Raw genomic sequence first — 141,217 nt, forward strand, 5'->3', positions numbered from 1 at the left:
CCCCCCTTAGAATATATTTCATTTGTTATATGCGTGTTTGCACCTCCTCAAGACAAATCAGTCGGTACTCCTCATCAGCCAACGGTTCTCATTAAGTACTCAGCCTTCGTCAAATATCTATCCAACAGTTATATGAATCAGTCAATAACCTCCGCCAGTCAGTGGTTCTCATGGAATATTCAACACTTATCAGATAACTCAGTGATCCTCTATGAGTCAGTGAATATTCATCTACAAATGGCCTTCTCCAGTAAGTGGTATTCTACAGCCAACAACCTCCGCCCGTCTTAGGCGGAGACTGGTCTTCATTATATGTCAGTGCAACTTATCATTGGTTCTCCATAGTCTTCGACATGTATTGACCTTCACCAGTCAGCAACCTTCGTCAGTCTTTCGCCTTCGTCCGTTTGAGCCTTCGACAGTCATGGTCTTCATGAGTTAGTGGACTTCATATATTATTGGTTTTAGGCAGCCTCCATCAGTCATAGGCCTTCGACAGTGAGCAAACTCTACCAGTCTTTGGCCTTCATCAGTTTGAGCCTCTGTCAGTCATGGTCTTCGTTCATCAATCAGTGGACTTCATCTATCATTGGTTTTCAGCAGCCTTCGTCACTTATTGGTCTTCGTCACTCATTGAACTTCATTAGTTGGTAGCCTTCGTCACTCTACAGCCTTTGTCTATTAACAACCTTCCAGTCGGAGACCTCCATTAAAAATTGACCTTCGACATCCAACCACCCTTCGAACCCACAAACACTAACATGTTTTCCTCTTTTTTGCAGGATATACTGACTAAATTCTTTGAAGATCTTCATAATATCTATATCAATCAAATATTTGAGCTAACCTTCACAGGGAACTAATCCTTACTATAGTCACTGCTATGAATCTTATATGTGCCCGTGCAGGTCCTCAAATGACAGCCTTCGCTAGCCATCTAAAACTATTACCCTCTCATTTGAGGACATTATTTCTTATATGCATAGCTTGCCTTTCATTCAAACTTAACCGACATTCTTGCAGCATGCATAATAACTTTACACCTTTTAAATATGTTTGCGCAAATGCTTTCATTCTCATACATACATTACATAAGTACATTGCAATGCATGGCCCGGGCCACCTGGAAGAAGCCCTGAGAATGCACGGGCGCCATGACTCTATGCATCAAAATCCTGGAAGAAGTCCCGAAACAACACGGGCACCAGGTCACGCAGCTAAGGCTGTCGTGCCGAGAATACACGGGCCCCATGACTCTATGCATCAAAATCCTGGAAGAAGTCCCGAAACAACACAGGCACCAGGTCACGAAGCTAAGGCTGTCGTGCCAAGAATGCACAGGTGCCGTGACTCTACGCATCAAATCCTAGAAGAAGTCCTGAACCAACACGGGCACCAGGTCACGAAGCTAAGGCTCTCATGCTACCTTCACGTATCATATAAATGACTAACCATCTTTTGCAGCTAGTGGGAAAGCCAGTGCCTTTCCGGGTGTCGAAAGACTTGCAAAGCAAGTCGATATTCGACGAAGCTATAATGCCCAACCTAAGTCCCTAAAAATGCAGGAGATCAACTCAGTTGCATTTTTACGACTTCTCAGGCCTTCGACACACGGCGTCGGCTTCTATGTCGGCATTGCCTTCGCCAAGCTCTTCGGCATGAGGGGCTCCGCTACCATCTTCGGTAACTCCACCAACATCGCCTCCGCCAAAACACCTTTTTCTTAGGAGGGCCTTCGCCAAGCAGCTTTGCAGGAGGACCTTCGGCAAAACCATGATAACTAGCCTCCGCCAACGCAACGGCATGAGGGGCTTCATCGACACCTTCATCGTGTACAACAACATCGCCTCTGTCAAACAACTTTTGCAATATGGCTCAAGAACCTCTGTTGACACCTTCGACACCAAGTTCTACAACACCTCTACCCACGTCTACATCGGCAAACTTGGTTCTAAACACCTACTTCCACTACTATGACTACGTCGACTACACCAATCGTGGCTAAAAATTTGGCCACGAACGCCAGCCAAGAGGGGCTAGGGGAGTGCACTAGAGGACCAACCACTTAGGAGCGTGAGGTCTTTTGTCTGGCGCTCGTGAGCGAAGATTTATTTGAAGACCTCCGCCCAAAGAGGGATCAGAGATGAAGACCTCCGCCCGAAGAAAAATCGAAGACCTCCACCCGAAGAAGGATCAAAGATGAAGATCTCCGCCCAAAGAGGGATCAGAGATGAAGACCTCCGCCCGAAGAAAAGTCGAAAGCTCTACGGAGGTCAGCACGCCAAGACGATACCAGACTCAGAGGTGAAGACCTCGGAGATGAATACCTGCAGGGGCTTTGGAAGCAAAGGCCTGCGCATCGTGAAGGTACTAGAGGCAAAGACCACGAAGATGAAGACCTGGGAAGACCTCGGAGGCGGAGACCCGCACGCCGAGGTGATACTAGAGGCGGAAGACCCGAAGGCGATTGAAGACCCCTGCACCGAGAAGACATGGAGACGAAGGCCCATACATCAGGCCTTGGAGACACACATGCGCGCCAAAAAGGCATCAGAAGCAAAGGTCTCAAGGATATAGACCTACGCATCATGAAGGTCCTAGAAATGGAGACCAGAGCACTGAGCGAAGCCGATGAACCATGCTATAGAAGCAACAGAAGGAGCCGAAGGCCATAAATGAAGAAATCTGGAAGATAAAGGCACCCAGAGCTAAAAGCCTAAGGAATTAGTGTGTGTTTAGGTTAGAGTCATGCGCGTGCTCTTTTCTCCATGCCCTTTTTTCCCATGGGGTTTTTGGGATGGAGTTTTTAGTGAGGCGCGCATGTATGGGTTGCGGAGGGCAATCCTCGCAACCAAGATCTGGGTTGTATAGTGCCTCTTCTTGTATGAACATCTACCAGGTCATGTAGTACCGTCCATAACCTAGTAGCTGAGGGGCTACTATTGGGGGAGCCCATACGGAGTATGGGCCAACTCCCCCTTGAAGAGGCCTGATGAAGGAATAATGGCGGAGGCTCTCTCCAAGACGGCGGAGGCCTGGACGACGGAGGCTCTCCCCAAGACGGCAGAGGCCTAGCCGGCGGAGGCTCTCCCTAGGACGGCGGAGGCCTAGCCGGCGGAGGCTCTCCCCAAGATGGCGGAAGCCTAGACGGCGAAGGCTCTCCCTAGGCCGGCGGAGGCCTGGACGGTGAAGGCTCTCCCTAGGCCGGCGGAGGCCTAGCCGGTGGAGGCTTCTCCCCAGGACGGCGGAGGCTCTCCCTAAGACGGCGGAGGCCCATCAAGGGACGATCAAGTCAGCAAGGCATACATGAGGTCAGTTGATGGGCCTCTAGTGGGCGTCGGCTTAGGCCCAAGGTGAAGACATCGCGAGATGTTGTGATGAGAACACCCCTGAGGTTAGACACTAGGGCTGGAATATTCCTAGAATGTACCGTAGCAGTTGAGGGGCACTGTTGTAAACTCTGTAAAGTGGTAGTTGAGCCCTATAAATAGGGAACACTTGTAACTGTGAGCGGGAGGCTGGTGAATGAATTAATGAAACCCTAGTTCTTGTGAGTCTGTATTTGATCCTCATTCTCTCTTTCGGGCAGTGCCTCTGCCAAAGCTAGAGACCGGAGCCTCAGCCAAAGTCGAAGGCCTCTGCCCCTTTCTTACTCCCACTTTGCCACAGCCTACTGAATCCCTCGTTTAGCGACCTTCTGTCTAGAGTCTCTGACAGAGGATTTTGTCCGACAGGAATGCGCTGCGTTCAGGGACCTCCGCCCATCTTAGGCGGAGGCCGGCCTCCGCCCATCTCGGGCGGAGACCCCGACCTAAGACGAAGGCCTCCGCCCACTTCTCACCCTTGTTAGAAACCGATGTTTCAACACGTGCATGCATGATGGAGTAGCTAGCAAAATAATATAAACAAGGGACTGGCCACAGCCACGCTAGCACTCACATCATGTCCGGCCAGTGGACGTAAATTACACGACTAAGGTTGTGTTTGGTTGCCCCTCCTAAATTACACGACTAAGTCACGAAACACACGCAAACGAGTCATGACAGGGACTGGGCCCGGGCATGTGGTTGACCTTTTGACTTGCTAGCAGTCGGTCCAAAGTTGCGCCTGCCTAGCAGGACCAGTCCCTATGTCACGTTCACTTGCAGGTAGATGGAGCTCTTGAGAGGCCTCAGCTCCTGCCCGGAGATGAACGGCGTCCTAGAGCCGGTGTTCACCAGGCAAACCTAGATGAAGTCGTCCGGCATGACAACGATGGCCTCCGCGACGACTCGGGCCTCCGGCGGGTCCAACACGTTCACCGTCTTCCACAGGTTGATGCCTATGTAGAGGTCGAAGACGGGCGGCTGGTTGAGGCCGTCGTAGTTGCCGTACATGAAACTGGCACGGAGGAGGTACTTGAGCCCCACCGCGAGGGACCGGAGCGTGTAGCAGTTACACACACCGTCGACGAAGCTGCGCACGTCGCGGTAGATCCTCGCAAGCTCCGGCGTGACGCGCCGCACTATGGGAGAAGCAAAATTTGTCGAGTGCCGCATGCTTTGCCGAGTGTTGAAAATAGGGCACTTGGCAAAGCCACTCTTTGCCGAGTGTTGCACTCGGCAAAGAGTGGCTTTGCCGAGTGCCGCAGCGTGCCCGGCGCTCGGCAAAGCACGCCACTCGGCAAAGGCACTCTTTGCCGAGCGCAACACTCGGCAAAGAGCGCACTCGGCAAAATGCCCGTCAGTTGCCCGCCTACCCCGCCCACGCCGTTACCATCATTAAAAAAAATGTTTACCGAGCGCTTAACCTGACACTCGGTGAAGAGGCCCTTTGCCGAGTGCTGCGGCCTGGCACTCGGCAAAGGCCCTGTTTGCCGAGTGTCAGGCATGGCACTCGGCAAAGTATTTTTGTTTTTTTTTATTTTGATTTCAAATTTTTTTTTGTAGACCTTATCTATTGTTTACAAGCACATGTTAAAATTTAGGACCTTTTTATAACTTTTTGCTATATTTCTTGAATTAATTTTGTTTACTTGCATTTTTTCCGAAAAAGTAAATTTGAACTAATGCATGAAATAATGAAATGTAGCCATTCAAAAAATGATAGTCATGTTGTAGAGTGTATTTTGAAGCCGTATGCAGGAACTCATCCAAAATTTTGAACGCCTTGTTCGCCAAACATGACAACCCGCTTGTGGTCGGAGTGTATTTAAATTATAGAAAATGCAAATGAAGTCTGAAGTTCACGAAACTTCTCGAGGTGTCATGTGATCGCATGTGGAGGCTATGATAAAAATTTGAGAAGGTTTCGAGCAAGTTGCGACATCGAATGCCTAAAACTCACATATCTCCACATGCGATGGCGCACCACACTACAGCAGCCACACGCTTTGCCGAGTGCCCCATGCACTCGGCAAAGAGGCTCCGTCGAACCTTTTCACGGTAAAGCCTGCTTTGCCGAGTGCCAAATCTCGGGCACTCGGCAAAGGCTTTGCCGAGTGTCAAGCTGGCACTCGGCAAAGGATTAACGGCTGTTGGCCGAAGGCTCACGCCATCTTAAATTTTTTTTAATTTCTTTATCGAGTGCAACAGCCATTCTTTACCGAGTGCCATAGCGCCGAGGCACTCGGCAAAGCCTGTTTTTATTTTTTTTTTTAATTTTCTTTGCCGATTGCCACTGCCAAGGCACTCGGCAAAGCATTTTTTTTAACTTTCATTGCCGAGTGCAATGGCCATTGCACTCGGCAAATCTGGAAAATTGTTGCTGCTATTTTCCTAGCTTTGCCGAGTGCAATGGTCATTGCACTCGGCAAAGCCACAGCAAAAAAATTTTTTGTTTTTTTGCTTTTCCATGTAAACAACAGTGCATATATATATATATATTAGAAACCACAATTCAACACAATATATCAGAAACCACATATATATATATCACAAACGACCAGTTATGTCCGAAATCCACAATATATTACAAACCACATGTTCAAAGTTCACAAGTTCAATACATAAAGGCATGCCTACATAAAACCGACTCTGGAAGCGGCTCACGGTGAATGTGAGGGTTGCGATGCCCCAACTTGCGATGCCGGCGACCCTCCGAGATGGTTCGACGCCGCCCCCGATTGATGCTGCACAAAAGAGAAGAGATTGCATATGAGTGACAAGATAAAAATGTAAGCAGTTTAAAGAAAAGTTGAAAATTTTGGCAGCACCTCCCCTGCACGGGGAGGTTTCCAAAACCTACAAAAAAAACGTCGGCACAAAGGCCCACACATCAACAAATCCGGCACGAAGGCCATCACTAGGTTTGACACTAAGCATGAGCATAGAAAGTAAAGCATCCGTACTCATACTCACTGGAGTAGAATCTGGACGATGTGGTGGTGGTGGTGGTGGTGGTGGTGCAAGCAGGTTGGCTAGGATCTCCCAACCTTGTTGCAGCCCAAGTTGTTGCACGAACTAGAGCAAACCTGCTTGCTGGGCCTCCAAAGCTTGAAGCCTCTGACGCTCGGCCTCCCGCTCAGCCAGCTGGGCCTCCTGTTGGGACCGAAGTTGCTGCAGCTCGGCCTGCAACATTTGACACCAATGTTTCAATAATGCATAGCTAAGGAATGTAAATGACAAAGAATGATGAATGAAACTGGAATACTTACCTAGAGTGCCGCCACCGATGATGGCCGTTGCCTTATGGGCACGCTAGAGCTCGTGCTCGCTGCTCGGAGGCGCTGGAGAGGAGGAGTAGAGCCCATGTCGAGGATGCCGTCACCAATCCAGAAATGCCCATGCTTCTTGCCTTCTTCCACCCTCATCACGAGCTTAGGATCAAGGCGCTCCTCGGTCCTTGGATCGTAGTCGGGCCCGTGGACTGACCTTGGCGCCTCCGTGTAAGAAGTGAGGCGGGTGTGGACGCTTGAGTTGGTGTACGCCTCTGGGCCTGCAACCAGGTTGTACTCGATGTTGGACTTTGCTGGGCCCATGTGGGCCAGAGCATACGCCGTGAGTTGGCCAATTGGCTGGCCACCGTGCGCCGCCGACTGCGAGAAAGACAACAACATGTGGTAAGAAATAATGCAAAACTGAGCGCGGCTAGATAAGACAAATGGTGGAGACTTACATATGTCTTCGCATACTTGCTGAGGCTAGCGCTGCCCTGATGGTGAGGTACACCTGGCATCATCATACGGTGCTCGCTTTTCTCTTGGTGCGCCCTCTGCCAGTCCGCGTCCAACCATTTGTCCACTATAGCAGCCCAGCAATCGGGGTGGGTGGCATACCAGTTTGGAATCACCTACAAGCCATCATAAGATCAAATTAGGCATAGTTAATCTCAGAAGATTTACACTTTGTCTACCTTTGTCTACCTCCACATACCTAGAGGATTTACACTTTGGACAGTACTTTGCATCCTTGTGATCTTTCCTAAATAGGACGCACCCCTTTGGACAACAATGTATCTGCTCATATGACATCTTCAGTGCCCGAAGGAGTCTCGTTGACTCGTACAAGCTGCTTGGCAGATGATGACCCTCCAGAAGCAAATCCCCAATAATTGCCATCATAGCATCGAAGCAGGCTCGAGTCATGTTGTGCTGGGACTTCAACCCTAGTAGGCGCCCAATGGCATTTAGTTGAGAAACCATTGTCTTCTCATGTAGGAACTTCTATGCCGATTCCAACATGGCCAAGAATGCCTTAGCGCTTGGCTCTGGCTCCTCCTCCTCATCCTCCTGCTCAACCTCCGGAGGTCTTTCAGCGAACATCACATCCTCATAGTCACCTAACCATCCTTCTACCCCGCCATCACCATCAAATGCCTCCAAGCATCATCTCACGACCTCCTCTCTAGGACGATAGGCTTCACCATGGTACACACACCGGGTATAGTTTGGCATAAATCCAAACATGCAAAGATGCTTCATCATGACTTCCCTTGTTTTTATTTTCTTGTTTTCACAATCGCTGCAGGGACAGAACGTGTCTCTCGCTCCCTTAGCATCCTTAAATGCATGGTCCAAGAATTTCTCGGTCTTATCCATCCATTCATGGGTGATTTGAGCCTGACTTGGGCATCCCATGTACATCCACTCACGGTTCTCCATCCTCTAGCATATACACATAACGGTTCTCCATCCTCTAGGATTTGCTGAGTGCATGGGTGCGCTCGCCGGTTTAAGCGCATGGGGCGCAGTGTGGTGCGCCGAGCGCGTCGGCGTAGGTGGCGGCTGGTTCTGCCACCATTGTCGTAGATCCTCGCCATGCTCTCAGGTGAGCGCGAGGGTCCTCGCATGAGGGTCTAGAGGGGTGTGAGTCTGCAAGGACTCCGCTACCACCGGCGGCTGTCCCAGAGCGTCCGCCATAGCGCACTCCTGGGACGGACGGTGGCTAGGTGTCACGTCGCCGATACGGAAGCCGTCACTCTCAACATCGTCATCCATGAGGTCAAGGAAATAGGTGGGAGCATAGCTCGCCATCCCCACGAATTTGAACATGAGAGGGGGCGGCGCCGGCATCCTTCGGTGGCCCCGGGCGTATGCATCCACGGGGACGTGAGGCCGTAGGGGAACCGGACGCATGACGGTCGCGGTAGGGACAACGGGGTCCCTCTGGATAATCGGCGGAAGATAGTGAATAGCGAACAAATAACAACATGTATATTACTCACAGCGGGGTTTGAGCAGAGCGTTTGCTCAGAATGAAGCGCAGGCGCCTCGTCGTTGAAGTCGTTGGGTGTCCCGGAGCCAACGGGGGGCGCCCCTCCGACAGGCGCCGGAACGAGTGCCTCCTCGCGGAGGTGTAGTACGACGAGCCGGTCGGTGACGAAGTCCGGGCTTCCGAAGAGGAAGGCCTGGGATGGCTCGAAGATGGGTGGAACCCACATCCTAACAGGTGGGAGTGAAGAAAACTCCAGTGAGCCGAAGCGAGTCGTATCGCTTGAGCCCGCCATGGCGAAGGTGGCGGAAAAGTGGGCCATCCGATGACCAAAAGTGTCGAACATACAGCGTCTTCCCCACGGATGGCGCCAACTGTCGGTGCAGAAAGTGACCAACACGTAAATATTTGTAGTTTTGCTATACGTTGTGATCGGAGGTGGCCTAGCACTCAATGACACGGGGTTTATACTGGTTCAGGCAACGTGCCCTACATCCAGTTTGAGTCGGTCGGTGACTTTATTCCTGAGCCTAGGTGCTCGAAGTTTGTTGTGGGTTATAAACAGAAGGGAGAAAGATGGAGGGTACAAGAGGTCTGGTCGGACTCTAGTCTGAAGGGCCGAGGGTGATGGAAGCCCCGCTATGTGCTAAGTGTTCGAACGTGTGCTCGGTATAACTTTAGAGTATCTAAAGTTATAGAGGGTGAATCAACGTAAGTGAACTGATCGATCTCCTTGTTGGGAGAGAGCACATCCCCTTTTATAGATGAAGGGGATGGCTTTACAAGTGAGAGGGTCAGAGTGCGTATGCTGCTAAGTCTTGCTGCCCACGCCAGCGGGTACTAGATGATGGTAGGCGCCCACAATACTGTTTAATGTCAGATGCACATGGGAGGTTGCGTCGTCGTCTTCTGGAATGACAAATGTCGGTGCCTGCCTCACTGTTGATACCTAAAGGCATATAAGGGGTTTTACCATATTCGCCTGGCACGGTAAATGCCGGCGCCCACAACACTGTTGATGCCTAGAGGCACGTGGGGGGAGCCTTACCGTGTTTGTCTGGTATGGGAGTTGATGGTGCCCACAACACTATAGAAGAAAAGTCAGTGCCTACAACACTGCTTGGGTTCTATCATGCCAGGGAGGTCACAGGGTACTGTCCTGCATGTGTACAGGGTACGGTCCTTGGTATTGTGGTTGACTTGAGTGCCCTGCCTTACTTTCTCCGTCCGTTTCCTGGTCCTTACCGAGCGGGCGTCCCCGGTCAGTTGGTCCCAGTCGGCTCTGATTGCGCCAGTCGAAGAGGAGCTGTAAGCAGGGGTTCGGCGTATTTCCGGTCGGAGAAGCGGGTCGGAGTTGGAAGTGGTGTTTTGGCTAGACCTTTCGGTTGGAGAGGCCGTCCGGAGGCGGGCTAGAGACCGAAGCGAGCGCTCTAGTCGGAGAGGTGGGCCGGAGTCGGAAGCGGGCGTCGTTTCTCCTCGGCCAGGCCTTCCGATCGGAGATTGGATCGCCCTTCTAGCCTATTGTCTAGGTATTTGGGCCGGCCCAGGAGTTGCGCGTTGTTCCCAACGTTGTCTTCTGGGCCGATCCTTTTGTTGGAAAGCCGGTCCATGAAGGACCCCGGGTTTATGAACCCGACACCTAGGAAGCAATAACACTACTAGTGGTCAAGCTATCTTCATGGTCATTGCCTATCAAGGCTGACGCCACCCATGCTTCTAGTCCTCGTTACGTTGGCTACAGGTTGGATTATGTGCATATTGCTGCCACCTGAGGACATTGTCTCCAATGTGGCTGCTAAATGATGGCATGTGTGAGCAACCCCGTCTACCTTCACCGTTTGATCAGCTCATCATCCTATGTCGATCGTCGGCTAGAAGCTAGTGATTATGTGTACTCGTGTGTTTCTGTTGATGCTTCGAACCCATGCCTTCCTCCATGGCCTGACCACGTTGACCTCGACCTTGGCTACTTGGTGAGATGAAAAGAACGACCGTATGCATGAGCTACTCATTGGTTCTACTCAAGTCACAACATCTACAATGAGATTGAATGCATCGAGGTCCCCATTTTGGGTTTCAGTGATTGACAAGCGCAGGGGTATGTGGCTAACTTTGTTTTACAAGATTGATGAGAAAAGTTTAGTCACATTGAGGCCACATGGTTATCGTGGCTCCCAGAGATTAGATTCGGCAATGAAGGTTATTTGTGAAGGCTAAGGGCAAGGTAGTTTCACTTGGTGTTGGGAGTACTGAGGCTTAATAGCGTTATGGCTTTTGGTTATCTTTGGCCATACTCTATTAAGAGTAGTAACTTCATTAAAGTTAGAGTCAAGAACACTTTGATGCACATATGTGAGAAACTCCTAGGAAGTTCAATCATGAGTGGCTCCAATAGATAAAGAAATCAAGGATTTCAAAGAAGTTGAATTAGATGAGATCGAACTTTAAACAGAGCCAGATTTCAGGTTAGAAGGTCATCGGATCCGTTAATCCAGGCTATAGGATCTGCTGCTGCAATACTATGTGTTAGTCAGTGTCATCCACTGGATGATACATCAATGGATCTTGTGTGGACAGGTGGATAATCCGGTGATACTGTGTAGGCCTTTATCAATTTGGACATGCTCGTCACTAGAGTGCACAGTATGATTCTATTGCACTTTCATGGGTCCAATAGCTCTTTAGTGTGCATCTTATGATCCGTTAGTGTACCTCAGTGGTGACGACTTATCATCCGGTGTAGAATATCCAAGCATCTTTGGTAGTGATTTTTGAAGAATTGGAAGAGCGGAGCCACCCAGATGATTCGATGTCCCTTAGTGAGACACAATTATCATCTGATAATGATTTTTTAGCAAGGCTTTTTCCAGCGTCTAGGATCTCACCATGGAGCTCTATATATCCGGCTTATCTATGTTCTTTGGCTGGTTTGAGCTCTTTGTGCACAGACAGTTACACACATATTAAAAGGCTTAGTGAAGGGTTTGAGGACATTTCAAGTCAAGAGGAGTGTTTGTGAGTGAACTTAGTGTGCATCTTTGTGCTATTCGCTTGGAGTTTGAACAAGTAAAGATCGAATATTTAATACTCTTGGTGTTTGCCAGTACTTAGACTGTCCGGTGTAGGAGACCTTCCTGATTGGGTTTTTGTTGGGAAGCCTAGCTTCACGCTTGGTTTGAAACTCGCCAATCCCATGAGTATAGAATGATACTTCTAGTGGATCTAGAACCTTGATGACTCAATTCTTAGCAGGTGTTCCACTAGGGATTATGAGGTTAATGACAACTACTCCATACCACGGAAAAAAAATCCTATTATATCCTCGGAACTCAACATACTTTAAGAAGAGGATGTAGCAAGAATTAAGCCCCTTGCTTAATAATAAATACTCTAGCATATAAATCTCCGGGAGAAGTGACCGAAGTTGTGTAATATGCTCACCTGACAATGTCTGTACTATCAGTCGGGCCGAAGTTGCGCCTGACTAGCAGGACCAGTCCCTGTGTCAGGTTCACTTGCGGGTAGATGGAGCTCTTGAGAGGCCTCAGCTCCAGCCCGGAGATGAACGGCGTCCCGGAGCCGGTGTTCACCAGGCAAACCTGGACGAAGTCGTCCGGCACGACAACGATGGCCTCCGCGACGACTCGGGCGTCCGGCGGGTCCGACACGTTCACCGTCTTCCACAGGTTGACGCCTATGTAGAGGTCAAAGACAGGCGGCCGGTTGAGGCCGTCGTAGTTGCCGTACATGAAGCTGGCGCGGAGGAGGTACTTGAGCCCCACCACGAGGGACCAGAGCGTGTAGCAGTTACGCGCGCCGTCGACGAAGCTGCGCACGTCACGGTAGATCCTCACAAGCTCCGGCGTGACGTGCCGTCCCTAGGGATAGGGCACGAGGTGCGACGGCTGAGGGTTCAAGCGGAGGAGGAGCTCAAGCCCAGATATACAAAACCCCAGGTTCTATAGTCCATTAGACATTAGTAAACTAATGAGAAGAGAGACATAGAACTAGCCAGGCAGACAAAAACTAATATATATAACAAATAACGCTTAATTGAAAGTGCTCAAACAAACAATACATCATTAATAATAGAAAGGTATCTAATAGAGAGCTTACGATAACTAAATGATCAAATATGTCTTCACAATTACACCATCATAATCAATAAAGTCATCTTTATAAATCTTAGCAAGCTCAACAAATTATCTGTATCTCAAAGCTGGTAAATCAATTTGTCGGATCAAGACGAGCAACACATCTCAAGAGTTCAGTTGATCTTTCTGGAAATTGATTGTTTAACTCACAAAGAACCTAATCAATGACAACAATGAAAATCCCATGATGAAAATGTTGGTAGTGTGTCACTAATTTGGCACCACAAAAATTCGAACAACCTCTAACTGGTATCATAGGAATGTCTATCTTCGTTTGGACAAAAAAAAAGCTTTTTACCTCTTCAAAAAGATCATCCCAACCATTTTTCCTCATGGCATTCATATTTCTCATCACAGAACCAATCCATCCTACTGGACCAACAATATTCTGATTTTTCTTTTGCAAACATTGTGACGGTTCTTAAGTCACCCCAAATACTCTAATCATAAGATATAATATGAACACAATTTTTTTCTCGGCCATACCACGAGGTACATATTTCTTAAGAGGAAGAAGAGTTGTTAAAGTATAAAGCAAGCGGGAATCCAAGGATTACCGCACCCAACTAAAAGACCCAAGAACTCGTGCAGGAACTACGCAAAGGGGAGACGCTCTTGCAATACAGACTCTTGAACAGAGCTACGACGTGCGTGACCATTGATGTCGCGCACACTCCCCACAAACACAGATGATGTATCCAAGACAAAGCACCACTGGTCCAACATTGATAATATGAACACAAATTCAAATGACTCCATTCTTTGTATCAATCCAGATGTTGTAGTTTTATTTTCCCCACCTGTTCTATCTCTACTAATATTCTCTAACACAGTAACACCTCAAGTATAAAACCCCACATGAGCATAAGATGTGTCGATGTTTTATGATGTGTACCCCACCATGTGTCACAAGGCCTAGCGAGACTAGTTTCTTTGTTTTTACCTCTCCCAGCAAACATGCACGTGCTTTCAGAATGAGCTTTGGTCCCAACTGTTTTCGAGTGCTAGCTCTGACCGGAACACGTGTGTTTTTTATTTGCTTCATTTTTATTTTTTCATGCGTTTTTATGCGGCTTCAACAACCAGATTGCTGAGCTTCAAAACACTCGTAAGCTGAGCAGATAGCCCCGGTGCGGGAATGACATGCCGCTGTGCGAGCCTAGCTCCACCACCATGAGGCTGCTGCCCTCCCTCCCCGCCCTGACGTCCCCAGATGCTGCCTAGCCTCTGCCTCACCGTCATTGGCGCGGGCGCGTCTGGCCTAGCCCCTCCCGCTATGCTCCAAACTGGTGGAAGGGAATGAAGAGATCGACGCACGGGCCCAGGGTGGCAGTGAGATAGGGTGAGAAACGTTGGAGCTTGAGCTCTACCAAACACATTAATGAAATCCCAACTCCACCGTACAACTGCTCCATGGTGGAGCTGATGCTCTAGAACTGCTTTCAAAGTTAGAACTCTGTCAAATAGGCCATTTATATATGGAAGCTTTCATGATAACAAAAAGGGAGTTGCTAGGAACGGTACGGTGAGCACTGTACCTTGACATTTGAAAGCTCCTCCCCTGGTTTCATGGATTTTGCCAAAAACCATTTGGATCAGCTAATTCCAACAAAGAGATCTAGATCCAGCGAACAACAGGATACTTATCACTAAAGAACAAAAGGGGAAGTGTCTCACCGTGAAAAGCAAATCCAAGACAAATACATCGATTACATGGTCTTACAATGAAAAATTGTAAATTGAAGACACTCCAACCGTCTGAACATTTCCGCATGCTTTGGCATATGCGTTTCGTGCATATATCAATTGGTCTTCCTCGTTTCTTTTCTTTTTGGTCCATTTCATATGTAATGGCTATACATGTACCAGCTTGGTGTGTGTGTGTCTATATATATATATATATATGTGTGTGTGGTTGCAGGGATTTTCTTATTTCATAATACATTGGACTGAAAAGTTCTTCATAAAAAATGCCTGAACATTTCCATGTGCCTTGGTGAAACAGGCAACTAGTCTTTACCTCGTGTCAGGACCTGTAGCCAATGCACTGCTGTGGCTCATGTCAGTGGATTGGTTAGCAACGTGCGCATTGTAACCCAAGGTCGTGTCGCCGCTGTCTCCGTTGGAGAAGAAGCTTTTGTTGGCGTCGCCCCCGGTGCGCCCCTTCTCGAGGTCGAGGCACTCCAGGAGCTGCGCCACCACGTCGGTCATGGTGGGGCGCTGCGCCGACGCCTGCTCGGTGCACTGGAGCGCGATCTCCGTGGCTTTCCACACGCTGTTGACATCATGGTCGCCTCCCATGGACGCGTCCACCACGCCCTCGATGTCGCCGCGTGCCAGGTGCTGCCGTGTCCACTGGATGACGCTGGTGGGCTGAGGGCTGTGCAAGATAGGAAGCCTCCCTGTAACCAGTTCTAGCAGCACCACGCCGAAACTGTACACATCGCTCTTAGTGGTTGGCTGCATTGTTGCCTGGTACCTGCACGTCCATCCATGTGGTCTCAATTGTACTATACTAGTCTCGTCGTTCATAAAAGCAAACCCTATTGCTGGCCTACCCCTTTTGAATATAATGGATATGGATGTATCTAAATCTGTTTTTATTATTTTTCTCTGTCCAAGTGTACATCTGTATTTGAAAAAAAAACATGAGTTTCGACGGATCTCGGGTCGGCCGGGGCCTTTGTTCCCCAACTATACTACACGGGCATTGTCGCCGCCGTCCGTGATTCTTCAGAACTCCGCATCAAGCCCCACCGCCGCGCCATGGAGCTACTAGCTCTGGAAACTCCGACACCCTTCTGCAGCTAGCAATTCGATCTGGTGCCGCGTACTGCCTCGCCACCTCCCTGAACCACCCGGTGAGCTTCTCTGCAGCATCCACCAATCTTCTACTGTCACCGACTGCAAGAGATGAGGGTGCCTGAGGGAGACGCGCTCCGACCAGCGGGCGCCCACGCCGCTGGCGGCCACGACCGCAGACCGGAGGAGGAAGGCCCCATCCCGCTGGCTCCCAAGAAGCTGCCAGCAGGGGAAGGTACGGGAGAAGATGCAGGTCCGGAGCTCCTCGACTGGGGATCCATTGAAGACGAGGATGGCGTCTTTGGCCAGCTGTCGACGGGCAAGGTCCAAGATCCAGATCCGGCGGGCTCAGAAGCTGTACAGACGGGCGCGTGGCAAATCTCGGTTGCTGGAGAGCTACGCGTCGATACAGAAGGGCTAAGAGGAGATGCAGGGGGTGCAGGCGCAGTTACTACCGTCGCCCACCTCGACTTGGCCGGCGCCGGTGGCACTGCTGTGGCTAACCATCTAGTCCCCATTGGCACTCTTCAAGCAGCCCATCCGGCCTACCTGGAGGCGCCGGAATCATCCATGCGGCAAGGCTACCTCAATAGCCGGCAGGCTATGGCTGCTGGTGGATCGGGAGGGGGTGGAGAGTGCACTGAATCTAGCAATCTTCATGGCCCTGCCCTGAACTCTGCTGGCGCGGTGTGCGACGCTGCGGACCACATCATCAATGGCCCTCAGCCGGCATCAACATCGATGCGTGCCTCGGACCGGAGGGCACAGCTGGCGCGCGCGAAGGGAGCCTGGTTGGACACCGTAGGCGACGCGACGCGCTGCGGCGATGCTAGGCACATTAACCCCTCTGCTGCTGCACCGGCGACGGAGGCGCGCATGGATGGCCACGGCAAGTGCGAGGTAATCGAGAAACTTTCACAAAATTGTGTTGCTGCGTCTGAGCTTTACCGTCCCGAGGCATCGAACGATCCAATTCGGGGTGCGCCGAGGGGGAAACGGAGTTACTGCGACACTGTGCGCTCGCACGCATCACCTGCTCGGGTTAATGCCCAACAGAGCCGACTGCATAGCAGAGTGAAGCCCCAATGGAGGCCGCTGCTCGTGGCGGGGAAGTCTGGCCCGCCGGCGGGCTATAAAACCTCCTTCGCCGGTAGGTGCTTCCGATGCCTTGGACAAGACCATAGACTTGCATATTGTCGAGACCCTCTCCGCTGTCTGGCTTGTTGCCGCAGCGGCCACCTTGCCCGTCACTGCCCTGCAAAGCAGGCGGGTTTCCATTGCCCCCTGATCCAATCCAGACTAAAGGCCCCTAGATCCTCCATCCATCCCCGCCTTCTCTTCCCTGAGCAAGTAGCGCCTAGCATCCAGAGCCGTCTGGTCTTCCCTCCGCTGACGCAGGGGGAAAGCGAGCCGGAGGAGGTGAGGGGGCGCGAACAGGAAATTGTCAAGGAGCCACCAACCCCGGCGAAGGAGGAGCTGATGCCTGGTACCCGGGGATGCCAGAGAACCGCCCTGCTTCGGGCAGTGCGGCAGTGATTACTTTGCTGGACATGACGGCGGAGGCCACCAGGCTCCGCACCAAAGCTGTGCTCCTGGTGGTGAAGGCCAGGCTGCCACATGTCGACATCAACATTGGTGACGTGAGCAAAGTCGTGGCCGGCTGCGTTCGCATGCCGCCGAACGAGATGCGCACGACGCGCCACCGCCCGGAGGACTTCATGATCGTTTTCGAGGAGGCTCACCAGAGGACCCTGGCACTCCAGGTTGGTGTTGTGCGGGTGAAGGGCGTTCTCTTCAGTATCATTCCGTGGCATGAGCATGCTCATGGCGGGGAGGTCACCTGGCGGTACCACGTCAGGATGGCCATCGAGAGCCTGCCTAGACACGCCTGGAACCTCGCGGCACTCGGGGAGATGCTGGGCGAGGTCTGCCTCTTCGACAAGATTGACCGTGCCACGTTCCGCCAGCAGGATTCGGACACGCTATACTGTTGGGCCTGGATGTGGTTCCCAGACCTGCTGCCGCGCGCCAAGACGGTGACTTTCTTCGAGCACGATGCGGGCCAGGCGCCACCGGTGGCCGAGACAGGGGGCGTGGCCTAGGGAAGTGGCTCCACCTCCGCGTGGCATGAGCCACAACCTGCTCATCCACCTCAACTTGGTAGAAGACTGGAGCCCCCCTAGGACCCGTACCCCTAGCTCGAGGCAGAGTGGGGCTCCCTCCTCTGTCTCTTCTGAGTCGGATGAGTACCCCAGGATCTACAACTTTGATGACTGGACTCCTGGCATGCTAGACGGCCTCCGCATGAGGCCAAGGGCAGATGCTTGCCGCCCACCTCCTAGGGGCGCACCTGCCAGAGGACATGATGGCGACAACGGAGATGGTGATGGCCAACGGTGCCACCCTTGGGGCTTCCTTGACCGGGGCAGGCAGGCACTCAACCTGCTGTGCCATGCTGGAGACTCCACCAGCAATGGGGATGGTAGTAGACAGCGCACCCACTCCCCACCACTGGCCAGGCAATGGATTGCTGATGTGGGCGATGAGGCATTAGGAAGGAGGCGGTCATGGCAGGCAAGCTGGTGCGTGACAGACACAACTCCCCGCGCATGCGTGATCCGCTATGGCGAGACGATGCCGATTGGGAGCACCACAGATCACGCTCCCCTATGGCCAAGTCTCAGTATGGGGAGGTGGCCATGGTGGCTGATGCGGAGATGGACTTCGGCAAGGGGACCTCGGCTCTGCCCTGCTCATGGGGACACTTCCCAGGGCGGTAGGAGCGCCCCCCCCCCCCACCACCAAGGCACCCAGACCCAATGCTGGACTTCTACAAGGAGACGTGCACTGGTGACATCTGGTCTGCCCTCACCCACCCCCTTGGTGACTACGACCCGATGATCGGGGAGGCGTTGGTGGTGTGTGAGGATGCGATGACCAGGTCGCTGTCTTTCTCCCTGCCTAGAAGCCCATTGCTGGAGGAGCAGCGATCTCCGGTGTATGTGGCCAACTCCAAAGCCAACTGGGACAAGCTTAAGGAGCTGAACAAGGCGGCTGCCCTAGGATATGGCAATGTGATCCACTTCAGACCTGGGGGCTGGGGTGCAGCAAGAGATTGAGGGCTAGGTGATCACCACTGGCATCACCGAGCAGGTTGCGGAGCTCATACTGGAGGACCGTAGGAATGCCATTGTCGAGAGCATGTTTGTCCCTTGCCAGCAGCCTGTCCTAGAGATGCCGGCTGCACCAAAGCAGAAGAGCAAGGCTGCTGACCAGACGAAGGTGCTGAAGACTGCAGTGGGGGCTTGAGGAGGAGCACCAGGCAGCTGGCAAAAGGCTGCTCTATGTCGGTGCACAAGCGTGCAACTCACAGACTGATCAAGGCATTCGAGACAGTGGGGCCAAATGAGCCGATTGGGGATTAGGCGTTGGCAGCCTTTGCCAAGCGCTTTGCCGCACCGCTATCCCCACAATAGATTGCAGCAGTGCGGAAGCTTACTTCGCTGGACAGCGGGCCGGTGATTACCGCAGTAGCATAGTTGGCGGCAGTTGAGGGAGCTGAGGCCATGGAGGATGGTGGAGCCTGAAGGGGTATACACTAGAGCCTAGGCAAGGCAAGACTGTGTTATGTTAATCAGTAGAGTGTTATGTGTAAGGGGGCATTGTAGAGCGGTGTCGGCAGGGATCATGTCCTACCTTTTATCGGGTCAGTCCGTCAAGGGAGTAGCCATGTGTTTGTGTCCTGATTGGGAGAGAGCTATGGTACAAGATTCTTCCAATGCAATACTTAGGACTACCTCTCACGCTTGGAAGGTTAAGAATGGTGCACCTGCAGTACATCCAAGATAGAGCTAAAGGGAGGGTGGCTGGCTGGCAAGGGCGCCTGTTGAATGTTGCTGGCCGCAGGGAGTTGGTGCGCTCTGTGCTTAGCTCCCTCCCAGTATACCTGCTGACAGTTGTGAAGGTACCCAAAAACTTCTTGAAAGAACTGGACAAACTACGTAGAAGCTTCTTGTGGGCTGGCGACAAGGAGCTTACTGGAGGGAAATGCAAGGTTGCATGGAACAAAATATGTACTCCAACAGGCAACGGTGGCCTAGGCATCATCGAACTTGAGAAGTTCAATCGTGCACTGCGGCTTCAGTGGCTCTGGTTCTCATGGGATGACACAGCCAGACCCTGAAAAGGAATGGAGCTACCGGTTGACAATAGTGACATTGCACTCTTCAATGCTGCTACAAGTGTGGTCTTAGGAAATGGGAACAAGGTTAAGTTCTAGTTCTCTCGCTGGCTAGATGGTCAAGCACTTGCAACCTTATACCTGGCCTTGTTCAGACATAGCAAGAGGAATAACAGAACAGTTTGTGATGCCCTGGATGATGATAAGTTGATCAGAGATGTCGACTATAGCATGACAGAGCGGGTGGTTGAGGAATTTATATCACTGTGGACTTGCTTACAAGGAATCATTGTCCAGCCGACAGATGAGGATAGGATCACCTGGCTCCACACAGCGGATGGCCAATACACTGCAAGATCGGCATATAGAATACAATTCCGTGGAATGGCCTCATCCATGACAGCTGAAATCACATGGAAAACAAAGGCGCCGCCAAAATGCCGCTTCTTCACTTGGCTGATGCTGCAGAACCGCATTTGGATAGCTGCAAGGCTAATGCTTAGGCAATGGCCAAATGACTACTTTTGTCAACTCTGTGTAAGGAACCTGGAAACGGTCTCACATCTTTTTCAGGAATGCGGCTACTCGAGGAATGTCTGGGACAAGGTGGGCTCCTGGATCTCGGCGGCTGCTCTAAGGCCGACACACTGGACACCGATGGAAGATCTTGGGCAATGGTACGCTGACATGGGCAACAGTGGGACAAGAGATGCAAGAGACGGGGTACGCTCGATGATCATGCTGACAACCTGGGAGCTATGAAGGGAGAGGAACAATCGGGTTTTTCACAGATCCTCGAGAACGCCGGAGCACGTCTTCAGAGCTATACAGGAGGAAGCAAGGACATGGATACGGGCCGGAAATAGAGGACTAGAAGGAGTGCTGCCTCCACTGGAGCAGCCTCTTGTAGATGCTATAAATCCTATGTAAGATACAACTGTAAAACGTAGGGGTGGCATGACACTCACTAGGATGTGAAAACCATGCAAAATGGGCGATCCTTGTGCCAAACCTTGTAAATATTATGCTCTTCCCTTATCAATGAAAGCCAGTGACGGATCTTTCGGAAAAAAAACATAGAATATCCAACAGTTATCCGTATCCGTGATGAATAAGAACTTAGTGAATGAAATATTTTAAAAGTATCTTTATGACCGATAATATTAGCTTCAATATTATTAATGGTTATCCATTAGGTCATCTCTATGACTAATGATATTAAACTCAATATTCCTTGCATATATGTTGTTGTAAATTATTTTATTTCTTGGATGCATTTCTTTTTTACACTTTAATTTATAGATTTGAATCTTATGGCATTTTTTTAGATAAATCTGATGGTATGTTATTCACTTTAATCCCTACTTGCACAATAATATTTTTTTCCCAAAACTATCGATAAAACAAATAGATAGTCGATATCAACTAAATTATGTAGATATTTGAATACGGGTTCGAATTTAAACTACCCGTTTTCTATTTGTATTCAATAATATTCAAATTTGTATTTGTATCTGGCAAAAATATATTTTCTATCAGTGTCTGTTCCATTTCCACCCCTAAACTTCGGAGTTACTGATGGATAAAAGAAGCATAATTTCATGATCATGGAGGCATGGACGTACTCTGGATCGACGTATCCTGGTGTGCCAACAAGTGTGTTTGTGGACGCATGAGTGTAGGTGTCACGATCCAAAGCCTTTGATAAGCCAAAATCAGCAACCTTGGCCTCCAGTTTCGCATTCAGTAGGATGTTGGTTGTCTTCACGTCCCTGTGAATGAGAGGCGGGTTGCAGCCCTTGTGCAGATACTCTAGCCCTACATTACATGTCATCACTCACACTTCTAGCACAAATAATCAAACTTTTAACAACAAATATGACTTATTGTACATGAAATTTATAGAATTGTGTACCCTGCGCTGATTCCAGTGCTATTCGAAGTCTCTGCCCCCAAGTTAAGTGTTTTCCTACAGACAGAAGAATGATAGCATGCGAAATTCAGATCAACAAAGGTGCTGGGGGGAAAGGGAGCCTTCCCTCGAGGTCATTGGTCATAATGTTTTCCAGGTCCCAGACTAGGAAGGAAGGAGAGAAGTTGATCCTCTCACTGTGCAAACCGAAGGAAGTTCTAAACTGCTAAACAATATGCTACGTACCTGCAATGTGCTCTTGCAGGGATCCTTCTGACATGTACTCGTAGACGAGCGCCATGTACACCCCATCTTTGCAGTAACCGATCATGGACACGAGATTCTTGTGATGGATCCGTGTCAAGATCTGTGCCTGGAGAGGTGGCCAGAGATGATGACGACTAGTCAATTTCCAAGGAGCCAGAAATTCCCGGATGAATCGAACATGTCTCTGGAAATACGAATTGCATGCATGCGTCTGAAAGAGATGGCCGGCTACCTCCGTGAGGAACTCCTTGGCACCCTGATTGGACGACTGAGACCTCATCTTGACCGCCACCTGAGTGCCATCCTCCAAGAAGCCCTCGTAGACGTATCCAAAGCCGCCCCGGCCAATTACACGCTGGAAGTTGTTGGTGATCATCTCTAGGTCCTCGTATGTGAACCGGCGGTTCTCAAGCCGCAGCGAGCTGCGTCTGTGTTCGTCGCCTGCAACAATTAGAGCAAGGCTCGTGGAAGTCTTGTCCCGGGGCTTCACAGAGACGTCCACTGACCCTGAATGCACCGGCAGATCCGTGGTCCTAGCTCGTTCAGGATGGCCGATGGCAAAGAGGACATGGCTAGCTAGAGCGCGGTCAGTCGATGTTTTATAAACTTACCTCGCTTATTTCGCCGCAGCAGCAAACAACATAGCAGTACTGTCAGTGCCACCACAACCAGAGCCATAGGAACAGCGACGTAGATGGCTACCTTGCTCTTTCCTTTCTCCGTCTGACATGAATCCCCGTTGGTGCAAAGGTTTGGATTATCGGCATAACTACACACAGATGAGAGAAAGTCAAGATGCTGTCAGCCAGGAAATTAAGGCGGTATCATGCATGTCTGCTAGAACAAAATTAAAGAGGATCCGTGAATGGACATTAGATTTAAGGAGCCGTCTTGGATTTTTTTTAGAAGTCCAGGGGGGATTGATCCGCTGAGCTGATTCCCCGTCAAATCTCTGAAAGGTGTAACATTTATGTGAGCCAACGTGATGCTGATGAATGCATATATTGGTTCATAAAAGAAATTAAAATCTCAGGAAACTAATGAAGTTGGAACGTGCAGAATTTGTCGAGTTAGCAGACTTACAGAGTTGTCAGTGACGGTAATTGTGACAGGGCGCTAGGAATTGAGCCCGTCAGGTTGTTGTGCGACAAATCCCTGCAAAGATATCTATCAGATATTACTATGACTACGAGGTTGAAATTAGCAGATCAAGAACTAGAACTCCACACGTACAAGGATTGGACGGCCTTGAGATTTGCGAAAGCAGATGAGATGTCACCGTTCAGACCACTGAACGACATGTTTCTGCAAAATTATAAGATTGGACGCGGTTTAAACACGATCGACAGCTACTATTACCCATGCAATGCAAACCGCAGTAAAAGCGAAGTAGTGTTCTGCGTAGATGTCATGTGACAGAACCACTTACACGCCAGTAATTTTTGGAGGACTGGAAATGGCATAGCTGCACGTCAGACCATCCCACCTAAAGTCTCCGCAACGCACGGGATCTCCCATCCAGTTTTTCTTCACCTGATACTTCGCCTTGATAGCCATCATAGCAGAGACTGTTGATCGTATTGTACTCAAGTTGAGTTTCAGTTCATCCGGTATGGTAAGTGTCAGTGCGTCTATATATATGGACTCATGCACGAATGGCACATACCGTCCTCCGAGTCCGTGCCAACGTCGGTGGTGGAGATGACGGTGAAAACCTCGGCGGCGTTGATGATAGGCGGCAGCGTTGAGGTGGCTGTCTTGACGATGGAGACGTTATACCGGGTCTGGTCGCTATAAGGGCTGGTACCATAGACGTAGCCACTGTAGAGGTGCCTTGGCGTGTAATCATTGAGACCACGGCTTGTAGTTGTTGATGTTGATGTTGAACTGGCGAACGCCGCCGCCCTGCAGCACATCGGCGAAGTGGAAGACCGGTATGTACCCAAGCGACGGGCCCTTGGACTGCGGCTTAGAGTCCCAGTGGAAGTTGATGCTGTTGGCAGCGTCACGCGGTGTGATCGCCGTCTGCATCACCTTAGACGGCGCCTCGAAGAGGTCATTGTATTCGTTCTGCACCGTTTCCGTCGTGGATATCACGGTCCAGTCGGTGGCGTCAATTATAGGTATCCATACTCTGTCGTATGGATCGTCAGGGTACCTGACCATTCAATTGTTTTCACGGACAACAATTGGTCAATTTAAATTGATGGATGGCTTTTTCTAAAGCGACTTTGAGCCACAAGGAAAGACTCAGACTCAGCCGAGTTTTTTTAACCTGTTCAGCATCAACATTTCCCCACAGCAAGGTATGGGATCGGTCGGGTTTTGCCGGTGTTTTTTTTAATGAAACAGGTGGGGTTCCCCCTACTGGATTTTTATTGAAATTAAAAGACAGTTGTTCCACTGGATACAATTAAGAAACAAAAAAGGAAACCAAAAAATTAACGCAATTACACAAGGGCTTCTAGCCATGAATTAAACAGTGGTTGGTATCTAGCTTTTGCTCTGAGCTTAACTAGAACAAGTTCCTACCGAAATACGCTTCTGCAATGAGTCACTGAATGAATAGATTTGGTAGTTTATATGATTGTAGTTAGATATTGCTATATGTATCCGGTGAGGAAAATATACATATATATTTGGGGTGTGCAGTTGTAGAGGCCAAAACTTTTTTTCATTGTCGAAAAAATGTATCCAGTGAGCTCTAATTAACTCTTAGTCTCTAAACTCTATATATAGCAGTCTGAGAGGCTCGATCAATCTAACCCCACGCATATATCCAATCAATCTACTATGCTTTCATGGTATCACGAGTTTAGGGTTTTATTCCATAGCTGAGACTTCCGTTGTTGCTGCTACTCCCCTCCCCCCACCCCCTAAGGAGGGTCTTAGCTAGATTATATGGTCTCAGCTAGATTAATCTCCATCGAGGGCAGCATCCTGTAGTTTTGTTGGGACCAATCTAGATGATCCTCCCTATGTATCATCATCAAGCAGCATGGGGAGGTATCTTAAGGCATCTTCCAATCCGTGTTGTTAGGCCCGTCAACCATGAGCACTATTGAACATGTGATCATCTTGCACCCTGATGCGTGGCACCGTGACTGTCGCCATGAGGGGCTACACATCGAGGGTGCCATCACCAGCTAGGATGTGTCATGCTTGGTTGTGTTGTGGTTCTCCAAGGAGATGATATTGTTATTCTTTTTTGTTCGAAGATCGAGGTTGTGTTACCCTATCTATCGACTCCTTGATGTTCAATCGTCAACTCTCCCATGAATGAGGTTGTCATTGCATAATCTCCTAGGAAGCAATAACACTACTAGTGGTCAAGCTATCTTCATGGTCATTGCCTATCAAGGCTGACGCCACCCATGCTTCTAGTCCTCGTTACGTTGGCTACAGGTTGGATTATGTGCATATTGCTTGCCACCTTAGGACATTGTCTCCAATGTGGCTGCTAAATGCTAGGCATGTGTGAGCAACCCCGTCTACCTTCACCGTTTGATCAGCTCATCGTCCTACGTCGATCAGTCGGCTAGAAGCTAGTGATTATGTGTACTCGTGTGTTTCTGTTGATGCTTCGAACCCATGCCTTCCTCCATGGCCTGACCACGTTGACCTCGACCTTGGCTACTTGGTGAGATGAAAAGAACGACCGTATGCATGAGCTACTCATTGGTTCTACTCATGTCACAACATCTACAATGAGATTGAATGCATCGAGGTCCCCATTTTGGGTTTCAGTGATTGACGAGCGCAAGGGTATGTGGCTAACTTTGTTTTACAGGATTGATGAGAAAAGTTTAGTCACATTGAGGCCACATGGTTATCGTGGCTCCCAGAGATTAGATTCGGCAATGAAGGTTATTTGTGAAGGCTAAGGGCAAGGTAGTTTCACTTGGTGTTGGGAGTACTTAGGCTTAATAGCGTTATGGCTTTTGGTTATCTTTGGCCATACTCTATTAAGAGTAGTAACTTCATTAAAGTTAGAGTCAAGAGCACTTTGATGCACATATGTGAGAAACTCCTAGGAAGTTCAATCATGAGTGGCTCCAATAGATAAAGAAATCAAGGATTTCAAAGAAGTTGAATTAGATGAGATCGAACTTTAAACAGAGCCAGATTTCAGGTTAGAAGGTCATCGGATCCGTTAATCCAGGCTACAGGATCTTCTGCTGCAATACTATGTGTTAGTCAGTGTCATCCACTGGATGATACATCAATGGATCTTGTGTGGACAGGTGGATAATCCGGTGATACTGTGTAGGCCTTTATCAATTTGGACATGCTCGTCACTAGAGTGCACAGTATGATTCTATTGCACTTTCGTGGGTCCAATAGCTCTTTAGTGTGCATCTTATGATCCGTTAGTGTACCTCAGTGGTGACGACTTATCATCCGGTGTAGAATATCCAAGCATCTTTGGTAGTGATTTTTGGAGAATTGGAAGAGCGGAGCCACCCAGATGATTCGATGTCCCTTAGTGAGACACAATTATCATCTGATAATGATTTTTTAGCAAGGCTTTTTCCAGCGTCTAGGATCTCACCATGGAGCTCTATATATCCGGCTTATCTGTGTTCTTTGGCTGGTTTGAGCTCTTTGTGCACAGACAGTTACACACATATTAAAAGGCTTAGTGAAGGGTTTGAGGACATTTCAAGTCAAGAGGAGTGTTTGTGAGTGAACTTAGTGTGCATCTTTGTGCTATTCGCTTGGAGTTTGAACAAGTAAAGATCGAATATTTAATACTCTTGGTGTTTGCCAGGTACTTAGACTGTCCGGTGTACGGAGACCTTCCTGATTGGGTTTTTGTTGGGAAGCCTAGCTTCACGCTTGGTTTGAAACTCGCCAATCCCATGAAGTATAGAATGATACTTCTAGTGGATCTAGAACCTTGATGACTCAATTCTTAGCAGGTGTTCCACTATGGATTATGAGGTTAATGACAACTACTCCATACCACGGAAAAAAAATCCTATTATCCTCGGAACTCAACATACTTTAAGAAGAGGATGTAGCAAGAATTAAGCCCCTTGCTTAATAATAAATACTCTAGCATATAAATCTCCGGGAGAAGTGACCGAAGTTGTGTAATATGCTCACCTGACAATGTCTGTACTATCAGTCGGGCCGAAGTTGCGCCTGACTAGCAGGACCAGTCCCTGTGTCAGGTTCACTTGCGGGTAGATGGAGCTCTTGAGAGGCCTCAGCTCCAGCCCGGAGATGAACGGCGTCCCGGAGCCGGTGTTCACCAGGCAAACCTGGACGAAGTCGTCGGCACGACAACGATGGCCTCCGCGACGACTCGGGCGTCCGGCGGGTCCGACACGTTCACCGTCTTCCACAGGTTGACGCCTATGTAGAGGTCGAAGACAGGGCGGCCGGTTGAGGCCGTCGTAGTTGCCGTACATGAAGCTGGCGCGGAGGAGGTACTTGAGCCCCACCGCGAGGGACCAGGAGCGTGTAGCAGTTACGCGCGCCGTCGACGAAGCTGCGCACGTCGCGGTAGATCCTCGCAAGCTCCGGCGTGACGTGCGCAGCCGAGATGTTGTAGTTGTCGCCGGCGTCGTCGGTGAACGCGGCGTCCGGGGCGTACGACAGCGTGGTGGTGTCGTCCACGTAGCTCGTCGTCCCCGGGAAGCCGCAGTCGATGCTGATGAAACCACCGGTCTCAGTGGCGGTGGCAGCTCGCGCGAGCGCGAGGCAGAGGAGTAACAACCACGGCCTTGCCGCCAGTGCTCCCAGCTTTGATTGCCTCATTGCCTTGCCACCACCTATTCTATTCTCACTGGAGCCAGATGCCCAGATAGTATAACTGTCCGAAGGCTTCTCTGTATTCAAGGTTATGCATGCATGATGGAGTAGCTAGCAAAACAATATATATAGTGAGCAGACCAACAAGGGACTGGCCACAGCCACGCTAGCACTCACGTCATGTCCGGCCAGTGGACGTAAATTACACGACGAAGTCACGAAACACACGCAAACGAGTCAAGACGGGGAATGGGCCCGGGCGCGTGGTTGACTTGTGGACTTGCTAGTCGTCCACACGTCAACGACCTTTAGCCTTGCTCGACGCACGACTTGGGTGGCGACCACCGTTCGGCCCGTGTGGCCCATGATCAGTTTTTCTCAACATTACTGCACACAGGCTTTTTAAAAGCAACTCTCTAGATGCCCCTCACGACGTTAGTGACGGATTCAGAAACTGAACTAAAGGCTAAATAATACTACTTCGTTCTAAATTATAAGACATTTTATTTTTTTCTAAATTTGTAACTTTTTCTACACATCTAAATACATGTTATGTTTATTTAGATTCATAGTAAAAGCACTATGAATCTAGAAATGCCAAAACGTCTTATAATTTAGAATGGATGGAGTATAAGGCTAAAAATCATACTAGCCATAAACTAATAGATATAACAAATAACGCTTAATTCAAAGTGCTCAAACAAACAATATATCATTAATAATAGAAAGGTATCTAATAGAGAGCTTACGATAACTAAAGCCCCCTTTGGCACGGCTCATCCAAAACGGCTTCACCGGTGAAGCCAAAGCCGGTGAAGTCAGAAAAAACTGGCTTTTCCCGGCTTATAGTTCATTTTAACCCCGGCTTACAAAACGGCTTCACGCTACAGTGCCTCGATTTGCGCAAAATAGATGAAGCCGAAGCTGGCATAAGCCGTGCCAAAGAGGCCCTAAATGGTCAAATATGTCTTCACAATTACACTATCATAATCAATAAAGTCATCTTTATAAATCTTAGCAAGCTCAACAAATTATCTGTATCTCAAAGCTGGCAAATCAATTTGTCGGATCAAGACAAGCAACACATCTCAAGAGTTCAGTTGATCTTTCTAGAAATTGATTGTTTAACTCACAGAGAACCTAATCAATGACAACAATGAAAATCCCATGATGAAAATGTTGATAGTGTGTCACTAATTTGGTACCACAAAATTTCGAACGACCTCTAACTGATATCATAGTGAAAGCATCTAGGCCCCTAGTTGGATTTCGATGATTAATGTCAATACAAGATTACTATGACTAACGTGTGTTTTGCAGAGGCAATTAAGTTAGGTCATGGTAATGGAGATCGATTGGGCAATCGAGGTTGTCATGCCCCTACGATGGAAATCGTTTTGGTTTTTAAAGGATGGATGACAAGGTTAAGGATAACTAGTTCTAAGTGTCGATTGGAGTTGGAGAGACACTTAGAGTAGTTTAGGACTTTGTTTTTCCTTTGGCCGTACTATTAAGGGGGTATGAACGGGTAGCTTGACCTAGTTGAGTCTAGTGAGTTAGATGTGGTGCACACTTGTTAAAACTAGCTCTAGGTAGCTCCTATGAATGCCTAAGATCCTTTGGAGCAAACTTCATTCACATATGTTCGAAAGTTGGAAGTGAATGGAGGGTCAAACATTGACCGGACGCTGGCTCCGGTGCGACCGGACGCTGGCCGCAGGGTCCGGTCAGTTCATTTGACCGTGAAGAACAAGTCTGGTGTGACCGGACGCTGGAAGGTCGTGTGACCGGACGCTGAGGACTAGCGTCCGGTCGACTCCAGTAAGGGTCCAGACTTGGGAAAGAATGACCGGACGCGTCCGGTCAGTGGTGACCGGACTCTGAGTATCCAGCGTCCGGTCGTTTACAGTAAGCATCCAAGAGCGACCGGACGCGTCCGGTCAGTACTGACCGGACCCTGACAGCGTCCGGTCATCACTTGAAAACTGTTCGTGGGTTGAACTAACCGGAGCGTCCGGTCAAAACGATCGGAGCGTCCGGTCATCCCGTAGAAGCTCATAACGGTTCATTTTTCAGGCTGCCTTATAAATAGAAGCTCCACTCGCGAGTGGAGCAACTTTTGCTCATTCCAACAGCTGAGAAACACGTTTGTGAGTGCCAAAAAGAGCAAGGTCCTAGTGAGGTGTTCGTGATTTGAGAATCCAAGAGAGTAGCCTCACTAGCAAATCAAGAGTAGCAAAGTGTGCATCCATCTTCTCATTAGGCTTCGCGTGGTCAAGTGAGAGTTCGTGCTTATTACTCTTGGTGATTGCCATCACCTAGACGGCTTGGTGGTGATTGGGAGTTCGGTGTTCACCCGGCGGAGCTTGTGGGTGACCCAACTCAAGTTGTGAGCGGCTTTGGGTGATTCACCGCGACGGAGTGTCGAAGAATTAACCCATAGAGAGCACTTGATCCTTACGCGGATCAAGGGGAAGCTACACCCTTGCGCGGGTGCTCCAACGAGGACTAGTGGGGAGTGGCGACTCTCCGATACCTCGACAAAACATCGCCGCGTTCCTTTCTCTCTCTATTTACTTTGAGCACTTACCTTGAGTATTTACTTTGAGCAATTCAATACTTGTTTTACATCCATAGAATTGCTTACTAGAGTAAATTTGGAACATAGGTTGTGAGTTCTTTGTGCATTAGTTTAATAGAAACACTTTTCTAGGCACAAGGGGTTAATTGGGCTATCCGTAGGATTTGTTTATTGCAAGAGAATTTTGAATTAGCCCAATTCACCCCCCCTCTGGGCATCTTGATCCTTTCAATTGGTATCAGAGCCTCGTGCTCACGTTTTTAAGCTTAATCGCTTAGAGCAAGATGTCTCACGGGGATGGACCTCCTCCTATCTTTGAGGGATATGATTTTCCATATTGGAAAATCCGCATGGAAGCATACTTAGAAGCTCTAGACGTTGGAATACTTAGAGCCGCCTCTCAAGGGTTCCCAACACCTAAGAATGCCGCACAACTTCAAGGCGATGAAGTGAACTATGAAAAATGGAATGCCAAGGCTCGCAACATAATCTTTAGAGGCCTTTGCAAAGATGTGTTCAATCGTGTAAGGAACCACAAAGACGCCCATGCACTATGGTCGGACGTTTGTGCGCTCCATGAGGGAACCAAGAGTGAGCGTGAGGAACGCTATCATCTTGTAATTAAAAAGCTAAATTCTTTTGAGATGTTTCCCAAAGAAAGTGCTAATGAGATGTATTCTCGATTAAATGTTCTTGTAGAGGAAGTCAATGGGCTTGGACTTACTCAAATGTCACCATCCGACGTTGTGAGAAAAATCTTGAGTGTCCTCCCCATTGACAAATATGGGCACATTGTGACCGTGCTACATCAAGGTGATCTTTCCGCCGCTACACCGACACAAATCTTAGGAAAGATCAATGCTCATGAGATGTACATGCACATCACACCACAAGATGGCTCATCCTCTACAAAGAAGAAAGAGAAGGACTTAGCATTCAAAGCTAGCCAAGACAAGGGCAAAGCAAGACTTAAGTATGAGAGCTCAAGTGATGAAGATGATGAAGAAAGCCTTGCCCTCATGGTGAAGAAGACCACCAAGATGCTAAAAAGGCTAAACAAGAGTGGCATCAAGTTTGATGGCAAGAAGAAGTTTTTCACTAGCTCAAGAAAAAAGCCAATCTCCGAGATGGATTGCTACAATTGTGGCGAACTTGGCCACCTAGCTCATCAATGCACAAAGCCCAAGAAAGACAAGTTCAAGAACAAGGGCAAGAAAGATAATTCAAGCGATGAAGATGAAAAGAAAAAGAACAAGCCCTACAAGAAGAGAGAAGGCAAAAAGAGGGAGTTCTACAAGAAGAAGAAGAGTGGCAAGGCCTATATTGTCGGTGATTGGCTCACGGACATTGATTCATCAAGTGGATCATCCGATGATGATAGTGACGATGAAAAGGTGGCCGCCATTGCAATCGATCTTGCATCTTCACCGCCATCATCGCCATCATCCTCTACACACCTATGCCTTATGGCCAAAGGTGAACGCAAGGTAACTAAGAGTGATGATAGTAGTGATGATGAACATGCTAGCGATAATGATAGCGATAGCGATGATGATGATTCACCTACATATGGTGATCTTGTCAAAATACTAAGAAAATATACTAAGATCATTAGAAAGAGTAGAGCTACAAATGAAAAACTTGATGCTAAAAATGATTCACTCTTAGCTAAGTGTGATACATTAGAAAAGGCTAATGATGAGCTCAAAGAAACAAATGATTCTATATCATCCAAACTCAAGGAGCTCAAATCTTCTAAGAAAGAGCTTAAAGATAAAAATGATAAACTTGAGTGGGTGCACAATGAGCTTATCACTAGTCACAATAAGCTAAAAGATGAATATACAACTCTAAAGATCAATTATGATACCCTTATTATTGCACAAGAATTCTTACCAAATGAGCCACATGATGCTACTAACCATATTGTTAAGATTGATATAGCTACCCCATGTGATGATTTAATTGATGAAAGCATTGAGCATGGATCTAGTAGCAAGGGCAAGCAAGTGGTTGAGTGCAATGACTATGATGAGTATGTCAAGCTCAAGAGTGACAATGAGAAGCTCATGAAAGATCTTGAAGAGATGAAAAGTCACAACACCATTGTGCTAGAAACTCTTGATCATGACAAAGAGTTGATCCTTGAGAATGAGAAGCTCAAAGAAGAAAACAAGAAACTCAAGGAAGAGAAGAACAATGATATTCTCAAGGAAGAGAACAAGAAGCTCAAAATGGAGAAAGAGCATCTCAAGGTGGGATTGAGCAAGTTTGCCAGAGGCAAGCATCTCCAAAGTGAGCTACTCATGAATACCGTCATGAAGATGGATAGAAGTGGCATTGGATATATGGCAAGTGTAGAGAAGAAGAAGGCTCAAGCTCAACACCAACAATCAAAGACAAAGCCAAAGCCAAAGAGATGTTTTGAGTGTGGACAAGAAGGCCACTTTGCTCATGAGTGTCAAACTCCACCACCACAACCCTTGCTCAAGCATGCTAGACCCTTTGCTTTCAATGCTCACTACATGCTTAGAAAAGATTCGAGTGGAAAGATGAAAGTCATCTTCTTAGGTCCCCCCAACAAGAGTAGGCCTAAGAAAATTTGGATGGCTAAGTTACTTGTTGAGAAGGTGAAGGGCCCTCAACAAGTTTGGATCCCTAAAGCTTGAATCTCTTATGTGTAGGTGAACTACAAGACCGGTGGAAGTCATTGGGTTATTGATAGTGGTTGCACTCAACATATGACTGGTGATCCTCGTATGTTCACCTCACTAGATGAAGAGGTAGATGGACAAGAGAAAATAGTATTTGAAGATAATTCAAAGGGCAAGGTTAAAGGATTGGGCAAAGTGGCAATATCAAATGATCATTCCATCTCCAATGTGCTCTATGTTGCTTCATTGAGTTTCAACTTGCTATCCGTTGGACAATTGTGTGATCTTGGCTTCCAATACTTGTTCACCGAGAAGAAGGTGGTTGTATCTAAGGTAGATGACAATCAAGTGATATTCAATGGATTTAGATACAACAACTTATATCTAGTTGACTTTACCTCCGAAGATGCAAACTTGAAGACTTGCCTATTCACCAAAACAACACTTGGGTGGCTATGGCATAGAAGACTTGCTCATGTTGGGATGAGCTCACTTAAGAAGCTTATGAAGAATGATTTGGTGAGAGGATTGAAGGATGTGAAATTTGAGAAGGACAAGCTTTGTAGTGTATGTCAAGCCGACAAGCAAGTTGCAAACACTCATCCAACCAAAGCTTTCATGTCAACCACAAGATTGCTAGAACTCCTATACATGGATTTATTTGGACCAACAACATACAAGAGTTTGGGAGGAAATCTCTATTATCTTGTGATTGTGGATGACTATTCAAGGTATACATGGGTGTTCTTCCTTCATGACAAATCCGAAGTTGCATCTTGTTTCAAGAAGTTTGCCAAGAGAGCTCAAAATGAATTTAAAGTGAAGCTCAAGAAGATAAGAAGTGACAATGGCAAAGAGTTTGACAACACAAACATTTAATCATATTGTGATGAAGTTGGAATCAAACATGAAGTCTCCGCAACCTATACTCCTCAACAAAATGGTGTAGTTGAGAGGAAGAACCGAACTTTGATCACCCTTGCAAGGACAATGCTAGATGAGTACAACACCCTCGAAGCTCTATGGGCGGAAGCAATCAACACCACATGTTATGTATCCAACCGTCTATTTCTTCAAAAGTTCCTTGTCAAGATACCGTATGAGTTACTCAATGGGAAGAAGCCGGACGTCTCCTTCTTTAGGGTGTTTGGTTGCAAGTGCTACATCTACAAGAAGCGGCAATACCTAGGGAGTTTCAAAGACGTTGTGATATAGGTTTTCTTGTTGGCTACTCATTGAAGTCCAAAGCATATAGAGTATTTAATCATGCCACCGGCTTGGTTGAAGAAACATATGATGTGGAATTTGATGAATCTAACAGCTCCCAAGGAGCACATGAGAATCTTGATGATGTAGGTGATGAACCTTGAGGGAGGCTATGAAGAATATTCCGGTGGAAGACATCAAGCCAAAAGATGATGAAGATGATGTACAAATCATTAACCAGCCTTCTTCATCAAGTGTACCACAAGATGATGACAAAGATGGGAGAATAGAAAATAAAGATACTCATATCTCCAATGAGCAAATGGTGGTACAAGCACAAGATGTTGATGCTCCACAACCTCTTCCTCAAGTGGTCAATAGAAGAAATACACCTCTCCTACAAGATCATCCACAAGATCTCATCATAGGGAGTCCAACAAAGGGGGTGATGACTCGATCTCAAAAACTTACTTCATTTATTGCTCATCACTCTTTTGTCTCTTGCTATGAGCCTACCAAGGTAGAAGAAGCTCTTAAAGATCCGGATTGGATCAATGCCAAGCATGAAGAGTTGAACAACTTCACTCGCAATGAAGTTTGGAATCTTGAAGAGCGACCAAAAGGTGCAAGAGTCATTGAAACAAAGTGGGTGTTCCACAACAAGCAAGATGATCAAGGTGTTGTTGTGAGGAATAAGGCAAGACTAGTTGCAAAGGGGTTCTCTCAAGTTGAAGGTTTAGATTTTAGAGAAACCTTTGCACCGGTTGCAAGATTGGAAGCCATCCGTATCCTTCTTGCATATGCATCAAATCATGAAATGAAACTATATCAAATGGATGTGAAAAGTGCATTCTTAAATGGCTTTATTAATGAACTAGTCTATGTTGATCAACCTCCCGGGTTTGAAGACCCTAGATATCATAATCATGTTTATATGTTGTCCAAGGCACTATATGGGCTTAAGCAAGCCCCAAGAGCTTGGTATGAGCGCCTTCGGGATTTCCTTATTGAGAAGGGCTTCACCATTGGGAAGGTCGACACCACACTATTCACCAAAAAGCTTGATGGGCATATCTTCATTTGTCAAGTATATATTGATGATATCATCTTTGGATCATCAAATGAAGACTCATGCAAAGAATTTGGTGAATTGATGTCTAAGGAGTTCGAGATGTCAATGATTGGTGAGCTTACATTCTTTCTTGGTTTTCAAGTCAAGCAAATGAAAGAATGCATCTTCATCTCTCAAGAGAAATACACAAAAGATCTTCTCAAGAGATTCAAGATGGATGAATGTAAGCCAATCAAGACCCCAATGCCTACCAATGGACATCTCAACCTAGATGAGGGAGGTAACTCAGTTGATCAAACTCTCTACCGTTCTATGATTGGTAGCTTGTTATATTTAACCGCATCTATGCCCGACATCATGTTTAGTGTATGTATGTGTGCTAGATTTCAAGCTAGTCCTAAGGAAACACATTTAATTGCCGTAAAAAGAATCCTTAGGTATCTTAAGCACACACCAAGCATTGGCCTTTGGTATCCCAAAGAAGCTTTATTTGAATTAATTGGCTATTCCGATTTGGACTACGCCGGATGCAAAGTTGATAGAAAGAGCACATCCGGAGGGTGCCATTTGCTTGGTAGATCACTTGTGTCTTGGTCCTCCAAGAAACAAAATAGTGTGGCTTTCTCCACCGCCGAAGCGGAATACATTGCCGCGGGTGCTTGTTGTGCACAAATATTATAAATGAAACAAACTTTACTAGACTATGGAGTAGTTCTAGAGAAAGTACCTCTTTTGTGCGATAATGAAAGTGCGGTAAAACTTGCAAATAATCCGGTTCAACACTCTCGCACCAAGCATATAGATATCCGCTATCACTTTCTAAGAGATCATGTAGCTAAAAATGATATATCACTAGAAGGTGTAAGATCCGAAGATCAATTAGCGAATATCTTTACTAAACCGCTAGATGAGGCTATATTTTGTAGATTGCGGAATGAGCTCAATGTACTTGATTTTAGTAACTTCACAAAAAATTGAGCTTGTGTTGTCCCTTGCATTCATTGTAATATACAACATGTTTAATTTGTGGCAATACACATAGGGCTTGTCTAACATGGTTAAGATAACCGCCGAAAAGCGTATGAAGAAGCTTAACCTTGGATCAAACTTGACAAGCAACTAGATTTACTTATAAGTATTGCATATGCATGAATGTTGTTTTGTCGTTTTGTTCCATTTGCCCTCTTGTTGCCTATTTTCTTAAAAAGAATTATAGCCTAAGGCAAAATATTTTGAAAAATATGAGGGTTTGAGAGAGGTCACTCACATCAGTCCCAATTAGTGTTTATTTGGATCTTATTCAAGTTAGGACTCGATTGAGAACAGGCAGCGCGAAGGAAGTTTGAAGATTTGCTGGAAAAGGTACACCGAACGCTGCACCGGACGCTGCTGTCCAGCGTCCGGTCAGTTCACAGGAGGTGAACTGCTGATGAAGGAGTGACCGGACGCTGCATCTGTGCGTCCGGTCAGGAAGGGTTCAGCGTCCGGTCGATCAAGGACAAGCAGTACTGACCGGACCCTGCCTACGTTCGGTCATGGACCACCGGACGCGTCTAGTCCCGATTCTAGAGGATTTGGACCTCTCTGGAATCGATCGGACGCTGGGTGGTAGCGTCCGGTCGCTACCACCGGAGCGTTCGGTCAGTAGATCTCGCGTGGTTTCAGGACTCCTTTCTCCGATTCCTTTTCTGTCGCGTGTGGGGAACTATTTAACCGCAAGACGTACCTTTGTTCGCCCTCATCCCGCCGTGCCCTAGCCCGAGCAGCCGCCAAGCCGCACCGCAGCAGCCTCGCCGAGTCGCCACCAAGTCGTGCTGGTTTTGCCCTAGCCAGCGCCACCGCGACCCTGCGCCGGCCACCTCGCGCCCACGCCGCAGTGCTCCTGCTTCCCGCGCGCCTCCGTGCCCCTGCCTCGCCGCACCACCGCTTCTCGCGCGCCACCACGCCAACCACAGCCCGTCGCAGCCACCGAGCCTCCCTTGCCGCCATTGCTCACCCATGCCTCTACAGCACCGCCGTGCTCCAGCCTCCTCGCGCCCAAGCTCGCCGCTCCATCATTGCCAAGGCTGCCGGTCATCACGCCGAAGTGCCCTAGCCCTACCATCCCCTTGATTGGTAAGGCAAGTTTTATTTTTCAATCTTGATCTCCACAATTGTGACCTAGATCAAATTCTCAATGCACTGATTCCCCATTGCATTCAGGGCGTTTGACCTAACCCTAGCCGGTTCCAAGATCCCCCGCGTGACATCTTATCTCTTCTCGGATCGCTGATCGTCAGGTAGAAAGCCATTCGATTCAAGTTCGCATCTACATTGCTTTTTCTATTGGGTTTTGCATCTATTAGACATATGGTATTTATTTGTATATCCATCTATTCTATCATGCAGCGAGTCGGTTCCGTTGTGTTTCGTCTGGCAGTTGGCAGTCAACTCGGAGCCAAGCTCGCGAGTAAGGATCGAGGCCAAGCCTCGAAAGCGGCAGTTTGATAGTTGATCTTCATCAGCAGCAGTTCACCATCTTGTCAGTTCAGATGGCTCACACCAAGAACATTGGTGGTGGCCCAGGTGATGATGATCGGAGGCCCCCACCTCGCCAGCCAGCCAGATCTAAGGGCAAGTCAACCAAGCAGATAACATCCAAGAAGTGGAAGTACCCCGACGCAGAGACAGCGAGAGCAGCAGCTGTTGCAGAGGTCGCAAGGCGTACCGAGAGAGGTGGTACCCACAGCGGAGTTGTCATTGCAGATCAGCCAGTTTCACCCGCAGTCAGAGCTGCGATTGAGGAGGTTGAGCGTCGTCACGGTAGTCCAGCTGGGACTGCCACGTTTGCAGGACGGCGGGTTGCCATTGAGGAGGGTCCGTCAGCATAGCAGCAGCCCCCACCAGCAGAGCCTCAGCCAGCCCAGGAGACTCAGGAGGGTTAGGAGACCGAGCCGGCACCTCAGCTACGCCGCTCGAGTCGTACCAGTGCTGTAGTTCCACCGAGGCCAGTTACACAGCGTAGGGGTTCACACCCTCCGCCCAGACCTCAGGGTCCGCCTCCAGTGGTTCACCTCGACTTGAGGGCCGCTACAGCCAGGTAGGTTCAGCGGCTGCGGTTTGTTGAGTTTGAGGTCTGGTTTCCTCCGAGGAGGGATGAGAGAGCAGCTGAGGGTTTCTACACGCCACTGCAGGAGGATTTCTACAATGCATATCTTAACAGTGGGGCAGTGTTCAGATCTCAGAGGGTCTGTCAGATAGAGTCTATTGTGGCAGCAGCCGAAGAGAGCATTCGGCCATACTTGTCATATTTGCTAGGACTGATAGATTTGATTGGACGGACGGGCATATATGTACCATCTTAGGTCCATCAGTTTTATGCCTCACTCTACATCGATCCTCATCACAGATTCATTTACTTTGCTTTCAAAGGCAAAGACTACAGAGTGACGAGTGGCAGAGCTAGAGAGATACTGAGGCTACAGGAGCAACCTGTTAAGATGCATGAGGTTTGCTATGGACAGCAGGAGCCTCCCAGGCGTCCTCATGGAGGGCAAGTGCCCCCTACAGATTTAGTACAGCATTGCTTCAAGGAGCCTTTTAGTGAGGGGTCGAGCAGGAACCCCAGTGACTTGACTCCTACAGCGAGGGTACTAGAGGCCATCATTAGGAGGACACTGCTTCCCAGGTTGGGATACAGGGAGGGCCTGACTCGCTTACAGCTCTGGCTTCTCAATGCTATCATGCAGAGGACAGTATTTGACATCTGGGACCTCCTTCTTTCAGAGATGGAGGATACTATCGCTGAGGGATTCAAGGGTCGCAGGCAGCTTCCCTATGCTCACTGGATCACGTTCCTCATCCATAGAATAGTGCTTGATAAGCCCCCTGGTATGATGGATGAGTATACAGGTGCCACCACAGAGTTCCCAGCCTACAACCTGTCACAGAGGATCAGACACACCACTCCTCAGGCACCCAGACAGCCTAGCCATCGTCCCGACGTACCAGAGTCCGTAGCTCAGCAGGATAAGATCATCAGAGGGATTGCAGCCGCTGAGGAGGAGGAGCTAGAGGCACAGCAGGAGGTGAGCGAGTACAGTGACAGCTCTGACGATGACTACCAGCCTATACCTCAGATGCCTCCACGCAAACACGATGTAGAGGCCGGTAGCTCCAGTTTTGCTCCACCTGCTCCGCAGACAGACCCCGCTCTCATTGCTATTCTTGAGCGGATGCAGTAGGACCAGACACGATAGGCACAGGAGACAGCTGCCAACTTCGCACAGTTTCAGGCTCGTCAGGACGAGTTTCAACGGCAGCAGCAGCTCCTTCAGCACCAGCAGTTACTTATGTAGCAGCAGCTCATGGGATTCATGCAGTATGTAGTGACAGCCATTGGGATCCCACTGCCACAGACTTCGCCCCAGCTTGCACAGCCTCCTACCACTTTGATGACTCCAGCAGTACAACCCATCGGGCTCCAGAGTCAGGGACAGCCTCCAGCTCAGTTTACTTCACCTCCTGTACAGGTGTCCCAATGGTTAGCCTCACCTGGTGTAGCCCCGCAGTTTACTCCTTATCACACGGGTTTCTCACCAGAGCAGTCTCCCTCGCTATTGATGCCTAAGACGTCAGTCTCCAGGAGTCTTGGAGCATCATTCAGCGAGTTGACCAGCATGCCTACTCCGCCTCACATGCATACTGTCGGTCCGTCTACAGCAGCTCCAGCTATCATGACTACTTAGAGGCTCCCCTCGTCTGTCGCCTTGTTAGATCCTACAACAGACATACTTGCAGCTTCACAGGCAACACCAGCCCCAGCTCAGACCCAGACCGCTTCAGCGACACTTCCTGCTTCAGAGGGTCAATCAGTTCAAAGCTCAGGGTCAGATGATGATGATGGCGCCCAGTTCCATCTTGCTCCACGTACTTCAGCGCCCGACTCGTCCGCTGCAGCCCCACCGACCGACCCTTAGGTTTTGGTGTTTGACGCCAAAGGGAAAGAGGGTTTGAGTATGTAGACTTAGGGGGAGCGAGTTTTAGGGGGAGCTAGTTATCTAGTATTAGCTTATTATATACATTTGGAGTTTTATTTGTATGCTACACTATTACTTATGCATTCGTGTGTTTACTTTCATGCATACTATTATATATATGTGATAGTGCTATCTACGTGGTTGTGATATTTGACTTGTGTGACTTCTACTTTGCTTTATCTATATGTCATATCACTTGTGTAATGCTCTTTTGCTTTTGCTTCCGCGTTTATACTTCGAAGCAAATGAGCTTTGTTATTTGTACTCATGCTTAATTCATATCCTGAGTACATTGTGATGGCTTGGGTCATATAAGCTTGCCTAACTCTTGTGTTCTTATTGACAAAAGCTTATATGAATCAAGCCCGTCTAAAAACCTCACTCCATAACATACTCGAGGTGGTATTGTCATCAATCACCAAAAAGGGGGAGAATGAAAGCATCTAGGCCCCTAGTTGGATTTCAGTGATTAAAGTCAATACAAGATTACTATGACTAACGTGTGTTTTGCAGAGACAATTAAGTTAGGTCATGGTAATGGAGATCGATTGGGCAATCGAGGTTGTCATGCCCCTATGATGGAAATCGTTTTGGTTTTTCAAGGATGGACGACAAGGTTAAGGATAACTAGTTCTAAGTGTCGATTAGAGTTGGAGAGACACTTAGAGTAGTTTAGGACTTTGTTTTTCCTTTGGCCGTACTATTAAGGAGGATATGAATGGGTAGCTTGACCTAGTTGAGTATAGTGAGTTAGGTGTGGTGCACACTTGTTAAAACTAGCTCTAGGTAGCTCCTATGAATGCCTAAGATCCTTTGGAGCAACTTTATTCACATATGTTCGAAAGTTGGAAGTGAATGGAGGGTCAAACACTGATCGGACGCTGGCTCCGGTGCGACCAGACGCTAACCGCAGGGTCCGGTCAGTTCATTTGACCGTGAAGAACAAGTCTGGTGTGACCGGGCGCTGGAAGGTCGTGTGACCGGACGCTGAGGACTAGCGTCCGGTCGACTCCAGTAAGGGTCCAAACTTGGGAAAGAGTGACCGGACGCGTCCGGTCAGTGGTGACCGGACCCTGAGTATCCAGCGTCCAGTCGTTTACAGTAAGCATCCAAGAGCGACCAGACGCGTCCGGTCGGTATTGACCGGACCCTAACAGCGTCCGGTCATCACTTGAAAACTGTTCGTGGGTTGAACTGACCGGAGCATCCGGTCAAAACGATCAGAGCGTCCGGTCATCCCGCAGAAGCTCATAACGGTTCGTTTTTCAGGCTGCCTTATAAATAGAAGCTCCACTCGCGAGTGGAGCAACTTTTGCTCATTCCAACAGCTGAGAAACACGTTTGTGAGTGCCAAGAAGAGCAAGGTCCTAGTGAGGTGTTCGTGATTTGAGAATCCAAGAGAGTAGCCTCACTAGCAAATCAAGAGTAGCAAAGTGTGCATCCATCTTCTCATTAGGCTTCGCGTGGTCAAGTGAGAGTTCGTGCTTGTTACTCTTGGTGATCGCCATCACCTAGACGGCTTGGTGGTGATTGGGAGTTCGGTGTTCACCCGGCGAAGCTTGTGGGTGACCCAACTCAAGTTGTGAGCGGCTTTGGGTGATTCACCGCGACGGAGTGTCGAAGAATCAACCCGTAGAGAGCACTTGATCCTTGCGCGGATCAAGGGGGAGCTACACCCTTGCGCGGGTGCTCCAACGAGGACTAGTGGGGAGTGGCGACTCTCCGATACCTCGGCAAAACATCGACGCGTTCTTTTCTCTCTCTATTTACTTTGAGCACTTACCTTGAGTATTTACTTTGAGCAATTCAATACTTGTTTTACATCCATAGAATAGCTTGCTAGAGTAAGTTTGGAACATAGGTTGTGAGTTCTTTGTGCATTAGTTTAATAGAAACACTTTTCTAGACACAAGGGATTAATTGGGCTATCCGTAGGATTTGTTTATTGCAAGAGAATTTCAAATTAGCCCAATTCACCCCCCCCCCCCTCTTGGACATCTTGATCCTTTCACATAGGAATGTCTATCTTCGTTTGGACAAAAAAAAAGCTTTTTACCTCTTCAAAAAGATTATCCCAACCATTTTTCCTCATGTCATTCATATTTCTCATCACCGAACCAATCCATCCTACTGGACCAACAATATTCTGATTTTTCTTTTGTAAACATTGTGACAGTTCTTGAGTCACCCCAAATACTCTAATCATAAGATGTAATATGAACACAATTTTTTTCTTGGCCATACCACGTGGTACATATTTATTAAGAGGAAGAAGAGTTGTTAAAGTATAAATCAAGCGGGAATCAAGGATTACCTCACCCAACTAAAAGACCCAAGAACTCACGCAAGAACTACGCAAAGGGGAGACGCTCCTGCAATACAGACTCTTGAACAGAGCTATGACGTGCGTGACCATTGATGTCGCGCACACTCCCAACAAACGCAGATGATGTATCCAAGACAAAGCACCACTGGTCTAACATAGATAATATGAACACAAATTCAAATGACTCCATTATTTGTATCAATCCAGATGTTGTAGTTTTATTTTCCCCACCTATTCTATCTCTACTAATCTCTATCTCTATCTCTACCCCTATAATACACCACTTCAAATTATCCTACAGCCACCAAACAAATCCCACATCTACAGTCACAACCTAAACTACGTCCACCCCATGAAACGCACATAGATAAAGATCACATTAAAAATGTACGCACCGGATTAACTCTCACTCATTCTCTCTCCTTACTCAACCACATTCGAGGGTCTTGCTTCTTTGGATGTGCCTTTCCCCAGCGACCGCCTGCGCCCCCGCCCCAGCGACACGTGACCACGGCACCCCGACGCGAGATCGTGCCCCCGCCCCAGCGACGCCTGCAGCCTCCGAGGCTCTGCCGGCGTGTGCGGAACCCGCGGCCATCACTCAGACCGCCGCTGCGGCCACCCAGGCCAGACGACGAGGCGAATAGCCGAACGCCCGTGCCGTCTAGGAGGTACGGCGTGCACTTCTCGGTGTCCAGCTTCATTAGGCAAGGGAACCCAACAGGCCGGTGCCGAGGATGGGGCCGTTGAGACACTCCTAAACCCTAAACCTCGCTGAACGGGTACGACACGGCGACGCACCTGACGGAGGAGACAAAAAACGTCGACAAGAACGACCCCATTGCTATCCTCTGTAGCATCGGTATCATCTCCATCTTCGGTTGGGCGTACATCCTGGCTCTCATCTTCAGCATCCAAAAAACGCCGACAAGAACGGCCCCATCGCTATCCTCTGCAGCATCGGCATCATCTCCGTCTTCGGCTGGGCATACATCCGGCCTGGCCCTCATCTCTAGCATCCAGGTACTTGCTTGCTGAGGAAACTAACACACATGCAATGCATTGCAGTCAGCTGTCAATTCCTCTCACAAATGTCATCCGATGTCAGATTAATTGATTAAGAAAAAAAATTATTCTATAATATTTGAAACTGCATAGAGAAGGTAGCAATGAGGATGTGGTAGCTAGATAGAGATAGCAATGCAACGTCCTGATATTTGCATCTTTCAGATTCCTATGGATCTACATTAATTCTACTGTGGTTAATTAAAAACAAAAAAAGGCCATGTCAAACCAGAAAGCATATCACAGTGCTTTAGGTGACATAACAAACAACAACACAGGTACAAGCGCTTCCTGGGCTATGGCGGAGTTACTTTCATATTTTTATAACCTTCTCAGTTTTAGTTCAACCACTTGTGGATGAGGCTGAGCAGAAAAGGGAAGAGAGGAATAGAAAACAACGAGAATACCGAGCAAGGATAAAGGCTAACGAAACTGATGAGCAGAGAGAAGAGAGGAATAAAAGGCATCAGGAACAATGAGTATTGAAGAGGACAGAGTCATCCACGCATACTATAGGGCCTGATCATGGTATTGCTTACTTTTTTTAATAATGCTTCCTTTGTTTTTTTCAATGTTGATCTTACTCCTTGATTAATGATAGGTCAACAAGCACCATATGGAGTGTGTTCAGGTATTCTCCAAGCATCAGATGCTGAGGACAAGGAAAATGTGTGCTCGGAAAACAACATGGATTGGCTACATAAAAATTATAATTATGTCCGTACATGACAACCGACCTCTCATACTTCTTGTGTGCCCAACAGCCTGACAAGCCACAATCCGTTCAATGCAACGGCAACTCCAGGTGCCATCTTTGTATTTTTTCATTTTTGCAATCCATGTTGCAACTTCGACAATGACAATGTTTTCCACCCAATGGTGATCAGTTACCAGCTCAAATAGGCAAAGGGCCCTCGCAAAACCAGAGAGGTACAATAATATGAATGAACACAACAAGAAAAACATGTTGCAGAGAAATAGGGACTACAAGAAAAAGATGAGGACACAGTCAGCCAGTGACTTAGCAAAGGAAACATTGCATACAGTACAAAATGATATAGAATATGATGGTGCCTTGTTCGAGCCTATAAACAATAAATCTGATGAAGGTGTGTTCATTTTCTTTTTCCCAACAAAAAAGCATGTTTATTTTACTTTATTTTATTTTGATAACACACTCAGTCAATGTGTTCTATACGTAATTGTTGGACCAAACATCATGCAGAGGACCATCTGGAGGCACCTCATGCTTTGGATATTGATGATCTTCTTGATGACAAAGAGACCAAGTAGTACATTGGTGAAGGTAAATTTATTTTGTGTGGCGCCTTTGAGTAAATTAATTTTGGTGAAGATAAAATTTATTAATGTTGTGTAATGAAGGCCAGTGCTTGCTTTCATAGCAGATGGTGCCTTTGAGTCCTATCGTGTCTGTGTTGATCTAAATAACAATGAAGATCATTACGATTATGTCTACCAAAATTTGCCTCATAGGCACCATGTTCTGAGAAAGGTGCCTAACTGCTTGTACTATGGAGCAATGAGATTTCAATATGAATCACCTGGATTCTGTTGTAGAAAAGGAAAGATAAAAGTACATGTTCCACAAGTGCCTGATGAGTTAAAAAGGTTATTCACAAGTCAGGTAGATAATGATGCACAATATTTCAGGCAAAATATCTGGCACTTCAACTCTCATTTCTCTTTCACGAGCCTTGGAGTAACCTTGGATCGACGAGTTGCCACCGCGATAGGGACTGGTATATATACATTTCGTGTGCATGGGGCCTTGTACCATCGCCTAGACCATTTGGTCCCAGGTTCTAAAGGGGCTCGCCACTTGCAACTCTACTTTTATGATACGGAGGATGACAGTTTGGCGCACAGAAAGAAGAGATCACCTGACCTAGATATCAATCTTATCAGAATTGTGCAGCGAATAATGGAAGGCAACACATATGTACAGACCTTTAACAGAGTTGGAGTTATTCCGAATCTTGATGACTACGTAATTGAACTCAATACTAATGTCACACCAGACCAACGAAGGTACGCATGTTCAGGGATATGTTTATGTATTACAATAGATTATTATTCTACTACAAATAAATTTGATTTATTTGTACTACTAAATATATGTTCCTTTGCTAAAAACAAGGTACAATGCACCCACGGCGTCACAGGTCGCAGCTATCTGGTCAGATGGCAACGATCCCCAAAGATGTTTTGATAGGAGTGTGCTTGTGTATGCTAGAGGGGATCGCCCGCGCTATATCAAAGCATATCATGGATGTTATGATCCATTGGCATATCCGTTATTTAAACCTAAGGGGGAAACTGGCTAGAATAAATTTATGTTCTACAATGATACAGTGACTGATAAGGAAGGACACACCTCGGTTGATCCAACAGAAGCAGCAGATCCAACAGGTATCGAACATGGTTTAATTTCCAATGCCTTAATAAAACGCATGGATACATACTAATATATAATTTTTTGTTAGAGATAGAGCAAGGTGAGGATGACGCGGATGTACAACAAGGTGAAAACATGAGTACCATGGTGGAGGAACGACAATTTGGGAGATTTGTGATAGCAAGAGAGTACTATTGTTATTTGATGCAAGTTAGAGAGGGGCTTTTTAACATACTGCTATTTGGAGGACGACTTTTCCAACAATGGGTCGTTGACATGTATGTAAAGATCGAGTCTATGAGGCTTGATTGGTATTCTAACCCTGATAACCAGAAACTCATATGGGCGGAACTATATCAGGTGAGTTATGCAATGTTTTATTATTTGCAATATAATATGACACAACAATTCAAAACTAAAAAAACATACATGCTCTATATTTTTTATTTTTATATAGGGTTTGGTTGATGTAATTTCTGCTGGAGAGACAAGGGCTTCAGAGGTTGGCAAGAGAGTAGTGCTACCCCGCAGTTTCCCAGGTGGCGATCGTGACATGATGCAAAGATTTCTTAATGCAATGGCTATAGTTCAGCGTTTTGGAAAACCAGATTACTTCATCACCATGACTTGCAATCCATACTGGGAGGAGATTACTCAAAATCTTGAGCCTGGCCAACCACCACAAGATAGGCTAGAGCTAGTTTCAAGTTACGGTCCTTGATGGATTTATTGATCAAGAAAAAGTATTTTGGAGAGATGGCAGCATATGTCCATGTCACTAAATTCCAAAAGAGGGGGCTTCCACATGAACACATCCTACTGATTATGAAGAAAGGTAGTAACTTAACAACCCCAGATGCTTATGACAAAGTCATTTCTACAGAGCTACCAAACAAGGATAAATACCATGTGTTGCATAGCCTGGTCATCAAGCATATGTTGCATGGCCCATGTGGGGTCTTGAATAGAAAGTGTGCTTGTATGGTTAATGGAGAATGCCGCTTTCGCTATCCTAGACAGTTTTGTGTAGCAACGCAGCAAGACAAAGATTCATATCCTTTGTATAGGAGGAGGGATGATGGACGTCGTGTGAAAGTAAGAGGTGCCGAGTTGGACAATAGGTGGGTGGTTCCATACAATCCTGGGCTGCTTATGACATATAATTGCCACATAAATGTTGAAGCTTGCTCAAGCATCAAAGCTTGTAAGTACTTGTTTAAGTATGTACACAAAGGCCATGACCGTGCATCATACTCTATTGATCCTGCTGGAGTAATCAATGAGATCCATCAGTACAGGGATGCTAGATACATATCACCCCCGAAAGTTGTACATAGGATTTTCGGCTTCCACCTTTTTGGAGTTTGTCCATCTGTTTTGCAGCTCCAGTGTCATCTACCTAATATGCAGTCTGTTATTATTGAGGAGACAGTCAATCTCAAGGATGTTGTAAAAAACCATCTGCAACTATGACGACACTCACGGAATACTTCACGTTGAATCGTGATGATAGTTATGCAAGTAAATTCTTGTATAGAGAGATCCCAGAACACTACCGGTGGATTAGTGGTAAGAAGGCATGGCAAAGAAGAAAGCAGAGGGGACAGGTGGGGCGTATTGTGTATGCACACCCGGCTGAAGGAGAAAGATATTTCTTGAGAGTACTTCTAAATCATGTACGAGGTGCAACCTCATTTGAGAATTTACGGACAGTTGCTGGAATCATGTACCCTACTTTCAGAGAAACATGCGAAAAAGAGAGGACTCATAGAAAGGGATCAGACTATTGATGACTGCTTGAGTGAGGCAACAACTTTTCATATGCCAGCAGCTCTGCGATGGTTATTTGTGACTATTCTTGTGTTTTGTGAGGCCACCAACATCCGTGGATTGTGGGACGAGCACAAGGAATCTTTCTCCAAAGATTATAGTTGAAACAATCCGAACACAACAACAGTAGAACAAATGGTTCCCAGAGACATTCGGGATTTAATTCAGTCAATGGGAAAGGATATAAGGAATTATGATCTACCTGAGCTAAATGATATGGGTAATATTTTCAGCATTGATATTATTCTAAAAAAATATTTTATTATCTGGTAAAATACATAATTCTAATACTTTAATATCTAGATGTCAATACAGTAACTATTTCATATATTATTTACTTATTCCATATATTTATTTACTTATTCCATTATCATTTTCTTGTGTCAAGCAGATGAATTTAACAATGACATTATGAAAGAGGTTAGGGAGGAACTGGTTGTGCCCGTCGACCAAGAACATTTGGATATGTATGCTTCTCTTAACAAGGAACAATGAGAATGATTTGATGAAATATTAAATTGTGTACTGAATAAGAAGAGTCAAGTGTTTTTCGTGGATGGTCCAGGAGGAACAGGAAAGACATTCCTATATAAGGCACTTCTTGGTAGAGTGCGCTCAGAGGGATTAATTGTCATTGCAACTGCAACTTCAGGTATTGCGGCGTCCATATTGCCTGGCGGACGCACAGCACACTCAAGGTTCAAAATCCCAATTAAGCTTGCTAACAATAGCACATGCACCTTCACAAAGCAAAGTGGCACTGCAGAGTTACTGCATATGGCATCCTTGATTATCTAGGATGAAGTAGCGATGACAAAGCGGCTAGCAGTGGAGTGACTTGATAGGTCCCTCCAGGATGTTATGAATTCTTGTTTGCCATTTGGGGGAAAGGTTATGGTATTTGGTGGAGATTTTAGACAGGTGCTACATGTGGTACCACATGCGACAAGAGCATAGGTAATAGATGCTACATTGCAATGATCTTATTTGTGGGAAAGAATAAGGAAGATACGATTGTCACGAAACATGAGGGCTCAGTCTGACCCATGGTTTGTAGATTACCTCCTTAGAATTGGGAATGGACCTGAAGAGACAATTGGAGATGATTATGTCCATCTTCCATATGATATTTTGATTGAGTATACTAACAACGAAGAATCAGTAAACAAGCTCATTCAAGAAGTCTTCCCATCACTTGAGAAAATGCAAGATCATCAGCTTATATGAGCAAACGTGCCATCCTGTCTACCACAAATGAACATGTGGATCAGCTAAATACAAGTATGATTAACAAATTTCTAGGTGAGAAAAAGGTTTATCATAGCTTCGACTATGTTGATGATGACTCAAGGAATAACTATCCTATTGACTTCTTGAACTCCATCACTCCAAATGGTCTCCCCCTGCATGAGCTCAAAATAAAAACCAACTGCCATGTGATCCTTCTCCGCAATCTTGATCCTACCAATGGCTTGTGCAATGGAACACGACTAATGGTTAGAGCATTCCAAGACAATACAATTGATGCAGAAATAGTTGGTGGGCAACATGCAGGGAAAAGGGTGTTCATACCTAGAATCCCTATCTCCATCGGATGATATTTCACTTCCTTTCAAGTTCAAAAGGAAGCAATTCCCAATTCATTTGAGCTTTGCGATGACAATAAATAAGGCTCAGGGGCAAACCATCCCACATGTTGGGATCTATCTTCCAGAGCCAGTGTTCTCACATGGGCAGCTCTATGTTTCCTTGTCGAGGGGTGTGTCCAGGCAAACAACAAGAATATTGGTCAAACCAAACAAGGAATTAGATCCAACAGGGAAGTGCACCAAGAATATAGTGTATAAAGATGTCCTGCAATGGTGACAAGGTGGTAAGTAATGTCCTAAATGACTATATTTTTTTAATATTTTTTAATCTCTATAATACCTCTCCAGGGTCTCCATTGAAGGGATTGATATGGCACTGCGAGCAGTGTGTGGGAGACCAGAAAAGCTGAAGCTGTTGGGTGGGTTGAGGTCTGTGCTCTCCACCGAGCTGCTCCAGATGTTGTAGGCCTATGGCTGCCGTGGCTGCTGGGTCGACAAGCCGCTTGTCTACAAGGGATGAGCTTGAACCGACTTGGCAAATCAAGGAGACAACCATCCTTGTGATCAGAGGACGACGCTAGTTAGTAACAGCTGAGACTGATGGTGTCTGTAACCTGTCCTTCAATGGAGTGCAAACTTTTAGAGTTCTCAAAATATGATGATTGTCTAATTTTGGAACGCGTCTCTATAACTAGCATTTGAGGCCCAATCTTTGAAAGATCACCTGCATCTGAATTCAGAGTTTGTTTACCCACATTTTGGTCCATTTGTTGCTTGAATATTTGCAAACACTCCCCAAAGTTTTCTAATTAGTTCCCTAAACTGGATCGTATTTATTCTAACTGCATATAGCCACGTATTTTTCATCCAACTTCCTGGTTGGAATCACAACTAATAATCACAACCAGATAATTAAAATATTGCCCCTGCTTATTTACAAACATCAGGGACAACAAACATTTTCATAAAAGTATGGATTGCATACATAGAGCATTCTAGATATGGCTGGCTGATATCAGGGACAACACACACACTGTAGTTGCGATCTCGACAAATGTAGGTCTCGGCCCATATCAACTTGAGGTCGACTGTGAAATCTGCGAAAAGTAAAAATACTTATTTGTTTGATTGATAGATGATATCTTGATACAATGGCTGGGGGTTAATATTCATACCTTGGGCTAATGATGTACAAAACTTGCCCAAAAAAATAAATATCTAAACATAAGAAAATACTAAGATACATGGACTCTAGCTTTCCCTTCTGTCGAATCCTTGTTGTTGAAGCTTACAGTCACGTATACATATATATCTCTTTATTTCTCCCCTTGGCAAATATAAACTTTCATGCAAGATCGAATTGACAATCTTTTGGATCTACATGCCTTGCTTCCGCTCTAAATTATTATGCTCTTGGGCCAAGCCCAGCAGGGAGCATGAGCTTGGTGATCCAAGGATGGGCTAAGGCGCACCACGGACGATCGGCGCATCCTCTCTCTCATCACCCGCCCTAACCACGATGTCTCCCATCTCCGAGCTCGTGTCCTCGCACGATAGCACCCCCTAGTCATCGCAACCCGCGGCAGCGACGTTCGACACACGCTCCCCCCAGCGAGATCGCGCCCTAGCGTCGCAACATGGCCGCGCGCCTGGTTGCTGTGCAACCCTTCTTCGGCGACGAGGCGCCTGACGGAGTCGGAGCTACGGCGACGAGGCGCCTGACGGAGTCGGAGCTACGGCTCCGCGACGCCCCGTTCGGAAGCCTGTCCTAGTGACACCCGACGAGAGGGCCGCATCGACGCCCCATCGAGGCCGCGGCACCCCCGGGCGAGAAGCGACGCGACCGCTCCCGGCTACGGCGCAGAACAGATCACCGACCTCCTCAACCTCGCGTCCCTAGCCGCGACGTCCACCTTTTCGAACCCAGACACCTTGGCCCACGGCTCCATCTCGGCGAGAGGTACGCGTGCCGCTTCTTGCACCCAGCACGTTGCAGTTGACCTGCTTTGTCGTGGTGACGTGAGCAAGCTCTAGAGACGGTGTGGATCATCACGGTGGGCTGCTCCAGCGAGATCTCCACATCCACGTGCTATAGACTAATACTTTGCCTATTGTCATTCATGCTTCTCACTCAGCACTTAATTCTATTTGCTCTTTAATTACTAACTAGATTATTTTTAGGTCGCACTCCCACAGAGACAGCCCTGTTCTTTTTATTTTTTTGATGTACTATCATTACAAAGTAAATATACTTTGTGAATTGCGATGTTCTTGGTTGTGCTTTCGGGACAACCCGCCCTAAACCCTCGTAGAACGTCCGGGAGTGGAAGACATTGCCTCCAAGCGCAATAAAATGGATCGTGAATGTGCCTTAGTTGACCCACCTATGGAGGTGCAAGAGGAAGTTCTTACTGCAAAAATGGCAACACATGAGATAGTACCAGAAGAAAAAGGTAGCCTCCACTCAACTTAATTCATCTTAAATTTGGAATGCGTAGGCTCAATGCTATATTTAATAGTTTAAGTCAATTTAAGTTGTTTGATTACTGATTTTATTCAATTATAAGATATGTTTGATTATATATTAACCATCAACGAACATACATAAATTTGGTCTCCAAAATTATTTATTATTTATGCTTTGATCATCTAGATACAGAAGAGAAGAAAACGGATATAGAGATTGAAGCAATAATGGAACCTATCGGGGATGCATAGATAGTTGTCGAGGAGGAAATGCAATCAGCCTCTAACAAAAAAAATGGATACATGTGGTGAAGAAAAAATATCGAACATAGACGATGCCGAAATAATAGTTCAACTAGAACGAGACGAGGACAGAAAGCAGAAGCGTGCTCACGAGGATGTCGTGCGTAACAATCTCTCAATCAACTCACATATCCTCACACATAAATATCTATATAACAGGATCACTGATATTCTATCTATAGAGCACAATATTTTCCATTCCTGCAGTTTCTATCTTTAGTATTTCTTCATGCAATCATACTGTATTGTCCCATGTTACAAAGCCTGGTTATTTTGCAGTACATCTTGCACACATGTATATCATGTTTTTATGTAGTTATGGTTTATTGACAAAGAAAAAAGTGGCGTGGATGAACACCAATGATATTGTTAACTGAGCCAGTTTTTAGATGCAGCTTAATGGGGCTATAGAGCACAATATTTTTATTATATATGCAGATCAGTATTATGGATGAAGACAAAGTGCAGATCCAAGACAAGGTCCCAAAAAGATTTAATGTAGAAAAAGAAGACATTAAGCTTGTTGACGAGGAGGTTATGGCAATCCCTCAATATAATAAACCTAAGAAGACAAACAATGCAAATGTCCTGCCAGAAGGTGAGACGTCCTCAATTATTAGAGATTTCTTTATATTTGGGAATTAATTAAATATAATATGAATAAATATTTTCTCTGCAGATTATGAGTGTACACAAGAAGATGTTCAAGTAATTGAGTACATGAAATGGAAACATATGGATGATTTACTCGTCCAAATCGATGATGCTTGGGTAAATAGAGATGATATGAATTGCCTTTTCCATGATCATGAACACGTCAATGGTGTAAGCATGCTTAACACTGCTTTTAAATTAACTAGCTGATGTCCATGTGGAAAATATGGTAATTTTTTATTTGACAAATTAATAAATTGCAGGTCATAAGTGCGTATATCCATTTGATGCGGCATGAAGAACACCTACTTCATAGAGAAGGTGGAGATGTTTATATGGAGACTACATTTATTACTCAATTGCTCCGTCGCAACGGAAAGGCTGATGCAACGACATTGAGCTATAGTAGAGATGACATGATTCAAACATGGGTCCAAAATTATTTAGACGCTGATATTCTATTTTCTGTTGATTGAAACATATGGAAAAAAAATTAGAAAAATCTCTATTACTATAGGTGTTTCTTCCAATTAATATTGAGAAGTATCACTGGTACCTAGCGGTTGTCAATGCTTCGGAAGGACATATACATGTTTTGGATTCTTTCAAAGAAAATATGTTACAATGGCAAGATCTCAACTACACGGTATGACTTAATGATTGATTGTATACAAATACATAATATTTTTAAAAATTTGTTAATATCCTTTTCTAAAACTTGGTGTTCCGGTCATAGCAGTTAATAGGAATGGAAATATTAATAAAGCATGCAACAAAGCATAGTCAGCTGAACCAATACAAATGGGAAAAGGGTATCGGAGTGGCATCTTGACCAAAAATACATAAGATCATCGAAAAAATACAGATAGATGGGTAAAGGATCATCTAACTTGTTGTGTATATGACATTGTCGTACCAGCAACGGTATCTTTATCACTCATATTTAAATTTTTCAATATTGCATAGTGTAAGTTGTGGTTTATGGATGATTAATTTCATGAAGTATTGGACTCGAGCTTCTTTATCTGTATATGTGACCTAGGTAATTTCATAGGAATATTTCTAAAAATAGTCATTTTTTGGACTTGTTAATATATCAGGACTTACTCATATTTTCAGGATGAGATAAGTAACTTTGGGTTCAAGCTACCTGCGATCTTGTATAACTCTCCATTAAACATAGCGAGAGGGAAAAAGGATGATGTGCAAGATAGTGAGACTAGCCATAATCTAGATGATGTTGTCATAATGTTCGATGATATGGACGAGGTGTCATTTTTACTGTCGGGTACAATAACATGGACAAACAAGACAGACCTATTATCTGCAATTTGCGCAAACATCCATTTGATGGCCAATGGTGAACCTTTGGAGTAAGTCATTCTAAAGAAATTTGTTTTGTTCTAATTTGGATATTTCCATTGCCCGTGAAAGAATTGTTAAAATAAATAATTTGTTGCTTGTCCTTGTTTTTTAGCAAAGAATGGATCCGAAGCACACGACCATATCCAATTTCTTTAAGTGCGAGAAACATTAGAGATATTTTAGATGAGAACAAAGAGATGGATCATGATTGCTTCAATATAGCAATTCGGATGGCTGCGCAGAACAAATTCTTGTTGATGAAGAAACAAAAACAAAAATACCACTTTATGGATCTCTAGTTTGCTATAAGTTCATCTAATTCTTAATTCTATAATTAATCATATACTTATAAATTTTGCAAAATCAACAGTCCATAACCCAATTTGGACGAGATCCACGATGTTGTGGCAAACTAGACCATAGGAAACTGACAAAAGTGCTCGAGTGCTGGCTGACATGGAATACAAAATTAAAGATTACAGCAATGTAAGATATGTTCAGTGTACTTATTTATATTTTATTTATATATATTACACTTTTTTTAAACACTTATATTCTATGTCTATGTTTTTACATTCTACTGCCATATTATCGAGATGGACTATATACTATATTCATAATGGACATGCAAAAGAAAACTGTGCACATTATGGATCCACTCCCAGATGATGTATGTTACAAGAGTTATGCTCAAATCATACCATATATAGCTACATTTCACACTATTGCTAAAAGGTTCAGTCTCGTTATGAAACTGATAAATTCTAAGTGGGACGATAATATTTATTACTGGAAACGAATATTCACTGCATGTGTTACAAAAGTTCCAAAACATAAAGACGGGTAATCACCTATAATATGTTTCATCTTTCTTATTATCACAAAATAGTTATTTGATTTATGTACAATAAATGAAACAAATGCTCATCTCCAGAAAATTAGGAGGCTTCCTTGTATACAATTTCATGAAATCATGGGATGATATAAGATTGCCACCGATCAATACTGTAAGCATATATTCTCTATCTATATTCCGTACACTACATACAAAATTAATAACTTAACTTATTATATCTACCATGCACAGCTATCAAATTCACTGACGATGAAATTTTTTGGGGACATTCTTAAGTGCCATGCAAATGAATGTTTTGATAACTTTTCTGAAGATCTCCAAGTCATGATTAAGGACTTAGATAGAATGTAACTTAAATAATTATATGAGAAAAAACTTTACTATGACTTCTTAGTTTTTCGGATTGTATACATACTCAAAGATATTGTGTAAAAGTTGAACTATGAAAAAAAACATTGGTTGTTTTCATGTGCATCTCCAAGATAAATTCATTGCATTAGCACGGGCATTATACTATATGAGAAAAAACTATACTATGACTTTTTAGTTTCCCGGATTGTATACATGCTCAAAGATATTGTGTAAAAGTTGAACTATGAAAAAAAAACATTGATTGTTTTCATGTGTGTCTTCAAGATAAATCCGCTAGTATTCTCTAACACAGTAACACCTCAAGTACAAAACCCCACATGAGCATAAGACGTGTTGATGTTTTATGATGTGTACCCCACCAGGCCTAACAAGATTAGTTTCTTGGTTTTTGCCTCTCCTAGGAAACATGCACGTGCTTTCAGAACGAGCTTTGGTCCCAGCTGTTTTCGAGTGCTAGCTCTGACAGGAACACGCATGTCTTTTATTTGCTTCATTTTTATTTTTTCATGCGTTTTTATGCAGCTTCAACAACCGGATTGCTGAGCTTCAAAACACTTGTAAGCTGACACTACTATAGAATTTAACTATAGGGGCGGCTCTAGAGCCTCTGTAGGAGCGGCTGCGCCAGCCGCCCTTCCCAGGGTGTTCCTACAGAAGGTGCCTCTGTAGGGGCGGTTTCCTGACCGCCCCTGCAGTGCCCTCTGTAGGGGCGGCTGATGTTTTCAGCCGCCCTTACAGTGCCCTCTGTAGGGGTGGCTGGTAATATCAGCCGCCCCTGTAGTGGACTGTGTGTATTTGTAAGGGCGGTTCAATCAAGAACCGCCCCTACAGTGGATTTTTCAGCAAAAAAAATAAATAATTAAAATTCAAATCTGACCACATATATATATATATATATATATATATATATATATATATATATATATATATATATATATATAATTCAAATCAAGTAACAACAATCTTTTCTCAACTCTGACATATATTTAAGTATTTCCAGGAAGTACACCAATTCACACTAAACATTTTGACACTGGTTTCACAAAATCACAGCAAGTAAATACAACTAGAATAATAAAGTTTAAACATTTGCTCTAGCCAATACTGAAAATTCAGTACATTTGATGCAGTCACAACTACACATGCAGATATTGCTACTGCTAAGAAATCTCCACGGAGACAAATAATTGTTAAGAACAATCATGCAAGGACAGCTACAGGGAAAACCAATTTCAACAGAGATAGATTCATTGCATATGAAAGCCCTCACCTTGAGGATTTGTACTTAACATTGTCAAATATTTTGGATACAAACTTTTCTACAAATCAACATGTCTGATGTCTGCTGTTGGGCCATGGAATAGTGAGACATGAGAATTACGTATAGTATTTAATTATTGGATAATAAAGAACAATAATTAGCAAACATAGAAGTTCCTAGTAGTGAAAACATATATACACCTGTAGCTATAAATTAAAATATGCTGACAAATGAAAAGATATAGATTGTTTGCCCCCTGAAAATGATTCATGTTCAGAATAGATAATAAGAGTTTGAAATCCAAAGTTTTGTGGCATTCTGTAATAGAAGGAATCGCTAGGAATCACTTTTGTTTACACTAGTGCATGTCCGGTCAAAATATCTATACTTGGGCTATTGAGATCTGAACCAAAGCATACAGTACTACTACACATGCTTTCAGAAAAGTATACTACGCCGGATTTCAGTTTTCAGCGATGGAATGTACTTCTTGTAATGACAGATAATAATCAGCACCCAAAGCAAATAGCTGCTGGTCCTTACCTTGCCATATGGCGAGACTAGCTACTAAAGTGTCGCGATCTTGTCCCCCAGCTTATGGCTCCTCATACATGGTGCCTAACATAAAGTAAAACCAGAAAAAAAAATCAGAATCAGAAAAGGAAAACAAAAAGACAAGCCTCCTGAAATGTTTAGCAGTATTGACTAATAATTGTCTAGTATGATTAGATACATCTTCATTCAGTAGCTATGCATATGAATTTAGTAGCTATGCATATAACTTCATTGAGCTGCTACTGAACTAAATCAAGCCAACACCATGAAACCAAACACAACAAGATGATATGCTGCTACTTCCCAAGCCATGTGCAACAAAGAAAATAGAACAGAGCGAGACGAGCTGCTGCTAAACCTGAACTGAAGATAGATTCAGTTAATTAAACCTGAACTGAAAGTACATTCAGTTAACTGGACACTCATACACTGTCCTGCTGCTAGTTAGACATTTCATGTTGATACACTAGCACACATGCTGCTACTAATAAACAAGTGCTACTGCTAGTTAGACATTTCAACTCTGCAGCATAAAAAGAGAGGACAAGAATGAAGACGACGCTGAAATGTTGTAAAAAAAACAGTAGCTAATCATTCCCTCAACACTATGATTTATACCCTATTGAATATTGGGTACAAATATGTTGCTGTTTCAGCCTTACTATATTTAATATCTATCGAGAGAGACATAAGCAAGACCCTGTACTCTGGTACATGCAAAACATGAACTGAAAACACCACTAGGAGAATGATTATTGATGAATGGGTACCTTGGTGATTGCTGTAGGTTGTCGAGCACCCTGAGTGTCCTGCTTATTTGCAAGCACCAACACTGAAGCTTCGACTAATGACTTAGCATTTTGTCTTTCAAAACCCTGTGTAAAATACAACATACTTGTAGTGTTCAGCGTACAGTAACCATTTGACTATTAAATATGATATTGCTAACAAGTTTGTGGCACAAAAACAAATTAGTAATTGCAGTGTACTGTATCTCTGTATTTAGTGCTGGTGGTAAAGTTCAAAGCAAATCAAAACTTTATAGCCTCGGTGTAAAAAGAAAGGAAAAAACTTCCTACAGCACATAACGCACTTAGTTCCAGCTAGTTTACGCAGTAACCATGAACATATGTTGATTGGAAATAATTTAATATTCAGATTTGAAAGCCACACATCACAGGTACATGTAAATCTATCAGTGAATCAAAGAAAAAGGTACAACAATGAATTCTGCATATTTTTAAATGCATTGAGTAGTGAACTTTTCACAGGCTTATGGGATGGGTAGGGGATAAACTTACACAGTGTAGATCACGGTAGAACTGGGAGACGAGCTCACGGTAGACGGCGAACCATCGGCCGCAGACGGCGCACTTGGAGACGAGCTCGCGGTGGATGGCAACGCTGTCGGGGCTCAAGCCGTGCATGACGGCGTCGGTCATGTTGCCGCCGCCGATGGACCGCGCCTGCTGGCTGCTGCACAAAGCCGTCCATCTGGGGCGGGCCGGACGCGTTGTTGGAGTCGAAGATCTGCTGCCGTATCTCCTGATCCTGGAACGAGTGGCCCGGCAGGTCCAGATCCACATACGTCGCGCCGTCGCCGTCGCCGAAGTAGACGCGCCCCACGGACGGGTCCGACGTGTTGACCGGAACCCGCGCCCTCCTCGACAAAGCTGGCCGAGGCCGCTAGATCCCGCGGCGTCCTCCACAGAACTGGCCACTGCCACCGGATCTCGCGCCCTCGCTGCTCTATGAGGTCGAGCGGTAGGGCGCCGCTGCTCCCGCGGCCGTACAGGACGGCGGCTGGGATCTTTGCCTCTCGGGGTGAGATGGGTGCGGACAGGCCACGCACGCCTCCCTGAGGAGGGGCCGGAGCTGCTCTGCGCCGGGCTGAAGGTGGCGGGTCCGCGTGCGCCTGCCGAAAGGGAGGCAGGGCCGCGCTCGGCTGCTACAAGAGTGAGGGGGGAGAAGATGCCATGGGAGGGCGGCGGCTGCAGGCGAGAGAGAGGAGAGACGGGAGAAATGAGATGCAAGAGTTAGGCTTCCTCGATTTTTATTTTGAGCCTAGTGCATCTCGACCATCCGTTTTGATCTAACAGCGAAGAGCCACGTGGAGCCTGTTTTGCTGGGACGAAAAGACCAATTTTCATATTCTTTTGGCCATTACTATATAACGTTTTTATTTTTATTTCCCAGCGAGACCCAAATTTATTTCAACATAAAAATTGATAAATACCAAAGTTGTTCAACTCATAAATATCTACAATTTTTATTTTGATCATTTCTTCATTTGACAAATTCTTAGCATACATTGTTCACTAATCTTACACATGTCTCATATAGTTTATAAACCCTTACGAGAGATATGTCACATTTGTGAACAATGCCATACCACTTTGTCATATGAAGAAATGACCAATACAAAACTTGTAGATCTTGATGAGTTATTCAACTTTGGTATTTATCACTTTTTCAGCTGAAATCATTTGGGGTACCAAAATCTTGTCTGAAGTTGTATTTTTTTAAATTCAAAATTTAAATTGCTCAAACTTTTTATATGTATATATTGACAAAACCAACAAAATAAATTGATAGAGAATGATTTTAGAAAATTTTAGAAAAAAAATCATCAGATTTGGAGTTAGTACGAGGAAGAAAAACTAGTTACAAAGTTGACACACAGATTAAAAAAATAAATCACGCTGTTCACTATGATCATGTAAGGATCATCTAGAACAGTGTGATTTCTCTTTTTAATCTATGGGTAAACTTTGTAACTAGTTGTTCTCCCTCATACTAACTCCAAATGTGATGGTTTTTTCTTAAAAATTTCTAAAATCATGCTTCAGCATTTAAGTTTGATCAAACTTGGATGTGACAATGTTTTACATATTTTAAAATTTGAAATTTAAAATTTGACAAGTTCAAACAAAATTTTTAAACCCTAAATGATTTCAGATGTAAAAGTGATGAATACAAAAGTTGTTGAACTCATGAAGATCTACAACTTTTATTTTGGTCATCTTGTCATTTGACAAAATTTGAACCATTCAAATTTAAAATTTTAAAAAATGACAAGTTTGAACCAAAATTTGAGACCCAAAATGATTTCAACATAAAAAGTGATGAATACCAAAGTTGTTCAACTCATTAATATCTACAACTTTTATTTTAGTCATCTTGTCATTTGACAAAATTTGAACCTTTCAAATTTGAAATTTTGAAAAACGACAAGTTCGAACCAAAATTTGAGACCCAAATTGATTTCAACATAAAAAGTGATGAATACCAAAGTTGTTCAACTCATAAATATCTACAATTTTTATTTTGGTCATTTCTTCATTTGACAAATTATTAGCACACATTGTTCACTAATCTTACACATGTGTCATATAGTTTATAAAATCTTACGAGAAATGTGTCACATTTGTGAACAATGTCATTACCACTTTGTCATATGAAGAAATGACCAATACAAAAGTTGTAGATCTTGATGAGTTATTCAACTTTGGTATTTATTACTTTTTCAGCTGAAATCATTTTGGGTACCAAAATCTTGTCTGAAGTTGTATTTTTTTTAAATTCAAAATTTAAATTACTCAAACTTTTCATATGTATATACTGACAAAACCAACAAAATAAATTGATAGAGAATGATTTTATCAAATTTTAGGAAAAAAATCATTAGATTTGGAGTTAGTATGAGGAAGAAAAACTAGTTACAAAGTTGACCCACAGATTAAAAAATCACACTGTTCACTATGATCATGTAAGTATCATCTAGAATAGTATGATTTCTCTTTTTTATCATAGTGAACAGTGTGATTTCTTTTTTTAATCTGTGGGTAAACTTTGTAACTAGTTGTTCTTCCTCATACTAATTCCAAATGTGATGATTTTTTTTCCTAAAAATTTCTAAAATCATGCTTCAGCATTTAAGTTTGATCAAACTTGGATGTGACAATGTTTTACACATTCTAAAATTTGAAATTTGACAAGTTCAAACCAAATTTTAAAACCTTAAATGATTTCAGATGTAAAAGTGATGAATACAAAATTTGTTCAACTCATCAATATCTACAACTTTTATTTTTTTTTTTATCTTATCATTTGACTAAATTTGAACCTTTTAAATTTTAAAATTTGAAAAAAGACAAATGGATACTGTAGGGGCGGCTGGTGATTGAGCCGCCCCTACAGATCAACCCCAACTGTAGGGGCGGCTCAGGTTATCAGCCGCCCCTACATAGCCATCTGTAGGAGCTGCTGGGGCCCGAGGACGCCCACTGTAAGGGCGCCCCTAACCCCAGCCGCCCTTACAGTAAAAATGCTTATGTTCCTAGTATAAGAATCTGGCTTAGTGTGAGCAAATAGCCCCGGTGGTTATAGCTGGTTATAGCTGGACTTGGCCGTGTCATTTGAGGGTGGGCTAAGACACAATCTTTTAGCATGACCCAAAATACGGCACGGCACGATCCGAACACGAGGGTCGTGCCGTATCTAGAATTTTGGCACGATGGACAAACCTAGGCTATATGTGGGGCCTAAGTCGGCACGATACGACGATAACACGTAAGCACATTTACAATGTTACAGTGTAATTACATCTAAAATCTTGAATAGATTATAAAAATCATTAGAATTCTCATGAAAATAGTACACATCAAATATTTTTTTTATATATCACGAGCGGACAAATAAAATTAGTACAAATGACCCGAAGACGTGCCTGTGTGTCAAGGGCCATGCTTGGTCGAAGAAAAAATTATCGTGTCATACCAGATGTGGCTCGCGTGTCTAGAGAGCACGACATGAAGCGGCTAATAGGCAAAAGCACGAGAGGGCCGGCTCAAGTCCCACCTCTAGCCCTGGTACGTTAAAAAAAAGAGAGACAAAAACGCACTCCGGTTTGACCCAAGAAAAAAAACAGAATGACTACCAGCGATTAACCACCTTCAATTAAGCTAGTTAATAAGCCATAAGCATCTAGCCATAGCAGCATCAACAAAGACCTAACTAGAACATGGGACAGAACTAAATTGTTCATCATCAGACTCGGATAGAGCCCAGTGGAAGCGTCAGTACTCTCTACTCAGCACTCGGAAGACCCGCCCAGGATCAGAGTCCCACACGCAGGCGGCAGGCAGCTCGCGGTGATCTGATCTCTCGCACAGCCCAGCTAGTGGAATCGGAACTCCGTCGCCAGCGACCAGACCTGTGCTTGGCCATTTGTTGCAGCAATATACAGAGCGAGCCCATCGCCCTGCGGACCTGCGTTGCATCAACCAAGTAACCAACCAGTGCACGATAGATAAATTGTTAGTCAGATCCGATCGCCGCGTTTGCTGCTTCCGATCACCGCGTGCAAGAAAGAAATTGCGCAGAGACGGTGGAGGTACCTGCTTCCGCCATGTTCCCGAAGAGGGTCTCTGCCAGCAGGTAGCAGCCCACGAGAAAGCACGCGAGGACCACGACTGTGACCGCTCCAATGGCTGCCAGAACGAACGACATGATGGATTGTGCCTTCCTCCCTGCGGTGCGGGCATTTCAGTTTTCAGTGGAAGATGTCAGCTTCCTTATAAAACCAAGAGCTTTTTTTTAATTTTAACCCTTTTTTGAATGTAATTTTAAATCTAACACCTCCGATTTTTTTTAAACTAACACTTTTGGCCACGCCTATTTTCCTGGCGCGGCCAAATGTCTGTGCCGCGCCATGCATGGTGGCGCGGCACAGGGCTGATGTGGCGGCGACCAGGAGCGCTGATCTTTGACGGAGCAGGGCCTGCCGCGCCAGCAATCTTGGCGCGACAGTGCCGCGCTAGTGGTCATGGCGCGTCTGGGCCAAATAAAACCCCGCGGCCAAGCCCCCGGCCGCACGTACCACTGCCCGCCCACGCCGCCAGCCAGCCGACGAGCCCCGCCGCCGGCCATCGCCCGCCTCCAGCGCCCGCGCCCACCCGCGCCCTCGCAGCACCCGCGCCGGCCGCGCCACGAACCCCGGCGCGTCAAGGCCGCCCGCTCATAAGGTACCTTCCTCTCGGTTTAATGTTATTATGATTATTATTATTTTAGGATAATTAGTTTGTGATATACGTATGTAGTTTTTAGGTTTTAGGTTAGGATTTTGGGTTTAGTGATTGATTAGGTATTTATTATTTAGCTAGTAGTTATTTATTTAGTTAGGAATTGTAGCGATGCGGTAGTCACTGCTAGATTCGGTTATTATTTAGTTTATAGTTAGTTATTTAGTTATGGATTGTAGCGAGCCGGTCGAGGGCTCGTATTCCATTTGAACGTTTCAATCGTGGGTTCATCCCGCCGTGGCCGTAACGCTGAGCGTAACTGGCTCCCACGCTTCTTGGTTGGCTTTATCGTACTACGATCTCTAGCCTCTATCCACGTCCCTAGCACATGACCATCGGGCTTTATCTCTTTTGCACGCTTGTTTATCCTAGCCTTGTGCCGATTTATTTTGGGTTAGAGTGAATATTTTACTTTGCAATGCTATATAATGTTAATTTGAATTTTGTTAATTTGAGTACTCTAACGCTTTGTTTATCAATCTGCAACAGGATGGCCCATCCTACGCAGCACCCGTTGTACCCCCATTCTTGAGGTAGAGTACGACGACTAGCACCGAGCACATATCTTGAGTGACAACGACGCAGAGGTGGCCTTGCCTCTTTTGAGACCCCGTACGCACACCAGGGCACACCAGTGGAACGAGCGTTACGCGTCGTACATACGGCGTGCCGGCTTTCTTGAGCTTGTACGTGTTGTCAATCACGGTCTTCCGCTCCTTGACCCAGCACTACTTACCGCAGCTGTAGACAGGTGCGAGTGCATTCTTTATACGTAAACTTTCTTGTAACAAATTTAAGGCAACTAACAGTCGTTCTATTCTTATAACAGGTGGAGGTCTGAGACCCACACGTTCCACCTACCTTGTGGCGAGATGACCTTGACGTTGCAGGACGTGAAGGCTATTTTAGGTCTTCGGTTGGGGGGACTTCCAGTGACAGGGATAGTTGACAACGATCACTGGAGGGAGCTGGTGGCTCAGTTTACTGGCTTTCTTCCACCAGACGACGAGGCTTCCAAGAAAAATAAGTGAAAAATTCAAGCATATTTAATATTTGCATCACTTTCCTGCAGCCATCAGGTCTCATTTTCTTTGATAAATTTCAGAAAAACTTCTGGTGTTTCGTCGTCCTGGATCACGGAGCGCTTTGATTACTTGGACCCATAGGCTGAGGAAGCTCAGATCGACAGGTTCGCTCGAGTGTGGCTCTGGCACTTTCTTGGTGCTTTTCCTCTTTCCAGATACCTCGAGCAACACCATCAGCTGGATCTTCCTTGACATACTACGCCAGCCGTGGGAGAACATAGCGGCGTACAGCTGGGGCAGCGCTGTCCTGGCATGGACGTATCGATAGCTATGCGTTGCCTGTCATCGCACCTCAGGGTATGCGAACCTTGGAGGTTGCTCGTACCTACTCCAGGTTTGGTGTTGGGAACGATGACCCGTTGAGAGACCCCTTAATATGGGTTTACCGGTAAGTACTTGGGTTCATTATATTCTTCGATATGGCTACATATAATGAGTTTAGTAATGGCTAATTCATTATCGTGTTTAATGCAGCAATGGAACAGGCAGAATACACTCCCTACTGAAAGGTCCTAATATGGCTAGAGGGGGGTGAATAGCCTATTTAAAAATCTATAAATCAACTAGAGCAATTTGATTAGTATGACAAATAGCGTAATGCAAACTTGTTCTAGCTCTACAAGGGTTGCAAGCCACCTATCCAACAATTCTAGTTGCAATGAATACTTAGGCACACAAACTTGCTATGTAATTACTCACTAAGAGCTCTCAACCTTGCTACTCTAAAGAGCTCAACTAGATGAATGTAAATAATAAAGCAAGCTCTCAATTCTAATTACACTAAAGAGCTTGTATCAACTAGTTTGCAAGAATGTAAATGAGTGAGTAGAGTGATTATACCGACGTGTAGGGGATGAGCCAATCACAAGATGAATATATAGCCAATCAGCGGGAGAATGCCAAAGAAGAGAGACAATCGATTTTCACCCGAGGTTCACGTGCTTGCCAACACGCTACGTCCCCGTTGTGTCGACCAACACTTGGTGGTTCGGCGGCTAAGAGGTGTTTCACAAACCTCGTCCACACGATTGGACACCGCAAGAACCGACCCACAAGTGAGGTAACTCAATGACACGAGCAATTTACTAGAGTTACCTTTCGGCACTCCGCCGGGGAAGGTACAACTCCCCTTACAATCACCAAAGGCGGCCACGAACAATCACCAACTCGTGCCGATCCTTCACCGCTGCTCCAACCGTCTAGGTGGTGGCAACCACCAAGAGAAACAAGCGAAATCCGCAGCGCAACAAGAATACCAAGTGCCTCTAGATGCAATCACTCAAGCAATGCACTTGGATTCTCTCCCAATCTCACAATGATGATGGATCAATGATGGAGATAAGTGGGAGGGCTTTGGCTAAGCTCACAAGGTTGTTATGTCAATGAAAATGTGTAAGAGTTCTTCTTTGAGCCAGCCATGGGGCTATAAATAGAGCCCCCATCAAATAGAACCGTTATACCCCTTCACTGGGCAAAACACGCTCTGACCGGACGCTCCGGTCATACTGACCGGACGCTGGCCATCAGCGTCCGGTCGCCCGATGGACGCCACGCGTCAACGGCTTCAAACGTTGTTCGTCAGATTTCAACGGCTACGAAGCTGACCGGACGCTCCGATAAAACTGACCGGACGCTGAAGCCCCAGCGTCCGGTCGTTTCCAGTAAGCTCCCCGAGGCATGTTTTTTCGACCGGACGTGTCCGGTCCACCTTGACCGGACGCAGACCAGCGTCCCGTGCTCAACCCTAGCGATTGTGCCGTCTGACAGCTCGACCGGACGCAGCCCTTCAGCATCCGGTCGCTGAGTGACCCAGCGCCCGGTCAGTAGACCGACGCCAGCATCATTTCGACCAACTCCATTTCAACTCTAACTACTTCACCCTTACTCAAATGTGCCAACCACCAAGAATTTTGCATCCGGTGCAATAGAAAATAGACATTTCATTTTCCCAAAAGCACCTTGTGCACATGTGTTAGCATATTTTCACAAATATTATCAAGGGTGTTAGCACTCCACTAGATCCTAAATGCATATGCAATGAGTTAGAGCATCTAGTGGCACTTTGATAACCGTATTCCGATACGAGTTTCACTCCTCTTAATAGTACGGCTATCTATCCTAAATGTGATCACACTCACTAAGTGTCTTGATCACTAAAACAAAATGACTCCTACATTTTATACCTTTGCCTTGAGCCTTTTGTTTTTCTCTTTCTTCTTTTCCAAGTTCAAACATTTGATCATCACCATGCTATCACCATTATCATGATCTTCGTCATTGCTTCATCACTTGGAGTAGTGCTACCTATCTCATAATCATCTTGATAAACTAGGTTAGCACTTAGGGTTTCATCAATTAACCAAAACCAAACTAGAGCTTTCACCTACAACTTTGTTTATCTGGACGGAATCAGAGTTAGTTAGAGGGAATGCGAGGCGCAAGTACAGGAAGTACACGGATGGTCTCGACGTCCTGACACAGCACCAGGTTACGCTCTTTTTACTATCATACATGTGTCTTGTTCGATCTACACTATATCACAGCCTAACTCAATTACGAAATGTTCAGGTGCATTGGTGTCCTTGAGATGCTCCGGAGTTCCAGAACTATCTCAGTCCTGTCACTAGGGACGAGTCAGAGGAGTATCGCTGCAACGTCCCTCTTATTTTCTTCCACGTGATCGAGATTCACTTCCTGTCAGGGTCTGCAGACAGTTTGGAAGAATGATAGGCTGCCCACCACCGCTTTACTCCACCAACCAAGTATTGCAGGGTGCGTTATCGATTAATAATAGAGCTACAATCCAGAGGTATGTGTGGTAGAACTAACATCGTTTTGTTGTAGGTATGACCGCAGAAAGAGGTACAAGACCAAGGATTGACGTGTGACACACAGCGCGCACATCCACTTGTGGAAGACTAGGGAATGGCAGCCGGTCCATGCGGGTCCTCCACACGAGCAGCACACCTTCGACGAGTACCTGCTCTAGCTTCACATTTCTACGAGGACACATATCAAGCCCTCGTACACGGAGGATGCGATTGACGAGGACTCCGAGGAAGATATGATCGAAGATGTGTACGACGTTGCCACTAGAGAGGACACACAACTATAGAGAGCCCCGCTACAAAGATACGTGGTAAGATACTTGAATGGTACAATTTATTATCCATTTGGTATTAATTATGTATACTAAAACTGTTTAACCGCGTTTCTGAACCCAAGCGACACAATTGTCGAGGCTGTCCAACGAAGCAGCGTACCGGCTTCACGAGTCTAGAGGGCAGGGGTCAGACGTTCTCGAGGCTTTTGTGGAGGTAAACATAAACTAGTCCGTTTCGAAATTATTTCTTTAGCGTATATGCGTTTGTGAAATACGCTAACTTTAACGTCTATTTATGTAGAAGGTGGAGAAGAGCTGCAGGAAGCTAGCTCAAAAGTCGGGTGGTACGTCTTCAGCCTCTTTGAGGACACCAGCCGGCTCTTCTCAGCCGGTGACAGGTGTCACTTCCACAGTGCGTACACCACCACATTATAGCGCTGGGAAGGACCCTGCAATCGAGGACGATGATGACGACGACGACGAGTGGGAAGATTGGCCGTAGGACGAGATCGGCATGTCTCAGCTAGGTGGTGCCCCGCTTGGCACCCAAGGAGCATCACAGGTACTAACAAAGGTAGTTTCTTTAAATACATAGGCTACATGAACTAACGATCACAAAGAATTCTAAGTAATCGTGCATATCACATACTTGCAGGGTACGATCCATACGCACCGACGACGCGACCACACCGACGTTGGATACACTCTCAATGTGTTGCCAACAAATCCGAAGAGACATAGACGTCCGAGGAATCCTTACACTCTTGGATCTTAGTTTGTTAGGTCCAACTATTATTGGGGTCCAAAAATTGCAGGCTTATTTGGTTATGTTATGTCGAACTTAAGTCAAACTTATGTGACAGCTTGTCAACTTATGTTATTTGCTTCATATTCGTTTCAATGCGTCGTGACATCACTGCTTGTGAGATTAAGTAGCAACTAGTTCAAAAAACGGCAGTCCCGGGGTATCTCGACACCGGTGGCCGGTGTCTTACGCGAGGGGTCGAGGAAGCCGGGGTCCATGGTCGCGTCGTCGCCGATCCTACAATATGGAGTCAAAAGGCCAAATAAATAAGTTCCCTTAAAAAATATTCGTTTCAATCCGATCCAATTTTTCGTAATCCATTAGTTAACATGGTGGTTAACCGTATTATGAAAGATGAAAAAAATATCAATTGCCTTATCAATTTCTCTATTCGGCCTTGAAAAAATTTAACAAAATATAGAAACAAATTCACTATTCATTTTACGTCAAACAATACTTACAATAACTCCCACCATAGGCGCGACGCGTTCCGATTAAACCGTCCAGGTACCGCCAGGTTGGCGGCGGGCGCGGCGGGCAGGCTTGCTGCTCGGGCTGGCATGACTGGCCGTGGGGTTTTATTTGGCCCAGACGCGCCATGACCCCTGGCGCGGCAGGCCCTGCCCCGTCAGCGGTCAGCGCTCCTGGTCGCCGCCACGTCAGCCCTGTGCCGCGCCACCATGCATGGCGCGGCACAGACATTTGGCCGCACCAGGGCAATAGGCGCGGCCAAAAATGTTAGTTTAAAAAAATCGGAGATGTTAGATTTAAAATTACATTAAAAAGGGTTAAAATTAAAAAAAATCAAAATCAATCAGAGCAGGCACTGACGATGCGTTCTCACTCCTCAGGAGTCAGGAGTTCTAGTGTCGAAATCGCAGTACGCTCGTGACATTATGTACCGAACGAGGTAGTAGTAGAGATGACTCACAGAGCGATGGCCCCTTGGGCTGAGCAAGGGCCATGGTCAGGTCGGCGAGCGTCTGCTCCAAGCCGTCGGTGTACGAGGAAGCGACGTCGCCGGCGTAGTACGCCAGGAGGCAGCCGTGGCTCCATACGCCCGCGCGGCGGGTGTCGTTGGCGCAGCCCTCGCTGGCTGCCGCGACGGCGGCCCGGAGGCACGCGTGGCAGTCCGACGCGTCGGCGACGCCGCCGAAGCCGAACCCGAAGCAGAGGCCGAGGGCGTGCGCGCGGTCGCGCCCGGGGTCCGGCTGGGAGCGCAGCGCGGCGAACCCCTCGGCTGCCGCCGCCGCGGCGGAGGGGAGCGCGGCGAGCAGCGGGGCGAGGCTGGCGCGGAACGCGGTGGCGTTGCCCGTGGCGGACGCCGGCGGGGCGCAACCGATCAGCGGAGCAAAGCAGCCGCCTCCTCCTACCTGGTCGGAGCCGCCGGTACCGGAGCAGCCCGTCGGGACGAGGAGGAGGAGGAGGAGCATGACGAATGGTACCGTTGCCGCGGGGAGCGCCATGGCTGGGTGCCTGGGCGCGAGGCGAGCTGACCCTTTTGCGCCGCCCGGTGACGGTGGTCGGTGGCTTTGGGGTTTTTCGAGCCGGCGTGGGGGGGAGGGGGAAATGGGAGAGCTCTAGCAAGACGATCGGGCAGAGCGCGTACGCGGACGTGTCGGCTTCGCCTCGTCTTGCACCTGGCCTAGCCCGGAGACCCGGACGCGATGAGGCCCGGCCTACGCGACCGCGACGCGCGGAATGATGGGAGCTCGAAATGGGTGTGGCAAAGGCACTGCTCACGGCTCGGGCCCTAGCCTTGTTCGGGCAACTGGGATGGTGATGTTTTCGCGCCTTTTACTTTTGCCGTGGCTTTGACGGGAGGTCGGGAGACGGGAGGAGCGAGTGCGTGCGGTGCGAGCAAGCCGTCGCTATTTTCAGACGCACGATCTGACCTCTGCCCGTTTTTCGTTCCTGGAACTGGAATGGGGTTTTGCAGCACGGATCGGATCCAGTCGAGCACGCGCTACTAGTGCTCGCAATGGCAAGCACACAGGGTTCAGAGTTGCCGTGCATGCAAGCACAAGCTTGTCCGTGTCCACCATCATATGCGTCTCCCATAATCCGAGTGGTTGAAAATACGTACAACAGTGATTGTTATTGCGCGGTAAACGTACCGTAGCTGAAATCACAACGTCCAGGCTCGGCCACAGTAGCAGTACTTCGCTGATGAGCCTGTCGTACACTGGAGGCACGTTAAAGGGTCCACATTGCTGACCACATCAGCAGGTACCAAAAGATGTAAAGAAATACTGCGACATGATAAACCAGTTTCCAGCCTCCGACGACAATGATGATCTAAAGTTTTAAGTCGGACTAGTGGTTCTGACGTTCTAAACAAGTTATATGTTGCCAATTCTAGACAGGACTACAGGAGTATCGCTGCCTGGAACTCGATGAAGGTAACATGGCCAAACCATATTTCGAGCCAATACATTCCCAAGTAATCGAGAGAGGAATAGTAGATCCAGTGGCACCACTTGTTTCCCCCGCCCTACTCGAAACTGAAACCTGTGAAAAAACAGAAAGGTCCAAAATAACTAAGTTGGCTACAGAAAATTCAAAGCAGATCGTCTGAGCCCCATTCGCTTCGCTGAAAAAACAAGCCGAAACACTGTTCTGGCTGATTTGTTGTGAGAGAAAAACAATGTTTCGGCTAAAAAAAACAAGCTGAAAAGTACGGATTATAAGAGACAAAAGGAACTAAAATATAATACGCCAGAACAGACTTCAGCGCATAGGAAAATTCACTTGAATTTGAATAGCATGCATCGTAACCTAACAAGTAACAACTCCAATGTCCTGATATGCTATATGAAGTTATTAACATGAAGGTGATCGAACAATGTCTTCCAATGATTGTTTGATATGTAGCTTTTTTTCACTATGATATCCAAGCATCTGGCTATGTTGACCACCAAAGTTTTCTAATTGCGTAAGAGCTTGAAGTCTTAAGACAACAGTCAAGGTTTTCAATCATATGAGAGCCAACAAGCAGGCAAAGGGGGGACATTAAAATGGACATGGAGATGGTAATGATGGCAGCCTTTCGAGATACGGACAAGGACAAAGAATAGAAGTTTAAGTCAAACTGTTTAACTTGTCAAAGTACATGTTGTAAACCTTTAAAGCTGTGAAAAGAGCAGGTACCAAACATGAAAAATGAAAATAAATTATGATAGACACTAAAAGTTTGTAGAGATACCATGCTAATGTATATGACTAAATATATAACTTAAGGGAGTGACTAAATGCATAATCAAATGACGCACACAAAGGTTGGTGATCCATGAAGTAACACGCATATGTTAGGGCCCAGGCCCATATATCATAGAGAGAATGAGTGGCATTAACGGATTCAGTTCTTGAGAATGCCATTCCGGAATCCAACCCCCCCCCCCCCCCCCCCCCTCCACACACACACACCAAAAAAAAAGTGTATGTAGAACCATTGCAATGGATATTAGCTACTATATATGAATATAAGAACTGGTAATGGATACCTCAGGCCATACGAGCAGGTAACTGGGCATGCACACTAAGCCTCCAAAGAACAAGGTGAGGCAAGGGGGACAATAAGAAATCATATTGCAATATTGCTAAATACAGAAATTTGTGCTACTGTTCAGAACTAATCAGCAAGCTAACTTATGTTCATAACTAGGGTAACTAATCAATTGAATTATTTGTGCTTCTTTCTTTCAAGCTTATGAACGAGGAGCCAAAACTTTAGGAATACGAAGAAACTTAATAGAGTTGCTAGTTAGCTTACGAATGTTGAATGTAGACAGGAGCTTCAAAACTCTGTAAACTTTCTTGTCAACCACTTCACATTTCACCACTACTATCTTAAGGTGTTCTGAGATTGCATCTGTTTTCTGTGCTGGAATGTAGCTTCCTTTCATTTCCATTTTATGCTGAGATCCCTGTAGTAAACAATCATTTCACTAGGATCAACCGATGATGTATAATAACTAAAAAAGCAACAATTGTCAATTCAAAAATGCATACCTTTAAAAAATGTTCAATAGTGAGCTTCTCTAGAAGTGGCGAGTTCTTGAGAATGCAAGTTATGGCGTCCAAATCAAGAGCTACACCCCAATAGTCACTGAGTAACAGTGTCTTCAATTTGCTAAATGTAGGACACCGTTTCAAATCCATCCTGAAAATAAACTGAATGAAATGCAAACACAAAAGGCTAATTAATTGGTAATTCCATTTATCTAAGCAATTATCAATGTGAATGCAGTTATTTTAATTGAAAACTACAAATAGTAGTGATGCATAAGAAAAAACTGTCTAAGCGCATTTATTAATGTGGGCTAATTATGATTTAAGAATGAGTTCAAGACAAAAGTCTCACATACCGTGTTGGATTCAGACATCAATGCTAAGTTAGTTGTTTTTGATAAACCTTCCAAAAGAATGGAGCTGCTGTTACTGTGTATGATACCATGACAGCTGCTACAATCCCCTGAGTCACAATTATCACAGCTGTCTACATTGTTCTCGCCAATTCTGATAGATGCATCCACTAATGATGGCATGCTCTCAAGCACTGGAGTCTTAGACCAATTGTCATCTAGCAGCAGCGAAACCAGAGAGGGAGCATGAATACGTGTGCGGAAGCTTTCACTGAATGCACAATTAGTGAGACTTAGGTGTTTGAGGGATTCAGATGAGATCTTGTTGACAACAGTCAAATCACAGTTCTCAATCTCTAGTTGTTCCAGTGCTGGACAGTCAGATAAGATAAGGAAATTTTTCTCAAATGCTACACCAGAAAGCTCTAGCTGCATTAAGTGCCTGGAGACGAGATGCATGTAATTTAGACCAAACCAATTTTCAGATGGCATTACCAACCGGAGGACTCGAGCCTGGCACCGTACAGCATGCCGAAACCAGAGGTTCACACGAAGAGGACAGCCTGCAGATAATATATCGACCATAACATAATCTGTGAACCTGAGCTCGCATGTTTCTAGAGGTGCGATTCCGCGGAGGAGGAGGAGATGGTCCACGAACTCCCGGAGCTTCTCCATGTCGTCCTCGTATCCATTGCTAGTGATGCGCAGGCCCGTCGCGAACATCCAGAGGTCCAGCCAGCGCCGGGCGAGCACGCACGACCGCACGGCGTCTCGCGCGGGAAGGAAACCGAGGATGTGTTGAAGGACACCGTCTGGCAAGGACTCTATGCTGCTGTCACCGCTCTCAATTGGCGCTATCCTGCCCCTTTTCCCTCTTCTCCCCGGAGACATTCTATCGAACAGGCGGCGGGCGTCGGCGCTGTGGGACGAGATATAGAGTTAAGGGGGATGGATGGGTATGTTTCAATATGGAGGCCTCAGCGCTCGCAGGTGACCAACTCACCTCGCCGCCTGCAGCTGGGGAGAACGAAGCAGAGGCAGTGGTGGCGGACCACAGGAGGAGATGAAGGGGGAAGTCCTCTTGGCTCTTGCTAGGTTTTCGCCCTTTGTAATTTTTGTTGGGGGAATTTTGCTTGCTCTCTGCTCCGAGACCGAGGATGGAACAGATGAACGGCGTGCTATCAGGCCCAGCATCCTTTATCCCAAGGCCCAAGATATACACTATTCGTTTCGTCGGCCCATCATTCATTTGGATAACAAACGATACAAGCTGCTGCCTGCCACGTAGCACACCTCGCAGCCTCTGCTCCCTACTCCACACGCGCGCCCTCCTGTGTGTCTCACTGTCTCCCCTGTCCCCTCTGGTCCTCTCCCTCTCCCGCTTGCTCGGCTGCCTTCGACTCCCCCATGGGATGAGAGCGCCTTCGTCGCCATGGCCGCCTCCCTCCTGCCCCCCGCAGCCACCCTCGTCAAGAAGTACCCAACTCTCCTCCACCCGTTCGGCGTCAAGCCACACGCCCAGAGGCTGATCTTCAGGTGCGGCGCCACCAGCAGCGATGGTGCGGACGATGTCTGGGCGTCCTTAGTGGACGAGCTCAAGAGGTCGCTGCAGCAGGCGGACCCGTCCGACACGGTGACCAGCAACGCCGGCGCGGGTGTCACACCGAATGACCTCGTCACCGCGCTGCCACTGGAACCCTCCACCACCGGACCGGCGGTGGGAGACGCGACTAATGCCGCCGCCGGGGCGGTGAACGAGCTCCTGGGCGTGGACGCGTCCAGCGTGGCTACCAGCAGCGATGCTGGCGCGGCCGCCATCGCCGACGGTATCCTGAGCGAGCTGCTGCACCTGGACGCGTCCAACCCGGTGGCGCGCGCGGCGGGCGGCGCGCTGTCTCGCCTGGACGCGCTCACGTCGGGGCTGTCGGACGCGCAGCGGTGGGCGCTGTTCGGGTTCCTGGCCGCGACGTGGCTGTACCTGACGGCCCGGCCCGGGGTGCTGAGCGGCGCCGTGGACACGTACGTGCTGGCGCCGCTGCAGCTGGCGCTGGACAGCGTGCTGGGCCGGCGGAGCCTCAAGATGAGCGACTTCGTCGTCGGCGAGCGCATCGGGGAGGGATCCTTCGGGGTGGTGTACGCCGGCGCCGTGGTGCCGAAGAACGGCGCTGTCGTGGAGGAGCGGTCGGGCAGGGCCAGGACGAGCCTCCAGAACGACGACAGGTACAAGGAGAAGGTCATACTCAAGAAGGTACGTAAGCTGCGTGAAGCCCAGTTGCGAAATTGCTGTGATGTGGTACCGAGTGAAATAGCGACCCTGATCGATGTGTTTTTAGATGAAGGAAAATAATATGGCCTCTACATTTACGCATATTTCAGAATCTGTAGCCTTCCGGCTATAGAAAGAAAAATTCAGAAGAGCTACATGGGAAAGACTAAAGCAACTAAAAATCTCCATAACAGAGACTTGCAACTTTTTACATCTCATCTTCAAAACATCTCTCTCCTCTTCTTTAAAAAGCAGCGACCAACTTCTTATCCAACATGTTTCCTGAAAATAACTTGCATGAAAGAATTAATTGTAGTTCTATTAAAACTCACATAATTTCTACTCAACCAAATAGCCCAGCATAGAGCAGTCGCACCAACTAAAATTTGGATTTTTAGGCTTGTTAGAAAACCCATTGAGCCAAGTACCAACATATTGGATACACCAGAAGGTGGTTGAATGCCAAAAGTGATGAAAATGATATTCTAAATGAACCTAGCCACCATATGGCAAAAAAAAAAGTGTTGTATGGTTTCATCAGTATTGCAAAAACAACATTTGGGGCTACCTTGTCAACGTCTTTTAACTAAATTATCTTTTGTTAGGATAACCCTTTTTTTGTAAATAAAGGAAAATCTTTATCTTAAGAGAAACTCTTAGTCTCCATAGATCACACTCCATTGGCAGAGTGTTGTCCTGAATCAGTGAACTGTGAAAACACCATTCTTGTACAAATCTCATCTAAAAATATCTTCATTCTCATTGAAACTAATCGATGTGTGTGTGGTTCGATCATGTTCAGATCAAGATGTTGACGGTGGGGGCGAAGGAGTGTGGGGACTATGAAGAGTGGTTCAACTACCGCGTGGCCAGGGCGGCGCCGGAGTCGTGCGCCGACTTCCTCGGGAGCTTCATCGCCGACAAGAACAAGGCAGAGTTCGTCAAAGGCGGCAAGTGGCTCGTCTGGAAGTTTGAGGTTTTTGCATTTGGTCTTTTGACATTTTGATGAGCTTAACTGTTTTTGCCCAAAAAAGATCCCAACTTTGTGTTACGAGTTCAGGATCCGATCCCCATAGGATCAATGAACTCAATTGGGTGAATTTTAAAAAAAAACGAAAAGACAAAACCAACAGCATGAATTTTTTTTAAAAGTTCGAAAACAAAAGTAACACACTGGCCCATGCAGGTCTCGAACCTGCGACCTTCGCGTTATTAGCACGACGCTCTAACCAACTGAGCTAATAGGCCATACATGTTTGAGCTTATCTAATACTTTTATTGTCATTACAGGGCAACAGAACGTTGGCCAATTACATGAGTGACCGCGGGTTCCCGTCCAACCTGGAGCGGCTCATGTTCGGGCGCGTGCTGCAGGGTCTCGGCACGCTGGAGCGCGACGCGCTCGTGGTAAAGCAGGTGATGCGGCAGCTGATCACATCGCTGAAGCGCATCCACGCCACGGGCATCGTGCACCGCGACATCAAGCCGTCCAACCTCGTCGTCACCCGCCGCGGGCAGGTGAAGCTCATCGACTTCGGAGCCGCTACCGACCTCCGCATCGGCAAGAACTACGTGCCCGACCGCACCCTGCTCGACCCGGACTACTGCCCGCCGGAGCTCTACGTGCTCCCCGAGGAGACGCCCGAACCCCCGCCGGAGCCCATCGCCGCCATCCTCTCCCCGATCCTCTGGCAGGTGACAGACACTTCTCCTCGCGTCCAGACTTAGCGTTGCCGCTGTCTGTGACCAGCCACTGACAGCAGCAGCCATCTCCGCGTTTCTTGCAGCTGAACAGCCCGGACCTGTTCGACATGTACTCGGCGGGGATAGTGCTGATGCAGATGGCCATACCGACGCTGCGGACACAGTCGGGGCTCAAGAACTTCAACGCCGAGCTCAGGTCCGCCGGCTACGACCTCAACAGGTGGCGGCAGAGCGCGCGGCGGAGACCCGACCTGCAGATCCTGGACCTCGACTCTGGCCGAGGCTGGGACCTCGCCACCAAGCTCATCTCGGAGAGGGGTCCCAACGGCGGGGGCCGCCTCTCTGCCGCGGCCGCATTGCGGCACCCATATTTTCTCCTGGGTGGCGACCAGGCCGCGGCGGTACTGTCCAAGTTCTCGCTCAGCAAATAGAATCCATCCATGGCTCATGGATGGGTACCTACAGGATATATACAGTTATGCACATTGGATCCTCCGATCGATTCATCATCGGTGTACATTGCGCATTGTTGAATCCTTGGCATACCAGTGGACAGCAATGGCACTGGCATTTTTCCTGTAAAACCAATCGTGGGAGGCATCAAGAGGGAGTCATCTGGTAACTGATGTTACAACTTCTTGTTCTGTATATGGGATTGTTTGAACAATGTGGTGCAGAGTTTCAGACACTAGCTAACCTTACATTATTCTAGACAGAAATCCTACTTCCTTTGGTCAGTTCCTCGAACCTATGCAGATGCAGACACTCCCAGAGAGAGTTCATCAACTGGCTGCAAAATTCTGATCTGTTGCGGTTTTCAGCCAATCAGATGTTTGGGCGTGCTCGTTCTGATCCTATACTGACAGACAAATTGGCCATGGATCACCTCTACTGGCACTGGCAGTATGGATCGAACTTCTTCTGGAGATCTTCCTGGTTGCCCCCAACCAGCTTGTCAATCTCCTTCTTGTCTCTCATGAAGATGAACGTTGGAGTTGCACGTACATCGAATTGCGTGACCAATTCCTGGAGAACCATTGGAAGGTGGTATTAACTTCAGATCTTCTTTTTGTTCTATGCACAAAGTAAAAAAATATATGAAGAATGAAATCAGTGGCTGGAATTTTGAATATGGATGTACCGGCAGTTCGTCTACGTCAATGGAGACGAAAACAAGATCAGAATGCTTCAAAGAAAGCTCGGCGTATACTGGAGCAGCATTCCTGCATGGTCCACACCAAGTTGCACTGAATTTTACCACAACCTGTACGCATGGACATGTCAACATACATGGTTAACCTGATGAAACAGCTGAAGGAATCATGTAACGGACAGCCAAATGCGCCTGCAAACAGCTCATAGCTATCCGGGCAAACTCCTTATGCCCTGATTCACAGCGTTTGTTATTACTACTCATCTTGGGTACTTACTGTTTGCCCAAGTTCATTCGCTTCCTCCAATTTCTGTTCCCAACACTTTAGATCGGGTATGATAGTCACTTTTCCAGAGCTGTAGTCCAGATGTTCCTCATCATCTACGGCACTCTGCAAACAGAAAATTTAAGATCAGAAACCTACTGGCTACTGGCTACTGCTGCAAATGGCTAATCTATAGCATGATTATTATATTGTTTTTAGCAAAACAATGTATCAAGTATGTATACGCAAGAAGATCAAACGAAACAGAATGGCAATGCATGACACGGCGAGCAAAACAAAATTGTAATGGAGTTAGAGGAGATGATTTACGCTTCCACAGCACCCCATCGGCTCAAGGTAATTCGTCAGGATATCCAGACCCCTGGACTCTGCTCATGGAAATAAAAGATCAGTAATTGCGTCAATGACATAACCCAAGAAAAGGAAGATGGTGCCACCCTGATGGATGCTTGCGATCAGTGCCTCAGTGGGCATGCATAGTTGGAGGAAATATGCTGATTAGATAGTAGTATGATACAAACTAAACCCATCAAAGTTTGATTATTTTTAAGATTAACATATTGTTGCCACCTATAGACAAACTTAAAAAACAAATAGCATTCCATCACCACCTCATCCTTCACAAGCTAATAATTAGTACAAGCGCAAAGAATGTGATTCATTAAAACAAATTTATGGGAATAAACTTATGATGCACCATCTCATCCAAAGATGAGGTGCTTCCACAAACCAAGCACTTACAACAACTTTCAGCTAGACGCGCTTACAACACTTTCAGCTCCGCCAGTTGAGAGTGACATTTTACTAAAGTGGATGAGCAACGGCACATTTTCATCCTCTCCCACCCTACAATAGTTTCTTCTTCGATCACTCTTTCGGTCACTTGTATTAAGTTTTCTCTTTCTTCTTTATGAAATGCACATGTTCTCGAAAACATGGAAGGTAAATTGCACTTCAGCATTTCAATTGATGATTAAAGAGATAATGGTCGATTAGGAGAATCATACAAATGAGTTCGTTTGATTACGAAAAGTGACGCATGAAGACAAAAAAAACATGGAAGGAGCAAACAAAACAAGCATTGAGGCCAGGGCGGCGAATGCTCAACAACTTGACCCAATAGGATGCAAGAATCCAGCACCGTTTGGAGAACAAAAAAAATTAAGAGTAGAAACTTGTATCAATCATTTTGCTGGCCATTTCAACAATGTAGGAAATATAGATTCTGGCTAGAACACGGCGCAGTAGCATCATTGTTTCCCCCATCCCACGCCATGACAGCAATGGCATGTAACGTAATCGACTTTCATTGTTTGGAAGAGAAATCGGCACGTACCTCTGCAGAAGGCCAAGGAATTAATGTAGCAAACGTGGACGGCGGTTTCCGTTTCGTTCCCGAACGCCGCAGCAGGGGAGGCCGGTCGCGCGGCGTGATGCGGCTGCGGAGGACCGAGGACGGCACCCCGGCGCGGCGGGGGCGGCAGGGAGCGAGGGGGCTAGGGGAGGGAACGAGCCACCGCCATTACCGGGGCAAGCTCCCTGATAACCGTGGCGGTACGTTGACAGAAATGCCCTTCTCGGTAATAGCAAGCTAGCCGTCAAAATAGGGGCGGGTGCGAGTGCGATCATCAGAACGTTTCGAATGGTCTGGCATTGACATGGGAGCATCTGTTTGGACGAGTAGGGGACGGACGGAGATGGGATGGACCGTCCTGCATCCGAATATTCGCCTCATATGCGGGGCCAGCCCGCCCCAAAGTCCAAAACCACGGGATGGAGTCGTCCCTCCTGAACATAACATAGTAGCAGAAGATGCGGAAACAGTAGCTAAGAAGAAAACATTTTTCCACGTACATCATTTGAGGATTAACCTCGGATGGCTTCACAGTAATCATCCATTGCTTGACTGAACATACTTCCTTTCATGCTACTTTGGCAACGAAGGGTGACTAACCCAGAGAAGAAAACTGAGGGGGAGGGATTTTTCTGCACATGCTAATCCCCTCTCCACCCGGAGGGAGAGATTTCACGTGGGGGGTTATTTTCATGTGGCTGTTTGGAAGCATGCAGTTGCAAGGGGAGATGGATGATGGGATCGAACAGCTCCAGCCCAAACAAAGCGGTCAGATGAGCATGCATACATGGATCAGTCCTTCCTGATGGCTCACAGGCTTCTGTGCTGTGCATCTATCATGCTCAGGATTCCAGGAATAAAGTCTTGGCTTATTTGATAACTTCACTATAGATATAGTATAGAAACGACTTAAAAAATAAGAAAAATAAAAAAAAAACTAAGAAAAAGAAAATAATATAAGAAAGCCACTATATATCAACGCTAGCATCGCATAATGATAAAAAAACCTCAGGAATGAGTCTGTTTACATAAAATTACATAGGTATTTCAAACTAAAATCAAGTCTTTGCGTAGCTACATAGAAGCCAGAAATATTCAATAATCATTACAAAATTTGACCACACTCCACTTGTCTCAAAACATGCATTTCTTCCACCAAAACCTCTGCAAATAACATAAAACGAAAATGGTGAGTTCTTGTAACAGATTTGGCTTTTTCCAACAAGTTTGTATATGAATGAATCATATATAAAAAGAAGTTTAAAGAATAAAGCCGCACTAACACATGCAGAGGCAGTTCAGCTCGGACCAACTAGTGGAGGCTTCTTTCTTTTCTTTTATCATACACAAACATGGAATGGAATCGAAAGTTCGTTACAGGCTACACCTGTCACTCTGTCAGCTGAGTTTCTTGCAGTGTAATACATGCAAGAAGTGAAACATCTCAACACCTTACTTCCTGAATACTTCCAGAAACTCAGCTGTAGTATGAACATGCTTGTGTTTATAAACAATGAAAATGAACATGCTTGACCATCGTCAGATCATATTCCATAAAAAACCACATATCAAGTAAAGTTCTCGGGTCAATGCTTGTGTAGCAACACAATTGTACCTTACCACAGGAGATCAATACCTTACTAACAATTAGTTGGTTAGATCTTAGTTATTGCCATATAGGCTTAGCAGAATTATCGCCATATAGGCTTAGCAACTAGAGGAGCAAGTGAGGTTCTAAGTGCTCAGTTGATGTGAAGTTTAAATTGGCCTATTGTCATACTTCAATAGTACAGTAAGGACAACAAGAGATGGCTTATTGTCAATTCTCTGCTGCAACAAAACAAAACAAGGCAGCGGCAGGTTATCTTACAGCCACAATAAGCAAATTACAAATGTGGAAAAGTTGTCGGCACACATGCAAATTAGACTAGACAAAAATGTTCTTCAAGGATCAGTCACTGAAAACTGTTGTTGATCAGAAAAATAATTGAACAATTGCAAGTGTACTAGATATCTGGATTAAATCACAAGTGTATGCATTCGTTTTGTTAGAACAGGATTGACAAGAAAAACTACAGCCAAATTGTCTAAAGTAAAGCCAAAGGAATATGACCCACTATGCTTAATAAGGCCAGATGACCCAACTCAACTGCACATGCATGCTGTCAATCTTCATTCAGACAGCGCAGTATTACACACACAAATTTGGACATAGTTTTGTATCTATATATATGCCTGCCACACAAATCAATATGATTCTAGAGTTCTAGTCATCCTAGCAGTAGCAAGCAGCTAGCTAGAACCAGGGCATACACTGAACTCAAACAACAACCCCTTTTCATAATTGTCCCTACATAAGATGTAAAGAAATTATTGCTTCCTCTTAAAAAAGGAAATTATTGTTGGACAGCCCATCAACAATATTTGGGAGAATGAGGACCGATCATTCAAAGTTCAGCCTTCTTAAAGGTTTATTAAAGGTGAGCTGTGCATTAATTTGTCCAGTAAAGCTCATACTTTTCATAGCTATAATTAAACGCTCCAAGTTGTGTTAAAATTATTATGTAATAATCACATTGGAGCCATATCAATTTTCACATTGGAGCCATATCAATTTTCAGATAGAAGGGCAAATTCAAATAATATACCTGATATCTTCTCAATTCAAACATTGTCTCTGCCAATATTGCCTCCACCAACATTGCCTCCATAGATAGCACTGCAAGTAAGCACAAGGAAAAGCATTAGCAGCTAAGTCATACCAAAGTAAACTAATCCAGTGGCAGCCAAGCATTACCTAATCTGCTCTTTGAGCCAAATCAAACGAACATTTTTGTTTTTCATTTTCATGAATACCTCCCTGTCAATCTCAGATTTGAAGATATTCATAGCATACGCCTTCTCCACATCAGTAAGTTCCATTGCATCCACTTCATCGAGACACTTGTCGACTGAAAATGCTTCGTCTTGTTTCTTCTTTTCATTCAGAGCTTCCATGGTTTTATTTGTTTGCATCTTCTTAAACTGCACAAAACCATCAATAGCAGCACCAATATGACTTTGCTTACGCTTTCTCCCACCACTCGTTCCTTGCACAGAATCTTAATTGGAAGGTGCAGACTGAGCTTCATTGCGTGCACTTGAGACGTCTAGCCCATCAAAAGTAGCACCTGAACTTGTGCTATCAGACACTGCAATAGGAGCAACTAGAGCAGTAGGAGCAGCTGGAGCAGCAATAGGAACAAGAGGAGCAGGCTACAAGTGCTCAGTTGATGTGAAGTTTAGATCTCCTGTAGCAACACTTCCTATGCAAAAAAATAGGAAGAGTTACTACTTTTACTAGAAACTGATGGGTGGGCGAAAATTAGGAACACTTCCTATGGTTTAAATCTTGTCTAAACAAGAAAAAATAAAGTATAGGATTTGTTGATTTGTATGAGCCTGTGCAAGAATCTGAGCTATTGAGGAAGGAACTTAGTGTGTAGTTGTTAATACAACTTATTTTTGGAGTTGTGCTCTAGTTCCTTTGATTACTAGGACTTTCTATCGTGAAATTATGATGTATTTGTCGGTTCTGTTATGCTCAAGAATCGAACCCCTGCCATTTTTGCACTTCGACAATGTTCTGATTTTATCATTCCCAAGGTGATGATTTGGTTCAAGGAAATGAGTTGGTTGTTTCTGAGGTAACAACCCCTCCTACTACTGGAACCAGACGTAGGAGAAAGAAGTCCTTGGTATGGGAGCACTTCACTATTGAAGCCATCGTGGGTGGGGCCACAAGGGCTTGTTGCAAGCTCTGCAAGCAAACCTTTGCTTACAACTCTAGTTCAAAGATTGCTGGGACTAGTCATCTCAAGAGGCACATCACCTTGGGCTCTTGTCCTAAGATAAAGAATCAAGAGCAGAGGCTGGCACTGCCTTCAACTGGAGGGACTGACAATGATGGTGAGGGAACTATAGAGCGGCCAACCAAGAGACGCTACAGATATACTGGTTATGCAAATGCTGATCTAACACTATAGTGCTCAGTTGATGTGAACTATAGATCTCCTTATTTCTTTCTTTCTTTTTTTAACGGTGTGCCTTTGCAGCATATAGGAAAGCAAAGCAAAGGCGAGAAAAAAAAAGCAGAGAGAGATCGCTCGCTACGTTTAGAGAGTGGGCGAGTGAGGCTGTGAGAGTGACTAATAAAGACTAACTCTTCCTGTTCAAGTGCAGGCATACTATAACTTAAACTGAAAGCAGTGCACAGTCATACTATCAAGTTAGATGGTGCTTTACTCTCAAGTAGAACAATAAGGCTACATAACCATAGAGAGAAGTTTCAAATAACATACCAGCATACAATGACGTACAGTCTCCATATAAAGGAAACGGCTTCTTCTGGAACCTAGCCATTTTTTCATTATCCTATTTAATACCAAGACAACAGCATAGTTAGTACTTGCAACCAGAATATGGCAACAATTTTTTGGTTCAGTGAAAAAATCTTACATTTATCAGTTTCTTCTATTTTTCCGGTTCCACAATGTCCATGGCCAATGAGTCATTCCAACCAACACCACTATCCTTTAACGCTACATGTATCACCTTCCAGCTACCCTTTAGCTCCTTTTCCTTCTCTTGCAGCTGCTGCTTTGTGAAGCGTGCTAAAGGATACATTTGGGTAAACTTCTCTAAGATACTTCTCCAACCCTCTCCACTCCATCCATTCTGACCCCTGAACAAGAGGATGTTCACGTGGTCCCTCATAATGTCAACAAGCCCTTTCTCATATCTAGAGTTCCATGTAGCCCTTGCCTTCGACATTGCTGCAAGAAATAATTACAGAAATACATAACTCATAAAATATTATAGAATGTATTAAAGAATTTATTACAGAATATTGCATCATACAGAAATACATAACTCATAACATATTATAGAATGTATTGGAGAATTTATTACAGAATGTTGCATCACATAATGTATTACAAAAATACATAACTCATAACTCATAAATTACATTCCAAACACTACTATCCTACACATTGTAGGCAGCCCACATCTGATGGACTATCTGGTCTCGTAGGGTATTTCCATGGTTTGATTCCATCTCACTTGGGTAGTTAGTGTCTCCCTCTGGCATGTCGATATAATTTGATGGGTTGATATTATCAGGTAGGATGTCTAGCCACTCTTCACTCCTATTCAACCCTCTAATGATGTTGTGAAACACAGCAGCAGCTGCTGGAATCATAACTTGAGATTCAATTGGGTAATGTGTCCCCACTTTCAGAATTGGAAACCACTTTTTGAGAACCCCAAAGGCCCTCTCAATGTGATTTCAAAGAATCGCATGCCGATGATTAAATAATTCCTTGTAGTTGGCATATGCATTCCCCTCTGGCCACGTCTCCTGAACTCATTGAGATGATACTTAACTCCTCAGTAGGTAGCAAGGAATGATGGTGTGTTTGCATATCCACCGTCTACAAGATAGAATTTGCTTGCTGGCACAGTAAATCCCTTGCCAAGAGCAGACCGCAACACTCCTGCATCAGATGCGGATCCTTCCCAACCAGATGAGATGAAAGTGAACTTCAAGTCGAAGTCACAGGCAAACATAACATTATGCGATAGTGTCCCCTTCCTATTTCTATAGGGACTGGCCTTGTCTTGTCCAATTGTGATTGGGACATGCGTACCATCGATAGCGCCGATGCAGTTCTGTAGGTAAGAAAATTTACTAAAGATTTGGATTGTATTTAGGAATGGTATTAAGGAAAGTGTACTGTATGTATTAACCGACCTGAAAGAATGATATAAATCTAGGGTCACATGTAATCTTCATGTGTGTGTGGCTTGGATTCGGAAGTCTGATGAATTTTTAGGTTAATGTTGGAATGATATTGAAGACATCATATATTTTCCTATGCACTGTCTCACCATTATGTTGAAACTCCTTCTTTAGCCTCTCTGTGCTTGCATTATGAGAGAGCATGAACATAAAAATACCAAGTTGCTCCTCAATCTTCATACCACGTGTGTCACGCAGCAAGTTCTCGGCCCTGAGAAAGTTTGCTATAGTTCTAAATATTTCAGCCTCCATCCTAAATTCTTTCTTGCACCAATTCTCGTGTCCTTCGAGAATCTCTTTAACCTTTTTAGCACCAGGAAGAGAAGAGGTATGCTCAGGTGTTTTCTCTTCGTCTAGAAAGGGCATTACAGCAGGGAGAAGAACAAAGAATAGCTCCTCATCTTCTTCTTCCTCTTCCAACAAAAAATTCCTAGCAAGCTCTTCCCAAGAAGCCATCTAGTGTTACATATATAAAATTATATTATTACATATATATTACCAATTCAAATCAACTAGAGAAAAGGAGAGCACTCAAAGTAGAGAAAACAAGTAGAGAAAACAAGTATTAGAAGGGCAGATTCAAAGTATTAAAAGTCTAAAAAAGTTGAGAAAACAAGTATTAAAAGTAGAGAAAACAAATATTAAAAGTCTAAAAAAATCAGAAGTACCTAATTATTTTCTATAACATTCTACAGCAGCACCTAATCATATTTATAGCACTCTACAGCAGCACCTAATCATCCAGGCAGCACTTACATCAGCACCTACTCATCCAGGCATGTATGCATTCATTTTTTTAGAACAAGACTGACAACAAAAACAACGGCCAAATTATCTATTTTAAAGCCAAAGGAATATGACCCACTATGCTTAACAAGGCCAGACGACCCAACTCAACTGCACTTGTGTGCTGTCAATTTTCGGTTATCCTCTTTTCGAGGACAATTGCCGTCGTACAGAATTGGATTGGACTACCGAACATACCAGTCATGTGGGCTATTGGGCTTGGTTGCTGACAAGTACGTAAGGCTAATTCTGAGCCTAAACGGCCTGTTTGATTGCTGCTTGGGAAATTTGCCTCGGCCAGGGATAGTTGCCACACGTCTGATTGTAGAATTTTAGGGCTAGAATTGTTTACCTGGACCATACATGCTTGACAGGCCATAATCAAAACAGGCCCTAAATGCATTTAGATCCTACTAGTATTTGGTAGTGTTGCCATGTAAAACTGGCAAGACGTTCCTTCAAAAAAAGAAACAAAAAACTAACAAGACTTGAGAATTATGGGGAATTAGATTTGACTTGTTTCCCATTTTTCGAAATAAGTGCTGGTTTTGATAAATTTGTCAAATTATATTCTGGATAAAACATGATATTCTCAGCATGCTACTACAAGCACATCCAATGAGTAAAAAGTACACATCCAAGTCGCAGAAGCTCAAACTTGGGAGGGACAAGGAGGAGGGAGGAAGGACTCACTGGATCTTGGGACGAGGCAAGGCGTCCAGGCGCGGGCAGTCACGGAGCAGTGGAGATTGAGCCGGTGCGGTCCGGTCGGCGGGCAACGGCGGCACTGGATAAGCTTCACGCAGCCGGGCGTTGAGGTGGTGGCGGCAGCCCCAGGATCTACAAGAAAGAGAAGAGAGGATGATACCCGAAACCAGATAAAACATGATATTCTTGGGAGAGAGGAAGGGCTCACCGGTTCTTGGGACGAGGCAAGGCGGCCAAGTGGGGGCAGTCACGGAGCAGGGGTGGAGATCGAGCCGGCGCGGTCGCGTCTGCGGGCGGGCAGCGGCGGCGGCGGTGGCACTGGATCAGGCTCAGGTAGGTTGAGGCAAAACCCTAGCGGAGAAGAGGCGGCGAGAAACAGTCTGAGAAGAAAACCGAAACCCTAGCGGGATAGGTTGAGGCGGGCTCACCGTTGGCGTGAGCCGAAGCGACGAGAAGGCGGAGGAGAGGCGGCGACGGGATGCCGGGGCGACGGCGGCGGCCTCGCGACTAGCGGCTACGCGAGCGGAGGAAGAGGCGAAGAGCTACGTGAGCGGTCCGCACGGGGAAACCCTCTCGGCCTCATCACTCGTGGATTTCTTCCGCGCGGAAAACGAGGGGAAGCGGGCTGCGATCCTCGGGTTGGTGGGCTGCCAAAGGGCGAAAACATTTGGCCCAGGGAAGACTGGCACGGGGCAGATTGGCGCAGGGAAAAGACCAGGATCCCGTAGGGAATCTGGGCTGCCAAAGTAGGCCTTCAGGATTAGCAGGAGTAGGATCTGAGTTAGATGTTCTGTCAAGGCCTGGTTTAGATTGGGGTTAGGAATCAATATTTGGCACTGTAGCACTTTCGTTTGTATTTGACAATTATTGTCCAATCATGGCCTAACTAGGCTTAAAAGATTTGTCTCGTAATTTATAATCAAACTGTGTAATTAGTTATTTTTTTATCTACATTTAATACTCCATGCATGTGTCCAAAGATTTGATGTGACGAAGAGAGAGTGAAAAAACTTACCATCTAAACGAGGCCCAAGTCCCCCCTCCCCCCATCCGGTAGAGGTCTGAACTGTAATCCTAATTTTATTTTCTGTACGGTGATTTTGGGATAATTATTTATTTAGCAACATCTGGACATTATTTTACCCCAATTATATCCACTGCCCGAGGGATGAAATAAAATCTTTCAAGTTGTGATGGGTCGCGAGGTGACCATGTCAAATATAAACGCTCATAAGTCAAATGTCATAAACGCTCTGACAGTGATGAGACAAAGCTGTGAGGAAATTATTGGCAATGCCATTAAAACTTAAAACTGACCGCTGATGTGATCGTGCGTGGTGAAGTAGTGGGACGTGGGACCTGTAGTGAGGCCTAGTTCATTTTGTAAATTTTTTGAACCCGATAAATAGTACCACTTTCGTTTTATTTAGCAAATATTATCAATCGTGAACCAACTAGGCTCAAAAGATTCATCTCGTGATTTCCAACTAAACTGTGTAATTAGTTATTTTTTTTACCTACATTTAATACTCCATGCAAGCAGCTAAAAATTAATGTGATAAACAGAGAATGAAAAAACTTAGAATTTAGATAACATCTAAACAAGGCCCTGAGCTTGACATGTCAGGACCATGGAATAGAAAAAGAGGCACAAGTAGGAAAAGCCAGCAGAAGAATTGTGGAGATTGGAGAACACACTGAAAGCAAAAGATATATATCGGAAAACCGGCATCTCTTGGCATAGCCGCTCAATACAAGCAGACAATATCTATGTTATGAAACGCTTTAAATTAAAGTACCAAAAGCTAAATCATATTACCATGGTCTGGGAAACCCTTGCATGATTGAATTCACATGCTACACTAAGATTGAACATGCAAGAAATCAACCTGCTACTTTCCCAAAGTATGTCTACAATCTGGTCCCGTTTACATGGAGGTTCAGATAAAACATTTTATAGGTAAGTAAATTCATACCTTTCTATATCTTACTTGCTTTCTGCCTTTAGAAAGCTCAATCAACTTAGAGGATTTTGCATACGAATGACACACTTAGGCCTCGTTTAGTTGGCGATTTTTTTTTGGAAATGGTACTGTAGCACTTTCGTTGTTATTTGGCAATTAGTGTTCAATCATAGTCTAATTAGGCTTAAAAGATTCGTCTCGTGAATTTCGTCTAAACTGTGTAATTAGTTTTATTTTTTATTTATATTTAATGCTTCATGCATGCGTCCAAAGATTCAATGTGACGAGAAATCTTAAAAAATTTTGCAAAATTTTGGGAACTAAACATGCACTTATTTCCTTCGACAGATGTTGTCGGTGTTATTACTGAAGTAACAGACCTTAAGCCAGTGCAACTTTCTACTATCAAAACCAACAATTATTATTGCGTTCAAACAAACCAACAATTATTAGACACATCCTCCTGAAAGATGATTGGTAATCGTTGAACACAGTATGAAGCTATAATTATTAATTTACCAGAATTTGCTACATATTGTACGGTCGACTAGATGAACAATCGCACCAGTGTTTACTCAGTGACCCCTAGGTTACTCAATTTACACAGGTTCTGTGTAATATATTAACCACCACTTGACATCCAGTGACAAAATGCTGCTCTGTGCTTGTCCTCTTGAATAATATGCCACTCAGGGGAAACCAAGCACTGCTTCTCCGACTAAATAAATTGCTAATCTGCGCTTGCTTTTGTATAATAGGCCAATGAAGGCAAAGAAAGAAAGCGTTCCTGTACCAGAATATCTTTGTGTATGCAGAGAGCTCCCTTCATGTAAAGCAGTACTACAACTTTGCCATATAATTGCATACAAACATCACTTACAAATATTTTTAAACCACACCGCTACGCGCGCAGGGGCGCACGGCAGCTACTAGTATTGGTATGATCTCTAGCTAGTGCTACTCTGCAATAGCACCTAGCAGTATAGGGCAGTGAGACGCTAGGTACCTGGAGATCTTCAGGCTACATCGGAGTACGGACTGATCTCATCTGCTTTATCAAGAACAAGAATGTGGCATTCTGGAACTTAACTGGTTGCGGCTCAAGGCTGCGGTTTTGCAAGTTCATCTGGCAAACCCTTATATGTTTCTTATTTTGCAGGGTCAAATAATCCAGATTACCACCCCTGAACACTTGCAGGACCACTCGGTTTTCGAATTGTTGTTATAGTAACACTGACAGAAGAAATAAGATGGACACCTATATTTGATACGTATCTGATATCAATCGAAACAAAAAAGGAAAAAAAAATACAATCATGCAGCCTCCTTGTACAGTACATCATTGTCCTTAATGCGGAACTGATGCTATGATAATCTTTTGGAAGTTTGAAATGGATTGAGATTTTGTTTCGGCCGTTCTCCTCCTCCTGCTACGGGTACCAGAACATTCCATCTGGTACGCTTGCGACACCGTCAATGGCTGCCTAAAGGCTGGAGTAACCGCGCAATACATGGAGCTTTGTGGGCTCCAGATCTGCCTTTGGTAACTCAACGGTTGTCTATCATCGTCGTAGAAACCATCAGTAACATTGGGCAGCAGCTTCCTGATAACACCTGGCTCAACCAGCTCATATTGGCTGGAATACTTCTCAGGCAAGAGATAAGGGGACACATGGCACTCCAACTCAAGAGGAAGGCCGTCCTTCCTGTCGATGCACGGTGAGGCGTAACAAAATGCAGTGAACCCAAGCACTCCATTGCCTCTATGCTTATCATCACCCATAGATGACTCACAACCATTACGGTGATAATTCTCAATTTGTCGACAGCACCATTTCCATCTTTCTGAAAGACTGGAACTGTCAGCACTTTGCCCTATTGTTTCAGTTAACAGTCTACTGATGGCCACGCGTGCAGCATCAAATTGAGGTGGCAAGAGCTCCAAGCAGCTCATAGCAATAGCCAATATGTTGGATGCCTCCGATAGACGGAACAGAACACTCATCTTGAATCCTTTTTGCCACACAACTTCATCTTCACGTGTCACAGTGAGACATGCCTGCAATCCACTTCCACTCTTAGCATCCGGGTGGTCCAGCCATGGCCACACCATGATATGGTCACTGCCAGTTTTTGTCTGGATCAAGAACTGCATCGAATCACCGGCGAGCAACGCCCTGGTTAGCGGCGGCGGCAAAAATACGGACTTGTTTGGGTGGCCGCCAGACTCTACCAGCCTGAAGAAGCTGTCCGCACCATCAGCGAGCCTCTCGAACCTCCGCAGCGTGTTGTCACTCATCAACTCTTCATCTTCTTTGCGGCAAAAAGGAACAAAGCGTTTGGCCGCTTGGATCAAACACTGAGAGATCGAGTTACCTGTCGAACTGTCGCTGACGACGCGATTGCACAACAAGGTTTGCTGCTTCTTGTGCACATGCAGTAGTATATCATCGCCTTCCTCAGCGACACGCTTTAGCTTCGCCTTCCACTGCAGCAGTGGGAGGTGGGAGATATGGACATGTTCCGAGACGGCAACAACGCTGCGGATCTTCAGCACCGCCATCTCCAGTCTCTCGGCTTTGTCCTCCACGCTCTCCTGCTGCTGACTAGTTTTGTCGCCGGAGAGAAAAGATGATACTAATCTGCTCACTGCCTCATTTGCCACAGCAGATCCTACTATTTCCGCCATTGATAGCCACTCAGAATTTCGGATGGATGGGGTTGCGGAGAGAATTGAAGGGGTTTCCGGTTTCGTGTGTTCTCTACAAACAAGTTTCTTGGTCATAGATATTAATCTTGGAACCTAACCTCAGTCCAGGCTATCATTATTATAGAACATGTGTGTGTGGACATAATAAATTCTCCAAATTTTCCTGGGCTATTACGTAGCTTGCCAGTCAGAGAGGGTAGGACCAAGAACAGGGACACACTTTATTAGACCAAGGAAATTACACGGAAGGAGAGGGTTTCGTGGCATGGTTATGAGCCATGATTTTCTAGTTGGTTGTTAGGCAGCCTAGGCGCCTAGCAGCGAGACGACGTGTTTGCAGCCTGTTCGGCTGGGGCTGAAGAGATCGTATACGATCGTGGATTATTACTGCTGACTGATTTGGTGTGAGAGAAAAATACTATTCTGGCTGAAAATTTACGATCGTTTACGAACGAGCGAAGAAGCCGTTGGTTCGCGGCCTCCGGGACAGCTGCAGGCCGTGATTGGTTGATAGGCCTAGGCGCCTAGCAGCGAGACGACGTGTTTGGTTCGTAGACTCCCGGACAACTACCTGCCACATTCGATTCTGGCTCTAGGCGACCAAAATCGGATGCAAACGCTGCCTGGCCGGCGAGCAGAGAACCGAGACAGCCAAAGCCAGCCAACGAACCGCAGTGGACAGCGGCCAGCCGCCACAGGACGATCCAACAGCAGGGCGGAGCGGCACTGCGGCAGGTGCCGATGGCAACCAAGCAATCGGTGGCCACGAGGCGCATCTCTGCTGCTGCTGCCCGCAAGGTGTGACACTAACACGGCAACAGATGGCTTACCGTGTCGAGCCGGCTACTGCTTCGCGCCACCATGGTGGAAGTGGAACGGGTGCTGCCTGCTTGCTTCGCCGCCAAGGTGGAAAGAGACGCACTTCGCTGGCGAGTTGCGACTAGAGGTATACCACGTAAGCGCGTTGTGCATGGACTGAAGATGAAGAAATCTACTGAACTAGTTCTGTGGAGCAACATGCTCCAAGCCACGGTATAACTTTAGACGCCGGAAGTATAATATAAGCCCAGATTACTCCCAAGCTCTACGATTCCTATGAACAATCTAGTTTCACGCAACGCAATGCAATACCTAGTTTCAAGCAGACTACCTTCAAAACAATGTGTTACGTAAACCTTCTGCGGCCACATCTATGAACGAGAACATGGTAAGGAACAGCCTACATTCAAAATGATTCACATAGGCATGCAAAGAGCCAGAGGCAACGGAATCAATGTCTTCGATGAACATTTACCAAATAGCACCGACCCGAAGTAAGGTATCCCAGCAAGCATAGGTGCATAGGCAAAAGCATGTCCAACCACCTCACTATGGATGGCAATGATGGTAGGCCAACATCGACTACAATACGATCCTAGATGGATCAGGGACACACACGACCAGCAACAAATCCAAGGAAACAATGACGCCCATGAACGTTTCTTGAGACGACACGAGAATCGTCAGGGGATGAGCAGGAGGTATTCGTTAGCCCATCGCATATTTCTGCGTCCAGCTGCGGGCTGTTGACTCGTATTTCGGCCGGTCCGTCTTGTACATGTGGGCAATCTCAGGGACAAGAGGGTCGTCCGGGTTGGGGTCAGTCAGCAGGGAACAGATGGAGAGCAGGACCTGGAACATCCAACAAAGCAACAGACCAGAGCATCATGGCATCTTTGTTCTGTTTCAGGAGTACAAGTGTAACACAACATAACATGTCATTTCCAACATGATATAACATGCAATTCGTTTTCAGCTGGACGGCTCCCAAAAAGATTAGTACTCCCTCCATTACAAATTATAAAACGTTTTGATTTTTCTAGATACCTAACTTTTGCTATGCAATTAGATATACACTATTATGTCTAGATACATAGTAAGAGCAATGTATCTAAAAAAACCAAAACGTCTTATAATTTGGAACCCATGGAGTATCCTCTACGTTATCATATTGCCAATGCATAACAGAGTCTGAAGATCCTAAATGGAACAAATATAAGGGGCTCTCCAGAGTCTGAAGATCCTAAGATCCTATCAATGCACTACTAAAGGTGCCATACTACAGAATTTGAGCAAAACAAATCATGTAATGCAAGGAGTCCTGAGCAAAGTAATATGTTAAGGGTAATAAATACTCCCTCCATCCAGAAATAAAAGAGAGTGGAGTTTGTCCCAAATCAAACTACCTTAAGTTCGACTAAATTTATATAGAAGAGTATCATCTACCACATCGAAGAGGTAATTTAAGAAAATATGTCATGATACATCTAACAATGTTCATTTGATATCTAAAGCATTATTGTTATTTTCTATAAACTTGGTCAAACTTAGGATAGTTTGACGTAGGACAAACTCAAATCCCTTAGGGCAGCTCCAGCGTTCGAGCGAACCGCGAGGTTCGGAGAAATCGAACAGAAGTATGGTTCGATATCCCCAGTGCAGACATCGGTTTCAAGGGCCCCACATACAGTAAAAATGTCTCCCTCTCTCTCTCTCGCTCTACGGCCATGTGCTAGTACGCCGGCTCCGTATGGCACTGGAGCTCGCGAGCATATTTTATTCGCCTGGGTTCACACCATCTGCAAGATGCGCTTTTCGTTCTGACATTCACGGTTCGGCAGCTCCAGTGTTCACGGTTCGTTTTTCCTGGCCCATGGTTCGAATCTGCCCAACACTGGAGGTGCTCTTATACTACCTCTGTCCCAAAAAGAATGCAATTCTCGCGCTTCAAGAAGTCACACGATTTGAACTTTGACCAAAGTTATAAGAAAAAGTACTAACATTTATAATATAAAATAAATATCATTAGATTAATTACGGAATGTATTTTCGTAACAATTTAATTAGGGACGTAAATGCTAATATTATTTACTAGAAATTTGGCCAAAGTTGAGATTGTTTGACTGGCACGATTCCCATAATTGCATTCTTTTTGGGACAGAAGGAGTATTTCAGAACAAAGGGAGTAGCAAACAGTATTCTGAAGTTATTAGTTCATAGAAGCATACATTGAATTAAGAAAGACCCTTACATTCCAAACTTCCACAGAGAGGTGATAAAGTATGTGTGATATAAGGAATGTCAGAATACTTAATCAAATAAAAAGGCAAAAGAATATCTGATTTTTCAATTAAATTAAATATGGAGGCATTACATCAACAGTTGATCCATAAATAACAAACCCCAAATAGTAAGATTGACAAAGACATCACAGAACATCAAAGATTAGACAATGAATGTTCCTATTCTCAAGATGTACATAACAAGTTTGGATTATATAAGAACCAAATTTATGCTAAGTTAATCAATGCAAAATAAGTGATAACCATCAGTATAACAATCTTGTGTCATCCCAAATTTAGATTTACTCATTTTATAAACATAAAAAAATATATATGAAAAGAGGAAGGTATATCACATGTAGAAAAAAGATGAGTGTTCAGGATGACCTTAGAAATTGTCAAAGCTGGGCTCCACTGCTCTTTGAGAATGTCAAGGCATATACTTCCATTGCTGTTGATATTAGGATGGAAGACCTTTGTCTTGAAAGAAACCTAAATTGAACAGGGCAACAAAGATTAAATAAAATGAAAAAGTTCAAACAATATAATATAAGTAAAGCAACCTCCAGACTGGGATGGCAGATAAAGAAGTCCAGCCACTGATGGAATATGCCAAAGCAGATAATTAATAGGTCATGAAGATGGGTATGTCAGACACACCTACAGTACATGATATTCTTAATAGTACCGTTTTTCTTGAAATTGATATAACATGAAAAGTTTTTTTTTTAGATAATCTGAGTGTAGCTTAAGACTACAGCGTCAGGAGTAACAAATCACTAACACATTTCCAAACTACAACTGTGAAAGGGTATAACAGGGATACTTCATCCAGAATTCGATGCATTACCAGGAAAAAAACTAAAATATGTTTTTTGTGCCAGCTAACAAAAAACTACAACCATATTATTAGTTGACCATAGAGAAAAGCACTAACAGAAAGGTGAAGCTATTACATAGCAAGAATGGATAATGCTGAATGATGTCTCCCCCAGCATGATGATACTAGCAGGATAAGGAGGAAAAGCAGAGAACCATTTTGTTCATAAGTTTTTACCCTGAAGAAATCTATACTTATCAAAAGTAACCACAATCAGGCTATGCAAAACTATAAAGCTTGGAATAGCGCATAATACACCATCACTGAACTGGATAATAAAAGAGAGAACTTGTAAACAAGATAAACCTCATGAGTTCTAACCTTTGGAGGTTTGAAGGGGTAATCCGGCGGGAAATGAATGTTCACTAAGAAAACACCGCCAGCATAGGGACTGTCAGGTGGTCCCATAATTGTTGCTTGCCAATGAAACATGTCCTCACCAGCAGGACCTGAACATTGTACAAATGAAATTTGCAGTTCATCAGAAGTGAGAGAAAGGCATTGGGAGAAAAGAAAGTGAGCATGCGAAGACATTGGTCCATCCACAGTTCCAGTAATAACTCATAATCATACCGGCACTGCATGATGTGGGGGGGTCTTTCTGCAGGTCCTTCAGCTCCTTGAGGATACGCTTCGATGCCATGACAAACTCCTGTATTTTCATATACATTACAAAGATTGGTTAGTCAATGAACACATAGTAAAAAGACTGTAGTCAACCATATCTATTTGTATATTTGGAAGCAGGGATGTCAATGAGGAACAACAGATTTGAAATTTTGTTGTGTTGCAGAGAACTCAGCAGGGCAACACAAGAAACAAGAAGCAAATATCAAGCCCATGATTAAATCAGACGACACAAGGTGTGACAGTCCTGATATCAAACATCTGTGAACCTATATGGCTGATTCAAAATTCAGTTTTCAGTCTAGGACGTCAATCAACTACTGTAGACAAACAAATTTTCCCCTTAGCTCGATATACTTGGATGGTTGTGCAGCTAGTGCCTAAGCTTGAACATTGGGTTCTGTGATCTCATGCTTGCTAAGATTTGCATACTTGATCATTTTGTCATAATAATATCACTTGGCAGCCAAATCCAATATGAAGACCAATCAACATTATGCACCATCCAATGATTAAGTCAGGGTTCCAAAAAGCGGCACTAAGCGCACGCTTCAGAGCTAAGCGGACAGGCAACGCTTCGTTTTGGGGCATAAGCGCTCCCAAAGCGGCGCGACAAAATTGGTGGAGCAGCGGCTGCTGGCTCCCGCCTTAGCGAGGGTGCGAGGCGACTGGCGGGAGGGGTAGCCGCTGACGACGCCGCCGAGCCTGGGACTGCCCCGACGCTCCGGGGGGGGGGGGGGGGGGGGGGGGGGGGGGGGGGGGGGGCGGGGGGGGAGGGGGGGACGGAAGATGGAGCGTCGGCGCTGCGAGAAAGATCGGCCCCGTTGGGTTCACAGCAACCAGCTCCACCGACGAATCTCCGCAGAACGTGCTGAGAGAGAGCTGCGAGAGATGGAGGAGCTGAAAAAAGTAGATCTCACCGTCTCCTTCTCCCTTCTCACGCGGGATGGACGCCGCCGCTGCCCCTGGATCCACGCGCTGCGGCTCCTCCTCCCTCGTCACGCGCGTAGCCGGCGACGGAGAAGAAGCCCGGCGGCCAGGAACGACGGAGGGAGGCGAGACGGCGCGGGAGGCAGGCGGGAGAGGCGGATGAGAGGCGGAGGGGACATCCGCACCAACAAAGGAAGAGAAAAAAAATACACGCAAAAATACTGGAGCGAAAACACACGAGCCGATGGGGGCGGATCCGGATCAGTAGGGGCCGGTGGCCGGAGCTCACCCGCGCCGATCTGACCAGAGCGGAGGCCGAAAAAATTCAACCAAAAAATTCACACGGAAAAGGCTTCTTCTTCTCACCTTTTGCAGGCGAGCAGACGAGAGGTTGGGGAACGGGGACGGCGAGAGGAGAGAGACGTCTTCTCTCTTTTTTTTCTCTCTCTCTCTTGCCCCGCCCCGGGTCCCTCGTTTGTGGTATCTGGTATGCGTGCGAGACGGGTTTCAGCGGGTCCGAGCTGGCATTTATAGTCTGCCCACCGGTGCTGGGCCTGCGGCCAGAGGAGTGGAACGTTCGTCGTACGTTGCGCGGTCTTCTTTTTCTTTTTTCCGCCTGTCAGCAGGGTGAAAACGTTATTTTTCGAAAGGATCGGAGACCGAATCCGTTTGGAGGAGTTTAGATCTGTCCGTATCTAAGTCTGGATATTCAACATATGATACAGTATCCGTATCCAAATAATGAAATTGTATATTTATAATGTCGATATCTAATCGTATCCTATTCGGTATGGTTGACACTATCCGTATTCGAATTCGAATCCGGACAGTAGTATGAAACTGATATCAATTCATATCCGATCCGTTTTCATCCCTACCGGTGAGTGATGATGGGATGACAAAACAAACTATCAGGATCAGAAATTATCATTGGAGAAATATGTGTGAAGAGCGATCAAGTAACGAAATACCTAGCACCTGAACGTCCGCCCACTGACGGCATTTGGACGCAGGTCCCAGGTAGTGCTCCCCCACAGCGTCCCGTTCCCCCGCCGCATCCCGTTCCCCAATCGTGCGGCATGACTCTGTTCCCCACCGCGCCCTTATCTCGTTCCCCACCGCGCGCCTGTTTTCGTTCACCACCGCTCCCCGTTCCCAGTTCCTCAACGCACACTGTTCTCCTACCGCGCCCCCTGTCCCATCGCAAACATATAGAAAACTATGTAGTGCAACATCGGAATATAAAAACTGCAACATCGAAAATATATGTACTGTAACATCGAAAATTATTTGCTGCAACATCGAAAAACATGTGCTGCAACATCGAAAAAATATGTAGTGCAACATCGAAAAAAAACATGTACTGCAACATCGAAAAATATATACTGCAACATCGAAAATTATGTGCTACACCATCGAAAATTATGTACCGCACGATCTCAAATAGTAGTACTGCAACATCGCAAAAATCAACCATGAAACATGGAAATTGAAATATTAAAAAATTATCTGTTGCGACAACCCAAAAATCATATTGCAACATTCTAAAAATTATCTGTTGCAACATCAAAAAACCTATTGCAACACGGAGAAATAACAAAAAAAAGGACGTGCAAAACAGCAAGGGGATGGGCTCTGCTCCAGCCCTGGCCCATCACCTTCAAACTCGCCGGAGTGAGAAGAGAATAGGACCCCAGAGCTCGTCGGAACCCTAGCCATCGCCGCATCCCTCAGATCCAGAGGAGGAGGGGGAGGAGGACGAGGGCTCAAGTCCAAAGGAGGAGGAGGAGGCTCGTATCTAGAGAAGGACCGACCTACCTCGTTGGAGCCACCGTCGTCATCCTCGTCTCCGGTGGGGGGAGCGGGAGCCAGGTCACAATGGAGGTTGCTAAGGGGGGGAATGGAGTGAGGGAGGGAATGAGCGCGGGCAAGCAGGGCGGCAGCGAGCTGGACATGAGCACGGCGTCCGTCCCGGAGAGCGCGCGCGAGCGCGCGCAACAGCTAGCGGTCGGGGCACGCGATGGCAAATGGAAATGGCGAGGCGTCGGAGGAATCGATGCGACCTTCTTTTCTTCGGTGGCATCTGCGTCGGTCTAATTGGGCCGTAGGCCCAGGTGCGCGGCGCCTGGACGGCACGGATGCCCGCACAGTATCATTATCCATCAAGTAAATGCCTTTAGTTAAGGTACAACCATACAAGGACATCCCTCAAATGAGTATACTCACTCCGACCCTAAGTCTATGAAATTCGTGTTTATAAAACTTTGTTGCCTAAATTTATAAAATAAATTAGCAATGTTTATATTTTTAAATAAGTTTATTGTAAAAATATATCAACAATTCGTCTAATGATATTAATTATTAAATAATAATATTTTTATATGTATTTGATTAAAGTGAAAACTGTTTGACTCCTTGGTAAGTGAGGTTGACACTATTTACGGGATGCAGAGACTATATTATAGATGCTAGATGACTTTAGCAGCTAAAAATCATGTGATTTGTAACTTGCAATTATGAGAGGTTGGTTGAAAGTTTTTTCATGAATTATTTTTTTACTACTTTAAAGCCTAATTTATTATTCTGAAAACATTTGGACAAGTAGAGACGAATGCAAATTTTTAATCCAAAGGATGCTTGTCTCTCTGCTTCTTCCTTTAGCCCCCTCTTCTTCCTTTCCCTCTTCTTCCCTCTCACTCTTTCTAATTCCTTCTCTCTTCATTCCATGGAGCCCAGCAGGGTAAGGGGGCTTGAGCCCCCAAATAACAATGATGGATCCACCCCTGTATACTGTTGGGGGCGAAGCCTTGCGCCTGAAGGTTCGCTAACTAAAAATTAATTAATGTCCATGGACTTCATGAGTGCAGGTACACGTCGAAGGTTCGCGCAAAGCTTTGCCCGAATATCTCATCCAGTCTAGAGGACAACGAAGGCCCGAGGGAGCCTTCGACGAAGGATCCCGAGCTAGAAACCTTCACCTAGATTTTGCAACGCTCAGGACACCATCAGGACGAGATGGCGGACGGAGCCTCCGACTGCTCGAGACGTGCCAGAATGTCCGAAGGCCGCATGAAGCCAAAGGACCACCCTAACTGCGAAGGATTGTGAAGGCTGGCTTGAACAACTTGTTGGGCTGAAGGGCTGGCCAAAGCGCCGCCCTAACTGCGAAGGTTGCAAAGGCTAGCTCGAACGGCTTGTTGGGCTGAAGGGTTGACTCAACAAGGGCTCGATAAGGTAGGCAGTTATGAGGACACTAAGGCCCAGAAGGGTTGTACACTATGTGAGGGAATATGCTAGGGGGCATTCTTATCCCAAGAATTGTGTAACTATACCCAAAAAAGGGGGCTCAGACCCTAAGAAAGAGACATCCTCTTTGACCCAAAACCCTAAGCATCCTTGCCTTGATAATCCCGTGTGTATCCGACAAAGGCCCTCGCCCCGACGCCTAGGCCTTTGTAGGCCGTGGCTGAGCAGCACTGTGCTCGACCCCATCTCCTTTGTTAGGAACCCTCGATTCCCAACATATACAAGCGGTTTGTGTAAGCATGCCGCCAAATATATAAATTGATTTACATTGTTCGAGTTCCACTTAATAGAGAGGATATAGATCATAGTAGATTTGGAAAAGGGAAAAATTACAACAGAGTAGAAGAAGGGCCATGAACCTTAGCTTTAGCATAAGAATGAGTATTATGTCCTTACATGTTACCCTCTTCTCTCTTTCCTTGTTTACTTAGGCCCAGTTTGGTTCAGCTTATGTAAGTCTCGCTTATAAGCTGAGCAAGATTATCTGATAAGCCACGATATATAGAATCTAAGCTAGACGTTTGGTTGTCCGATTATTTCAGGTAGGACGTTTTGCACTAAAACCCTAATCTTTTCCCAAATCTACCCGCAGCAAACTAGCACTGTTCTACACTATTCATCTGAGTCTATACTTTTCCATCTAGACCCAAGAAAGAGTTTCTATTTCTTTTTTCCTCCCATCTCTTGTTGCTCGGAGTAGAGGATGACGGGCCAATGACGAGCGGCAGCGTTAGGGCACAAGTCGGAGGCGTGGCCGGCATCTGGGGAGGGGATCCGGCCCACCACCGGCATATCTGGCTAGGGGGAGGCAACGGTCGCCCCGAATGGGGCCTGAGCTAGAGGGAGGCGGTGGCAGGGAGGGTAGCCAGCGGTGGGGAGGGGATCTGACCCACCGCGGGGTGGATCTAGCCTGGGGGGAGGTGACGCTAGGTCCAGAGAGTCTCCCTGATCGAGCTGGAGGGAGGTGGCGGCGGGGAGGGGAGCCGGCAGCGTTGATGGAGAGCACGAAAGCGAGGGGCAGGCAGGGAAGCGGGTGCGTGATTTCCAAATTGCGGGGCTCAGCTCGCGTTTCTAATCGCCGTTGTTGGGCCTAAATCAAACACGAATGCCGCTTCCGCCATGGAGCCGTTGCAAACCGTTTGGCGCGATTATTGGCTTGTGCCGGTCGCAACGCGGCTTATGAATGGAACCAAACAGGGCCTTATACTGGTGCATGGGTTCAGCCCTCCCAGCGCGTGGATCCAATCCGGTCCAATATACTTGGTGTCGGTGTTTTGTGAACCGACCAGTAAATTTAGCGCCGCACTGCTCTAGGATTCGATGGATAGCACTCAAGACACGGGGAAATTGTACTGGTTCGGGAAAGAGCCCTACGTCCAGTCTTAGGGGGGTTTGAGTTTGTGTTCCTTGGGTAAGTGCTCAGTAGGTTTACAATGGGGCGCTCGTAAGCATGGAGAGAGTGAGTGTGCGAGTTGAGAGAGTGAGCGTTCGAGAGAGTCTAGAGAGTTTGAATGAAGGTCTGGCTCCCGTTATATACTTTTGGGGGACGGGTGACAGTCGAGAGGGAATGTTTCCCTGACCCGAGTGGTCGAGGGCCCGAGGGGAGGGTGGCGGTTGGCGAGCTCGGCCTGTGGGCCCTCTGTGTCTTGTCCTAGCTTTTGTTGCACGTTCGTATGTCGTCACGGGTTCTTGCTTTCCACATCAAGGCATGGAGCGCCATGGTGGCATAGTGTGGGTCGTGGCCGTCCCCTAGCTGTCCGGTAAAACGTGGGTGCATAGTGCACATCGTGGCCCTCGTTCTTGCGCCCGCTATCCTAGGGAGGGCGTCATGGCGTTAGCAAGCGAACATGGCGACCGTCCTCTGCTGAACGTCAGCCTTCCCAGCCATGGTAGGGCGACGCGGCACTGCCCCCGATCACATGTGGACGGGTCGAGGTTCCTTTGGCCTGGCTGGGTCCCAAGGAGATTGACTCATGGTCGTGAGGCCCATGCCTACGGTAGGCACGGCCGTACACTCGCTCATTGAGTCAGGCAGTGGTTGAGCGGTCCTGAGCCATGTCCTGACGTTGCCCTGCCACGGAGTGGCCCTCTGACCTTGCGAGGGAAGCGGTCCGAGGGGGAAGCCTCACCCCGGACCCTGCGGTCCGTAAGGTGGTCGATGCACGCCATGACCCTGTGGTCTGTTGGGTGGTCAATGCACGCCATGGCCCTGTGGTCCATCGGTTGATCGTCCTTCTTTATCCTGAGAGGGCGTGGGTGTCCGTCGTGGTAGGTGCATTAAATGCACCATCCATCCCTGGTCCTATCCATACTTGGTTGCCCGAGGTTAGGGGTGGCCGACGCGGGCTGCAAGCTGCGTGGTCGGAGGAGGAGAGTGGTCAAGGCAGGCCGGAGATGCTGGGTTGCGGCCTGCTAGTTTATTTAATTCTCCTTTGAAAATTTTCAATTTGGTCGGTTTTTTTATTTTCTGTATGTTTATTTGGTTCTCCTTTGAAATTTTTCAATTTGGCTTCCATAGAAATAATTTGGCTCATTTTTTGGGTTTGGCTTGTTTAATATTTTTACGTTATTTGGATAATATTTTTTGATTCATTTGATCTAGATCCAATGGTCATGACAATCAAGCGTTGCATGAATAAAAAACACACGATTTTTGTTTCTGCTGTGAATCGGATGTTGGTGTGCCATCCAACACTCGGGTGTCACGGCCCCTAAAGCACTCTATTAATATTCTTTCACGCCGGCGGTTAACAAAACAGTAAGTACGAATGCAGCCACCAGTAAAAATGTTTCCTGTACTATAGTTACAAAACGTTGAGTTTCTGAGATTAGGTGGACGCTAATATCGTATCCTTAAGGTTGGCATCCTTGGATCAGATCAAAGGAACGGTTTCGTCTCGCAGACTCACACTCAGTTTAGCCAATACGCATTTTGGTTTGACTTGGCATATTCTTGCGTCTTGGCGTCTACGCTACGATTTCTTTTTTAGGGTTCTTTCTACTGCACACATTTGAAGTAAAGAGAAAGCTAAAATGGTCAGCTTTCCTTTTCCTTTGAAAAGAAAAGGGATCATGCAGAGCTCACCTTGCAGAGGAAACGCAAGCCAGGATTATTCACACGATTCAAACGCAAAGACGTTGTGAGCCTGGTAACGCGATTTTATGTCGACATTTTGTGGTCTTGTGGACCGTATCCGTCCCGAGAACCCAAAAAGGTTGATGCAAACGTTGTTTTGATCACTCAGTCGTCTTCAAAACCATTCTTTTTTGTATCCAAAAAGATCATTCTTTTTCAATAAAAAAAAGGAGCCAACTGTTTGTTTTCACCGTTTTTGTTTTGGAGGAAACGAAATTTTTCGATCAACGCCAATTCGCCAACATCGGGTCTCATACATACGTACACCTATGTGGCGATGTGTGAACTCAAAGTGAATCATGCACCAATCTGCAAGAGATTAAGATGTCCAGAAAGTGAATAGCATAATCATGATTCATGATTCAACAGTTAGGGTGTGTATATAAGGCACAGGAAAGTGGCAAAAACATATGCCTATTCAATAAATCAAACTGAGTCACGGCACGATCGACAAATAACACCCTACAATAATCAGCAGAGCTAATTAATGAAATGAGACCGCCACCAGGGTTCCAGGGCTAACATCATGGAACCAAGAACAGAAAAAAAAATTACCAAAGAATGATCAGGAAACAACTGACTGCAAAGCTTCACTGGACACACCCTGAACACAGAGTTGTCAAACCTACTTTCTGTAGATGGCAATGGCTTGTTACTGATGTGCTGCTTGCTACTCTGTGATTTAGAAAGCGCCCTCCCTGGGATTGTCCTCCGGGGACGTCTTCGTGTCCGAGTAGGAGTTCCGGATCTCCTCGATCCTGCTGACCACCTCCTCCATCCAAGGCCGCTCGTCGGGGACAACTGCAACGCATGCCATCGCGACATGGAGCATCTGGACCATCTCGTCCTCGACGTTCGGGTGCCTTAGCAAGTCGACGTCGAAAACCTCCGACGTCCACTCTTCCCGGACCACGGACTGCACCCACCTGGGGAGGTGCTCGATGGAATCATCACGCCCGGGGGACCTGAGAGGGGCTTTACCCGTGAGCATCTCGAGGAGGAGGACGCCTAAGCTGTAGACGTCGGATTTCTGCGTCGGTTTCCTGGTCTCGAGGACCTCGGGTGACCGGTACCCGATGAGCCGTGGGTGGACGTGGGGCGTGGACATGAGCTGGGCAAGGCCGAACTCAGTGACGCAGGCGCTGAGTTCCTGTGAGATAAGGATGTTACTTGACTTGATGTTCCCGTGAATGAACTTCCCGCCGCCCTCGGCGTGAAGATATGCCATCCCGCGTGCAGCGCCCAGAGCTATTTTCACTCTGGTCTCCCAGTCCAATGGGGTTCTTCCAGCAGCTTTATTCCCTGGGTTTTACAATCAACAATTAGTCTGCTATCATATATAATTTCATTTCAACAGAAATGTTTATAATGAGCTTTGTCAGACTTTCAGACAATAAGTTAGCAAAACCAGTGAAATAATTGTAAATAAAAGTGGAAATGCTATGGAAGTCAAACTTGAAATGCACTTTTCATTTGGTGACCCAGTCCCAAAATCTCAGTAACCAATTAAATTTGTGGTATCCAAGCAAAAGGGAATGTCCATACTTAAAGACAGATTAGATAAAACAGAAATGGAAACAAACTGTCAATTAGGTGTTCTGTCAAAAGTCTTACAGCCCTCCTAATAAAATCACACAGTTTCCAGGTCATGGCGATTCAGTAAGTTTAGATCACAGCCAAATGTGTGTAAACCTGAATCATAGATATGCAACACAACATTAACCCACTAGCCTTATATATAAAAAAAAAACCCACTAGAGCTACCAGTACCTCCAATTAACTATGCAGTGCTGGCAGATTGCAAGTCGGTAATGGTGTGATAACTCAAAGTAGGTAACAGAAAATCAAGACAGCACTATGGAATCACCAATTATTCTTTTGCATTCACTGCAAAGGCCAGAAAATGCCAGTAGCTCAAAAGCCTAAAATTTCTAGGTACAAGACAGGTCTTGTGGACTGTTCATGGGAACTCTAGAACAGCAGTTGGAATCCCAAAAACCAAAAAGTGAGAAAGGTATATGTCAACATCCCTTGTAATAAACTATGTTATATTCAGAAGAATAAAAACTAATGGCCAAAGACAGTACATCTGGAGTGTATATCTATGTTCCAAATAATAAATACCTTATTCAGAAAAAAAGCCCTATATTTAGTAGCTTATTATAATCTACACAACACAGAGTTACAGAGTTCTCTACAATCAATGTAAGGCATCCCCACTTTGAGAATTCAAGTATGCGATCACCATTTTCAGCCTTTGATGTTGGTTTCTACCTTGTGATTTGAACTAAACTTTTATTGACCACAGGATAAAGAAAAGATTATGGTGCAGCACTATTCGTGCTTCACTTCACTTGCAATACAGTCAAGGGCCAAGGTACCAGAATGAACATGAATATGTTTTGCTCAAGCCTTAGTGTTGACTAAGCATCTATTTCAGTTCAATTCTTTCAAGCTGAAGTAAGATAGCTTTAATTTTCAATAGTAAATTTCAAACTAACATTCTGACAGGTAACAAAATGTAAAATGATTTAAATAGATTATTTGAAATGAAGGACATACCATGCAAAGCAGCACAAAGGCTACCTAATGGGACATAGTCATACACCAAGAGCTTCTCATCCTTGGAGTAGTAGTAAGCACGCAATGGGACAGTGTTCTGATGCTGGCAAACCTTGCCAATTAGCTCCATCTGCTGTTCAAATTCCCTCTTTCCCGCCACCACTTCCTTCAATCTCTTGACCACCACTGTTGTTCCATCCTCCAGAACAGCTTTGTAGGTAGTCCCATAACTTCCTTTTCCAAGGACTTCAGCCGAAGCCCTCAGCAGATCCTCCAAGTCAAAATTATATGAACATCCCTCAAAGAAAAACAGTTTATTTCTCTCCGCTTCTTGAATACCACTGCTGAATTCCCCTTTGGATTTTTCTCCCCTTCCACCTGCAATAGCCTTTCCTTTGGATGAAGATGATGCTGTGCCAGGCTCTGCATCTCTCTTTCTTTTGAAGATGCATACCAAGAGGATGAGGATCAAAATTAATAATACAGCCCCTCCTCCAGCAGCTATTGCAATTTTGACACCAAGGCTGAGCTTTTTCCAGAAGCTTCTTTTGCCACTTTGGGGTGATGGCGACGACGGAGAAGGAGGTGGTGTCCCTGGACATGGTTCCAATGGAAATCCACACAGAAAGGCATTTCCCAGAAAAGAAGTAGCTGGGAACTTCTGCAGGGAGGGTGGTATAGGTCCACTCAGGTTATTGTTGCTCAAATCCAAATGTCTCAACTTGGGGAGGCGAAGGTCAGGGATGGGTCCAGAAAGAGAGTTGTTATGGAGAAGCAATGCTGTCAGTTCAGTGATGGCTTGCACCTCCGATGGTATTTCTCCACTGAATGAGTTATAGGACAGGTCTAAGAATGTTAGACTAGAAGACAGTGAACTTGGTATAATTCCGGACAGGTTATTGTGTTGAAGATAAAGAGAGCGCAACGAGGGAATAGATGGTACATCAGGAGGGAGATTAATAGTAAGACGGTTTGACCTAAGACTCAACACCTCCAAGGCATCAAGCTTGCCAAGTGTGCCCGATGGGATAGGACCTAAAAGCCCTATTGCAGGTAGTCGGACTTCACGTACACGTGTCCTGTCCGGTGTGCATGTAATGCCAACCCAGGATGTGCAGACTTGGGTTGTGGAGGTCCAGTTGACCTTTCTGCCATGAGGCAGTGATGCAGCAAATGCAAGAAGGGCCTGCTTATCGGTGTTTAGGTCAGAACCTCTAGCATATGGAAGGTGCATAAAGAAAAGAGAGCCATAAAGAAAAGCTATCAGCTTGAGATGCCACATTTGTTGGGATTGGCTGGAAGAAGAAGAAACCAATTATAATCCAAGAGTCCTCATCAGTGCATGTGCATCACTCCTGACACATAAAAGGCTAACAAAAGTCAGCAATACATAATGGTCCAAATTTAAGAATAAATAAGAACAGTCAAAATTTCAGTTTGGTGCATAGAAACAAGGTAGAAAGGAAAGGAATGTGAACGTGGATAACAAGCATAAAAGATTTAAGTTATCCGGTGGACATTTATATACACTGCAACAAACAAGTAAACAGCTACTGGAAACCACAGAAGGTAAAGGAGGAGTAACCCATTTTATAATTTCGATCATCTAGATATGATGCAATCACACAAACTACCAAAAAAGCTGAGCAATTCTAATGTACAATTGGATGCAATTTCATCAATTAACAGCTTATAAGAAGCATTACCACGTTTAAATGTCAAACCAGGCATTTCCTTCGTTAAATATCACATTCACGATCATGCTAAAAACACAAGTTTTCTCCATTTCTCGTACCACCTGCTAAAGAATAATAGCAAATATACTTACAAGAATGGCCACTATTGTGAGGCCAACAGGGTTTGGCCCATAGTTTACGAAGTTGGTGCATCAGCTACAACAGAAACACAACGAGCAGCTTACGCAGACAGTAAAATATAAATACGACTTTCTTAGGAGATTCTAGCATATTTTAATTGCCACTGTCCTTAACTCCTTACCCATCTTTCATCATAATGAGGATCCTATACTTTGCATCATAACTAATTCGCATTAATGAGAGAAGGCTGGTGGAAGGTCACTCTTGGAATGAATCGTAAATTCATGAGACAATGACAAAGTGATGCCCACATTGATGTTTCAAGGGGACCATCACATTCCTCAACTGCCACACAGCAACCTCCTCTCTGAAAATAGTAAAACGAAACGAAAACAGAATGACACATCTTGCCTTCTCTTTAGCCTCAACCGAAAGGCCCGGACCCAAACAAATCCGCTGGTTTATCTCAATCTCTTTATTTATTTTTTTGAACGCAATGGCAGGAGCTCTGCCTTTCAATTAAGATGGGGAAAAGAAAGTTTATGTACAAACAAAGGCACTCGAGGTTAGGGATTGAAACCCCCACAAGCATGCAAATTAGGGAAACGCACGGCCCAAAAGGGGTGGGGGCAACAGCTACACATAAGCGAGTGCTCTCTTCCTTTGCTCTATGTCTTCCTTTATCCTTGCGGCCACTTGCGGCACCGCTTCTATCTTGTTGTCGAAGATTCTCCTATTTCTCTCTTTCCAAATATTCCAAAAGGTGTAGATTACTACCCCGTTAAGCCGCCTACGCTCGGATCTTGGCACTTTCCTCGCCACCTCTTCCCACCATGATCTGATATCGTTGGGGTCCACCTGGGGTTGCTGCTGAAGGTGAGTGAAGTTCTCCCACGAGAGAATTTGATCCCAAACCGCCTTTGCGAATGGGTAACATAGGCATAGGTGGAGGCCGGTCTCTAAAGGACCGTTGCAGAGCACGCATTGTTGTTGGTGTGGCCACCCTCTCCTCTGTAGGTTTTGCGCCGTTAGAATTTTATCTTGCACTAAGATCCAGGCAAAGATCTTGCATCTGTTCTCCACTTGCGCTTTCCAGATCAACTCGGTACGGAAGGGGACGAGCGAGCATTTGAATTGAATTCTGTAGACCGAACGGGTGGAGTAGTTCCCATCACTGGTCCACCGCCAGATGATGGTGTCCTGGACGTCCTGTTGTAGGTGCACATCTTGTATCCGTATCCAAAGGGATACAAACTCCTCTATGTGGACAGCCGAGGTGATTTTCCTTCCTAGCTTGTGCATCCAATTGTTGTTCCGGAGCTCTTGTTGCACCGTTCGGTTTCTCCTTGAAACTAGGCGAAACAAGTTTGGGGCTAGGTACCTAGGAGCTTGTCCATCGAGCCAATTGTGGTGCCAAAACCTAGTCTTTGCACCGTCCCCCAAAGTTATAATGATTGAGGAGTTGAAGAGGAGACGATCATCATCAGAACATGGAAGCTCGGAGTCGTTCCAAGACTTGAAATCGTCCACCCATTCCTGCCAGAGCCATCGTAACCGGAGGGCTCTCCCAAATCTATCAAGGTCGGGGACGCCTAAACCACCCAGTTCTTTTGGCCTGGTAACTGTTGGCCAGTTAACAAGGCAGTGTCCGCCATTGGCATTCTCCTCCCCCTTCCACAGGAACGATCTCCTGATTTTGTCAATCTTTTTCTTAGCCCATGCAGCTAGAGGAAACACCGTCAGGTGGTAGATTGGCATGGAGGAGAGGACTGATGTTACTAGAGTGAGGCGTCCCGCTCTGTTAAGCCATCTTTCTTTCCACTTGGGTAACCTCTGCCCAATACGATCTATGAGCGGTTGCATGTGGATCTTTTGCAGTGATCTGATGTGGAGTTGCAGCCCCAAGTACTTGCATGGGAAGCTCCCTCTAGAACCGGTGAAAGGTGAGAGGACTTGGTCTAGATCAACGTCTGCGCAGCTGATCGGGTGCACCGAGCTCTTTTGTAGGTTAATATGGAGTCCCGAGAATGAGCCAAAAGCTTGTAGGATGGTTTTGATGGCTTCAACATCGTCTTTGGTGGGGCTGAAGAAAATGGCAGCATCATCCGCATACATGGAGGTTCTCCATTTTGCCGCCGTGCTTGGTAAGGGGGTGAGTATCCCATGGTCGGTTGCCCGGTCAAGCAAACGTTGAAGCGGGTCCATAGCAAGGATGAATAGCATGGGTGAGAGTGGATCTCCTTGTCGGACGCCTCTGGCATGGCTAAAAGCGGCACCCTGACGCCCATTAAGCAAGAGTGTGGAAGTGGATGTACGTAGAAGGATAGAGATCCATTCACGCCATCGCTGTCCGAAGCCCAGAGCCTGTAGAATCTCGAGCAGGTACCCCCAATGAACCGTATCAAAAGCTTTGTGGATGTCTAGTTTCATGAATAAAGCCGGTATCTTCTTCTTGTGCAGCCTTTGTACCGCGCCCTGGACGTAAAGGAAATTATCATGGATGCTTCTCATTTTTATAAATGCGCTCTGGCAGTTGGAGACGAGGGAGTTCAGTCGAGGGGCAAGTCTGTTAGCTAACACTTTGGAGAAGATCTTTGCAATGCTGTGGACGAGGCTGATGGGTCTAAAATCAGTAACTCTTGTTGCATCCGTTTTTTTGGGTAGAAGGATGATGCAAGCCGAGTTTAGCCATTCGAAGCCCTGGGCATTCAAAGTGAATAGGCTGTTCATGGCCACCATAACATCGTCCTTAATGATTTCCCAACAAGCTTTGAAGAAGGCACCCGTGAAGCCATCCAGTCCTGGTGCTTTGTCGGAAGGCATGGAATATATAGTGTTTTTTATCTCTTCCTGGAAGAAAGGCACCTCCAGATCGGAGAGATCGTGTTGGTTGTAGCCAAGGGATTGCCAATTTAGCGTGGAAGCTATCGGCACCGCGGAGCCAATGTGATTTTTGAAATAATCTCGAATCACCTTTTCTTTCTCTTGATGAGCCACCGCGATCCCTCCATCCGTATGTAGACAATGTATGCAATTCTTTCTCCGGCGTGCGTTGGCTCGACTGTGGAAGAACTTAGTGTTAGCATCTCCACAGCGAATGTATGTTAGTCTCGATCTCTGTCTGATTCTTGATTTTTCGATGGCTGCGAGCCCAGTGCTACGGGCTTTGAGGCGGCAGCATAGGTGAAGCTCCATGGCAGTGAGCAACCTATGCTCTTGGGCTGCTTCTAATTGTAGCAGCACTTCTTTCACTATGGCGAGCTGCATCCTCGTATCTCCTATCTTTTCTTTCTTCCAACGCTTGATACCTTTTGCCACACGCGCCATTTTGATATGCAAGCGTTTGATTGGAAGAGCGGTGGCGACCGGCCTATTCCAAGTGTTTTGGACAAGATCTTGGAAGCCTTCCATCTTAGTCCAGTAGTTTTCAAAACGGAAGGACGTGCTGTGATTGTGGTCAAGTTCTCCCTGGAGTAGTAGCGGGGTATGGTCCGACATGAGCGATGGAAGGGAGTGTAAGAAACACAAGGGGAAGAACAGCTCCCACTCGGGGGTACATAGTAGTCTGTCAATTCTAATGAGCGTCGGGTTTTCTTGTTGATTGCTCCAAGTAAAGCGGCGTCCATTTAGCTTGATTTCTTTGAACCTCAAATGATCGATCGTCACTCTAAATGCCCCTATGAGGCGGCGGTTTAGATTAGAGTTGTTCTTGTCTTCCGCCTGGTAGATGAGATTGAAATCTCCCAGGATGAGCCATCTATCATTCTCCGGCGGTGGAATGTTCTTCAGTTCTTGGAGGAAATGAAGTTTGGCTGCCTCTCCTTGCGGGCCATATACCACTGTAATTTGCCACCTTGTTCCATCTGCCCTCATGTTGATCTACGCGGTTATAGCGTTTGCGGTAAGTACAATGTCGGAGAGGTCGAAGAAGTCTTCATTGACCGCAAGGAAGATGCCTCCTCGTGTCTGTTCCGCCGGGAGCACAATATAGGAGTTTTCAAATTTCGCTCCGACTGTTCGGCGCACCACATTATGATCCATAACTTGCATCTTTGTTTCTTGTATACATACGATGGTGGCGCCAGTGGTTCTCACTTGCTCACTGACCGAGTCCTGTCGGGCGCCATCATTCAAACCCCTGACGTTCCAGTTAAGTAACTGACAATTCATCTGTGCCATATGTCAACCAATGGGCCCGTATTTAAAATAATTCTTCGGAGGGAGACAAGTAGGAAGTCGTTTGTTGCTTTGGTAGAGGCGAGAAGCACAGAGATAAGCACACAGAGGCATATGCACCGAGATAAGCACACAGGTCATGAAAGCATCAACTTGGAGCGACCGATACATCTGAAAGCCAGTGGCTGTCGGCGCAATGATACAAAGCAAGCGTTTCTTGCTCACTGAGTTTTTGGTACAGCTAACTACCAGATGACGAGTCGTTGCAGTGCGGTGGGCAGGCGACTGTAGGCCTCTGGCTGTCGCCGCACCCAAGCACCATGATTGGACGGTCACAAAAGATGTGGAGCTCCAGGAGCTCCCGTGGCGGTAATCGATCACTAACATTATTACATTGCTCTACCCATGTGCGTCAGCAGGTATCTAGGCATGTGTAGTGGGCAGCGCTGCCGCAGCGTGGAGGCCACACAAAGCCGTCAGCACCTTCACGGTGTCGTCAGTAAGTGGTCCCTTGAACAGGCTGAAGTAGCGCAGCAACGCGTCGTCATGGCTGAGTCCTTCCATGTCGAGGATGCCCAGCCTTTTCATCAGCACTTGCCTGGCCTTCGCCTGCGTGTCACCTCTTGGCCAATTCATGGCAGCTATGCGGACGCTCCTGCGTGCCGGGATCAGGGGCCTCTTGCGTCGCTGTGGTGGGCTATGCTGGCGCACCGGGACCTGCAAGATGGGTGGAGGCAGGGGCTGTGAGATCCCCTGTATGAATTCAGACACCGGTGCTGTGATGACAGGCGTTGTTTGGCCATCATCGTTTACCTCCAGGGCGGTGGTGGTTTGTTCCGGCAGTTGGTGCTGGAGGCCATTTGCCATGCATGAACGGCTAGAGTAGCTGTTGGCCATCCCGCGGACACAGGGCCTGGAGTAGACGATGCCAGGGCGGAAACGCACCACCTGGCCGTTTTCGGTCGGCTGTGCGTGGGTGCGGTGCGTGCGGGGAGCACATGGCCGCCTGGCGTAGACCTGGCCCGTGCGGAAGTGTCGATCAGCCGTGAGGCATGACCGCTGCTGTGTCGCGATGTCATGGTCGCCGACGGGGGGAACCTGCGGTTCATTCAGACAAGAAGGGGATGCATTTCCCGTCAGCTGCACCGGATAAGAGTTGCTCGGTGGTGCGGCCATGCTCAGTGCAGCGGCAACAGGTGGGACGTCCGGCTCGCAGGTTGGAGGGGCAGAGACCGAAGGGATGAGGGGCAGATCATTGCATTGACTGTGGTTTGCACGCACCTTGGGGGGACTTGGTGACAGGTGGTGGTTGTTGCCGTTGCCACCGTTGAAGTCAGGTGACTTGTAGCGCAGGCGTGGCGACGGGGATTTTGAGCGCGGCGTCGTGGTCCTCGGCTCCGAGCGCGCGTGCCTGTGCGGCCTCTGGTGGGGCGTCCGTTCCCTGCTCCGGCCCCTGGTTCTACGGTGGACATCCACCGGGCGGCCGGGGTCAGCAGGCATGGCGAGCTGCTGCCGAGCCCCTGTGCTAGCGCCTGCAGCGTCGCCTAGGGTAGATTGGCGGGCACCGTGGCCAGCCGCGACGTCGTGTAGTGGGCGTCGACGACCTCCACATTCCGGGCTCTGGTGTCGACGGCCTCCGTGCCTAAACAACGAGCGCTCCCGCTCGCGGTCCTTGGGCGCCCGCGAAAGGCTGCGGGTGAGCCGTGAGTACCAGTTGTCCCCCTGGCGTTCACGGCATCCACGATGGTCGTTGTCGTCGTCGCGGTGGCTGCCATGGATGTCGGCCGGCGGAGGGTCATGGCGGTCGCACGGCGTCCTTTCTCCATCCACGACCCCGTAGTCCCACGTGTAGACCCGGGGAGCAGCAGCACGTCCGTCTCTGTCAGGAGGGTCCTCCACCAGGTCAAGGTGCACTAGCACCCTGAAGGTGAGTCCCCGGCGGCCGCGAGCAGCCAGCGAATTGTGGGCCTCTGCCTTCCTGCATGACAATGTCAACCAGGTTACCTTTGGGATGTCGGACGGGTTGTGCGTCCAGGCCCAGACACAGAGTGCCCTGGTGTCGGCACGGTCCAGCGAAGACTTCTCGACGTAGTCGAGGTCGCAAGCTCTGGCGACTGCCCTCTTGGCGGTACTTGAGGTCGCAGAAGTCGCCGTGTGTCACCAGCTGCCACGGCCTTGTGTGAATGTCGAGGTTGCGATATGGGAAGGTCCCCCGCGCCACAGCTTCGTCGCGGTGGTGGCGGTGCTTGAAGTCGACGAAGAAGACTTCGAGTGCGTGCCTGACGACGGTGACATCCTCCGGACGAACCGGGAACTAATGGCAGATGGCCCTCTTGATGACCTCCGGCTCCACCACCGGCCGGTTCCCCCCTAGCCAGGCCACCATGCCATGCATGGAGAGGCGGTCGAGCTCATGGTCCATATTGTCGACGGAGAAGGCCACGGCACAGGTGTCCAGGGGACGGACAGAGGGGTCCCCGGGCCTAGCCATGCCGCTCGCTCGTAGAGGTGGGAAGTTGGTGTCGTCGAGGGGAGGAGGAGCAGTCTTGCGTGGGGGGGGGGGTTGCTGCCTGGCGGATGATGAGCTGCCAAAGCACACATTGCTTTTATGTCCCCAGCGGCCACAAGAGAAGCAGCGTACCGGGTCCCTGCAGTTCGCCGCGGCGTGGCCAGGGGAGAGGCAACGGAAGCATTTACCTCTCAAGCGCTGCTGCAGTTCCTCGCTGAGGTGATGGCGCGCTGATTTGACCTGGGTGGTTGAGGGCGTTGAATGCGCCGTGGTTTTGAACTCGGGGAGACGCCACCAGCGTCTCGGGCGCACCATTGACCAACCGTCTTCATCTTCGCATGAATGCGCCTCACCGGCCTTCTGCCACGCCCCGGTGACAGCTCTGAGTCGCCCCCCTCGGGAAGGGAAATCCCCTTCATAGCCGGGCGATGCAGACTGGAGCGGTGGAGATGAATGCCCGGCGGGTTGAGCGTTGTGCCTTTCCGTAGCGGATCTGAGGCAGGATTTGGTAGGCGTAGTGGTGGCGGAGTAGTAACGCCTCACCGGCCGGTAGCAGAGGGGGGAGGCAAACTTGACGCGCCTGGTCGACGTGCTTCCTGTCATGTCTGACCCGGTAGCAACAGCAGCGGAAGCGGTGGTGGTGGCGCCGACGCGGAGGTCCGGCCCCGCAGCGACTGGGATGGGGACAGGGGACGTGCCGCGAGCCGCAGCGGCGGGCGCGCCGGGGACCGGGCGATGGGGAGGCAGCGCACGGGGTGAGCAGTGGTGGGAGACGTGCTCAATCTGTGGCCTTGAGCCACCGCGAGCAACGCGAGTGGGATGGGGAGGACGGCCGCGAGGTGGGGAGTGCGCAGAAACACGCGGGGACCGGGGGCCGTGGCCGGCCACGGCGGATCTGGGCTGGTGGGCGGCGTACGGGGGCAGGGGCGGGGGCGGGGGCGGAGGAGCCTTGGGGATGACGGGAATCCTCAATCTCTTTATGAAAAGGACAGCTAGGATCATGTGCCATATAAAAGGAAACCAACACATCTTTTAGCTAGTAGCCATCACTCTTTAGCCTTTTCTGAAAAGGATAACTCCACTGTGTTAACAAAACAACCACCACGCCTAAACAACGGCGCCTGGTCATAACAAGAACAGACACAGGGGTGGCGACAAAACATTACCCCTGTTGATGAGGGTGAGGCACAGCACGTTGGTGGACTTTCTTGCACATGTGTAACTTAGACAAAAGCAGCATTGCAGGGCACCTAACCTAGACCCAATAACTACACCTAATACCATTTGTTTTCTCAAGGACCAAAATGCTTTGGGAAAAGGCAGTCAGCACGAAACCAAAAGTCCAGCACGTAAAGCAGGTGGTCTCAGATGCAAGAAACCAAAGGGAAGAGGACTTGCAGGCAGGGGTGTGGGGCTCTGCTCGTTTATGGGGGCGATCATGGGCAGCACGGCACACTGAGGATGTGAGGAGGGATCTCAGGCTCCACACCATAGGACAAAAGGAAGGCAAGATCCATCACTATCTCGACACCTCAAAAGACAATTGCAACAGTAGATGTACCGGTAGGATCAGTAAGAGCTCCTCTTTAAAAAAAGATGACTGAGAGTTCACACTTCCATGTTCTCCTACCCCATGGATGCACCAAGCTTGAGAATTGCCCATGTATAAACGTTACTGCAAGGGTGCAGTTCAGTATACTACATGCCTGACCTGCTCCATTGCATGATTTTCAAGTTGCTGTTTGTTTATTAACAGTTGCATGTTGTTTACACCAACGTTAAGTGCAAAAGCATACTAGTTTTTTTTTTTTGACAATAAAAGCATACTAGTTCAGTGCCACACTGTTATTTTTCCGTAAAAACAAATGCAGTACTTCACTAATCACTAGCACACCAATAAACGGAAGGTAACAGTGGCCGTGTAGCCTGCAGAGATTCGAAATGCTCAACTACTACTACTAACAAAAGCGCAATTCCAGTGCATTCTCTTTGCTTTTTTAAAGACAAAAGCACGCACGCGTCGACCAACCAAAGTGTGTTTGAAGAGAAAAAAAGCTCGATTTGCTTTTCCTACAACAGTATTGTGGCGAGCACAAGAAACGGACTACTACACATTGTACTTAGAAATCGTTTTCGCAGTCAGTAGTACGCGGTACTGTACTGAAGAACTCTAAATTACGCCGTACGTACCTCGCAAGTTGCAAGAAAGCCATCCCAGGTTCGCGAATCCCGGAGGCGGAGGCGAGCTTCATTCCCTCCCGCGGCGCGTGCGGCGTGCGCCTCCCCTCGGCTCGGCGTCGGCGGCGACCCAGGAGGTAAAGGAAACCAACGGGGATGACGCCGCACGCCGGGAGGAGAATTCCGACCTTCGCGGCGTCACCGAGACTGACTGACTGGCACCTGGCAAGAAAGCCAACCGCCCGCGCTCTCGGAGTCGCCGCCCGCCTCAGGATCGGGCCTCGCAGTCACCGCATAGGGCCAACAGCGCCAGGAATCGCTCTAGAGGGGGGCATGCCGATCCGCCGTTGAGACGGACGGCATTCGCCCGCGCCCCGGCCGCCGTAAACCGCGGTGGCTGGACCACCGCCCCACCGCCTCCTCAGTCGTCACGTCACCCCCTTCACGGGAGCGAGAGCGTGCGTACCGAGGCAGCTGGGCTGTGCCTTTCTCCCTCTCCCTCCCCGCCCGCCTCTGCGCCTCCCTCTTCGTTGCAGTTGCGAACGGACGCAGGCAGCCAGTGATGCTGATGTGATGCCGCGGGACGGCGGGACTCGGGAGGAATGCGTCGTGGTGCTGGTGCGGATGCGCGCGCCTGTGTCTGTGTGCAAACTCGCTGTGCATTTATTTAAGACAAGTGTGTTCGTGCCGGTGCGATGGGCTGTGGTTTCTTCTTGTCCTTCTGGAGGGGAGCTGGCAAGTGACGGATTTGCCCCCTGCAGTGTATGTGACAGTGTGAGCAAGCTGCAAACGGTTTGTTCGCTGGTTGGTTTCTGGGTTGATAAGTCCGACTGGTGTTGATTTGTTGTGAGAAAAAAATACTGATAAGCTCTGACTGAAACCAACAAGCAAACATGCCGAAAATCGGAATGGAGTGTGTGTGTGTGGGGGTGGGTGGGTTTGGGGATTGAGCATTTTCCTGTGTGTCATTATAAAAGATGCTACATTTCTATATGTCATCAAAAAGTTCACACGGACCCTAGTGCCATGACGCTAAACTCTTTTATCCAACATGTCATTCTGTCCAGTTTTGCTCCTAACGGTGGGTAACGGCGCAACCAAATGACTTAGATGCCCTTAGGCTTAAGAGGCTCTGTGAACTAGTTGGTTTGGTTCCGTGCAATTCCCAGGCCAGCCTCAGGCCGAGCGTTTTGGCGTCAAAGCCATGGTTTGTTGGCGCCAACTGAGCCCCTAGTCTTCTCTTCCTATATATAGTTCATCAGCCTTATCTGTTGCCACTCATCCAACTTGAGCTCTATCTCCTTCACCTATCTCCTGCCATAGCCATGTCTCAAGCTTCTAGCAGCTATGGTGGTAGGGTCAAGCGGATGATTTGCCCCAACTATCATGTGCTTGCCAATCGGTTAATCTCGATGACTAGGAAGAACAACAACCGTGTTTTTCATAAGTGCCCCTATTTTACAGTTTGTGTTTTCTTCTCTGCTCATTTTTTTCTTTGCCCATTTCTTTTTTTGTTTGGTGACAATGTGTTGATGTTTTGGGTTTCAGATTGGAGGCTGTCAGTATTATCAGTGGGAGGATGAAATGGAGGACACTAAAGTGTAGACACCTACAACCCCTGCTCCACTACAGGCAGTGGCACCACCTGGTGGTTTCCCTACTGCAGCTCCTCTAGCCATCATCTAGAAAGGTTCTCAGGCTACTGGAGTTGCACAAGTGGAGCATAGGATTGACAATAGGCTTCTACAACAGCTTAGTTGAATTGAGAAGATGGTATATGTTTGTATATTTCTTGCTTTGTATGCTATTTTGAAGAAGTAGGTGTCTATGTGTGTGTGAGTAGTCATGGATGAATGGATGGATGGATGGATGAATAAATCAATGTTGAATGATGAATATGAAGATTGTTTATTTGTCCATAATGCAACAACATATGAGAATAATATAATAACAATTAGAGTACTACAACAGTAAATAAACATTCATCACATAACAGCAACAACCTTACTATTTTTCATCACAAAGGTTTCATGACACCAACATGTCACCAACATTCATCACATAGCAGCTAAGTTATTGGCTTTTATCTACAGCTAAGTGTTGTCATGCCATCACAGAGCAAAAGAACAGTCGTGCCATCACATAGCAGTTGTTTTTCTAGAACCATATCACCAAAAGAACATTGAGCAGGCACTTTTCACTGTAGGGCTTCTAGTATTTGAAGCAGGGCTGGCTGGGCTGGCTGTTGCAATTTGAAGCTTCTTTGGTGTAAGCTTCTTCTTGATCCCTATCTTCCTCCTTGGTGAAGCCTGGGGCAGCATAGTTCTAGTGGCTATGTCTCTATTGTAATGGAGTCTTCATGAAAAGGGGCCAGGTGCACAGCTTGGATTGAAACTGGGTCATTAGAACCACTTCCAGACCTTATGGCAAAAAGGCAGAGTGTACTTTAGCATTAGCAGTCATAATAGAAGTGTTGTAATCAATTGAAGAGCTAATAAACATACCTGTTAGACACACTGTTTGGACCTAAGCTTGAAGTAGTAGTGGTAGCTGCCCCCTTGCTCTTCTTGGCACTAGAAGAAGAAGAAGAAGATTTCCTCTTCCTTTTCTTGTGTGTAGCATTGACCACTGTCTCATTGTGTGGGAACACCATCTGGGATGGAGTAGTAACCACAATGCTAGTCTCTGTGTTATAGCTTGCTGCTTTTTCAGCCTTTTCTTTGGAAGACCCCTGCATAGGAAAAGTCACATTAGTTAACTAAGTTATTGATGCGGTACATGTATCTGTAAAGTAATTTAGTTACATAGTTTACCTTTCAGCCTCTATTGCAGCTATCTCTTCTGGATTCTCATTCTTGCAAGTGTACCAGCGATGCCCTAACTCATGACAGATGGGGCACTCATATTTCTTTACCCTCTTCTTGCTGCTGCCTCCCTCAAGTGATGATTTCATCATATTCTTTCTTCTACCTCCTATGGACCTAAGATAGGGAGGGTGCATGAAAAAGCCATGAGTAGCTTTGGGTCACATGCTTTTGTCAGGAATACAAGGGATGAAACCCTCATATGTAGCTCTAGATTTGTTGACAGAGAAGTAATCATCCACATGGTCTTCTAGTTTTTCACAAGGAATTGAAGTAATGTAGGCTATTGCATGCTTGCATGGGATTCTTGACCCATGCCAAACCCTATAGGAACATGTTATGTTAAGTAGGCTGACCACAAACCTGAAGCCACTACCTTTCTTAGCATACAGTTCTGCCACACCATCAGGGGAGGCTATGATCACTTCAATGTCCAGGTTGTAACTGTCTTCCCTTCCAACTTCTTGGCTACCTTCTTCCTATGGTTTCATTTGATCAAAATCTTCTGTCTTATAGTGTCCAACAAGTCATCCAGGTGCTTTATCTTCTCAGGCTTGATCCAATTATTGAATGACTCAGCCAAATTATTAGTCACATAATCAACCTTTGACAATGTCCTATACTAGCTCCTGGTCCAAAGTTTCTTGTGAGTTTCTTACAGATACTTCATTGCCTCAGTTTGGCTGCAGCCATTGCTTGATAGTGCTTCTCAAACATGTAAGGGCTTCATGAATATGAAGAAGCCCATAAGTGATTATCAAATACCTTTCCACTGTACCTCTTCTTGAAATTCTGTACTAAGTGATACATACATTCTCTATGTTCAGCATTTGGAAAAACTTCACTAACCCCATTCATGACTGCTTGGCCACAATCTGTGCAGAATGTCAAGCCCTTTGGGATGCCTATTGCTTCCTTCAACCTCTGCATGAACCACACCCAATTCTCATTGGTTTCTGAGTCAATTACACCAACAGCTACTAGATACATCCAGTTGGACAAGCAATTGAAGGGGTGAATGGGGGTTCAACAGAGTTCACAGTGCTACCAGAATCCCAATCAGGAATCACATGGGCTCACTACTTGGGCTATGACATGCAACAATCAACAAGTAGCATTTGGAAGCCTTATGTTTTGCAAACATTTCAACCAAATCTTGGTCAGTGTAGACTTGGTGAAAGCTCTAGTTTGGTTTTGGTTAATTGATGAAACCCTAAGTGCTAACCTAGTTTATCAAGATGACTATGAGATAGGTAGCACTACTCCAAGTGATGAAGCAATGGCGAAGATCATGACAATGGTGATGGCATGGTGATGGTCAAATGCTTAAACTTGGAAAAGAAGAAAGAGAAAAAGAAAAGGCTCAAGGCAAAGGTATAAAATGTAGGAGCCATTTTGTTTTGGTGATCAAGACACTTAGCGAGTGTAATCACATTTAGGATTGATAGCATACTATTAAGAGGGGTGAAACTCATATCGAAATGCGGTTATTAAAGTGCCACTAGATGCTCTAACTCATTGCATATGCATTTAGGATCTAGTGGAGTGCTAACACCCTTGAAAATATTTGTAAAAATATGCTAACACATGTGCACAAGGTGATACACTTGGTGGTTGGCATATTTGATCAAGGGTGGTGAAGTTTAGGTGCAAGGGTAAGAAACTCCACCGGCGGAGTGTCCGCTCATAGAGTGTGGATAGTCCGATGGTGCCACCGGCGCCCGCTGGCCTCAACTGGACCGGTGCGTCCGATCAGTGGCAGCAGAGGGTGTGCGCGTCGGTCTTTTGACCGGACGCTGGGTCACTCAGTGATCGGACGCTGATAGGCTGCGTCCGGTCAAACTAACGGGTCTGCATAGTACCTAGGGTATTGCACCGGACGCTGGTCTGTGTCCGGACAAGGTGGACCGGATGTGTCCGGTCGAAAAAATACGCCTCGGGGAGCTTACTGGAAATGACCGGACGCTGGGGCTTCAGCGTCCGATCAGTTTTGCCGGAGCGTCCGGTCAGCTTCGTAGCCGTTGAAATCTGACGAACAGCGTTTAAAGCTAGTGACGTGTGGCGTCCATCGGGCGACCGGACGCTAAGGGCCAACGTTCGGTCAGTCTGACCAGAGCATCTGGTCAGCCCGTAGTGTGCCCAGTGAAGGGGTACAACGGCTCTATTTCATGGGGGCTTCTATTTAAGCCCCATAGCCAGCTCAAGCTCACTCTCTTGCACATTTTCATTGACATAGCAACCTTGTGAGCTTAGCTAAAGTACTCCCACTCATCTCCATCATTGATTCATTATCATTGTGAGATTGGGAGAGAATCCAAGTGCATTACTTGAGTGATTGCATCTAGTGGCACTTGGTATTCGTGTTGCGCTATGGATTTCGCTTGTTTCTCTTGGTGATTGCCACCACCTAGACGGTTGGAGCAGCGGTGGAGGATCGGCATGAGTTGGTGATTGTTCGTGGCCATCTCCGGTGATTGTAAGGGGAGTTGTACCTTCCCCAGTGGAGTGCCAAAAGGTAACTCTAGTAAATTGCTCGTGTCATTGAGTTACCTCACTTGTGGGTCAGTTCTTGCGGTGTCCTATCGTGTGGACAAGGTTTGTGAAACACCTCTTAGCCACCGAACCACCAAGTGTTGGTCGACACAACGGAGACGTAACGTGTTGGCAAGCACGTGAACCTCGGGAGAAAATCGATTGTCTCTTATCATTTGCATTCTCCCGGTGATTGGCTTGATCTTCATATTGTGATTGGTTCATCCCCTACACGGCGGTATAATCACCCTACTTACTTGATTACATTCTTGCAAACTAGTTGATACAAGCTCTTTAGTGTAATTAGAATTGAGAGCTTGCTTTATTGTTTATATTCATCTAGTTGAGCTCTTTAGAGTAGCAAGTTTATGTGCCTAAGTAATCATTGCAACTAGAATTGTTGGATAGGTGGCTTACAACCCTTGTAGAGCTAGAGCAAGTTTACATTACGCTATTTGTCATACTAATCAAATTGCTCTAGTTAATTTGTAGATTTTTAAATAGGCTATTCACCCCCCCTCTAGCCATATTAGGACCTTTCAAGTGGTATCAGAGCCGTGGTCACTGTTTGATTAAAGGCTTAACAACCTTGGTGTCAAATTATGGCTCAAGTTGTGTTCAACCATGTGGGGGGCAAACCACCATTCTTTGATGGCACATGCTATGGTTATTGGAAGAGAAAGATGAGAATATATCTTGGTTCAATCAATGATCAAGTTTGGGAAGTGACCGAGAATGACTATGCTATCATTGATCCCGATGATCCAACAAATCAAGATAAGATCAACAAGCAATGCAATACAATGGCTCTCAACACCATATACAATGCCATTGATTCCAAGGTGTTTGAGCAAATCAAGGATTATGATAGAGCAAATAAGGTGTGGAAGAGATTGGAGGAAACATATGAGGGCTCACTAGCGGTGAAGAGTGCCATGTTGTACATCCTCAAGGACAAGTTGACAAGTTTTAAGATGAAGGATGATGAGAGCACCCCAGAGATGTTCCATTGATTGCAAGTCATTGTCAATGACTTGAAGGTATTAGGAGAGAAGATCAAGGATGATGATGTCTCCCATCGATTCTTGATGTGCTTACCTCCAAGATTTGAGATGTTAAGATTGCTCATTATAAGAGGAGGATTGAAGGACATTACCTCTAACCAAGTACTAGGTGATGTCATGACACAAGAGACATACCGTGTGGAAAGGAAGGGGGATGACAAGGAGGACAAGAAGGAAGAAGAGGACAAGAAGAAGAAAAGCATATCATTCAAGGCTAGTTCATCATCATACAAAAACAAGGGCAAGTCCAAGAAAGAATCAAGTGATGATAAAGATCTAAGTGATATTGATGATGAGGCAATGGCTCTCTTTGTGCGCAAGATGGGCAAGTTCATGGAGAAGAAGGGCTATGGTGCAAGAAAGAGAAGAGATCACACCAAGAAGAAAGAGTATATGAGAAGATGCTACAATTGCAAGAGCCCCGATCATGTAGTAGCAAATTGTCCATACAATAGTGACAATGATGAGGATGAGAAGAAGAAGCACAAGGAGGATAAGAAAGAAAAGAAGGAGAAGAAGGAAAAGAGAATGACCTTCTAAAAGAAGAAGAAGGGTGGAGGCTATGTAGTCACATGGGATAGTGATGGCTCTTCGGATAGTGATAGCTCTAGTGATGATGACAAGAAATCTATCAAGAGAGCACTAGCAAGCATCACCATCAACAAGCCCTCCATCTTTGACACTCCATCGACGTGCCTCATGGCAAAACCTACCAAGGTAAAATATGATGTGAGTGATGATGATGAATGCGAAAGTGATGCTTGTAGGAGTGGTGATGATGATGAGAAGTACTCCAATGAGGAGCTCTTGGACATGCGTGAGCAAGTGCACGCTTGCAATGAGATGAAGAGAAAGGAGTGCAAAGAATTATGCAAGAAATTAAAATCTCTTGAGCAATCCTTTGATGAGCTAAATGCCACTCATGAGAGGCTAATGGAAGCCCATGAGAAGCTTGGCAAAACTCACTCTAAGCTTGAAAAAGCTCACTCCTCTCTCATTGAGTAAGTCAAAGTGGAGGAAGTCAAGAAGGAGGAGGCCAAGAAGGAGCAAGTGATGATTACATGTGATGTGGGACTAACATGTGATATTATTGATGATTCTTGTATGCCCACTATTGTTGCTCCCACTAACTCTTCTTATAGCACTACCACTTCTACTCCACCTATGAATGATACATCACTAATGGTGGAAAATGAGAACCTCAAGAAGGAGATAAATGAGCTCACTCGTGCCTTAGGCAATGGCTATGGTGGAGATGCCCGCTTGCTAAAGTGCTTGGGTAGCCAAAGGGTTTCTCTCAATAAAGAGAGATTAGGCTATACCCCCAAGAAAGGCAAGGCGGCCTTTGTCACTCCCAAAGCTAGCTTTGTGAAGGGCAATGGTCGGTTTTGCATTAGATGTAAGCAAGTTGGGCATATAGAGCAAAATTGCAAGACTAACAAGAACAAGCTACCTAATGTATCCTCAATCAAATTTGATTCTTGTTACATGCTTTATAAGGGTGCCAATGGTGTGAAGGCTAAGTTTATTGGTACACCAATTGTGGGCCCAAAGAAGAAGGCCATTTGGGTACCAAAGACCTTGGTGACTAACCTATAATGACCCAAGCAAGTTTGGGTACCTAAAAGGAATTGATCTTCTTTTGTAGGTAAATTATAAAGCTGGAGGAAGGCATTGGGTGCTTGATAGTGGGTGCACACAACACATGATCGGTGATCCAAGAATGTTCAATTCAATCAATGAAAGTAAGAGCAATGGGATTGATAGTATCACATTTGGTGACAATGGCAAAGGCAAGGTCAAAGGGCTTGGTAAGATTGCAATATCCAATAATTTGAGTATTTCCAATGTGCTACTAGTAGAGAGCTTGAACTTCAACCTATTATCGGTAGCTCAATTATGTGATCTTGGTTTTAAGTGCATATTTGGTGTGGATGATGTAGAGATCATAAGTGTAGATGGCTCTAACTTGATATTTAAAGGATTTAGATATGAGAATCTATACTTAGTTGATTTCAATACTAGAGAAGCTCAATTGACAACATGTTTGATCACTAAGTCTAACATGAGTTGGTTATGGCATAGAAGGCTTGGTCATGTTGGAATGAAACAATTAAACAAGTTAATCAAGCATGACTTAGTTAGAGGCTTGAAAGATGTCACTTTTGAGAAAGATAAGCTCTGTAGTGCATGTCAAGCCGGAAAACAAGTTGGTAACACACATCCTAAGAAGAGTATGATGAGCACATCTAAGGCATTTGAGTTGATGCACATGGACTTGTTTGGACCAACCATATACATTAGCATTGGTAGAAACAAATATGGATTTGTGATTGTGGATGATTTTACTAGATACACATGAGTATTCTTTCTTGGTGACAAGAGTGATGTGTTTGCAACATTCAAATCTTTTGTCAAGGGTATTCACAATGAGTTTGAAACAATAATCAAGAAAGTTAGAAGTGACAATGGAAGTGAATTCAAGAATACTAGAGTTGATAAGTTATGTGATGAATTTGGAATTAGACATTAATTCTTGGCCAAGTATACTCCTCAATCAAATGGGCTAGTTAAAAGAAAGAATAGAACCTTAATTGATATGGCAAGATCAATGTTGAGTGAGTACAATGTGAGTCATTCATTTTGGGCCGAAGCAATCAACACGGCTTGCTACTATAGCAACCGACTCTATTGTCACCCCATGATGGAGAAGACATCTTATGAGCTATTGAATGAAAGAAAGCCCAATATAGCATACTTTTGGGTTTTTGGTTGTAAATGCTATATATTAAAGAAAGGGACTAGATTGAGCAAGTTTGAAAAGAAATATGATGAAGGGTTCTTGCTTGGTTACTCCACTACTAGCAAGGCTTATAGAGTATAGAATTTGGCTAATGGTACTCTAGAGGAGGTTCATGATGTGGAGTTTGATAAAACGAATGGTTCCCAAGAGGAAGATGAGAATCTAGATGATGTAAAAGGCACTCAATTTGTCAATGCAATGAAGAACATGGACATTGGTGAGTTAAGGCCTAGAGAGGTGATTGATGGTGAAGATGACAAGATTCAAGTGCTCTCTAACTCAAATATGCAATCTAGTGGTTCTCATGATCAAATCCAAGCAAGCACTAGTAATGGCAATGTGCAAGATCAACAAATGGCTAGTTCATCATCTCAACCAAGTGATCAATCTAATGCAAGCAATCAAGTGCAAGTGCTTCAACCAACCAATGTTGTAAGAGATCATCCATTGGACACTATCATTGGTGATATTTCAAGAGGTGTGCAAACAAGATCAATATTGACTTTATTTTGTGAGCATTTCTCATTTGTGTCATTCATTGAACCTAAGAAGATAGATGAAGCTTTGAGGGATGTTGATTGGATCAATGCTATGCATGAAGAGCTAAACAACTTCACAAGAAACCAAGTATTGCGCTGCGAATTTCCCTTGTTTCTCTTGGTGGTTGCCACCACCTAGACAGTTGGAGTAGCGGTGGAGGATCGGCACGAGTTGGTGATTGTTTGTGGCCATCTCCGATGATTGTAAGGGGAGTTGTACCTTCCCCAACAGAGTGCCGAAAGGTAACTCTAGTAAATTGCTCATGTCATTGAGTTACCTCACTTGTGGGTCGGTTCTTGCAGTGTCCTATCGTGTGGACGAGGTTTGTGAAACACCTCTTAGCCGCCGAACCACCAAGTGTTGGTCAACACAACGGGGACGTAGCGTGTTGGCAAGCACGTGAACCTCAGGAGAAAATCGATTGTCTCTTGTCATTTGCATTCTCCCGATGATTGGTTTGATCTTCATCTTGTAATTGGTTCATCCCCTATATGGCGGTATAATCACCCTACTTACTTGATTACATTCTTACAAACTAGTTGATACAAGCTCTTTAGTGTAATTAGAATTGAGAGCTTGCTTTATTGTTTACATTCATCTAGTTGAGCTCTTTAGAGTAGCAAGTTTGTGTGCCTAAGTAATCATTGCAACTAGAATTATTGGATAGGTGGCTTGCAACCCTTGTAGAGCTAGAGCAAGTTTGCATTACGCTATTTGTCATACTAATCAAATTGCTCTAGTTGATTTGTAGATTTTTAAATAGGCTATTCACCCCCTCTAGCCATATTAGGACCTTTCACTTGGATGTTCACTTTACTATCCATACAGAAATAAAACAATCTCACTATGTCAACGTAGTTATGAGGATACTTGTCGACAACTTTAGCAACCAGGTCTGTGAAGTTAGTGAAGTCAGCATCCACAACTTTGTTCAACGAAAACCACCGTGCACGAGAATTGGGAGCAACAATCCAGATTTTTAAGTTGTAGCTACTTTCTGCGTCCATCCTACAGATGAACAAGGAGCACGCAATTAACACTACAAACACGGGGCATAAATGTAGGGCACTAAATACCAATCAACACTACAAACACGGGGCACCACAAAACCAAGGGGGAAGCAGTGAACTCACTCGTCCGGAAGCCAATCCGGTCGCTCGACCACGCCCTTGTTCCCGCCATGCCACGCCTATCCTCTAGATCCATGATCGAATCCACGCTCCACTACCCCATGCGTCGCCACAAGCACAAGAGATTTGTCGTCTTCTCTCCTAGCCGCCGCTACAGCCTTCGCCGCCGGATCCTCCGCCGCTAGGGTTGGGGAACTGAGGGAGTCGAGCGAGAAGAGAGAGTGAGAGACCGAGGGATATGCCAGTCAATATCGGTCAACACAGCATCCACATATGCCCGTGACTGAAAGGGCAACATGGACATTTTTCCTGCCCAGTCCCACATGTAAGAGCTACCAAACGGTCAAAACCAAATAGAATGAAGACGGAATGGCGTGTTGGATAAAAGAGTTTAGCATCATGACACTAGAGTCCATGTGAACTTTTTAGTGCACGTAGGAATGAAGCATCTTTCATAATGGCACACAGGGAAAAGGCTTGGGGGATTGGCCCATTGGGTTGCATGGAGAGTGGTCACACGCGCAAGGCGTGAAGATGGGCCCAACGGCGCAGTGGCCGTTATGAAGTCTCTGACGTGTGGGCTGACGAAGGCAATCGCGCTGTAGTGCTCGTGGCAGACGGGCAGTAGTTGTGCCCAAATTTTTTGCTTTTTGATCTTTTTTGAATGATTTTCACAAATATGCCCCTGGTGGTATCCTTTCAAAAAATAGACCCTGACCTTCGCGCCGTGACAATTGGCGTCGAGCTTACACGTCTCGGCGCCAATTGCTTTGGCGTCGAGGTCCAGGGTCATTTTCTAGGTATCGCTAACGTGGCTACCTACGTGGCGCAGATGTGTCATGAGCTTGGCGCCGTAGTAATTGGCGCCCGAGCTATGGAAATTGACAAATTTGATTTTTTTCCATGACTTGGATATTGACAAAATGTGGCTAACTCTAGAGCTTTTAGAGTGACTTGCTATTTAATCACTTAAAACAATCTAGAAATACTTAAGATAAAAAATTTGCGATCTACTAAATGTACAGCATGTCCGGGCGGCACAGTATAGGTCTCGGCTCCTACAGCACGACCGGGCGATGTAGGGCTCGGCTCCATCCGTCTGTTGCATTGCTAACCGGAGTAGTAGTACGTCTTCGTGCATGCAACAAACCGTATGTGCATATGTAGGCATGCAAGCATGGATATAACACACCTCACTTGTAAGCACGTCATGACATGTAAGCACGTGAAAATATGGCTAAGTCTAGAATTTATGACCATGGCTAAGTCTGGTTTTTATCGGCCCTATTCGCTTATGCTGAAATTTGGCTTATACTGATTTGTTGTGAGAGAAAAATATTATTCATTCACTGAAAAGTACTGCTGAAGTAGTTCAAGTAAACCGTGGCTAAGTCCAAACTTGACGAGACTTGTTTTGTTGTCATCTCCTCAGAGAGTATTCAAACTCGTAGTAAGGTATCAAATTAAGTTGCTATATAAATTTAAAAGATAAAATGTCACAAACATGTCAATTCATTGCCGGCGATCACGGGATTAGAAAGTTTTGGAGGGACCAAAACAGCACTGTATTCAAACTTGTGGTCACTATTCGACCATGTTAAAGACTGATTTAGGTTTAGGTCCAAAAGCAAAGTTTGTTGTACTCAACTCAAACTAGAACTTCTATTAAAGGTCAAACTTCATATCTAGAAAAGAAACTATAGTTTTACCCTGGTCAAAACAACATCGTGAAAAAAGAAGTTAACTATTGATCAACACTTAGAAGCATTTTTAGGTTAGTTCATGAACATAAATCCTTGATCATTTTTTGTTCTAAGTATTTCTAGATTATTTTAAGTGATTCAATAGCAAGTCATCGTAAAAACTATAGAGTTAGCCACATTTATCAATATCCAAGTCATGGTAAAAATTCAAATTTGTTAATTTTCATAGCTCGGCGCCGTAGCAATTGACGTCGAGCTAGGCGCCAAGACCCACGGCGCCGAGCTCATGCCACATCCGCGCCACACAGGCAGCCACGTCAGCGACACCTAAAAATTGACTGTACCTCGGCGCCAAAGCAATTGGCGACAAGACGTACAACCTTGGTGCCAATTGTCACAACGCCGGAGTCAGGGTATATTTTTTGAAATGATGCCACCAGGGGCGTATTTGTGAATATCTTTAAAAAAAAGCTAAAAACAAAAAAGTCGGTAGTTGTGCCTGGTCTGGAAAGCGTTCGTTACTGTACAACTGTACTGCAGTAGTACTGTACTGTTGCGATAATTACAGGCTCGATAATACTAGCGTTAAGTAGACAGCACTAGTTGTATATACATTGAGTAATCGGGTACCGTTGTCTGATGCTTGGGATTGAAACAACGGACAGTTGTTGTCAAAAAAAAAAACGGACAGATAAAAAAAACAATGTATAATAGTTATTTTGGTCTCTTAATTATTACTGAAGGCTCAATTTTATCCTTAAACTTTTAAAACGGTCGTTTATGTCCTCAAACTTTAGTTTTAAGCTCAATTTTATCCTACAACTAAGAAGATGATCGTTTCAGTCCTCAAATTTTATATTTTGGTCTCAATTTCATCCATAAACCATCAAAGTGTATTTTGTTCTTTAAAATTGAGCCCAAAACGTAAAGTTTGAGGACTAAAACGATCATAATTCTATGATGCAATTGAGTCTAAAAGTAGAGTTTGAGGACAACAACAGCCGTTTTGAAAGTTTAGGGACAAAACTGAGTCTCGAGTAACAGCCGAGGGACCAAAATAGCTATTCGCCAAAAAGATAAGGCAGCGGTATGTATTCTCTCCGTCCACAAAAGAATGTAATTATGGGATACGTGCAGTCAAGGTTGATGAAGTTTGACTAAGTTTATTGAAAAAAATCTTAGCATTTATGTCTTTAAATAAATTTATCATGAAAATATATTCTATAACTAATCTAATTATACTTGTTTTGTATCATGAATGTTAGTAGTTTTTTATATAAATTTATTAACTAAAATTCACATGGTCTGACTTCTTGAAAAATAAGAATTATATTCTTTTGTGGATGAAGTAGCAGTAAGTATGACTGACGGTAGTTCCCAACCTGCTGGCTGGCTGGTATGTGTGTGGTGCAAGGCAGGCGTAGCCTCCTCGCTTGTTTATTAGTAGTATATGTCCTTCGGTAAAGCCAACTCGGCGCTAATCACACTACAGCTTGTAATCGAAAGTCTCGAGGCAATAATAAAAAAACTTGGCGCTAATCTGTTGGTCCTGAGTCCTGACGGACACGAGTTCTGTCGCTGTTGTGCGTGCAATGGCCGATCATTATCGACGCATCAAGCATCAACTCAATTATATATGATCGCTGATCGGTGTACCTGCTACCTTGCATTGTCCTTTTGGGATTTTGCAATGACAACGGAAAGAGAAACACGCATGATTCAGCCATGCGCGCTGCACTGCTGGTCATCACATGGACGGACGACGGACACCTCTCTTTCGGTCTTTCCGTTTCCGATCCTGATGGCTGCTGCGCTCAGCAGCAGCTTCCTCATGTTTGCTGTGATTTGCTATGATAGGAGTACGTAGCTTTTGAGCAGATTTCGCCAAATCCTGCCCGGCCCTTTGCTTTCGATCTCTCGCAATTTTTTTCCCTCTCGCAATACTATACGGTGAAACGTAGCATGGTGCTTTCACTATTAAAGAAAAAGAAAGAAAAATAGAGGGATTCAGTGATCCACGTGATTTGATTGGTCAGAGTGATTGCATGTCGCAGCCTTCTTGCAGTTGCAGAGATCTTGTACCGTCACCGCTTAACTACCTCGGTACTTTTTAATAAATAAATAATATTTTTCTTCTACAATAAATCAAGCACCGATATAAACAAACAGGGCCGGCCAAATTATGTGACTGACGCCTGCTCATCCACAAGGGGCTAACTGCAGCGAGCAAAGTCAAAAATCAAGTGTAGAATCATTTTTTTCCTCACTACTTACAATTCTTTTTCTACATCAGGATTGGTTGATCTATCACCTCCGTCTTATAATCTGCAATGTATAGTTACGTCAAAGTAGCATACAGCAAGACAACGTACTTGATTCTTAAATGAAAATCACCAGGATTTCTTCAGTATAAAATACACTACAAGTAAAAAAAGAACCAAAATAAAACAGGTTCCGTGACTCACGGGTAGATCGCAGATCGCAGGCACCCCAGCCAAAGGACTCATGTGTCATCTTTTCAATGTTTGATTGATCGCGACTCTTATGTTCCATCCATCTCTTATGAATCCTCGTCTCCTTGTAATTACCTCTGCTTCAACTTTGAATAGTGCCGGTGTTTCGTAAATCGGACTATTAAATCTATACGAATGCTACGCTCCTCTACGAAGATGATAGTAGCATCCAAAAGATACGGGAATTTATAATGTTTCAGGCCGGAGCCCTACGTCCAGTCTCAGAGATGATCGAGTGTGTGTTTCTCGCTCAAATGCTCTGAAGTTCTTACAACGGAGGTGTAAGAATGATGGAAGAGATAGAAGAGCTAGAGCTAGGAGAAGGGCCACCCGAAGAAAAGCTTCGAGAGCCCGATGAGAATGGAGAATGATAGGGATCCCCTCGAAAGAAGGCCCTGACTGTTCTTATATAGAGTCCGGGGCTAGATTACATACAAAGGAGAAGCTTCTCCCGATCGAAGGATCGTAAGCCTGAGAGAGGGGGCCTAGCTAACTTGGCTTGCAAGTAACGCCGTCTTGTGGTGCACGTCTTGGCATGGCTGTTGTCATGGTCTTGTGCTCACATCGCGGCATGGCGTGACGTGGTGCCACAGTGCCTGTCATGGCGGCACTGTGGGCACGACGATGTTTCGCCAGCCGTCCTACGCGACGTGATCCTACTGTGGTCTTCGTCATCGCCTCCTGATCGTCCGAGGACGTTGTACGAGAGTAGGTAGCCACCTCTGGGTCACCGATCGTTTTGCTGCTTGTGGAATTGGTGGCCACGATCCCGAGCTCTGGGGCCGTGGCCGTGCGCTGGCTTGGATGGCCTCTAAGTCAAGGCCACTATCGTGGATTCCACTCCATAGTGGGTGAGATCGTACATACATCTTGTCGGGCCTTGTTTGGATGGAGGTCCTCTGTACCTGTCATCACCGCTCGGTGTTGTTGTCTTGTCTCTGCTACGTGGCGCAGGGATGGCGTCTGACCGGACCAAGGTGACCGCTGTCCCCTCGGTCCTTGCGGGGTCAGTGCGACATGTCTGTTCTTGTCAGAGCAGACGCGCTTGGTGGGGTCGGGACGGCGAGAGGTCATGAGCTGCTACATAGCGTGTGGCTAAGGCAGAAGGGAGGGGTCATGACCGGCCCCGATCTTAGAGATTGGCCCGGTCCGCTTCGCTTAGTTGGGCCTCGGTCGTTTGGGCTCAAGCTTAGCTTTTGGTATCATGGGTTGCCGAGTGGCTAACTTATCAGTGCCTTGAGATACCCAGAGTATCATAACGTCGACAGTAGCCCTCAGACATTTTTATCATCATGAAGTGATCGTGAAAGCGCTGAGATGCGTAAGTGTTGAGTACGGGTTCGTAGTCGTGGCTGGCTCGAGCTTTGAAGCTCGACCCCTTGCGAGTTGGTGCGTTCAATGCGGTAGGTGACTGTTACGTCCCGTCCCGCCAGGGGGCCCTAACGGTGCGGTGCGTGACTGTTGAGCCTAGCCACGTTAGTGCGCTGCGTATTGAGGCTCATGACCCAGGCGGGGACGAGCGGTCTCGTCGATGTCGTACCGGCCCTGCCTTTGGAAGGGTCTCAATTTCCCGACCTTACGTAGGCGTCTGACATTAGCTGCGACCTCCCATGGTGCACCACGTGGCGTGGGAACCTTGGGCAACTCTGTTTGCCTTTGGGCCTATAAATAGGTGTCTCCTCACTTGTCGGTGTTTTATAAACCAGACTAGTAAACTTATACGATTATCGTGTTGCTCTAGAAAGATGATGGCAGCATCTAATAGACACGAGGATTTATACTGATTCTGGCCGGAGCCCTACGTCCAGTCTCAGAGATGATCGAGTGCATGTTCCTCGCTTGAATGCTCTGAAGTTCTTATAATGGGGGTGCAAGAATGGAGGAAGGTCCTATGCTAGATGAAAGGCTACTCGAGGAGAAGCTCTAGGAGCCCTACTACAATGGTGAATGAATGGAATGGTAGAGGATTCAGAATATTTCTAGAGAGGGTGCCCTGGCTGCCCTTATATAGATTTTAGGGCCAGGGCACATACAAAGCAGGAGGTTCTTCCGACCGAAGGGTCAAGAGCCTAAGGGAGGTCCTAGCTAACTTGGCTTGCAAGCTATGCCATCTTCTGGTGCACGTTCGGTCATGGCTATCGTCATGATCTTCTAGCCACATTGCAATAGGGTGTGGTGTGGCGCTATTGTGCCAGTCGTGGTGGCACTGTAGCCTCGATGGTGTTTCGTTAGCCATCCTATGCAATGTGGTGTCTGTCGTGGCCTTCGTCATCATCTCCTGGTTCCCAGGGGCGTCATACCCAAAGTAGGTAGTCGCCCTAGGTCGTCGTTCATCTGGTCGCTTTGCGGGACCAAGGGCCATGACCCTAATCGTCGAGGTCGAGGCGCTCTACCAGTCTAGATGGCCTCTTCATCGAGTCCCTTATCATGGATCCCATCCCATGGTGGATGGGATCATACAAGCGTCTATTCGGTCCATGTTTGGACGGTGGGTATCATACCCATTTCCACCATGGTGTGGTGTTGTCTTGTCGGTGCAGCATGGCAAAGGGATGATGTCTGACTAGACCGAGGTGATTGTTGTCCTCTTGGTCCTTACAGAGTCAGTGCAGAATGCTTGCTCTTGTTAGAGCAAGCATGCCTAGCTGCTCTTGACCTCCCCCATCCCTTCTGGGGGTCATGACAGGGAGAGGTCATGCGTCCTACGAGTGTTGTATGCTAAGGCGAGTGGAAGAGGTCAGGGATGACTCCGCTCGGCTTTCGCTGGGCCTCGGTCGTTCGGGCCTTTCGTTAGCTACTATATTGTGAGCCGTGCAACCTGCTAAATAATCGGTGCCTAGGGCCACCCCGGGGTTATAACCCCGACATTACCATTCGAACCACCTTCAGCCACGTCTATGTATTGCTTTTAGCTTCCCTCTGAGAGGCCAAGCTTGAAAAAGGGAAGAGAGAGAGGGATTTGAAGAGAACCATGAGGCTCCAAGCATGTGATCCACTGGGGGTCATTTGTGGTGGCCGGAAGCCGGCGCTGCCCCTTCCAACAATAGGTGCTAGAAGGTAGTTTGCGAGTAAGGGGGGATTGAGGCGGTGTTTAGGCCAACCGCAGAACCATGTGATTTTAGCGCTTCCCCGATCCCGTAGGTTTTGGGTCACTGAAACACGAGCACCAAGGACTACAACCAGCTTCCCCTAGACCCTATAGGCAGTCTTTGGGAGTTGTTGGTGGTTCAGGGAAGGCGTTACCATCACTTGGTGTCTCCATCATGCTTTCCAAAGCACGATGGTGGTGGCCTACGGGCTAGATCCTGCCCTGTCCCTTTCTACCTAGTGTATCTCCGCCCTAGAGGTTGTAGTGCTATGCTGCCTTGGTGATGGCACCGTAGTTTAGTACTTTTCAAGTGATTCAAATGCTCTTGTACTTTTGGGGTTTGGGTGAAAAGAACGCTCCTTTCTCACGTTTGGGTTCCCCTTGTGTGTGTAGCGAGTGTTGACGGTAATTATCATACATATTTTATCCATCAATTAAACATGCATAAGGGTATAAATGAATCACCAAAGTAGACTTAGGGGTTTAAACTGATAAATTCCACATGTTTTGATCAATCTGTGTTTCTAGCAGGATTTAATCAGGAAACCGTCAAGGAGGACCAAATCGTCAAAGGAAAACACGGAATCCCGCTGCGATACCTACGTGGAAAGACTCTAGAAGGATCTAGGAGCCACGTCACCGAAGCAAAGGACCAGAGGATGACATGTGGGATCACCCGGCCCCTGGTGGGCCCACCTATCAGCCAGTTTCCTACGTCAGTTTCCCACCGCCTTTGAGGATGCATCTAGGCCGTTACTTAAGTCGATTTGATCCAAGGGCTCACGTTGGACCCTTAGGGATATATAATCTAGCCCTTGCCTCCCCCTAGACATAAGCCTCATTTGATCCTAAGAACTGAGAAGCCAGAAACCATAATTCATATGTCCACCAGTATTAGGGCTAGCAATCAAGTTCTTCTTGAGCTTGCTTCTGAGATTTCTCTGATAATCGACTTCTAATTCAAGTAAGCATCATGTTCATATTGTTCTTTAGGTTTATGACTCTCTTTTGAGTACTTTAATCCTTGTAGCTCCTAGGTTAAAGTAGTATTCATAGTGTAAGCATGGTGCTTAGACTCGATTACTTATAGAGGTACCCTATTTTTCGGATCAGTGGTAGCTCACAAGGGTGACTCTTATAGCCTCATTGAATCCTCTATAGTCCACCTTCCGTTAGTAGGCCTAGCGGGACAATATTGCTATAGAAAACATACTCTGTCTGTGTTTTCTCTAATATTGTCCCCAGAATTGATCAATAGAAGACAAAGCTTACCGAAGTTAAAACTAGAAGACCTTAGTAGTCTATTCTACGCTCCTATTATCTAGCCTTGATTGTGAAGTTGGGATAAGTTAGATTTGGTTATTCTCACACAAGTTTCCTCGAGTTCGATATAAAACTGGGTACTTTCGATGAAGTGCTACATCGATATAATATCCGTTCGCTTGTGGATTATTCTATGTGCATTAATTTATACCAACAAGCATTTCTAGCGCCATTATCGGGGAGAAGGTTGTTGAGTTAACTTTGAACCTAGCTTATCCTTGTATTATACTTTTATCTTTTCTTTTATTCTTTTTTACCATGGATCTATTATCCACCTCTATTTACCAATATGGTGCACCCACGAGCGCAAGCCTACAGCCAAAAGAGTCTTCAAAGCCTATCCTAACACCTAGCTATGAGCTATGCCCGTGTTTAGTTAATATGGTTCAGGATCAACCCTTTTCGTGCAAAGATGATGAAAACCCCTATTCCCACCTAAATGAGTTTGAGCAGACCTATGCATGCTTGCACATTGCGGGCATGTCTGACGAAACCTTACGATGAAAGCTTTTTCCTTTCTCCTTGATGGGAAAAGCTAAACGTTGGTATAATCTTACTATAGGGAGTAGACAAGGAGATTGGGGAGCCCTATATTCTAGCTTTTGCTTGCAATTCTTTCTCATCTCTAGGGTAGTCAAACTCCGTTCAGAGGTTCAATCTTTTAAATAAAAGAAAAAAGAATCTATAGGCACGGCATGGGAACGCTTTAATACTCTTATCAATACTGTCACTGACCTTGCCATCCAAGACCCTATTCTTCTTCAACACTTTTATATGGGTCTTGATAGGGAATCCTCAACACTTCTTAATACGGCCTTAGGAGGCTCATTCTTGCATGTCTCCGCAAATGCGGGGAGAAGCATTCTTACAAAAACCTTAGAGAGCATCCCTGAGGAAGAAGAAGACAACCCATTAGAGGAAGAATCCTAGAGAGCCAAACCTGAATCTTTACCAGACCCATCACCAACTTTAGCTGTCCCAAATCCTGAACCATCGGAAAAGGCAGAAACTCTGATTTTGGATTTTATGTTGGAATTCGAGGATGAACTTTTTGATGAATATAGAAACACCTCGAATTACCATACCATGAGGAGACCCTAGAAGTCTAGGAAATCATTGAATAAAGAACCTTTAAATCCTTCTGAAGAAGCTTTCCTTAAAAAGACAACGAAGGAGCTAGTGTCTATTATAAGCAATAAATGGCTAGAAGAATTAGAGCTTTCCTCTGATGTGATTCATTTAGATTCACCTTCTATATCTATTCATTGTTAAATTAATAAAGCTTCTTTTGATGCTCTTTACAATCCAGTTGTGGGTATTAATATCATGTCTGAATGTTTTGCTCTTGATTTATCAGAACACCACAACAAAGTTATTGAAAGGTCTTTCAGGACACATTCTCCTAAGTTTGGGAATTTTCTATGTCCTCCCTATCCATGTCAACAGAACTAGAGTTTATTTGAGCTTTTATATCTTTGATATTATGGAGTTTTACCTGTTGATAGGACAACCAATTGGAAGACTTATCCAAGAAGGCCAAATGGGGAAGTTGAATATAAAACTTAGGAAAAACTTTAAACTTTCTATACCCATTACTCATTCTCTAAATGCTGAGAGTGAGCCAATTCCTGAGGAAGACCCAATGGAAGAGGTTAAGGTTGCATCTCTTGATTATTTGATTGAACCCAACCTTGAAGATGATGCCCAGTTCTTCATCGAGGAGGAAGTTGAAAATCCGACGGAATCCGAACCTCTAGATGAATTGCTAGAACCACCTAAGCCAACCATTGAGCTTAAACCATTGCCTTCTGGTCTTAGATATGCTTTTCTTAATAATGATTAGGATTCTCCTATGATCATAAGTGATAAACTCTCTCAGGAAGAATCCCTACGCTTGCTAACTGTCTTAGATAAACATCGTTCTGCCTTTAGCTACTCGCTCCAAGACCTAAAGGGAATTAGCCCTGCTCTTTGCATCCATCGCATCCCTACAGATCCTAACTCTATACCTTCTCGGGAGCCCTAGCGTAGGCTTAATAATGCAATGAGAGGTTGTTAAGAATGAGGTTTTAAAACTCTTACATGTCGGGGTTATCTATCCTGTGCCGCATAGTGAGTGGGTTAGCCTATTCAGGTTGTGCCTAAAAAGGGAGGCATGGTTGTTGTTAAAAATAAAAAGAATGAATTAATCCCCTAAAGAACCATCACTGGATGGCGGATGTGTATTGACTACCGAAAACTTAACAAGGCAACAAAGAAAGATCACTTTCCGTTGCCTTTCATTGATGAAATATTGGAGCGACTAGCGAATCATTCTTTCTTTTGTTTCCTTGATGGGTATTCAAGTTATCACCAGATACTGATTCATCCAGATGACCAGAGCAAAACCACCTTTACATGTCCATATGGAACATATGTTTACCGTAGAATGTCTTTTGGATTATGTAATGCTCTAGCTTCTTTTCAAAGATGCATGATGTCTATATTTTCTGATATGATTGAAGAGATCATGGAAGTTTTCATGGATGACTTTTCTATTTATGGAAAAACTTTTAATGATTGTCTTAAAAATTTAGACAAGGTTTTAAAAAGATGTGAAGAAAAGCACTTAGTCCTTAATTGGGAAAAATGTTATTTTATGGTTAGAGAAGGAATAGTGCTATGACACTTGGTGTTCGAAAGAGGGATAGAGGTAGATAGAGCTAAAATTGAAGTAATCGAACAGTTACCTCCTCCTATAAATATCAAAGGGATTTGCAGTTTTCTTAGTCATACTGGTTTTTACCGCCGCTTTATAAAAGATTTTTCACATATTGCTAGACCACTAATAAATCTTTTGGCTAAGGATGTTCCCTTTGAATTTGATGATGCGTGCTTGAAATCTTTTAATATTCTTAAGAAAGCACTCATCTCTGCACCAATCATTAAACCCTCTGATTTGTTGCTACCTTTTAAAATCATGTGTGATGCTAGTGATTATGTTGTGGGGGCAGTTTTAGGACAAACTAAAGATAAGAGGCATCATGCAATTGCTTATGCTAGTAAAACTCTGACATGACCTCAACTTAATTATGCAACAACTGAAAAAGAACTCATGGCTGTTGTTTTTGCTATTAATAAGTTTAGATCTTACTTAGTAGGAGCTAAGTTGATTGTTTATACTGATCATGCTGCTTTAAAATACTTGCTCACTAAGAAAGATGCTAAACCCATATTAATAAGATGGATTTTGCTACTCCAAGAATTTGATTTAGAAATAAAAGATAAAATAGGAGTAGAAAATTCTGTTGCCGATTACTTGTCTAGAATGCAGTTTAAGAATTCATAGGAACTACCCATCAATGATTCGCGGTAGGATGACATACTCTTCAAGGTCACAAAATCCGACCCCTAGTACGAAAATATTGTTAACTTTATGGTTGCAGGTTATGTACCACCAGGGGAGAATAAACGGAAGCTTATCTATGAAAGTCGTCTCCACATATGGGATGAACCGTACCTCTTTAGAGTTTTCTCTGATGGCCTACTTAGAAGGTGTGTACTGGCAGAAGAAGGCATCAAGATCATAGAATGATGCCACTCATCACCATATGGAGGGCATTATGGTGCATTCCGCACTCATTCTAAGATCTAGCAAAGTGGATTCTTTTGACCAACCATGTATGAAGACACGAAGGACTTCATTAGGAGGTGTGGAGCATGTCAGAGGCACAGGAATATTAATTCAAGAGATGCCATGCCACTCACCAACAACCTCTAGATCGAGCTCTTTGATGTCTGGGGAATCGATTATATGGGACCGTTTCTAAAGTCAAAGCACTGTGAATATATCTTGGTGGCAGTTGACTATGTCTCTAAGTGGGTTGAAGCCATACCATGCAGAACTGTTGATGCAAAACACTCTAAGACGATGTTTGAAGAGATAATATTTCTAAGATTTGGAGTTCCAAGGATGGTGATTAGTGATGGAGGAACTCACTTCACTGACAAGAATTTTCACAATTACTTGTCAAGGCATGGGATCCATCACAATGTTGCTACTCCGTATCACCCTTACACAAGTGGCCAAGCAGAGACATCAAATAAACAAATCAAGAACATTCTATAGAAGACCGTCAACGAGATGGGAACTGCATGGAAAGATCGATTACCTGATGCATTATGGGCTTATAGAATGGCCTATAAAACACCACTGGGGATGTCACCATATCAATTGGTCTATGGAAAGACCCTACCATCTACCTATTGAGCTAGAATTCAAAGCTCACTAGGCCATCAAGCGATGGAACATGGACTTTGAAGCTGCAGGAACTTATAGGAAGAAGCAACTCTATGAGCTTGATGAATGGCGAGAGAAAGCATATCTCACAACTCCAAGATATACAAGGAGAGGACAAAGAGATGGCATGATAAGAGGATCAAGAAGAAGGAGTTTGCCACAGGAGATAAAGTATTACTTTTTAATTCTAGGGTTAAATTATTTGAACATGGAAAACTTTGGAGCAAATGGGAAGGACCATTCAAGGTGATAAGCACTTCGTTGCATGGAGCAGTAACACATCAAAATGATGAAGGTACATTATTCAAGGTAAATGGCCATCTTCTTAAGATCTTTCTAGAACCTAAAAAACCACCGGAGGATTTGGATGTGGTTAATTTTCTAATTTTACCATAAATTACACCACTACCATCCTCCGTAACATTTCGTAATACAAAATATACTTTTTAGGATTAGATAGGAGTTAGAAACCACCACAAGAAAAATCACCCCAAGACCCCGACATGTGGGGCCTGCTAGCCCCACCTAGAGGCCACCCTAGTCCATTGTTAGTGTCTCTCGCGTCCTGTCAACTCTCTCGTGTTTTCTAGATCCTTCCTCTTCGTAATCCCATAGTTTTTCGATGCATTCTGTTTTTCTCGTTATG

At 45.9% G+C, this 141,217-nt stretch overlaps 9 protein-coding genes, 1 non-coding gene and 4 pseudogenes across 21 annotated transcripts; 2 read left to right on the forward strand and 12 right to left on the reverse strand.

Moving 5' to 3' along the window:
• Positions 1-12,067: 12,067 nt before the first annotated feature.
• LOC136518238 (probable LRR receptor-like protein kinase At1g51890) lies at positions 12,068-13,118 on the reverse strand. Its single transcript, XM_066511878.1, has 2 exons — positions 13,083-13,118; positions 12,068-12,508 (listed from the first exon to the last, which is right to left on the reverse strand). The coding sequence occupies exons 1-2, from the start codon at positions 13,116-13,118 to the stop codon at positions 12,068-12,070; spliced, it is 477 nt and encodes a 158-aa protein (XP_066367975.1).
• A 1,330-nt stretch (positions 13,119-14,448) lies between these two features.
• On the reverse strand, positions 14,449-27,782 carry LOC136517413 (putative leucine-rich repeat receptor-like protein kinase At2g19210; annotated as a pseudogene).
• A 17,385-nt stretch (positions 27,783-45,167) lies between these two features.
• LOC136515906 (uncharacterized) lies at positions 45,168-54,262 on the forward strand (annotated as a pseudogene).
• LOC136517718 (uncharacterized) lies at positions 49,143-59,310 on the reverse strand. 8 transcript variants are annotated; one of them, XR_010774329.1, is made up of 6 exons: positions 58,596-59,310; positions 58,065-58,169; positions 57,283-57,357; positions 49,803-50,076; positions 49,446-49,727; positions 49,144-49,344 (listed from the first exon to the last, which is right to left on the reverse strand). XR_010774329.1 is itself a non-coding variant. In XM_066511363.1 (4 exons), exons 1-3 carry the CDS (start codon positions 58,878-58,880, stop codon positions 57,307-57,309), a joined length of 441 nt encoding a protein of 146 aa, XP_066367460.1. In that variant the 5' UTR covers positions 58,881-59,310; the 3' UTR covers positions 49,736-50,076; positions 57,283-57,306. The 8 variants fall into 8 exon arrangements, 6 of the variants coding, with proteins under 6 accessions (XP_066367460.1, XP_066367458.1, XP_066367459.1 ...); XR_010774328.1 differs by having other exon boundaries at positions 49,143-49,727; XM_066511363.1 differs by lacking the exons at positions 49,144-49,344; positions 49,446-49,727 and having other exon boundaries at positions 49,736-50,076.
• A 2,780-nt stretch (positions 59,311-62,090) lies between these two features.
• Positions 62,091-69,935, reverse strand: LOC136514889 (uncharacterized). Its single transcript, XM_066508602.1, has 3 exons — positions 69,302-69,935; positions 62,694-62,825; positions 62,091-62,565 (listed from the first exon to the last, which is right to left on the reverse strand). The coding sequence occupies exons 1-3, from the start codon at positions 69,834-69,836 to the stop codon at positions 62,474-62,476; spliced, it is 759 nt and encodes a 252-aa protein (XP_066364699.1). The 5' UTR covers positions 69,837-69,935; the 3' UTR covers positions 62,091-62,473.
• Positions 69,936-70,472: 537 nt separating this feature from the next.
• LOC136516593 (F-box/LRR-repeat protein At3g59190-like) lies at positions 70,473-74,028 on the reverse strand. The gene is made up of 5 exons (XM_066510029.1): positions 73,741-74,028; positions 72,738-73,656; positions 72,382-72,543; positions 72,143-72,296; positions 70,473-70,881 (listed from the first exon to the last, which is right to left on the reverse strand). Exons 1-5 carry the CDS (start codon positions 73,929-73,931, stop codon positions 70,865-70,867), a joined length of 1,443 nt encoding a protein of 480 aa, XP_066366126.1. The 5' UTR covers positions 73,932-74,028; the 3' UTR covers positions 70,473-70,864.
• A 24-nt stretch (positions 74,029-74,052) lies between these two features.
• LOC136516592 (serine/threonine-protein kinase STN8, chloroplastic-like) lies at positions 74,053-77,374 on the forward strand. The gene is made up of 4 exons (XM_066510028.1): positions 74,053-74,985; positions 75,806-75,979; positions 76,294-76,698; positions 76,791-77,374. The coding sequence occupies exons 1-4, from the start codon at positions 74,170-74,172 to the stop codon at positions 77,136-77,138; spliced, it is 1,743 nt and encodes a 580-aa protein (XP_066366125.1). The 5' UTR covers positions 74,053-74,169; the 3' UTR covers positions 77,139-77,374.
• TRNAI-AAU (transfer RNA isoleucine (anticodon AAU)) lies at positions 76,178-76,251 on the reverse strand. The gene has a single exon. It is a non-coding gene; the product is annotated as a tRNA-Ile (tRNA).
• LOC136516594 (thioredoxin H5-like) lies at positions 77,322-80,059 on the reverse strand. Of its 3 annotated transcripts, XM_066510032.1 has the most exons (6): positions 80,001-80,050; positions 79,483-79,934; positions 78,456-78,514; positions 78,138-78,251; positions 77,849-77,971; positions 77,322-77,733 (listed from the first exon to the last, which is right to left on the reverse strand). In XM_066510032.1, the coding sequence occupies exons 3-6, from the start codon at positions 78,471-78,473 to the stop codon at positions 77,596-77,598; spliced, it is 393 nt and encodes a 130-aa protein (XP_066366129.1). In that variant the 5' UTR covers positions 78,474-78,514; positions 79,483-79,934; positions 80,001-80,050; the 3' UTR covers positions 77,322-77,595. The 3 variants fall into 3 exon arrangements, with proteins under 3 accessions (XP_066366129.1, XP_066366128.1, XP_066366130.1); XM_066510031.1 differs by having other exon boundaries at positions 79,483-80,059; XM_066510033.1 differs by lacking the exons at positions 79,483-79,934; positions 80,001-80,050 and having other exon boundaries at positions 78,456-78,740.
• Positions 80,060-80,618: 559 nt separating this feature from the next.
• LOC136515098 (uncharacterized) lies at positions 80,619-84,501 on the reverse strand (annotated as a pseudogene).
• Positions 84,502-84,930: 429 nt separating this feature from the next.
• On the reverse strand, positions 84,931-85,798 carry LOC136515099 (uncharacterized; annotated as a pseudogene).
• A 6,979-nt stretch (positions 85,799-92,777) lies between these two features.
• LOC136514804 (ubiquitin-conjugating enzyme E2 11) lies at positions 92,778-97,552 on the reverse strand. 3 transcript variants are annotated; one of them, XM_066508510.1, is made up of 5 exons: positions 97,415-97,552; positions 96,065-96,143; positions 95,813-95,940; positions 94,999-95,103; positions 92,778-93,181 (listed from the first exon to the last, which is right to left on the reverse strand). In XM_066508510.1, exons 2-5 carry the CDS (start codon positions 96,132-96,134, stop codon positions 93,038-93,040), a joined length of 447 nt encoding a protein of 148 aa, XP_066364607.1. In that variant the 5' UTR covers positions 96,135-96,143; positions 97,415-97,552; the 3' UTR covers positions 92,778-93,037. The 3 variants fall into 3 exon arrangements, with proteins under 3 accessions (XP_066364607.1, XP_066364608.1, XP_066364606.1); XM_066508511.1 differs by lacking the exon at positions 97,415-97,552 and adding an exon at positions 97,039-97,344; XM_066508509.1 differs by lacking the exon at positions 97,415-97,552 and having other exon boundaries at positions 96,065-96,176.
• Positions 97,553-103,832: 6,280 nt separating this feature from the next.
• LOC136518455 (probable inactive receptor kinase At5g58300) lies at positions 103,833-117,368 on the reverse strand. Its single transcript, XM_066512116.1, has 3 exons — positions 116,745-117,368; positions 106,053-107,407; positions 103,833-104,792 (listed from the first exon to the last, which is right to left on the reverse strand). The coding sequence occupies exons 2-3, from the start codon at positions 107,332-107,334 to the stop codon at positions 104,173-104,175; spliced, it is 1,902 nt and encodes a 633-aa protein (XP_066368213.1). The 5' UTR covers positions 107,335-107,407; positions 116,745-117,368; the 3' UTR covers positions 103,833-104,172.
• On the reverse strand, positions 112,469-115,556 carry LOC136515907 (uncharacterized). Its single transcript, XM_066509365.1, has 3 exons — positions 114,361-115,556; positions 112,859-114,176; positions 112,469-112,762 (listed from the first exon to the last, which is right to left on the reverse strand). The coding sequence occupies exons 1-3, from the start codon at positions 115,554-115,556 to the stop codon at positions 112,469-112,471; spliced, it is 2,808 nt and encodes a 935-aa protein (XP_066365462.1).
• Positions 117,369-141,217: the final 23,849 nt, after the last annotated feature.

This window comes from Miscanthus floridulus, chromosome 17 (assembly GCF_019320115.1).
Source record: "Miscanthus floridulus cultivar M001 chromosome 17, ASM1932011v1, whole genome shotgun sequence".
Lineage (NCBI taxonomy): Eukaryota > Viridiplantae > Streptophyta > Magnoliopsida > Poales > Poaceae > Miscanthus > Miscanthus floridulus.

What these genes read in the sequence shown, in the direction of transcription:
- LOC136516593 (XM_066510029.1), bottom strand. Translation starts at nt 73,931, where the DNA reads ATGCTGGGCCTGATAGCACGCCGTTCATCTGTTCCATCCTCGGTCTCG. An exon ending in TGATGTCTGAATCCAACACG is followed by an intron (nt 72,544 to 72,737) that starts GTATGTGAGACT and finishes CATTTCATTCAG; the next exon opens with TTTATTTTCAGGATGGATTT. An exon ending in CTATTGAACATTTTTTAAAG is followed by an intron (nt 72,297 to 72,381) that starts GTATGCATTTTT and finishes TGTTTACTACAG; the next exon opens with GGATCTCAGCATAAAATGGA.
- LOC136514889 (XM_066508602.1), bottom strand. Translation starts at nt 69,836, where the DNA reads ATGGCGCTCCCCGCGGCAACGGTACCATTCGTCATGCTCCTCCTCCTC. An exon ending in GCCCAAGGGGCCATCGCTCT is followed by an intron (nt 62,826 to 69,301) that starts GTGAGTCATCTC and finishes CCCGCACCGCAG; the next exon opens with GGAGGAAGGCACAATCCATC. An exon ending in CGGGAACATGGCGGAAGCAG is followed by an intron (nt 62,566 to 62,693) that starts GTACCTCCACCG and finishes GATGCAACGCAG; the next exon opens with GTCCGCAGGGCGATGGGCTC.
- LOC136516594 (XM_066510031.1), bottom strand. An exon ending in CGAATGAACTTGGGCAAACA is followed by an intron (nt 77,972 to 78,137) that starts GTAAGTACCCAA and finishes CCATGCGTACAG; the next exon opens with GTTGTGGTAAAATTCAGTGC. An exon ending in TTGACGTAGACGAACTGCCG is followed by an intron (nt 77,734 to 77,848) that starts GTACATCCATAT and finishes ATGGTTCTCCAG; the next exon opens with GAATTGGTCACGCAATTCGA.
- LOC136518238 (XM_066511878.1), bottom strand. Translation starts at nt 13,118, where the DNA reads ATGAGGAAAAATGGTTGGGATGATCTTTTTGAAGAG. An exon ending in GGGATGATCTTTTTGAAGAG is followed by an intron (nt 12,509 to 13,082) that starts GTAAAAAGCTTT and finishes CCCTATCCCTAG; the next exon opens with GGACGGCACGTCACGCCGGA.
- LOC136516592 (XM_066510028.1), top strand. Translation starts at nt 74,170, where the DNA reads ATGGCCGCCTCCCTCCTGCCCCCCGCAGCCACCCTCGTCAAGAAGTAC. An exon ending in AGAAGGTCATACTCAAGAAG is followed by an intron (nt 74,986 to 75,805) that starts GTACGTAAGCTG and finishes GATCATGTTCAG; the next exon opens with ATCAAGATGTTGACGGTGGG. An exon ending in GGCTCGTCTGGAAGTTTGAG is followed by an intron (nt 75,980 to 76,293) that starts GTTTTTGCATTT and finishes TTGTCATTACAG; the next exon opens with GGCAACAGAACGTTGGCCAA.
- LOC136518455 (XM_066512116.1), bottom strand. Translation starts at nt 107,334, where the DNA reads ATGTGGCATCTCAAGCTGATAGCTTTTCTTTATGGCTCTCTTTTCTTT. An exon ending in CCTTTGTGCTGCTTTGCATG is followed by an intron (nt 104,793 to 106,052) that starts GTATGTCCTTCA and finishes TGTAAAACCCAG; the next exon opens with GGAATAAAGCTGCTGGAAGA.
- LOC136515907 (XM_066509365.1), bottom strand. Translation starts at nt 115,556, where the DNA reads ATGATCCTAGCTGTCCTTTTCATAAAGAGATTGAGGATTCCCGTCATC. An exon ending in AAGAGGGCCATCTGCCATTA is followed by an intron (nt 114,177 to 114,360) that starts GTTCCCGGTTCG and finishes TGCGACCTCAAG; the next exon opens with TACCGCCAAGAGGGCAGTCG. An exon ending in AAACCACCACCGCCCTGGAG is followed by an intron (nt 112,763 to 112,858) that starts GTAAACGATGAT and finishes CCCATCTTGCAG; the next exon opens with GTCCCGGTGCGCCAGCATAG.
- LOC136517718 (XM_066511363.1), bottom strand. Translation starts at nt 58,880, where the DNA reads ATGTGGATCTGGACCTGCCGGGCCACTCGTTCCAGGATCAGGAGATAC. An exon ending in TCTACCGTGATCTACACTGT is followed by an intron (nt 58,170 to 58,595) that starts GTAAGTTTATCC and finishes TATTTTACACAG; the next exon opens with GGTTTTGAAAGACAAAATGC. An exon ending in AACCTACAGCAATCACCAAG is followed by an intron (nt 57,358 to 58,064) that starts GTACCCATTCAT and finishes ACTTTATGTTAG; the next exon opens with GCACCATGTATGAGGAGCCA.
- LOC136514804 (XM_066508509.1), bottom strand. Translation starts at nt 96,161, where the DNA reads ATGTATATGAAAATACAGGAGTTTGTCATGGCATCGAAGCGTATCCTC. An exon ending in ACCCCTTCAAACCTCCAAAG is followed by an intron (nt 95,104 to 95,812) that starts GTTAGAACTCAT and finishes TGTTCAATTTAG; the next exon opens with GTTTCTTTCAAGACAAAGGT. An exon ending in CAGCTTTGACAATTTCTAAG is followed by an intron (nt 93,182 to 94,998) that starts GTCATCCTGAAC and finishes TGGATGTTCCAG; the next exon opens with GTCCTGCTCTCCATCTGTTC.